General features: G+C 33.4%; 13 protein-coding genes across 18 annotated transcripts; 5 read left to right on the top strand and 8 right to left on the bottom strand.

Moving 5' to 3' along the window:
• Positions 1–14531: 14531 nt before the first annotated feature.
• Positions 14532–15583, top strand: LOC105765095 (uncharacterized). Of its 2 annotated transcripts, none has more exons than XM_012584017.1 (3): positions 14532–14774; positions 14895–15047; positions 15283–15583. In XM_012584017.1, exons 1-2 carry the CDS (start codon positions 14769–14771, stop codon positions 15045–15047), a joined length of 159 nt encoding a protein of 52 aa, XP_012439471.1. In that variant the 5' UTR covers positions 14532–14768; the 3' UTR covers positions 15283–15583. The 2 variants fall into 2 exon arrangements, with proteins under 2 accessions (XP_012439471.1, XP_012439470.1); XM_012584016.2 differs by having other exon boundaries at positions 14534–14774; positions 14895–15043.
• Positions 15584–17818: 2235 nt separating this feature from the next.
• Positions 17819–20138, top strand: LOC105765092 (uncharacterized). Its single transcript, XM_012584013.2, has 7 exons — positions 17819–18252; positions 18354–18524; positions 18782–18946; positions 19016–19180; positions 19274–19408; positions 19566–19663; positions 19756–20138. The coding sequence occupies exons 1-7, from the start codon at positions 18070–18072 to the stop codon at positions 19955–19957; spliced, it is 1119 nt and encodes a 372-aa protein (XP_012439467.1). The 5' UTR covers positions 17819–18069; the 3' UTR covers positions 19958–20138.
• Positions 20139–20221: 83 nt separating this feature from the next.
• On the top strand, positions 20222–30502 carry LOC105765091 (DNA mismatch repair protein MSH4). The gene is made up of 24 exons (XM_012584011.2): positions 20222–20408; positions 21032–21235; positions 21351–21386; positions 21478–21590; positions 22598–22643; positions 22843–22889; positions 22983–23090; positions 23325–23400; positions 24216–24288; positions 24418–24563; positions 24655–24740; positions 25170–25309; positions 25404–25543; positions 25643–25693; positions 26000–26063; positions 26573–26716; positions 26805–26872; positions 26938–26996; positions 27399–27555; positions 28410–28462; positions 28538–28636; positions 28737–28851; positions 28930–29052; positions 29301–30502. The coding sequence occupies exons 1-24, from the start codon at positions 20343–20345 to the stop codon at positions 29463–29465; spliced, it is 2379 nt and encodes a 792-aa protein (XP_012439465.1). The 5' UTR covers positions 20222–20342; the 3' UTR covers positions 29466–30502.
• On the bottom strand, positions 29632–31438 carry LOC105765093 (60S ribosomal protein L15-1). Of its 2 annotated transcripts, none has more exons than XM_012584014.2 (4): positions 31278–31438; positions 30759–30925; positions 30158–30355; positions 29632–30069 (listed from the first exon to the last, which is right to left on the bottom strand). In XM_012584014.2, the coding sequence occupies exons 1-4, from the start codon at positions 31279–31281 to the stop codon at positions 29824–29826; spliced, it is 615 nt and encodes a 204-aa protein (XP_012439468.1). In that variant the 5' UTR covers positions 31282–31438; the 3' UTR covers positions 29632–29823. The 2 variants fall into 2 exon arrangements, with proteins under 2 accessions (XP_012439468.1, XP_012439469.1); XM_012584015.2 differs by lacking the exon at positions 31278–31438 and adding an exon at positions 31205–31223.
• A 603-nt stretch (positions 31439–32041) lies between these two features.
• On the bottom strand, positions 32042–38378 carry LOC105765090 (E3 ubiquitin ligase PQT3-like). 2 transcript variants are annotated; one of them, XM_012584008.2, is made up of 15 exons: positions 37490–38378; positions 37161–37257; positions 36883–36964; positions 36573–36739; positions 36401–36477; positions 35924–35989; positions 35669–35825; positions 35428–35576; positions 35161–35325; positions 34768–35067; positions 34300–34341; positions 33941–34190; positions 33635–33754; positions 33336–33414; positions 32042–32844 (listed from the first exon to the last, which is right to left on the bottom strand). In XM_012584008.2, exons 1-15 carry the CDS (start codon positions 37653–37655, stop codon positions 32182–32184), a joined length of 2580 nt encoding a protein of 859 aa, XP_012439462.1. In that variant the 5' UTR covers positions 37656–38378; the 3' UTR covers positions 32042–32181. The 2 variants fall into 2 exon arrangements, with proteins under 2 accessions (XP_012439462.1, XP_012439463.1); XM_012584009.2 differs by having other exon boundaries at positions 35924–35980.
• Positions 38379–41406: 3028 nt separating this feature from the next.
• Positions 41407–45365, bottom strand: LOC105765089 (uncharacterized). Its single transcript, XM_012584007.2, has 10 exons — positions 45178–45365; positions 44701–44760; positions 44543–44582; positions 43837–44015; positions 43660–43698; positions 43471–43557; positions 43038–43098; positions 42614–42738; positions 41818–41909; positions 41407–41684 (listed from the first exon to the last, which is right to left on the bottom strand). Exons 1-10 carry the CDS (start codon positions 45223–45225, stop codon positions 41570–41572), a joined length of 846 nt encoding a protein of 281 aa, XP_012439461.1. The 5' UTR covers positions 45226–45365; the 3' UTR covers positions 41407–41569.
• Positions 45366–47923: 2558 nt separating this feature from the next.
• LOC105765088 (uncharacterized) lies at positions 47924–51683 on the bottom strand. The gene is made up of 4 exons (XM_012584006.2): positions 49911–51683; positions 49061–49207; positions 48715–48831; positions 47924–48637 (listed from the first exon to the last, which is right to left on the bottom strand). The coding sequence occupies exons 1-4, from the start codon at positions 51429–51431 to the stop codon at positions 48035–48037; spliced, it is 2388 nt and encodes a 795-aa protein (XP_012439460.1). The 5' UTR covers positions 51432–51683; the 3' UTR covers positions 47924–48034.
• A 2386-nt stretch (positions 51684–54069) lies between these two features.
• On the bottom strand, positions 54070–60255 carry LOC105765087 (peroxisomal acyl-coenzyme A oxidase 1). 2 transcript variants are annotated; one of them, XM_012584004.2, is made up of 15 exons: positions 60215–60255; positions 59920–60114; positions 59173–59281; positions 59028–59089; positions 58580–58789; positions 58219–58306; positions 57987–58149; positions 57360–57558; positions 56937–57134; positions 56556–56687; positions 56093–56213; positions 55684–55794; positions 55295–55364; positions 54637–54820; positions 54070–54545 (listed from the first exon to the last, which is right to left on the bottom strand). In XM_012584004.2, the coding sequence occupies exons 2-15, from the start codon at positions 60055–60057 to the stop codon at positions 54336–54338; spliced, it is 1995 nt and encodes a 664-aa protein (XP_012439458.1). In that variant the 5' UTR covers positions 60058–60114; positions 60215–60255; the 3' UTR covers positions 54070–54335. The 2 variants fall into 2 exon arrangements, with proteins under 2 accessions (XP_012439458.1, XP_012439457.1); XM_012584003.2 differs by lacking the exon at positions 60215–60255 and having other exon boundaries at positions 59920–60208.
• Positions 60256–80499: 20244 nt separating this feature from the next.
• LOC105762267 (protein MAINTENANCE OF MERISTEMS-like) lies at positions 80500–81284 on the top strand. Its single transcript, XM_012580146.1, has 2 exons — positions 80500–80556; positions 80670–81284. The coding sequence occupies exons 1-2, from the start codon at positions 80500–80502 to the stop codon at positions 81282–81284; spliced, it is 672 nt and encodes a 223-aa protein (XP_012435600.1).
• Positions 81285–82699: 1415 nt separating this feature from the next.
• LOC105762266 (uncharacterized) lies at positions 82700–83224 on the bottom strand. Its single transcript, XM_012580145.1, has one exon. It carries the CDS (start codon positions 83222–83224, stop codon positions 82700–82702), a length of 525 nt encoding a protein of 174 aa, XP_012435599.1.
• Positions 83225–96591: 13367 nt separating this feature from the next.
• Positions 96592–99685, bottom strand: LOC105765086 (transcription factor KUA1). Its single transcript, XM_012584002.2, has 3 exons — positions 99216–99685; positions 98219–98427; positions 96592–97233 (listed from the first exon to the last, which is right to left on the bottom strand). Exons 1-3 carry the CDS (start codon positions 99484–99486, stop codon positions 96739–96741), a joined length of 975 nt encoding a protein of 324 aa, XP_012439456.1. The 5' UTR covers positions 99487–99685; the 3' UTR covers positions 96592–96738.
• Positions 99686–102630: 2945 nt separating this feature from the next.
• Positions 102631–108463, bottom strand: LOC105765085 (E3 ubiquitin-protein ligase HOS1). Its single transcript, XM_012584001.2, has 10 exons — positions 108228–108463; positions 107487–107880; positions 107216–107350; positions 106943–107118; positions 106190–106588; positions 105920–106078; positions 104742–105239; positions 104255–104401; positions 103382–104094; positions 102631–103236 (listed from the first exon to the last, which is right to left on the bottom strand). The coding sequence occupies exons 1-10, from the start codon at positions 108348–108350 to the stop codon at positions 103077–103079; spliced, it is 2904 nt and encodes a 967-aa protein (XP_012439455.1). The 5' UTR covers positions 108351–108463; the 3' UTR covers positions 102631–103076.
• A 1552-nt stretch (positions 108464–110015) lies between these two features.
• LOC105765084 (uncharacterized) lies at positions 110016–112713 on the top strand. 2 transcript variants are annotated; one of them, XR_008191842.1, is made up of 5 exons: positions 110016–110846; positions 110932–111006; positions 111094–111138; positions 111238–111649; positions 112543–112713. XR_008191842.1 is itself a non-coding variant. In XM_012584000.2 (4 exons), exons 1-3 carry the CDS (start codon positions 110298–110300, stop codon positions 111097–111099), a joined length of 630 nt encoding a protein of 209 aa, XP_012439454.1. In that variant the 5' UTR covers positions 110016–110297; the 3' UTR covers positions 111100–111138; positions 111238–111773. The 2 variants fall into 2 exon arrangements, 1 of the variants encoding a protein (XP_012439454.1); XM_012584000.2 differs by lacking the exon at positions 112543–112713 and having other exon boundaries at positions 111238–111773.
• The last annotated feature ends 9183 nt before the right edge of the window (positions 112714–121896 follow it).

Genomic DNA, 121896 nt, shown 5'->3' with positions numbered 1-121896 from the left:
AAATGAATCATTATCCGTATATACATGAAGTGCATGGAAATTTAATATTAAATGAGCTCTTATATGTTTCTTGATATCCATGTGAAATAAATAACTAACATGTTTGATGAACTTATGTGTTTAGGCTACTTGTCAATTTGCTTTGGATGTATTTTGTATGTTTATCTTAAATATAAATGAATAGTAAGTTAATTTTCCTTTATACAAACTTACTAAGCATTAAATGCTTACTTTGTTTTATTTTCTCTATTTTATAGTATTTCGGAAGCTATTTGGGTTGGAAGTGTGGCGGAGATATCTCACACTATACATCAGCTCAGTTCGATATACGCAACAAACTAAAATTTTGGATTATAATGGCATGTATAGACTAAATTTGGCCAATGATGGTATATATGTGTTTGGTGGTGGCTAGCCATTGGAATGGCTTGTGTTGATCATATTTTGATGTATACATATATATATAGGTGTGGTCTTATTATGCTTGATAAATGTTTGGTGTGGTTAAGAATGGATAATATATGGGTCTGTTGATGAATGGCTTGAGATAACATGATTGTAAAAATATGTATATATGTTTATATGGTCATTTAGGCAAGATTGAATACTTGGACATATGGGGTGTTATGATATGTGTTAAACTTGGTTTTGGCTTGACTTAAATGTCTTGTATTGGTTGGTGAACGTGTTGAAGTGTTGATGTAGGTGGAAGACAAATTGGGTGAGAAAAGTGGCATTGAAATTGGCCTATTTTCGTTTACATTGACAGAGACACGGGTGTATGTCTCAGTCATGTGTGACACACGGCCTAGCATACGGGCGTGTGGCTTGGCCGTGTGACCCTTGCACCTTATTAATGCAATTCAGTATGCTCACACGGCCTAGGACACGGGTGTGTGACTTGGCCGTGTGACCCAAGTCAGAGAGTACCCTAATAGTGATACGGGCTGGGACACGACCTTTGTCCTACTTCGAATGCCCACATAGCCTGTGACACGGGCATATCTCTTGACCATTTGAGCCACACAGCTTGACCACACGGGCGTGTGTCCCCTACATCTAGAAATTTTTTTTGAAGTTTTGCGAAAAATTCTTTGAGTACCCGTTTAGTCCCGACTTGTTTCTAGTGTGTATTTTGAGCCTTGAGGGCTCATATAAGGGACAATATGACTGAATATAATTGATTTCTAATATGAATGTTAAATGGTATAAAATGTTTTTTTTTCTGTAAATTCTGATAATGCTCTGTAACCTTGTTCTGGCGACGGTGATGGGTTAGGGGTGTTACATTTAAGCTGATACCTATCGTTACTCTGCCTTTAGCATTAATGAGATAAAGTGTTTGATAGTTGAAATACACATCAAACCAAACTCCCACCATAAAATTACTCGCTTTCACCACTAAGACAAAGAGTGATCCATCGAGTAGGAGACACAAGACAAGATATATAGCCTACACTATTCTAAAGTATCATCTCAACTTAGAGAAGTCACCATATTCTAAGACAAAGAGTGATCGATCGAGTAGGAGACACAAGACAAGATATATAGTCTACACTATTCTAAAGTATCATCTCAACTTTGAGAAGTCACCATATTGAGCATCTCTGTAACAACCCGTGTTCAGTGAAATTGGAACAGTAGTTTCGAGACCACAAATCTGAGTAAAAAAATTATTTTAATAATATTTCATGGTCTGCATTATGATAGAAAAGACGTATGAAAATTTTGATAAGAAAAATTTACCGATTTCATATTTAATTCTAAAAGGGACCAAATTGCATGAAATGTAAAAGTTAAATTTTAGAAGCTAGAAGCATCAAATAGCTATAGAATTCAAAATTTGAGGTCCTTATATGGAAAATAGACCATTAAGAGAAGTTAGTAGATATTTATGATGATTCATCCATGGAAAATTAGAAAAGAAAATGACTAAATTAGAAAGTTGAAAATTAATGGATGATAAGTTAATTAAATGAATAAAATAATTTCATATCATCATCTTCCCAAAATTTCTCTGAAAACCCTAGCTAAGAGAGAGAATTTAGCAAGCTTAATTAGGTAAGTAATCATGTCCCATTTTAGTAATTTTATATTTAGAGATTGTAGTAACCTAATCTACCTATTTTGGGGATTAATTTGTAAAGTTGTCAAAGTATTAAAAGTTTTATATGGATGAGTATGCTGAAATTTTGAAATTTATGGTAGAAAATGAAAGGTTGTTGATAGATAAACAACTTTTGTAAAGGAAATTTTCATGAAATTATAATTTAGGGACTAAATTGTAAAGGTGTAAAATTCATAGAAAATTTCTAAATCTTATGAATTACATGGGCTGTAAATGTTATATGAAAAATTTGGCTAGACTTGGATTAAGGATTAAATTACATGAATTTTATTTTTAGAGCCTAGGGACGAAATTAGAATTAATTAAAGTATAGGGGCAAAATGGTACTTTTGCCTAAGATGTAAGTTGTATTGAATTAAATATAAAGTATGTTAAATTGATGTTAAATTCATTTATATAGATCCAAAAAGATCAAATAAAGAGTTAGATCGAGGAAAAGAAAAAGTATCAGATTAATAGATCTTCGTATACAAGCAAGTGACGAGGTAAGTTCGTATAATTAAAATGTATATTTATATGTTTAAATTGAATGTTATGGTTGTGAAATGTATGATTGTCATGTATAAACATAAACCACATATCCAATAATGTCTGACAAGTGTTAAGTCTCGTTTGAATAAAAGAAATTTGATGGATACAGGACTTCCCGTATTGGTTGTGGTCCTGCATATGTTGTGGACACACCATAACTCTTACGAACATCCTGTTATAAGCACTCTCAAACTTCCTGTTATATGGTTCCTACGAGCATCCTGATAGGTAATGATCATGCATGTGTTGCGGACTATCGTAGCTCTTTGTGAGCATTTTGTTATATGATCGGTTATGATCCTGCATATATTGCGGACACAAACGTAGCTCTTTATAAGCTTCCTAATATAGGCTCTTTTGTGAGCTTCCTAATATGGCTCGTTTGAACTTCCTGTTATATGGCTATCCGGAGCTCCCTGATAATAACTCTTCGGAGTTACCTGTTAAGTTCAATGAGCTTCTTGTTTTAAACACTTATGAGTTTCCTGTTATAGTTCGGATAAGCTTCCTGTTACATGGCTCACATGAGCACCCTGTTATATGGATCGAGAGAGTGCTTCCTGATTATGTGCCGTAATGGGTACCCTTGAATATGAGTTGACAAATTATAGTTTTGTACACTTCGAGTGTATTACATGTGTATCCATCGATATTTCAAATAAATTCAATAGGTAAAGATCTAACATGGTTAAACCGAACTTAAGATGATTTGTTATAGAAACACACATGTTAAATGGAAATATGATATGAAAAGATTATGTATATAAAAGTTATTATATGATGAGCTCATCATTGATTCTTGATGTTTATGTTGGATCGCCGGCACCCCTACGACGCAGCGAAAAAAAAAACAGCTACCCTAACCATGGATCCATGTGTGAGGAACGAATCAGGGTGATCAATGTTACGAAATTACCTAATGTTTATTCAAAGTAGACAGCAACACCTCAACAACTAGTAGTCTGATCTGCTGTCGAACCAAGCCGCAATCTATCGTGATCCCGGCCTCTACGTAATCCACCCAGTTGACTACGAACGGAAGGAATCCCCAAAAGCAGTTTTGAGAGTTATTTTTCTTTGACTACTGCTAGGCTCAAACAAAGAAAAGCGGATTATATATATATCCTTTTATTTTAGGGTTTTAGGAATTAAATAAATATAATAATATTTTTATACCGAAAATTATAATTACATTAATTATAATATAAGTTACGTAAACCATATATTTATTTGAATTCTTATGCTAACCAAATTCATGTCCTCATTATACATACAACAACCTTGTACATAATGTGTTGGAAATTTGATTACCGAATTAAATTAATTCTATAATTAATTTAATTCAAGCGATCCCAAAAACAATACCAACTATGGTTTATTCCATTCATTTCAACTATAGGGTGTGACCCTGTAGGTTCCTGTAACGTTAGCAGTAACACTAGAATGATTCTAATGCTACAAACAATGAGTGGCATCTAGCAATGCATCATTGCTACCTAAGTCACAAGAGATCATGATTCGACATAACCTTTTTTTATGATTAACCTTTTATGCAATAATCCTTAAGTCATTTATCTCTGGATTAGACACAAGTCATGGAATAGTCACACTTGCATTGTCCATTCCATGTTCCTTGATATCTTAAGCAGACTACGATATACAAATAAGTATGACATCTAATATCAACTTATTTGAGCATGGCCATGCATTTCTAGTCTCACTTAATCAAGTGGCCTAAGATATTACTCCTATTATGTAGGAGGGACTTATCCTATATCGACCAACAATATCCCTCTACATAGATTGTGGTATATCCAACATCAGTCTTTATAGAACAACCAGTTACGGTGTACGTTTGACTGTATCAAAATATACAACTCACGATGTTGGGATTATGATGATCTCAAGTCTGAGGATCATATAAATATTAATCATTATGAGTAATGTCGTGACAATTACATAATAATCCAAGAAACATACTCATAACGGGTCAGTCCAATATGTTGTTCTCTAACACACATATTCATATAATGATTCTGACATTCCATATCAATGACAACTCTTTATCATCAATCAACTACATGTTAGTCTTAATGCATTATCGCTATCCTATCCAACAATAATACTTGACTAAGGAACTTTTAAGAATAATCATATTATTCTCAGGACATTATTATAAAACAGTTTATTTATATACATAGAAAAGAAACTGAAATAATAATGGTAAGCATATATATTAATAAACATGATAAATCAAGTATGTTATTACAACCATCTCATGATTGATCTTTGGGCATACTCTAACAGTTTACATGTAATACATGACTAACAAGTTTCCTGAAATTATGTGTGTTTAGGCAATTTGCTAAATTTCTTTGGATGAATTTTGTATGCTTACCTTAAATGTAAATGAGTGGTAAGGTTAATTTTTTGTTATACAAATTTACTAAGCATAATATGCTTAATCTGTTATATTTTCTCTGTTTTATAGTACACGAAAGCTCGTAAAGGTTGGAAGCGGGTCGGAGTAAGATCACACTATCATTCAGCTCATTTTGGTATAATTAGTAAAATTTTCCTTGGTATAATGGCATGTATAAGTTAAATTGACCAAATGATGGCAAGTTAATATTTGGTTGTAATTAGCCATTGGAATGGTTAGTGATGGTATGTTTTGTTGTATATGTTTATGAGACCATATTATGTTGATATGTGTTGTGTGCTTGAATTGATTTACATATTAGGTATAAATATGCTTAAATGAATATTTAACTAATTTGGTAAGTTGGTCACATGAAAATATGTGTTGCTATGTCAAGCATAAGAATTGGTTTTGGCTTTGATTTAAATGTATTGAATTGGTTTAGGGATGTGTTAAAATGTTAATGTAGGTGCAAGGCAAATTTAGGTGAGAAATAAGGCTTGAAAATGGCCTTATTTTGTCCATACGGGCGTGTGTCTCAACCGTGTGTAACACACGACCACACGCACGAGCGTGTGTCTCAGCCATGTTTGACACACGGCCACGCGCACGGGCTGGTGGTTTGGTTGTGTGTCCCCTGCATTTTAAAATTTGAGAAACAGAATGCTTCGAATTACTCACACAGGCAGAGACACGGGTGTGTGTCTCAGCCGTGTGTGTCACACGACTTAGCACATGAGCGTGTGACTTGGCCGTGTGACCCAAGTCAGAGAGTTACATAGGCATGGACACGGGCTGAGACACGGTCGTGTGCCTCACATCGAATGCCTACACGGCCTGGGACACAGGCGTGTCACTTGGCCATGTGAGCCACATGGTCTAGCCACACGGACGTGTGTCCTCTGCACCTAAGAAAAATTTTGAGATTTTACGAATAATTCTCTGAGTTCCCGATTTAGTCCCGACTTGTTTCTAAAGCATAAATTGGGTCCCGATAGCCCATTCAAGGGACATTTTGATTGAATATGTTTGATTTCGGTTATAAATAGTAAATGATATGTGTAAATTGTTTTTAAATCTATAAAATCTGGTAATACTCCATAACCCTGTTCTGGCGATGGGTATGGGTTAGGGGTGTTACAGTTTCTCCATATCACTCATGGTGTAAACCACCACTACAATCGCCATCAATACATTTATAACTTAATCGTTATAACAATACTTATGAAGTGTTGAATAATTAGTTAAATTGAAATGGATAAATCATAATATATACTTGAACAACACACTAACATAAATCTATTGATACAAGGAAATGACATGAAGGTGGGCAGCGGTTCACCCAATAAAGGTGGAGAACCCTAAGGTGGGGATGATAGAGTTGGGCAAAGAGGAAGGAGGAGCTAGGAAGAAGGAAAAATAAGAGTCTGGTCACCATGAAGATAGTTCGAATGAGAGAATCAAAGAAGAGATGTATATAAATGTAATGATCTCATACCACATGGCATGTCCTAATAAAGTTGAATTGTCATTTGTTAGTCTCTAGTTAAGTTGACAAAGTAATGTAATATTACTAAATTAGAGGATGTGCAAAATGACATGTATTATTGGAATGGTTAGATTGTGAAAGATAATTAACTTGTATACTCCTAAAAATAAGGTGGAATAATTCTCCAGATGGAAAATGTTAGTATCTTTGACGTGGATAATAAGTATTACAAGCATCTCCGATATGGATCTCTTTAATAAGATATATGTAACAACATTTAAATGAAAAAATTAAACATGAAAATTTAAAATTATATAAAAAAAATTAAATTAGATTGTCATCGGATCGAATGTGATACTTTAGAAATCGAAGAAAATGCCTTAGTTAAAAATTGAATATTATTTCCAAATCTTATTTCTGATATACATCATTTGAAGTCAATTCATTGTGCAAATTGCCTATTCATACTACACGTGGATGTACCTGATTTGTAGTGTATGATGAAATCGAATTAAAGCATAAATATGTAGTTGGAAAGTCACATCTTTCCTTTTTGGAATTTGGGTAAAAATCTCTAGATTTCAATTCAACCCTAAAATTTAAAGTGATAATACAAAAATTTCAATTCAAGTCCACTATTACCATTCTTTTAACACAATTTCATGACAAATTAAGATGACCAGTAATTCAACCCTTCACACTATAGACACATGTTTAATCTCGGGCCACATTTATCAAGTCAATCGAAATTATGCTTGATAACACATTATTTTTATTTTAATGTAATTATAAATTTATATAAATATTAATATAAAAATTTTAACTAATAATATAAAATTTGAATCTAACCCGAAAAAAATAACCACCAGAGTTATATTTTTGGGAATGAGATGCCATATTCCCCGTAGTCAAAGACTAAATGCAATAAAGATTTGGTCCCAACGGAATGTTTGGTTTTTGCCTAGTTATATATGTTGCTAGGATTTAATTTATAGCGACAAGGATGAGGGTGGATTTGGGGATCGGTTTTGTCTAATTTGATTTTTTTTCTTGGTTTATTTAATAAAATAGGAACGAAATGCAACAAATATTAAGTTGTTTGATTAGTTGAATGGAATAGGAATGATAAACAAAAATATTATATTGTTTGGTTTACAAAAAACTATAAGAGTATAAAATCACATTAGTATTTTTGAATTAAATTAAATTTTAAATATTTATACTATTTATTAAATGTTTTATTGAGTTGGTTTCTTCTTCAATCGTGTCACTAACTTAGTTAGAAAAATTACGAAAATATTTTTCATAATTAAAATAAATTATATTATTTGAGGGTAATTTAGTTTTTTTTAAATCAATAAAAATTCATATGGTAATATTTGAATTGAACTAATTGTATTAGCAAAACTTTTAATTTATCACTCAACTAAAACTTTATTTTAATACATTTATACATTTCAATTTTTATTATGCACATTTTATAACATTCATCAACTAAAGTTTTTACATTCATTAATGCACATTTTACTGGAGTTCATCTAGCTTGGGTTGGTCACTAGACTTGGGGTAGTCGTTGAAGGTTCCATTTCCAAAACCTACCAAACTAACCCAAATTTGACTAACCTCTCCCACCTTTACCGTTGCTAGCCAAATATGCATCCAAAGGTTTGGAGGAGCCCATTGGAATGTCCTTACCCCTATGGCATAGCGAAAAAATGACTTAAACGATCACAACCCATGAATCTATGTATAAAAAATGAACTTAGGTTGAGAAAGGTTAAAAATGTAACTTAAAATGATATGGAAGAGAGCAACACCGATACAGATGTGAAACTGCTATCGAGATACAAATCTTTAACCGCAACAAAATATCCTAACTTTTACGTGATCCACCTGGATGAATGACGTTTAGAACAGTCTTCAAAAATTTTAGATAAAAAAAATGAAACTCTTTTGTTGCTAGTCAAAGATAGTATTTTGGATAACCTAAAATTCAAATTCAAGCTTCCTTTTAATCAAAATCCTATATTGAATAAAATATTTCCACAGAGGAATTTAAGGAAACCACCATAAAGCATTAATCCAATTCATATATTATTTTATTAAAATAGTAAAATGTATCTTTGATTGAAAAATATTAAATTATTTTATTTAATAATTTCGTTAAAAGTATTCCTATTTAAAATTTAATTCATATATTATTTTAATCAGTATTCTCTCTATGTGTGTACATCAAGGATGTACACATAAACTTTGTCAAATCAAATTAATCATAAGAATATTTCTATAATTAATTTAATCCATGTGACAATTAAATATAATATCAAAATTTTTGGATTTTGATCGCTTCAACTACAGGATGTAACTTTGTAGGCTCTTGCAACATTGACAGTAATATTCGAACATTTTTAATGTTACAAATAATGAGTGACATCTAGAAATGTATCATTGCTACCCAAGTTACAATAAGTCATGATTCGACATAAAATTTTCATGATAATGTTATCATATAATCTATCCCTTTGTCCTTGATATCTAGATTGGATACAAGATATGAAACAGTCGCACTTGTATAATTTAATCTCTTTTTTCTTGATACCTTGAGTAGATTAAGATAAACAAATAAATGTGATATATCATATCAACTCATTTGAGTATGATCATGCATTTTCGGTCTAACTCTATTAAAAGTATAGGTGTCCATTTGCTAAGCTCAGGCTTGGCCTGACCCGAAAAATAGACCTAAAATTTTGTCCAAGCCCGGTCTGGATAAAAATACTAAAAGTCGGGTCCGGCCTGTCCGTATTAAATTTTTATATGATTTTTAAAAATATATATAATACATTAAGAATACTAAAAACATTAAAATAAATGTTTCTTTACAAATTGAAAATATATTTTTTAAAAATATGTATACTTAAATAACACTAAGATAGGTGCAACTTAACAAGCAAATGCCTCTAAAATAATAACAAAATTAACAATAAAATAATAGTTATACAATATCTAAATAATAACAACAAAATAGTAGCAACATAATTGTGAAATGGTAGCAAAATAATGAAAAACAACAAGAAAATAGTAACAAAATAATAAAATAGTAAAAAATAGTAGTTTTTTCTTTTTGTATATTTGGACTGGGCTTGAGCAAAAAAAGGCTTACCCGGGGTCCGACCCGTTTTTTAAATCGACATTACTTTTTGCCCAAGTCCATTTTTCGGGCCTATATTTTTACCCAAACCCTCCCATTTTTTGGGCAGGGCAGGTCAGGTGGTCAAGCCCATGGACAGGTCTAATTCAAAGGCCTAAGATATTACTCCCATTATGTAGGAGAGACAAAATTTATCTTGACCACTCACATTCCACCTACATAGATTGTGACATATCCAATATAAGTCTTTATAGTACAACCATTTATGAAAGACATTTGATTGTGTCAAAGCATATGACTTACGATGTTGGAATAATGGTGATCTCAAGTCTAAAGATTATACATATATTTATCACTATGAGAAATGTCATGACTATTACATAATAATCTAAGAAGCATTCTCATGGTGGACCAGTCCAGTATATCGTTCTCTAACATATATTTACGTGTTGACTTGATATCACATATTTATAAGAACACTTGCGATCAATTAAGCACGTGTTAGTCTCAATGCATTATTGTTGTCCAAACCTACAATAATACTTGACTAGACATTCAAGAATGATCATATCATTCTTAGGATTTTATCATTATACAATTTATTTAACACATAAATAAAGACTGAAAATAATAATGGCAATGTCTTTATCAATAAACTAGGTAAAAGTATGTTATTACAATTATCATATGATTAATCTTTTGGCATACTCCAATATAGCCTCCCTCTCATCGTCAGCATACCAACTTTCAACCATTGATCTTGCTTAGTCTGAGGTGCCTGATCGTTCGAATTACCAATCGAGGATCCTAAGCGGTTGTATTCAGGTTTTTAGTCTAAAGTTTTCTATTATTTTCGTGGTGGCTGACTCTATGGTTGTAGAACAACTGATCATTATCCCCATACTGCCCTTAGTTTTGTATCAATGTCGGACTTTAACCAATTTTTTGGTAAGAAGAGGATAAGTTGTTAGAATAATAATTTTTTGTTAGCCCAAGGTTTGAGTCATGATTTAGTGTCATGTAGTGATTGTTGTGATGCTCGTGTCCAATGGTGACTTATTTTCTCTAAGTCTTTAGTGACTTATGGTCTATCTAGTTTTCAAGGGATCTCAATTTTGTCTGGAGTTTCATTGCATCTGTTGTTTCAAATTAGAGATGTTTCAACTGCCATGGGAGAAAAGAATTGTAACACCCCCAACCCGTATCCCTCGCCGAAACCGGATTACGGAGCATTACCGGAGTTTACAAATCAAACAGACAGAAATTTGAATCATTTCATATCATCAAAACAAGTCATCAAATCATCATTTTAATCCAAATTATAAACATATCAAATCCAAATCAATTTTGCCTAGTTCATGAGCACTTAAACATAGAATTAAATTCACATGCACCTATCTATATTTAGTTCAATTTACCATGCCATAATATGGCTTCAAAAATAAACACATATTTATATGTATAAAACCAACCAAAATGAAACTTATAACCTCATTTACAATCAAACCACAAAATAACTATTATTTAGACACCCTAGGTACATGCCGACACAAAGGATAAACATCACCACATTTGAGTTAGGGATTGTTGTTGGATGTTGAATCGACGATCAAAAGTTAAGTACCTAACCTGCGCACTGAAAACAAAACCGTACGCTGAGTATAAACTCAGTGGTATTTCTATAATCCGGATATTTAAATATAAGAAATTACAAATATACAATGAAATATAAACACACATTAATATTTAATTATTACAACAACCATTTCATATTTCATTTGTTTCACAAATATCTCAATTCTCATACTTGCTATATAAATAGCTTTTCACAATTTTATTTTACATTTCATTATACAATTGCAATATCTATTCCATAGTCATTTCATGAGTATATAACTCATATATTCCATATATTTGCAACATATTTCACATTCTATTTTCAATTCACTGTTTCACTTCCATTTGTCATACCATACCATTTCAATATCAATTATAAAAATTTATTATTCATTTACCCCTATTAACACGACTCGGACTCGGACGGATACACAGATCCAACCAAAACACACCAGTTTGGCACCCAGTGCCTCATCGGATAATTCGAAGTAATAATTTAACACCCAGTGTCTCATCGGCTAAACCGAAGTAAATTGGCACCCAGTGCCTCATCGAATTAATCCGAAGTAGTAAATTGACACTCAGTGTCTCATCGACTCAAAGTCGAAGAAATCCCTAAATTCTTCCAATCCTATGGCATGCCATCTATATTCGACTCAGTCTAATACAGTTAATAGGGTTTCAATTCACAATTCAAATGCAATAATATATCCAATATTCAAATTTCACATTATTCATATATTCATATAATTTCAATTAAATATCAAAATGCTAAATACTCACCTCAATCACTTACCATAAACATTTAATCAAAATACATCAATTAATAATTAAATTCGGATTATAGAAATACAAACCAGAACTTTCGAGCTATTCCTCGTCAACTTTATCTTTTCCCTTCTTAGTCGAGGTTTCCGGCACAACGTTAGCAATTGAGCTTTGAACTTTAAAACCCTAATTTCTCCTTTCTTTCTTTCCCTTTTTCTTTTCTTTTTTTTTTCTTCTTGGTTCGTTTCTATTCTGTTTCTTTCTATTTCTTTTTTGTTTCTTTTATTTATTATATTTACTTATTATAATATATAATATAATAAATATACTTAAATAATATTATAATATATATGTTTTAACTTTAAGTTTTATAAATATCTATACCCCGCCTCATTTAAGAACAATGGCATAATTGCTCTTTTAGTCCCTTTATTTTTTCTTTAATCTATAATTGAACTTTTACCCATATGCAATTTAGTCCTTATACCTAATTACTTTTAATTCATGCAAATTCACTTAATCAAAATCTAATTAACTACACAACTAGCTTCGTAAATATTAAAGTCCGGTTTACGGGAACGGAGTCCCGGGAATGCATTTTTTTAAATTTGGTCCTCTTAATTAATTAACTATTGAAACGTTAAAATTTTTTAACGAAACTTTAATACCATCTTAATGACATTCCGTAAATATTTACGGCTTGGTTTGTAAAAACAAGTCCCCGATACCTCATTTTCTTAAACCACTCGAACTTAATAAATCACCTATATAACATAAATTATCAAATCAAAAACTTTTTTTTAAATCATATTTGACTCGTAAATATTAAATAATAATAATTACAAACTTACTCGTTGAATTTGATGGCCCTGAAACCACTATTTTCGACACCACTAAAAAACGGACAGTTACAAGAATTGTATATAGATTCACTGCATCATGATTTTTTTTTCTTGATGGCTAAAAGTGCCATTCAGTTGAGAGGGTCATGATAACGAGCTGGGATCTCCCTTTGTTTCAAATTTAAGCAGGGAAGCCTAATATATGAAATGGAGGCTTGTTTTCATCATTATAAAATTTAGGTTATCTTGTATTTTGGGATAAATATCAAAACTATACATGAATTTTGATTCAATGTGCAATGCCATACATGAACTTTGATTTTTTTGTGATTTTATACATGAAATTTTGATTAGATTCAATTTTCACAAATCACTAACAACATTATTGAATTAGCATCATTTTATGTTTAATAAATTATATACACAAACAATTATATTGATCCGATATGAAAATAAATGTATGTATTCATTTATTTAAATGTATACAATTGAATTAAAATCAAAGTTTCATGTACACATATGAACCACAATTCAAATTTCATGTGTATAATTGCACCAAATCAAAGTTCATGTATCAAATTGCACATTAGACCAAAGTTCACGTATAAACTAGATATTTATCCTCTTAAAATTATGTAAACTTTAGAAAAGTACACTTGGTAGAATTACAATCGAAAACACAAATTTTAATACAATCAACCCTTTTTCTAACACCCCCCCATAATAGCATGCTCTTATAGAGGATAATCATTGTAAACTTACTATATAATTCATATCGTGAATTTCTATCAAATAAATAAAGTAAGAATTATGTTCAAAAAAGAAAGAAAGTAGAAATCAAATCAACAAAATTAAAAAAAAGTATAATAGACGCATGTATTATTGCTTTTATGCATATTTTATTTTATATTTTTCACATGATTAATTAGAAAATTCATAAATATAACAAGTTCGGTTAATCAATATGAGTTATCAAATTAAAATAATTAAATTACAATGAATTACTAAATTCTAGTAATAAATTTATAAGTTTATATTCCAAGTTCATAGAAGAATATTTAATTAAGGAACTTAATAGTTTCTTAAATTGATATATTTAATTCCACTTATTGAAGATTATTTTCGTTAATAAAATATTATTAATATATTTATTCATGTAAAATTTAATCATTTTATTAAAATAATATTTTAATTAAGATCATTTTCATTTAATAAATGATAATTAATAAGCTTGCTTATATGAAATAACTATAATTTTACTTAAAAATTTAGACTACGCTGTTATAAAGAATTAATTTAATGAAAATCGTACTTCATAACAATGGATGTTGTTATTATAAGTGAAAATTATAATAAAAATTAAAATAAAACATAAAAATTATTTTTAAAAGAAACTTAGACTATTAAAATTGATGTTGTTTAAGGGTGACTGTTTATAGGAGAGCTAACTTATATCTTAATTTTACAGTTTTAATTAAAATCTCGTTTATTTTTAACATTAGCTTGTGTTACATAATTATTTGGAGGTGTTGTGAAAATTAAATGAATATTTGAAAACAACAAACAACAACATTTAAGCGGATATAAAAAATTGTAACAGATTATGCCAGTTTGGGATCTTTTGACCTTAAGCAAAAGAAACTTGCCAATAACCCCAAATCCCACAGCTGAGAATTGCGAACCCAACAGATCCAGATTTCCCAGATTAACCCTAAATCCACCCGTCTCTGTTAGCTAGTTCCTTTCTTCGGCCGGTGGCCCAAATCCTCTGCGTTTCGAATCAGAGTTATACTCAAAGGACAAGCCAAGCCCCCGAAACAATGCCAGTAAGTCTCCTTATACGGTTTGATCCAGATCTCGAACTTCGCAATTATGAAGAATTTTCCTTTTTAATTGCAACTATCAAATTGATTGTTAACGTTGGTTTATGATTGTGTGCCGTGCAGTTCAAAACAATGATAGAGGTTGAACCACCGAGTCCGTTAAGATATATCATCGGAGCAGCGGTCATGATGATCGGAGTTGTATTGCCCGTCGGATACATGATGTTCCGTAACAAACGTGTCCCTTCCTCTTCTTCTTATTCCAAACAGACGTAGGTGTGCCTTTACTTAAGTGCTCAATATCCATTTCCTTTAAAGAGAGAATATAATCTTTTTCCCTTCTTATTTTGAATCACGTTTTGTTATATTAGATCTAGAGTTAGTTGAGATTTATTTCTTAATCTCAATGTTAATTTGGAGATTTAACAAATTTAATCAACTGAATTTGTACAAAAAATCGACTTCGTTTGGATCGACAAACTAGTATTTATGTTTGATGTTGGCATTTCAGGAACAAAGTTTTAATATAGAGATTTTGGTGGAAGAGAGACTTGTCTTTCCGCGAAATTGGTGATTTAAATTTGAAGAAAGATGAGGGAAGCATTGAAAGAAGGCCTTGAATGGCCTGCAGATACCAAAAATGTAAATGAATTATAAAACCCTCGGTTCTATTTTGTGATAGTTGTGTGGGTATTAATTGAATTTTATAAAAGATGAAATCTGTTGGTTTGTTCAATTTATGGGCTTTGATTAGTTTAACTATTTAGCACCATAATATATCAATTCTATGATATTGGTTGTTTTACTACTAATCTGGGTTTATTTTCTTTCTCTTCCATAAATATACCTTTGATTCTAACACCTATCATGTAGCAGCCTTTCCTATCTGGAACGTCTATAGTTTCTTCCTTCCATGTGGTGTGTGATGGAAATGGCATTTTGATAGTTTCTGTTGTGTGTTTCATGGACTGGAAAATGGCTTGCAACATATTTGTGCTTTGATTGTAGTGGTGTGTGGATATGCTTAGGTTTCATATACCACCATTAGCATGGTTTGCCGGTTGGATTAGTTAACCAAACAATAATGTTCTTTGGCACCACCCATTAGCTAAGACCTGGTGTTCAAGCTATCTAAAAGATTGTTTGTTCCGATTCATTTTCTTGATGTTAAAACTTGTTTCTGATAAGATGCTATCGTACGAGATTGTAATGATTAAATTGACCATGATTTGGGAGGATACATTTCATGTAGATAATAGTGGTAAAGAACATGATACTTTACTCCACTAGTTTATGCTTGTCTATCAGTAGGACATGCTAGCACCTTTGCCGTGGTTCATTTGAACTGAATTTTGTAGATTTATAGTTCCAAAACAATGGGACAATAGATTCTTGAAATAGTAGCAAAAGAACATGTTCCCTTAATTCACTATCGGTAGAACATGGTTGCACTGTTGTGGTGGTGCATATGAATGAGTGTTGTAGATTTACATATCTGAACAATGGAAATGTAGATTATAGCAATTGTAGCAAAAGCAATCCACTAGCTTATGTATTGGACAATTGGTAGGACATGATAGCCTTTGCTGTGGTTCATTTGACCCTTATCTTGTAGATTTACGGGTCTGAAAAATGGAATGATAGGATTATAGCATTGAAATTAGAGCTGCATGCCATGGTTGCACCACATTGCTTAAATAAGCATTTAAGATGGCATTGAAGTAACCTTCAAGCATGCCCTGCATCACCCGGTGAGGAGGATGGTCTAAAACAGGAGGCTTAAGCTAACTTAGTTAAAGAAGCAAGTAAATCACACACCTATTTGCCTCTCTATGCGCTCTGAGTATTCTGATAATTCCATTTCTTAAGGCCAGTTTTGTATTTGTTTTTTAAGAAGTATTTTTGAGACGAAAAACATTTTTGGGACAAAAGCATTTCTAAACACTTTTTTCAAGTAAAAAATTGGTCATAAAGTATGTTTTTTAGAAGCTGAAAATTTTAGCTTTTCTTCAAAAGTTTAGCTTCTCTTCAAAAGTTTTTTGTGTTTTCAAAAATACTTTTGAAAGCATTACTAAATTAGGCCTAAGTAACAAACAGTTTGCACTCCATAATCACCTTAGAGGAAGCATGGATAATCTTATTGATAGCCAACGAGGCCGAATTTACGATCACATTCCTATAACCCTTACACTAAGCTAGTTTGAGTCTTTGCTAAAACACCATGCATTGTACTTTTACAACAGTACGCTGAAGCATGAGCCCCATCAACCGCAATCTTTGACAATCACGATTATGACCTGCTGTATGCTCTCCTGTGTTGGCTGTTGCTGCATTGTACTTTCAGTTGCGCGTACAGGAAACCCTCTCTCTATGCTCCATATCAGACCATGGACAATAATAGTGTCGGTGACGTTAGGCCTTCAAATTTACGTCTAATGCTGAACTTCCAAATGTACCACCAAACAAAGCTGAAACATTAACACTCTAGATATTAAAATGATTTTTTCCCCAAAATGATTTTTTCCCTCTAGATATTAAAAGCTCAACCATTCATTAACACAATAACCTCCCATATAAATTCTTGTCAAAAATAGGTTGTTTTTCAATAATATTGACTTAGTAACTCGTATAATAATTTATGTATAATTCATATTACATATATTGACATGACATTATTTTTTATATAATAGATTAAAATAATTTAAAAATATAAAAATATTTAAAAATTAAATTAAATTAAAATAAAAAGTTCATGAAATTTTAAAAATTAGTATTTTTTAAATAATAATAATTCTACTCTTTTTAAAAGTGGTTAAATTTGACTATTTTAAAAATAAATTTAACTTAAAGAAAATAAGTATAAAATTTTAAAAAAAAACTAAATGTTAAAAAGGTAAATTTTACATTATGCCAAAAATAAAGCATCGTCTAGTTCTTAAAACCTTGTGAATTTCTCATTGAGTGATCCCGTCAACCATCAGCAATTTTCGACTTTAAATTGTCACATTAATATTTTTGCTGATAATCTGGAACGTTATCATTCAACGGAGGTTAGAGGCTTCGAAAATAATTAATTTTGAGGGTATAATTAAATGTTAATTTTGAGGGGGAGGATTAGAAATAAAGGATATGGATATGGAAATAAAAGGAAGCAAAAATATATAAGGAATTCTTTTTATAAGGAGTAGGGGATGGTCCCAGGAATAGAATCGGACAGAACTGATATAAGACTTGAATCCAAGCCTTTGCCACTCCACCAGCGAAGAAGAGTCCAAACTTGAGGTCAGGTCGTCCAAGCATGGCAGTCAATGAAACTGTGAAGTATGGAATCATAGGGGTAGGGATGATGGGAAGAGAACATCTTATTAATCTTCACCATCTTAGAACCCAAGGAGTGGTGGTTGTTTGCATAGCTGATCCTCACCTCCCCTCTCAGCAACTTGCCTTGGAACTGGCTAAATCCTTTGATTGGCCACTTAAGGTATATGAGTTTCTGTTGAACTGCAAATCATTTCTAAATTTCCTTTCTGCTGACTTTGATATAAAAGATTGTTGTGACTTGAGTTGTTTTTATACATGAAGGTCTTCTCGGGGCACCAGGAACTACTGGACAGTGGCTTATGTGATGTAGTTGTTGTGTCAAGCCCTAATATGACTCATTATCAGATTCTGATGGATATTTTGAACCATCCTAAACCTCATCATGTGCTAGTTGAGAAACCATTGTGTACTACGGTCGCCGACTGCAGAAAGGTTACTCACTTACAGCTTCTATTGAGCTTTAAGTTTCATGTACAGCTTCTATCTGTTCGTAGCGTATTAAGGTTTTCCAAATTGATGTTGGGGTTGTTTCTATAGCAACCAGTAGCGGAAGAAGTATGCTTCAATTTGCTTTAATATATTTCTTCTGAATTTGATTGTTTGTAGCGGTTTCGATGCATTTTGATTTTCTCATGAAATGTTCTTCCTCGGTTAACTGATGTGGTAAATATAGTTTATCATTAAATTAGGTTGTAAATGCTGCTAGAAAGAGGCCTGATATGCTGGTACAAGTTGGATTGGAATATAGATACATGCCACCAGTCGCGAAATTGATAGAGATAGTGAAGGGTGGAACTCTTGGACAGGTCAAGATGGTGGCAATTCGGGAACATCGGTTCCCTTTCCTGGTTAAGGTAAAGTTAGCTACTCAACTTTTGCAATCATTTTCGCCATATAGTTCATTGACTTTGAGCTTGTAATAGGTTAACAACTGGAACCGGTTCAATTCTAACACGGGAGGGACCCTGGTAGAGAAGTGCTGCCACTTCTTTGATTTGATGAGGCTGTTTGCAGGTGCAAACCCTGTTTGTATGATGGCTTCTGGTGCCATGGATGTTAATCACAAAGATGAAATATATGACGGAAAGGTCATAGTATGACTAAATTCTTTTGCTTGATATAGATTTGAGTATCATGCTCACGTTTCCTGAATGTCAATTTTTTCTTTTATTTATGTCCAGGTACCGGACATTATTGACAATGCATATGTTATTGTCGAGTTTGACAATGGTGCTCGAGGGATGCTTGACCTCTGCATGTTTGCGGAAGGGAGTAAAAATGAGCAAGAAATTTCTGTTGTCGGTCACACTGGCAAGGTCTTTTCTCTTCCTCTTATGCTTCAACTTGTGGTGTTTGTCATTGTTCCTAATAGTTATTGACTTCGTTAGTAGCTTCTAAATGCATTATCATAATGATCGCCAGAGATGCATTATCATAATTGTTCCTCTGATTCAAATTATGATACTGCAATAGGGCGAAGCCTTTGTTCCTGAAAGCATTGTGCGTTTCGGCTCTAGGATGGAGGGTAGAGACGGGGTCCAGACTCTAAAAACTGAGAATCGACTAATAAAGTTGGTCACTCTCTCTTTTTCTCAGTTCCAGCACCAACATCTTGTTTATGGTCAGCCTTTCGATTTGATCCAAAACTGCCTTATTTTTCCAGGTATGAAGGATTGCATCACGGTTCTAGCTATTTGGAGCACCTTAACTTCTTGTCTGCAATTAGAGTAAAAGGTGCAAAGACTCCGGCTGCTGATTTAAATGATGGGTTGATCTCAGTTGCCATGGGAGTTGCGGCACAACTTTCCATCGAGAAGGGCCGGTTTGTTAACATTGAAGAAGTCTTGGATGAACATAATTGTTAAGCTTTCACTGTCACCATGATCAGAAAAGCCAAATTCACCATAATTATTGTTATTTACTTTCTCCTTTTTTGTATCTTATTTACAAACAAAATGACATGCTATAATGATGAAACAATCCAATGACACTGTGCATGTATAAATCATAAATTTGTAAAATTAAATAATTTTTAATTTCCTTTTTTCTTTTTCTTGAGAAAAAGAGTGTATTGTTCTTTTCTTTTTTTCTTTTAATTTATTATTTGCTACCCTTAGCCTTGGGGGTGCGCATGATAACAAGCTTTACGCACCACGTTCAATTAAGTAAGGGCCGTGATGCAGTATAAATATTTGCGGGCTTTAACGCCTATTTTAAAATTTGGCGTTAACACTTTGGTGCTTAATCGATATGGAAGACGATGGAGGAGAGAGGTCGAGCTTCGTGATCGGTCTCATTGAAAACAGAGCTAAAGAGGTAACTCCGTTTGGTTCTTCAGAAATGCATGATAAACTGAAAAAAAATATTTGAGATTCTACTAGCAGTAATTTTCCTTTTATTTTTTGTTTGAATACTCGCTCCGGCAGCTTTTAAATTTTTTTCATTGAAGTCACCTGATTTTACTCGCATGGTGTAATGTAGTTTCCACTTCGAATTTCAAAATTTTAAAATAAAATAAACTTAAATCTTCTCTTTATTTCCGTTTCCCTTCAGTTTCTAGGCAATGAATAGGTGCAAGTCAACGCTCAAACTGCATTTTCTTCGCTTGAAAAATGATACAAACTGCGTTCCATTTACCTTTTTCCCTTAGTTATTTCAAATATACATGCCTAACTAAAAGTTTCATATCACAATGACGGCTGGGCTTTATAAAATTATTATGACATAGTACTACTTAATTAGAGATTAATTAGTTTTTAAATGTCTTAATGAATGGAAACGTAACATTATAATAAGCAGAATCAAATGAAATTCCACAAGCAGAAATCGGCACTGAGTCCAATTCAAGAATAGCCTGATTAATAAAATAGTACTCTGCAAGATTATATGATTATCTAGCAGTGCAGTTACACGCTTGACTGTCTGCAATCTTTGTACAGGTTGGAATGGCTGCCTTCGACTTAAGATCAGCTTCACTGCATCTTTCTCAATACATTGAAACCAGTATCTCATATCAAAATACAAAAACATTGCTGCATTTCTATGATCCCATGGTGATCATTGTTCCTCCTAACAAACTAGCTCCTGAAGGTATGGTGGGAGTATCAGAACTGGTGGATCGGTTTTATGCTTCAGTCAAGAAGGTGACATAACTTGACAGCTAGAAAGTCCTGATGTTGTTGTGAGCAAATTTATTTATGTATGAAATTTATCTGTTAATTTGATGACTTAGTTAAAAACCATGTATGGTTTTTGCAGGTTGTAATGGCTCGTGGTTGCTTTGATGACACCAAGGTCATACATCTCACTCTTCAGTAACATTTTATATTACAGGGCTGACAGTTGTATGTCTTTTGTGGGAATTTCACTGTGATTAAATATTCAGGGTGCAATGCTGATTAAGAATCTAGCAGCCAGAGAGCCTTCAGCCCTTGGTCTGGATACATACTACAAACAATATTATCTTTGCTTGGCTTCTGCTTCTGCTGCAATCAAGTGGTACTTTCAGAGCTTAAACTACTTGTTTGAAACTTTAGTCGTGCTCAGGTTGGTATGGTAGAATGTTTTAGGTGTCATTTATTGTTCATGGGTGATGTCTATGTCAGTATTTTAAGTAGTCTGAGGGGAAAAAGCTTGAGATTCAAGACTGGTAACTTTTCAAGCTTAAAGAAACACTGGCATAGTCATAATAGCTGCAACCTCTCTATCTTTTTCCTAACAATTTAAGAAGGGCTAGCATTAATTAGACTATACCCTAAGGTATTTAAGGTCTAGATCTAGCAATTTCAAACATGATGAAAACAAAAACACATGTTCTATAAATGCGACATGACATGTTTAAATGTGATTAACACAACGTATTTAATACATATCATATTTGCATTTAGAATTTTGATACATTTTATAATTTGTGATGTGTTTATATTTACATTACTAATGTGGGAATAAACATGAGATATGATACACATACATGGATTCGCAAGTCTATTAAGGTCTTGTGTTGAAACTGAATGAGATGGGCATCTTGCTATGAATAGTTTCAAGAACTTGTTGGGGCCAGAACAAATTGGTTATTTTTGTATGTCATTGCCTATCCAGCTCTCGATCTCTTGATATTGTTTAAGGAAGCTCTTCATCAGGAAAAATTCAAACCTGGCAAAGCTTTTAGATTTTCTTGAAAATGGTATTATTCTTTATCATCAAGGGCTAAAGAAAACTAAGTTAAAGGGAAAACTTTCCTGCACTTAAAACTTTGATTGAAAGCTAAAAACCAAATATGATCCATTCTTCATCTGCTAGTTCCTGTAAACTACCTTAGGTGTCCCATTCATCATTGAGCTATATGCTTTGCTTTCATCTTTGGGCTCTCCTTTCAATTTGATCATTTGGAGTCTTCCTTTCTTCAAGTTTCTGATTTCATGGTGCTTCTCATAAAATTTTTATTTACCTTTTTTTACCAACTTTATATAACTGAAACATAAATTCAATCTTGTGCCATTACTCAGGATTGAAGCAGAGAAAGGTGTCATTATCACAAGCCATTCATTAGTGGTATGTGCTTCATAACATACCAGTGCAATGGTTGGGTAAAAACTGAGTGATTGTTCCATCACTAAAGTTAATCTATCTCTTAAATATATGTGTGACACCTTGAGGCAAAGTAAGAGTTGTTATAATTAGTTCATCATCCTTTTGCTTTGTGAAGAGTTACAACCTTTACCCTTTTTCTCTTGAATATTCTCTGCCCCAGGTCACATTTAATGGATCATTTGACCACATGAACATTGATACTACGAGGTATTGCTACTTTCTGCTTCTCTTGCACCTATCAGTTGGATCTGGTAACAATATTTTGCCACTAAAAGGTTTATGTTTGACTGTGGATGGCAGTGTCCATAACTTGGAAATTGTTGAACCACTTCATTCTGCACTTTGGGGTACAAGCAACAAGAAAAGAAGTTTGTTCCACATGCTCAAGACAACAAAAACTATTGGAGGGTATGTTGAGAATCAGATATGATGACATGTCATCGCGTGAACTGCTTCTTAACTTTTCTCTCAACCCATCACCCATTAGTTTTAATTCTTCCATTTACTTTTAAGCTACCTTGTTTCACCGCTTAAAAGGTTCCCTTGAGGAGTATTTAAAATTTTTAATTGATCACGGAAAACCATTTTGGATAGCACCTAATGTTTTTATTTTTGTATGCAAATGTGAAACTTCTTCTCCAGGACTAGACTTCTTCGCGCCAATCTTTTGCAGCCTCTAAAAGATATTGAAACTATCAATACTCGTTTGGATTGTTTGGTTAGTCTTGCTTTTACTTTCCATCAGATTTCTGCTGTGGAGCTATTTTGACTTTTGACCTACTAAATGAGACTCTGCTAACTTCATAGACTTCTCTAACTTCTCCTGGAGATCTTGTGGATTTTAAAACGAGCATCCCATATAGACTAGCAATTCTTTTTGCAGCATTATGTTTTCAACTGAAATCATTTTAAAGTAGTAGCACTTATCAGGTGATGCCAAAAATATTCCATTGTTTGGTTACATTATTTCATTTTTCTGCACACTTGAAGATGTGAATGCAATTAATGGTATAAAAGTATATATTAGCTATATGTTTTCAAGTTAAGTCACCAGAACCTTACACCTCAACCACTTGGTTGTGGTGAACAAATCCTTTTTTAACCATTCAGATCTGCTTGGTGATGGTTCCATTATGTTTTAGGGATTAGTGTGAAGTGAGCTTAAACAAAGAGCTGTATGTTCTTGTTCATTTTTACTTGCTATCCATATTGTTTTAGAGTGACATTATGATGCTCCAAACTCAAAGACATTGTAATGCTTACTTTCTTAGGGCCTTGTCTGACAGGTTGATTTCCTCCCTCGGTTGATTGAGTTAATTTCCAATCATAGATACTTTTCTGGTTAGGATCTTTTGAAATATTTGAAATTAGGATATTCATTTCAATTTGTAGGATAAGAGACTCCTTCTTAGTCACCTTATGAGCTTTAGTCTGACTCCAAAGTCTAAGTTCATTAAGGCACACTGCAACAACCTACAGGTATCTGTTTTGGAACAATACAAAAGATAATCTCTTTTGCTCTTGAATTTCCAGGATGAGTTAATGAGCAATGAACAGCTATTTTTTGGACTCTCTCAGGTCTTGCGTAAGTTCCCAAAGGAGACTGGTAAGTGGAAGCTTTAGGAGAAGGCATAGCCCTAAAAAGAAAAAAAAATTCAAGAATATAGATTAACCAGTCTATTAGAAATTTGTAGATTTATGACTGCAAACTGACCTGTTCATTCTCATCTTTCAGATAGGGTACTTTGTCATTTCTGCTTCAAGCCAAAGAAAATAACAAATGAAGTCTTAGGTGCGGACGATGCTAAGAAGAGCCAAATGTTGATATCAAGTATTATCCTTCTCAAAACTGCATTAGATGCCTTGCCATTATTGTCCAAGGTAAAGTTTCTTTTCTCCCTTTCACCAGTGGGCTCCTATTGAACTTCTGGAACTTATTTTGATATACTGGTGGCAATGTTAAAAATTTTAGGTGCTTAAGGATGCACAATGTTTTATTCTTGCAAACGTTTACAAGTCTGTATGTGAAAATGAGAAATATGCTGACATTAGAAAGAGGTATGTGGTACATTGTCCTAAACTGACAACTTGGAAATATTTTTTTTTCTTTACTACGCTCTCCCTGAGAGTATTGCTCATTCATCTGCTTTTCAATTTGTGCCCAAGATGCTAACAAGATTCTAATTAGCCAAAAGAAGAATGGAAAGAATATTTCAAGTTATTGAAAAGGAAACTCAGGACTAGTGGCAAGTGGCAAACACGTTGATTGTGGATTCCTCCAAAAACTTAAGAACTTAACATTGGAATTTTAATGATTTATTGACATTCTATTCATAAATTACAGATTTTCCCTTCAGTTTGTTGATTAATATTTTGCTGTGCATTTTTCTCATTGATATCTGGTAAATCTTATATTCAACAGTTAAAAAGAACTATATAAGCATAAAACAGAACAACTAATTTCTGGAAGAAACTTTCTTCTGTTAGAATTGGAGAGGTGATTGATGAAGATGTGCTTCACGCACGTGTTCCTTTTATTGCTCGCACACAGCAGTGTTTTGCTGTCAAGGCTGGAATTGATGGACTATTAGATATTGCTCGGAGATCTTTTTGTGATACTAGCGAAGGTTCTGCCCTCTTCTTCTCCATATCTAACTTTCTGTCCTTTATTTCCATCATTCTTGAATTGGCTATTTTTACTATTTCATTTTGAATTGACAGCTATACATAACCTAGCAAACAAGTATCGGGAAGAATACAAGCTGCCAAATCTGAAACTTCCGTTTAACAATAGACGGGGTTTTTACTTTAGCATTCCCCGTAAAGATATTCAAGGAAAGCTTCCTAGCAAGTTCATTCAGGTTGAAATTAGCAGTTCTCTTTGTTACTTCATCTATGATGTAAATGATGATTTCCTTGGATCATCTCAGACTTTGGTATGCTTGTGATTGAAAAATCAGGTTGTGAAACAAGGGAATAATGTACATTGCTCGACTTTGGAACTTGCATCTGTAAGTACTGTTTAAGGATGCCATTGTTGTGGTTTGATCTTGGTTCGTGGTATGATATAGAATCTGCTCACTTATCCAGAAAAAAACCAAAGATGATGGTGTTAGTTTGCATATATTCATTGGAAACATTTCTTGGGTTGATTGATTAGTATATTATCAGAATAACAATTGATTTTGTATTCTATGTAGCCAAATTTTGTTTGTCAATATCGGCATGCTACTATATTTTTAACAGTTCTACTTTTATCAGTTTCTCTAGGTCTTAAAAAATGCTTTGATCAATCAATCTAAATTGTGTAATTGCAGTTGAATGTCAGAAATAAATCTGCAGCTGGAGAGTGCTATGTTAGAACCGAAGTTTGCTTGGAAGGTTTGTGCTGACTGCTTAGTTCCTATATCATCGTTTAATAAAACGGAGTGTTTCATACTACAGCTGGCCATAAACGTTTTTAACCGAAATTCAAACCCAGCCAGACCTCTCTTCCTCGTGTTTAACCGCAGAGGAGAGGGGATGGAAGGGCCATCGAATCTGTCATTGAATGAAACATTTTCTTTCTTCTTCTCTTTTCTCTCTCGTCTACCAAATTCCTCTGTTCTTCTACTTTTCTGGAATTCGTTCTTAACATTTTGCCAATTGATGCATTTGGCACTAGAAATCTTGTCAGAAGTAAGTGCCATTGCAATTAATTGCATTGATTATATAGATTTCATTTAACTTAGCGATATAGCTTCTGAAAGTACTGGATGATGAGTAGTCAAAATATTTAAAGATGAATACTATATTTTCAAATTTTGATTCACAAATGGAGCCTTTCTCTATGTTATTTAAACGTTTTAATTGTTTCATTCATTCTTATGTTAACTTTATGCGATTTGTAGCCCTAGTTGATGCCATAAGGGAGGACATCCCAATGTTCACACTTCTTGCTGAAGTCCTGTGCCTCTTAGATATGATTGTGAATTCGTTTGCTCATACAATATCAACCAAGCCTGTTGACCGATATACTCGGCCAGAATTTACTGGTACTTTTATTTTCCAATTTGTAACATGTATTCTTTTCATGTTCCAGGTTTGATTAGGGTAAATTTAATTGTGATTAGTTGCTAGCAGATAATGGCCCTCTAGCAATTGACGCTGGAAGACACCCCATCCTAGAAAGCATACACAGCGATTTCGTGGTATGTCGTGGATTCTTCTTAAAGTTCTTTGGTACCATTAAGATTTTTAATGTTTTTGGTTGCAGCCCAACAGCATCTTTATTTCTGAAGCATCAAATATGGTGATTGTAATGGGACCAAACATGTAAGGAGCTCTTTCATGGAAACTGCCTTGTTAAGAGTTTTAAGTCATTGTGGCTACCCTTTTTTGTTTTCATTGTAGCCCTTTCTATCTACATAGATATTATGTACATAAAAGAAAAAACATTTACTTGCTTTTTAACTTCAACTGATGACTGGGACTGCAGAATTTTTTGCCTTATAATTGTTTTCTTATCGTTGAGTTTGGACCGACTCTCATGATTCTGATTGCAGTTCGCTTTAGCCTTAGGTGGCCGCCTCAGGTCTTTGCACATTATGTCATTACTTTACCTAAACATGATCAATAAGTTTTTGAACTTCTGATTGTTATGCTACCATAATATAGTAAAATAGATAATTCTTTGCATTAGTTCAAAGTTTTAAACTATCTATTTTCTTCAACCAGGAGCGGGAAGAGCACTTATCTTCAACAAGTGTGTCTCATAATTATTCTAGCTCAGATTGGCTGCTATGTTCCAGCCCACTTCGCAACAATTAGAGTAGTTGATCGTATATTTACAAGGATGGGCACAATGGATAACCTTGAATCAAACTCTAGTACGGTACAGTATCTGAACTTCGCTATCTCAAATATTTAAGCAATATTTTCGTGCCATCTTGCTTTTATTCCTGATGAAAAGCAAAGATAATGTTCATAATAAGTGTTTAATGGAAGCTGCACCGTGTATTCAGTTTAACTTGAAAACTCACTTAACTTGAAGACCAACGGTTATTAGGTTCATTTCATTTTTAGTCCTTACTATGTCATATCTAAACAGGCCGAAACTTGTTTCATCTTCTTCTTTTTTTGTCTGTACAAGGGCGTAGCTCCTTATAGTAAGTAAAAAAATTATAAATGTGATCGCCATACGATTCTTTGCATTTTCTGGCATATAATTTACTTTCAGGATTAAAGTTTTTAAGTTTAACATTTGGACAAATGGGATTTTTAAAAAATTGGACATTATATGGGAAATTTTATTAAAGAATGATGTAAAAATTTAACATAAACACAATATGAATATATAAATGTGTCACGGAATTTATAAAACATAAACAATATTAATGGCTCAAAATTTTATAAATATAGAGAAAATACGTTTACTTGATAAGAATACATTAATTACTAGGTTGAAATATAATATGCTCGTATCTCCTAAATCCTAATTATATTTTGATGAATTGTCTTTAGGTTTTCAAACTATCATCCAGGCTTGAAAACTAGTGTTTCAATGCAAATGCCGAAAACAACTGGTTAGGAGTGGAGGCAAAATAAAATCGTTTTAAAATGCATTAAGTCTAGGCATCTTCCTCGAGATGCTATAGAACGGTGTATCGGATAGTCTAATTTAGATTCTTCTAGAAATGAGCCACAAGGATAAAAAGTACCATCTCATTCGTTGTTTGGTTGTTACAGTTTATGACAGAGATGAAAGAGACTGCATTCATCATGCAGAATGTCTCTCAAAGGTAATAATCTTTTGAGGTCGTTAACAAATTGGTATATGAAATGTAACAAAGATTACATTGGCTCACGTGATACAGGAGCTTGATTGTTATGGATGAACTTGGGAGGGCTACTTCTTCTTCTGATGGTTTGGCAATAGCATGGAGCTGCTGTGAATATTTGCTATCCCTCAACGCGTAACCGTTTTTTCTTAATCCATTTCCTTAGTTTTTGTGTAGCAATGATCAAACTTGCACAAATCGAAACCTTTTTTTGTACATCTTTTGTTATCTTTAGGTATACCATATTTGCTACTCATATGGAGAATTTGTCGAAACTAGCTACCATATATCCAAATGTGAAAATTCTTTCCTTCTACGTTGACATTAGAAACAGCCGCCTAGACTTTAAGGTGAGATTTCCATCTTCTTTTTTGCCCTAACAAAGAGTTTTGCAACTTTTGCTGATTGGAAACACCGATTTTACCCAGTTCCGACTCAATGATGGCCCTAAGCACGTAGCACACTATGGTCTTCTACTAGCAGAAGTTGCAGGGTTACCAAGTTCAGTGATTGAAACAGCTCGAAGCATAACATCAAGGATTACGGAGAAGGTAATTTCCATCAACTAGAAACAAAGATGATCTGAAAATCTTATTTATTTTGAGCAACGCTTTGAGGGCAAAGTTAACCACTTTATCACCTACGATTGCCTACTAACAGTTCATACTACGGCAGGCAATGCCACTTCGTCCTAGTAATATCTTATGTACCTGATCCCTTGATGCTTATGTTTTCTTCTTTTGTTGATCTCTATAGCAGACAATGCTAATTCAACATTCTAATAATGTCTAATGTCCAGGAAGTAAACGAGATGGAAGTGAACTGCCTGAATCATAATCAAATAATGATGGCCTACCGTGCTGCTCAACGACTAATATGCTTAAAGTATTCAAATCAAAAGGAAGAAGCTATCCGGCAGGCCTTGCACCTTCTCAAGGAGAACTATATTGATGGTAAACTCTAAAGCTGACCTCTTAGTCTAAACAGTAAAGGGAATAAAATGGTAATCCGATATATTAGCTCAGAACCCAAATATAATGTTACCGATGAATTCGGATGTAAAGCAGCCGATGACAAATTCTACTCGATATAAAATCAGAAGGCATTAAACAGAAAATAAGAGCCCAAGATAGGCAAATGATGTGCAAGTAGTTATTCTGAAAAGCAAGTAGCAATAACTTCAGAAATTCATAGCATCCAAAACAAAAATAAATTGCATGTAAATTCAAAGCGTCAGTTTTTTAAAACTTCCAAAAATTTCAAACTCAAAACGATGACTTCTAAAATCAACTAGGATAAAAAGTCTAAAGGAACACAGTAACTCAGCGGTAGCGGCGAAGGGAGAGAGTGTTGTTTCTCTTCCAGGTTGCCCTGCGAGAAGGACGGTTCTTGTGGTGCAAATGACCCTTTCCATGGAGACCCCTGTTTTTCTTACCAGCAGATGTAAGTCCTCGAAGTTCCCTGTGCTTGTGAACCGGATTGCAGATCCAGTTAATTCTTGGGTCATTGCGGATAGCATTGTGTGCAACATCCACGAGGATAACCTCAAAGTACTTGTAAGTAGAGTCCTAATCAATAAAATAAGGCAGAAATGAGAGCCAAGCCATTTCAAATTCAGGTGGCAAACTGAAACTTTTAGTAAGCCCTACAACGTACCTCATTGATCCAGTACGAGTTAACAACTCTGAGACCTCCCAACTTTCGGCCAGCACGCTCCTCAGCAACAGACCGTTTGCTGCGCTGGAACTTCAATTGGGTGACACCCTGGTTTGTGGGCTTACCATACACGATACCCTTGGGAACAGGCCTCTTGCGACCACCCCTCCTAACACGGACACGGTAAACCACATAACCCTGGATAGGAGTACACAAATTTGTCAGATGCAATCAATTGGGGAAAAAAGGTACCTACATGCATACAATCACATAGATTTAATTTGAAAAAAAAAAAAGAAAAAATCATGGATAGATATAGTTACTATTATGTACCAAAAATTCACATTATATATCATTTCAAAGAACAAAAACACCTAGGAACATCAAATGACATTTACAAACGATTAATTGTTTAATTTAATCTAAGTGATCTGAAAAAGAAGCATCCCTTGATAAAGCAGTGGACACTAGACACTTAGTTTGACCTCAGCAAAAATCAAGTGTTAAAGCTAGCATTCTTACTATGTTCTTTAGAATTAAAAAAAAAAGGCTAACACCTTAACTAAAACAAGAATTCACAAAATGTTGAAATGGACATTACTTGTTTGGCCTTATAACCCAAGCGGCGTGCCTTGTCAGGGCGAGTAGGATGGTTGACCCTAATAATTGACGGATGCTGGCGGTATTCCCAGCACCTCACCCTCTGTAAAAACCTCATCACATCCGACTGCTTCTTCCTCCATAGCTCCGACACGTACTTATAAGCCCCTACATTTAACCATTCCCATAAATAAGGATCCTTCAATAATTCACAGAAACAGTTACGCAAGACAGACTTTTAAAAAATATATAATTAAATAAATTGCTTCGCAATTTCTATAAACATGAACACTTTGTTCCATAGCATAACAGTGCGACATCAGATACCAGCATAAAACCATAAAAACCAATACAAATTGAAAAGATTCAACTTATTTCAAAACCACAAGAAAAGAAGATAATAGAATCAATCGCTTAATAGAAATGTGAAAGGACTTAGAATGAAACCCATGAGAAAAATATTGAAAGATCTGTGGCTAAAATCAGTAGAGAAAGATGGAATGTGAGCTTGAAGGAGTACCCATTGGCGAGTTGAGCAGAGAGTGGCTAGGGTTTCGCTTTTACAGAAACAGAGCTGAAGGAGGCTAGGGCAAAGAGTCAAATAAATAACCTATTACAAAGAACGAGCCTGATTGGACACCTTCAACTGGGCCGTTCATTTTAGTTATTATGATTCAAGCCTGAAAGATAAACATGGGAGCCTTCCAAATAAATTATGGACTACGCCCTCCAAATTTTTAAAATACACAGTATTAATTATTACATAGTTAAGCATATTTAGTCCCTATTTTTTCAGTTATTGTAACAATAATAATGTCAATTAATTTAAATTAATGTTTTTACTTAATAGAAGAGTTTTCTTCAATTAGTTTCTTCTATAAATAATTTTAAATAATTAAAAACATGAAAAAAACAACTTTATAGAGATGAAAAACAAAGGATTAAGTAATTGTATATATGATATGTTAATTTGATTTAATTTTTACAAATTATTCATGTACTTTTTAAATTGCATGTACAATATTTTAATTTAATTCAACTTTTACAAATAGTACAATTTTACATTACACTTTTATATAGAATTGAATTAAAATTAAAATTTTATATATATGATTACACTAAACTTAAAACTACATATATATATATAAATTGCTTGAACCAAAGTACTACGAATTAATTTATATTTATACCTTTCATAAACAAAAGTGTCCAGGTTGAGAATTTCCATTTACAAATACATGTATATATAATAATAATAAAGCATTCGATAAGGAAAAAAAAGTATAATACTAAATTGGAAATTTTTTTTTAATTATTAAAGACACTAGCAAAGTACAAAGCCAAAAAAAAATGTATCATTTTCCCCACAAATCCCTCCATTAGGACTTAAAAAGAGTATCATAACGGTGCAAAGGTAGTGCATACTATCTATGTTTACTATAGCTGCTACGCTCCCGTTCCCTTGATCCTCTTGAGTGCCTCCGTTCTTCTTCCCACTCGGCCGATGGCGGCGGTGATGACTCGTACCTCGATGGTTTCCTTTTGAAATGTCTATCATCATCACTCGACTCATAGTCTACAGCATTGCGACTGCTGCTCTTTCTCCCGCCACCACTACTTGTAGCAGAAACTGGCTTGGCAGAGGAAGATGTCTTGTAATCATATCCATTGGAGGATGGCTTGTGATGGCCAGAAGATGCAGGTGCATCAGAAGATATCTTCCTTTTCTTCTTGCTAATTTCTTCTTCAGGAAAGCTAATGCGAGAAAACACACTTGCCTTTGGCTTCTTATCAGTTCCTGCAGTAGCAGTCGAGGAAGTGGCTTTAATAGCAGGTTCAAGGGCATGCTTGGAAGACTCAGAGCGATCATGATGATGATGATGGCAATCACGTTCACGATCACGACCATGGTCACGATCATCATAGTCATAATCACGTTCAAGGTCATGATGCTGGTCAGCTTTCCTCTTTGCAGGGTGGGGAGGTGCTTCATGGTCCTGTAAGGAACGTTCTGGGGAGGTCCTCTCTGATCGATGCCGTAGAGGTTCGCTGCGACAGTCACCACCTGACATTTGTGGAATAGGCTTCTGCAACAAACAAACGTAATAGAAATGGTCACCATCAGCAGACCATCTTATTCTTCTGATGTCACTTGGCAGATATACAGCACTTAAACTCTGACTCTGACCAACTCCATGTGCTCATCATTTTCCAATGTAAAGAGTAAACAGCCATGAAATTATTTGAATAAAAATTCAGAAAACGAGAAATGTAGAAATTTGAAAACTTTGCAGTGTAGGTCCGAGTTAAAACAGCCTGCCAGAAAGATCCAAGTTTTATATTCTTCCTCTCAATATCAATTAAGTGGAACCATGTGTTCATAGCCAAAATTTAAAGCGTAAAAATTAGAAGGGCCAATTGAAACAACCATTGAATCGCATTTACTTAATGACAAACAAAATTGGTATCTACAACTAGGCGCACCCTAGCCAATCGGTTGCTAAAAATCATGTAGCATAACTCCTGGCATCACAAACAACAAGAATAAAACAAAGCTAGGAAAATAAAGAACACATACAGATTTTGACTTCAATGACGAAACATCAGCACTGTTGCCTACTTCCCTAACAAATTCCCGGTCTCTAGTAGAGAACTCCCTGCAATTATTTTGGAAATAGTAAGTAAACCATTTCATCATGTGAAATCCATCTCTGTGAACAGAAAGATATTATTTAACAACTATAGGAAGCCCTTTTCAGGGGATATCAGGACTCACATGAATGACTAAGAGTTATTCCAAGGACAATGGAAAGAAGTCCAATTGAAGAACAATTAGTGCACCTAGAAAGTTCAGAATGAGAAAAGTATGTTCAGTACCTTTCACTTCGTCTCTCATTTTCACGCTTCCTCCTCAAAGCAGCTTGCCGAGCCTCAAATTCCTCTCTGCTCATGATAGGTGGGGCAACATTCATACCCATTCCGAACTCCGCAAGATCCCTACAAACCATTAAATTCAATAATTCAAACATCGATGTCTAGATGGCATCAAGTTGCATAACAAATCATAAGATATACGAGGCAATAGCTCTTTCAGAACTGAAAAAAAAAAATGTTCAAACTCAAGCAACACCAAACACGACTGCTATAAAATGGCATAGGCTATTTAACAAATATCACACATACCTCAGAGGTGGGACAGGAGGAAACATACAATTTTGAGCACCAAAAGCATCTGGAGGCATAACACCTCCAAATGGCATATCAAATGGACTTAGTCCATAGCCCCCCATATAGGGCATTGCTCCACCATAGGGACCCATAAATCCATCCATCCCAGGCTGCATACCAGTCCAGTAAGGGTTATAGGCAGAGGGACCCATAGACATCATATAGTTCTCAGCTGCAAGATCCTGAGGGGCTTTCCATTGCAAATCTGTAATGAAAACGAATAACATTCAGGTTAGAAATAATCCTAATGATTTTAGGAAACTAACATGTAGTTTGGACCATCACGAAATACAAAATAAAGGCTGCAGACCTACCATTTCCTGGCAAACGAACCTTCTTCTTTTTCTTTTTCTTTCCTGGAGAAGCAAAGGATCAAAATTAAACCACCAATCCATTTATTTTCCTCATTTCCACTAAAAAATAATACATTTACTCTCTCCATAATACACACAAATAACATAAAATCAACTCAAGAGTGCTAGATGAAACAGGAAAGATGACAAAAATTTAGTGCCTTTTAAGAATCTATGTTCTTAATAGATGCATTTGGAAACTTCTTTAGAAAATGACACAAGAAATATATCCCAGCCACAAGCTTTGAAGAAAAGGTATGGTACTGAGGCCAAAATGGAATGAGATAACCCACACCAAGCATTTCCAACCAGGTTTGACCCCAAATCTCACCACTTCCAGAAGGAGATCAGTACCAATGTTATTAAGTGTTGTCTTTTAACTTGGCCAAACCAACATAACAAATAAATTACGAAACAAATCATAATTACCTGCCTCTCCAGAAGCCAACTTCTGTTGCACTTCTTCCTCCACAAGTGGGGCACTCCCATGTGATGCAGGCTCCTTCACACTCATTGACTCCAATGTGGCCTCGGATGCATCAGCTAGTTTAGCAGTCTTTACTTTCTCCAAGACCTGCTGTGGGGGAATAGCTACTTTAATCTCATTAGCTTTATCCTTCACATAAGAACTTTCTTCCTTTACAGATACTAGCTTCTGCTCTTCCTTAGATGCAGCAGATGTAGTAGGAGATGGAATTTTTGGTTGTGGACACCGCGCAGATTCCATATCTAAATTTGAGAGACAGGACAAATCATTAAAAAGAACATACGCCATAGAGTCATTTTAAAGTGAATTCATTTGAGTAGATCAAAATGATGAACCTTGAACTTGAAAAGTGCTTCCAGCATTGTCAGCACTGCTGTTACCAGACTCCAGTATACGATTGATTGTATCTCTTAAGGTCTTATTTGGCAGAAGATCATCAGCGAGTATGTTGGTCGCCCCACATACGCACATTGACTTTGAGATAATGTGGTCCCTTATACCTGAGTTACATTTTGTTAAAGTGAGCTTCAACACGCCTATACAAAACCATTTGACAGGGAAAAGAACCAAAGATGCATGGAAAATGAAGCAACAAAACTCACATTTATCACAAAAACTCTTAAAACAACATTTGCTAGTTAGAACAGCATCTTTCATTACTTCTTTGCACAATGGGCAATGGAGTTCAGGTGGAAGGTCACCAACAGAACGAGTGGAAGGTAAGCCCTCAATTTCTTTCTCAAAAGCAGCCCTGTTGGAAATCAAAAATTAGTTTTCAAGCATGACAAATAAAATTGCCTACAAGCAGAAGACAAAACCACACTAATAAGACAAAACAGTTACTCGTTGGGCTTCAAAACTGCAACTGCTCCACTTGGCAATGCGTATGAGCCATCTGGTGTTGCCATTAGCATTGACTTCGGAATGCCAGTTGGAGGTTTCACCCTTTTAATATCATAGTTTGGATCACCATTTGTAGGGCAATGCTGAATAAAATGCCCTGCATCACAAATTCCATAGTAGCCACAGGTTCACTAAAAAGTGATCAAAAAGCAAATAAATAAAAAAAAAGAAAAAAAGAAAGTAAATTCAACATACCAGGCACCTTGCAACGGTGACAAACATAGCCCTGAGGAGGTGTTTTGCGCTCCAATCCTAATAGACCTCAATGAGAAACAAATAAATCTCAGCTCAGAACACTATTCAGAAGAATGGTTACAGCAATAAAATGTCCCACAAAATTTCAAAAACTACTGATCTAAATGAGAATGAACGGCTCTCTTCCAAGCAGAAACAAGTTTATACAAAAAATTGTTACATGTTATTGCACCAAAAAAGTGGAAGTTCCAACTTCAGTTAACCTACATAGATCACTAACAAGCAAAGGCACAAGGCACATTTATACCACAATAATAAGCAGCAGAAAAAGATTAAGCTTAAATAACCAACACATTTAACATTAAATGAACATCCTATACAGGAACTCATGACCCTACCCACCAAGACACCCCCCCCCCCACCACCACCACCATGATAAAGAATGCAATGAAGCTAAAAAGGGCATAAGAGAATCACCAAAACCACGCCCGCCCATCCTTCCACCCATACCCCTACCAAAGCCTCTACCAGGTCCAAAGCCATCTGCACCTTGGCTGCAAATCGAGATAATTAAGATTGAAAATTGCACCAATACAAGAAATAAAATAAAATAAAAAGAATGAAAGAAAGAAAACTGCACTCATCTCACCGCTGCCAATCCAAGGCAGGTGTATCTATTAGAGCCTTAATCTTGCTGTCCTCGTCAGCTTTATTGGTAGGGGGAGCATCAAGAAGTGGATTACTTGACTGCACCGGCAGCGTTTCAGGGATTGAATACAAATCGTTCCCAAATTCATCCCATTCAGAGTCTTCAGGCTACAAATAAAAATACAAGCCTCGCATTAGGGTTCTATATTTTTCTCTTTTCTGATAAACTCAACATTTGTCAAAGGCAAAAAAACGTTAGCACAAAGACAAGCCAATTTTCATCAAGGAAAATATGTAAAAGTGAAGCTTACATATTTGGGTACAGATGAATCAGCATCCAGTAAGTTACTCTTTTCTAGTTGAGCATTCTCAATCTGATTTCCCACCTTAGGCCTGTGAAGAAGAAAAAAGCGCAAACCTAGAATCAGGTGTTCTCTCGCAATAGTAGCCACTAAAAGTCGGAACTAATCTGAACACACAAAGCATCAACTTCATGCAGGTAACTGAACCTTTCATCCTTGCTTTCTTAACAAGGTCACTAAAATTAAAATATTTGAGTGGTTATGCATCTAAAGGATTGAGATAGTACTCTTGAACAGCAACAATGGGCATGCGAGGCCTTCCAGGAACCCGGCGAATTAATACAGAAGTGTTTTTTGGGATTAACATTGCTTCATCAAGATATTCTGAAATTGAAAAGAGAAAACGAGTCTATAAAATACTACAAACAAACTATTTCATGAACGAATACAATTACTAAAGTACAATCTTAATATCCAGTCAAGAAACAAAGAGTGAGCCAAGATAGACCCCGAGGAGAATTCCAATAGAATGGAAGATTTGGCCATACTCCTAACTGATATTTTTATGCTAGATTTAATGAAAAACAAGAAATCCAAAGCATTGACAAAGACCAACCTTCATTAGTTTGTGCATTAGTGACAACGAGGTCGAAGTCCGTACCCCTGCCCAAGTGCTTTGATTCAAATATTTTTTCTTTCAAAGTACCAACACTTATAAACGGACCATCCATGGAAATTGAATCAAAATCTCTTGCACTTTTAAATTTGTAATAAACAGCCATTTTTTACGTTTCTTTCCTCTTTAAAAAATTGTAGTAATGATTAAAAAACACAGAAAAGGAAATATGAACTTATTTATTGGCCTTCAAAACAATATTAGGCCTGATATTCACTTGAAAAAAGAACAAATATAAACAGTACAAAGCTTTTTTTTTCCTTATTCTAAGAGAAACCGAACCAAACTCCTCGCTCCTTCTTAGATGCAAAATCCCGCGCTTTGTCTTCAAGATATCAACTCTGACGGTAACTCCACGAAGTGTTCCAATAAATCGAATCTTTCAGCAAAACCAGAAGTTTAGGGCAAATCGTAGGGAATAATAAAAAAGCCCCTTTGCTCTTAGATCATCAAATTCACACGAACTCTTCGATCACCGATTATTGTACTAAAGAATCGCTCTGAATCAATCAATCCGCCCGATTCAGATCTTGTAAAAACGCGACCAAAAATAAATCTTCAGGAAATAATCCAACGATGGATGGATCTTCAAACATAAACTCCGGAACTTCGAAGCTTGAGATTCTGATGCGCCGAATAGTGAAGAAAAAGAAAATTAGAAGCTTGTAGAAACCCGATTAGAGATTGGAGAGGTTTAAAGGATTAGCGATTATCGTGAATCTCTAGGGCTATGAGATTGGGTAAAGGGTTTCAGAAAAGGGGAAATAGGAATTTGGGAAGAGGTTATCGAAAAGATATAACCGAATCTGGACCTTCAACAAAAATAAAATAAAAATTATCTATATTGGACCGCCATATGGCCTACACGTGCGGTGCAAGTGCCGCCGTCCTGATCAAAAACAATTTTCCACGAAATTAGTTAAAATTATCGTGTGTTGAAATAATGATATTGCATATTGTGTTTTTATTACATTAACTTAACTAATTAATGAATGAATAATAATATTTTATATTATCACTAATTAAATTAAAATAAATTAATGTTACAATGTTCTTAATGTCATTTTCACTATTTTTCACTTTCATCATCAACTTTCAAAAATTAATTAAATTAATCTTTTTCAATAAAAATTTGATAAAGTGTTAAAATATTAAGTAGGCAAATTTTTTTAATATTTATCAACTTTTTCGAAATTTTTAATAAGCTGTATATACTCTGCTAATATACATGGATTGCCACTAACGCATTTAAATTAGTGGCATTAAAATTTTAAGGATCTTCACTTTTCTTTCAATGAATAATAATAATTTCACTAAATTTAAAAAATGCTTTTAAAAAAATTATGATGAGAGTGATAAAGAAGAGTAAATATTAATAGTTAAAATTGTCATTATACCTAATTGTAATAAATTATTATTTCATCTCTATTTAATTTAAATTAACATAAATAAATAATAAATAAAAGAGTTTAATCTTTATAAAACACTCAAATGATTAGTTTATATTTGATAATAAATTTTTATCTAAATAGTTGCCACTATAAAAGAGTTTACTCTAAATCATCTTATTTATTCACAACTTCAAAACTAAGTTCGAATTTTTAAAATTGAGCCTTGAAGATAATGTATTAAATACTAAGAGCTCTTTAAAAAATCTCAAAAAAATTACACAAATAATTTTTTGCTGACCCACAATTCAATTGCATGAACACAAAAGAGATAAAATTTGCTCTTAAAGTTAAGTCTTGACAACTTTTGAAGTAAACTTAACCATCCAAGATCAATCTTAAATAAACTTAAATCTAAACTCTTTCTAAAATCATTTTCAAAATAAAGTCTCAAGAATCTTGAATTCAAATTGAATTAAGTTCTCAAGCAAACATCTCTCCAAATCTCATAAGAACAAATTATCACGACATTTAGAACAAACCACATCCACCTAATATTAAGATAAAACAAAATTTGGATTCCACTAAAGAAACGAATCAAATAATTCTTTTGTATTTAATAAATATCTAGAGATCATAATTTCTTTAAAAGTTTTGTAAACAAAATTTGTCTTCAAATAATCTAATGCTTGTCTTCAAAATTTTGAAGTCAAATATTTAATTCAAAATTTATTTGCAAATTTTTAGCATGCATAGTGAAATAATCTCTGCAATTCATTTCTTTTCTGCAAACATCAAATTCATCAAATTTGTGATGTCACTTGCGAAGAGTCTCGACAATAATATAAATATATGACTACTCTTCTAAAGAGACAAATGACTCTTCTTGTTGCAACAAAACTTAATTGAATAGGTGATCAAAACGTTTTCATGAGATTCAATTAAATATATAAGTTGGTGCAACCAAACCCCTACCAACAAAATTCAAAGAAATGGTCAAACCAAAGTTGTTGACCAACTTTAAAATGTTTCTTTAAATCAACTCAAGGAGTTTCTCAAGAAAGTCATGAAAGATCAAACAAATAATGTATGTATAGAAGCACGCAAAAGTCATGTACTAGAAAATTATTAACCTCCTAAGTTTCAACAAATTGATGACAATAAAAATTTATATCAACATATCATACACTCGTAAAAACTTACAGAAATACTAATATTGATAAAGATTTCATGATGAAGTAATTTGTCCAATCATTAAAATGAAATGCCTTGATTTAATAGTAAGATTAAAACTCTAAAAATTTTGAGATTTTAAGTTTGAGTCTCGCCTTATATAAATGTATAAATTTTCATTTGAATAAAAACTAAGTAATTAATCGTATATAATTTTCATATTACGAAACATGAGCATTTAAAATCTCAAACCTAACTGCCTACATGCTTAAGATGATGAAACTTTATTTGCAAATCATAAAAATATTTAGGTTAAAATATGTTTTATGCACTTTTCATAGTTTTGGAATTTAATTCATATACTTTTATTTTAGGGATTTAGTCCTCTACTTTTTAAATTTCAAAATTTAGGTCTAATTCTTAACACTGCTAATTTTTATTAAATTTATTGGTGTGACATTTTAAAATATAAAAGATACTCATTTAATAATCATGTAACTAAAATAACGACGTTGTAGTGAATTTGTATTTAACAAAATAATTTTAATAGCGTTAATAATTGGACTTAAAATTTGGAATTTAAAAGTAGATGAACTAAATCCTAAAAAAATAATACAAAGACTAAATTTTAAAATTACGAAAAATACATAAACTTATGGCATATTTTAACGAAATATTTAATAATACTCATTTGTGAAGCCTACAATAGGGTTAATTGGATTGAAAAGTGTATGAAACATTCCACAATAAATCAAAATAAAATTTTAATTATTATGCTAAATGTAGTTAATATTAAAGTCAATATTATGTATATAATAATTCATCATTCAACACCTAAAATACAAATATAAAATTCAATAAATTTAAAAACATAATTAAAATCTAAATCTATTTAATTATTCTTTGCTATTAGTTGATCGAAACAAAATTCAAAACTTGTCTGGTTTACTACTAGAATGAAGCATTCCAGCTTATACATACAGTATCGAAGTGGAATTGACCATCTTGATACAGTTCCAACGTCCAATAGCAATAGAGATTTGGAAGGAACAAAAGAAACCGCTGAAAAATAAAACTAAAACGAACATTTGCCAATATAGAGGCCCATCTGATAATCTCTTTGTAGAGTTATCCCAGTTATGCCAGTGATGGCCGAAGGTGAATCCTTCTAGTTTTGAAATGTCATCCACCCATGGTTTATGTAAAAATTTCACTAAAATTAGAATACAAGGACAAAGTCCAAAATTAACTCATAATACAGTTCAATTTAACTTTAGTCCGTATACATTATTAATATAAAAAAGAGAGATAAAATTAGCATTTTCACTCAAGAACAAAAGAGTTTACATTTCTTTCCAACAAGCAAACACTGTGATCTACGTAATCTATGTTTAATAAAGAACAAAAAGGGTGGGGGGGGGGGTGATAAGTTGGTCAATAAAAATTAAAGAAGACATTTTCACACATCGGTCAATATCAAAGAAGATACAATCACCACATAAGCTAGAAAAAAGAAAATGGCTATCTGAACGAAAAACTTGGGATTTTCTCTCATGTTCGGAGATGTAACCGCCCTGCAAAACCAAAACCACAATTTATTCATCCTGTTAAAACCTTGTGGATGGTCAAAATGGAGTACAAAAAGATATGGAAAGTGAAATTAAGATACAGCAGGTGGCTTTTGTGGATGGTGCAACCAGATTTTACCTTGCAATTCGCTGTGAAAAACGATGAAATGGCAAACTCTGGATGAAAACAATTCCTGGTCCTGTTAGAACGGCTGTAACCAAATTGTCACCCTGCAGAAAGAACAAAAAAAAGTTACAAGGCCATATGCGAACATCCCAGTCACAGGCATTGAACAAAGTCCTAAGAAGAAGTAGTGTAATCAACCAAGTGCCATTCAGTGTGCTCATAATAGAGAATCAGAAGATCTGACTTTTATTGACAACAGTGGCAGCTACCAGATGACAATCTTATAATTTCACGTCATAATTTGTCAAAGATTAACAATATGTAATCGCTAATTTTTCTATGCTCTGTTCGGGAACATGGATTTGAGAATTTGAATTCCATTTATCATGTAAATTGTAAGAATGAAATGCATATGTTATGGATAAATTAGTTAAGATTCAATATAATGTATATTAGAAAAGTATAAAACATGGATTTGTCAAATCCAAAATAATTTTAAGAATTTCAATTCATTACTAAATAGGCATCTACCAAATCCATGGATTTGAGAAATTAACATGAGTGCGACATTTCTAAATAGTTTACTACTTAATTTACACTATTTTTGAAATTCAAATCCAAATTCTAAAATCTTAGTTTCCAAACGCTACCCTAAGGAATACCGTTAACAATAACAAAATTGTTGGCTGAAATAAAATAAAAAATGCTTATACAGGCACACAATTGTAAAAAGAACAACATACATGCACCAGTACCCCCACTCAACTACTTCCGTATCAGAGAAAAGAACTAACCGAAAGCATCTTACCCCAAAGACTGCTCTTCTTATCGGACCATTGTATTTGATTTGAACATCGATGGAAGAAGTAAGGGCTGCAATGCAGGAGATATCAACTGCCAATACCTCCCCCACCTCAAGATTTTTCTGCACAACTAGCAAAAGAAAGAAGCCCACAGAATCCCAATGGTCAGCTTACCTAGGTGTATAAATCTATAAAGTCAAAATTTTGCTGTAACTAGTAAAAGGAATATGTTATCAATGATTGGCTAAACAATAGGAAAAGACTTCTTTGTCCTTTTCTTTTTCTTTTAACTTTCCAGGAAAGGAAGGCTAAAACAAAAAGATCATAAGAAAAATAGAACATGCTCTTTCATGACCTCTAATGTGCTATCTTTTGAACTCAAGAAACTCAAAAGACGACTAAAGGACGTACGAAAGAAAAGCTACATACCAGATCCACCAGCAAGGATAAATGCAAGCCCCTGGCCAGTTAACTTCTGTCTCAGAAATCCCTGTTATGCCAATAGCACATCCATCAAATACACGGATAAAAACAGCTTAAAAAAACTGTGAACTAAACCAAAGGAACCAAATCTGAAATATATCTGAAAAAGATCTTTGAGGGGTAATTATTCTGTCCACTGCCAGTGGAATACAAATATTCCATAAGCAGATTCAGGACATTAGCATTTGCCCCTAAAATAAATTTAAAAGTTTTTAAAAATAATATAAAGGACACATGTCAATGTCCGAACTCTGCTTCTGGAATTTTTTTATTCCACTGGTGGTGGACAGGATAATAACTCGATCTTCAAGTACAGCTTGCATAAGCATCCAAGAGATGAAGGAAAAATGAGAAGAAAATTAATTTATCGTTATGTCACCTCTACACCAGTTACAACATTCCGTGGCCGCTGATCAACTGTATTATTGACCTTCACATCATTGATAGAGCAAAGAAATGCATCTGGCTACAAAACAAATTTACAATATGGCATTAAGACACCAACTAGTGCAATAAAAAACAAGCTAATTTTGCAACAAAAATGAATTCCCTTGAACAAGTCAGCTACCTGACATAAAAGCACCCCACCAAACATTGCTAAATCAATCTGTCAAAATAAACATGAACCAGTATCAACATGTAGCTCACAGTTAGCATTAACAAACAACCATTTTGGGATCATGAAGTACTCAGACATGACATGCACTATAAATAAGTAAATAATTATTGAGTTTGAAATACAAACCGGAAGAACCCTTGCAAGAGAAGGTGCAGCAATGCCAACAAATCCATCATTTGGACCATTATTGCGAAGAGCAATACTAGTTATGCTCTTGCCAAAGAGCCACTGCCACATGCCTACCTCATTTTCAGGGACATAAGTATTTTCCATCTCAATGGACCCAGACATGAAGCACATGGAACCTGCATTTTGTTATAGTCCACATCAACTTTGCATGAATTGAATTTTACATGATAACAAACAATAACTAACAAATGCAGCAAGCCAATCATCTTATTGATCAAGCAGTACTCCTTACTGATCTTCAGTAGAGGATCTAATGTGATCGTAATTATAGGCAAAACCAATAGGATACAACTAGATAGTTCAATTGATAGTAAAGTAACTTCTCCATTATATTCAACTTTGACACTTCTAGCCACTACTTGTACTACAATATGATCTTGGCAATAGAAACTGTAGCATTTCAAATCGTAGAATATAGAGCTAAACTCCTAGCCTAGCAACCAGGAATTTACTTAACACAATATCTAGAAAGCCTCATCATTCATGAATTTACCATGAGACATTAGTGTATAATCACCAAAATAATTAAACTATGACGACGGCCAGCATCATGAAAGCATGAAGACCACATACCTATATTAAAACACAAGACTATAGTAGCATTAACCCAACCAAGGGATACAACAAAAGAAAAATAACATACCGGGTTTTGCAATAACCTTTTCTTGTGGCTTCAACATTATCTGGTAAATGAAAGAACCATTACCAAGATTAAAAAAAAAAAAAAAGAGTTTTACAATGTAGGTACGAGATCATAGGCTAAAATCAAAAGAAAATTTCTTGATAAAACCTTGGAAGTACCTGAACTATTTGAGCTTCACCCCCCAATATTTGAAATGGGGTCACAGCATCTTGCGGACTCTACATGATTTTGTATCAACAAGAGATTATTGCGGATATAAACATACATGCTCAGACATCCAAACTACACAACATTAACATTCTAGTTTCATTCGGAAACTGTTTCCCCAATTCGGCAAACAAACTAGCTAACACTTTGGTTACTGCAGTCTATACAAATTTGTATATAACTTGGTTATAAACGGATCAATTTCAAGAGAAATTGAATTAAAGTAAGCTCTAATTAAAGAAACCCCAAAATTTACAAAGCTTCAACAATGCGAGTAAATCCTAACAGATAAACTGCAAAAGTAAAGCCTAAATTCCATTAAAATTTCACGCCAGCTTGTGAATCTTTTTACCTTAGTTTTCTCATGAAACAAGCAAAAAATCAGTAAAAGGCTGAGAGCAAAAAGAAACATTGCTTAAGAACGTTACCTGATACACGTAGGGTTGAAAAGGAGTGGAAAAAAAAGGGGCAGCCATGGACGAGATCTCGAATTTGAAATTAAATTCTTCGATTTCGAGATTTAATCCGAATTCTCTACACTTTAATCACACATGAGGGGAAAGTAAATTAAAAAATAATAATAGAAGAAATCTTGTTTTCTATGCGTTTGTTCTTTATCGAAGCAGGCGATCTGAGATGAAATACGTGGAAATTTAAGTTACGAAATTAGCCTCGATGATTTCTGTTGTTGCCGGATGAACTCGGCGGATAGAGAATGTTGCTTAGTGGCTTTTTAGTCATTTAGATTTTGATCCGGTAATTATTGCATCTTTTGATGACATGGCGTCATGTTATTGGCAATGTTTCAAATCTCGACGTGTTCCGGAATTGTTAAAGTCAATTTTATGTTTTTATTTGGTAAACTTATAATGTAGATACCTGTACTATACATTTTGACTAATTTAATTCTTCTGTTATAATTAAATCTTAGTTTTTTTACTTTTCGAATTATGTATTTTATTGATTCTTTTCGTTCATTCTATAAGTATTTTAATGTGATTTTTGAAATATCTAATGATGTAAAATATGTTTTTGTAGTTCACAAATATTACACTTTCTTCTTCTTCTTTTATTTTTAAGTATGAAGAAAAAAACTATCCAATTATGTAAGGAGTATCAATATATATTACATTATTACATCTTTTTACATTAAACATTTAGACAAAATTAACAAAAATTAGCTTTGGGGTTGAAAATACATATTTGAAAAAATAAATTGAAAATAATGAATGATTAATTAAATAATAATAATACAAAGACATTTTAAGATAGAGGAGAAGAATCTTCAAAAAAGAAAAAAAAGAAAGATGGGAAAAGTGCAGCAAGAGAAGCTTCTCATAGGCCATAGCTACGAGTTTGAGGTGTCCCTCTTAATTTACAGTTTATGTTCGAGGTTTGTGACTATCTCTCTCAATGATGTTGTGTCTAAGGTTTGGACCTATGTCTCCTCATTAAAAATACAATATATTTTACCATTATATCCAAGCTTATTTGTCGGATTAGAATATTCATGAATCTTCAATTTTTTATTAGATTTTAACAATATTTTAATTACTGTTTGTAGTATCTATAAATAGTAATCCTCTAATAATTTTATTTTATGGATTCAAAATTTTCCATACAAATTCATTTTATTTTGGATTTTCAAATTGCATTATAAATTTTCACTTAAAATATTATTTGAAATTATTAAGTTGGAATATTTAACACATTCAAATATTCCACCGATAATTTAATTAATTAGATTCGAATAAATTACTTAAATTTAATATAAATAGTAAAAAAATTCAAATTCTAAAATAAATTTACAAATTCAATTGGATTAAATTCAAATAACTATTTTAGACATGGTTTCCCGGAATGCCATCTACACCAATAGTTAAAATGAATCCCCACTTAATCTCAATTGATACCTGTCGTTTTTTTCTTTTCTTTTCTTTTTTTAGGGATAAAAGGCAACACTATTTTGTTCACGTTTGGTCTTTATTGCACCCTTTTTATATAAGTTTCAATTCAGTTTAGGGAAAGCATTGTTTTTAGGGGCTTGGAACGGATTTATGGGATGTGATAAAATTTATTCTTTTTTGAAAAATATATGAAATGCTTCTATACAGGATCATCAATTATTTTCCACATAGGCATATGCCTTCCATGGGATTCTTTTTATTGACATGTGTTTTGCCTTTTCTTCATTGATAAACATAACAATGACTTTAAATATCAGGAGTTTCTTCACCAACCTCCAACTCTTCTTCAATTTTGTTTCATTTTCTTTTTAAATAAGAAAAGAGACGAGAGCCAGTAAAAAGGAAAAGGAAGAAAAGCACTAAACTTATATTTGATAGCACCATCTCCTTGTATTTTGTCCTATTAGGAGTAGTTTCGTATATCTACAATTAAGAGTGAAATATATCAACTAACTAAAATTGAAGCTATTTCTCCCAAATTGGAGAAAAATTCAGGGTCTGTCGCTGAAAATAGTGAGACTCATAATTCAATGAATTCTTCACAAGCTAATTGGAAAAAGTTTCAAACAAATCTGACGATACTGTTTTTCTTAATAGATCCAAGCTTTTTCGTTCTTTAAAGTTTTGATCAAGGAAATTCTAAGTTATTTTTTCTTCCTTTATTTCATTGATTTTTGTTGCAATCTCATCCATTAATATCATTGTTTTTCGAAAACACATTCATCAAGATCATCCGTAGAAAGAAAAAGGAAAATTGATTTTGACGCTTCAAATCCTAAACCAATACTGTGTCAACCACCTGGTTAGCTAGCTGTCATATGAAGCTTTTTTGTGTTGCATATTAATGGCTTGTTTTCTTATTGTTGGAGATGAATGATAGAGCAATAATTGGAAAGGAAGATGGGTTTATCCCCCATATAGTTGAAAACAACAATATGTATAACTAGGCGAAAAAGTATCGCGCGTTTTTAATAAACAGGGGAATTCTGTTTAATATCTCGATGCGAAATTAAAAACCAGTCCTGCTTGTACTTAATGTTTTCTCAAGTTTATAAAATATAAATAGCAACTCCCCCAATATGTAACTTTGGACCAAAAAGAAGTATATAATAATAAGCCAACGAAATAGGAAATAATAGACAAAAAAAAAAAAAGTAATGGAAGAGATCTGTATGGAGTTCAAAAGGAAAGAGAAAAAAAGAAGGGGTTTGCAAAATTTCTTTCTTTGCTTCACACGTTGCTGTTGCTTTAGGGGATCAAATCCAAAAAAACTGGGAACCATTTCCTCCCTATTCGTATGTTTGATTTATTTACACTATCAATGGAACAATCCACAAGCTTTCTTCAATACACTAAATACAACAAATATGAGCAACACCATCACCACCTTCTTGGAAGCCAACACCCTAAGATTTATCCTTAAACCGTGTTTTCTCATTAATCTCGTTGTTGTTGTTCCCATCATTAAAAGCCAAGAACCAATTAAGCAAACCAGAGTTTTCACGATCTCACCTGATCCGTTCAGGTTTACTGCATCACCTGGGATGTTCACATAGAACCACTTAGAACCCACATCATTATCTTCTGGGCGGTTTAGGCCAAGGCTTTCATTCAACCAACTGGATAACCAAATAAGCAACTTTGCAAGCCATGCAACCTCATCATCGGAGATGGGGCGTTTCATCCAGTCACCCTTGTATGTGACATTAGATGATGTTTGGTCGCCAACTCTTCTGGGCTTGAAGAGCTCATCACGGGTGTGTTGAGGCTGTCTCAGTTCAGGTGAAATTGGAATTGGCTTCACCGTAGAGCCACCAAACAAGTAGCTCACTTTTTCTTTTAATGAATCTATGATCTGCAGGCTGGGCGCATGTGCAATATCACCACCTTGCAACTCAGCTTCTGCACGCAATATAAACAACTACACCAACAAAATCATTGTCAACAGATGACAACACGTATTGCTATAGATTAACAAATGTTAAAAGTTAAAAAAACCTGAAGTAGTCGTTGTCCTCCATCTTCCCCATCACTAAAGAGTTTTAGATCTTTGTTCCAGTTTTCATGCAAGAAAGATCCATCAGCATCACTTTCACATAATCCATCCTCCCAATCCTGATGTCACCAATAAAAGAAATGGTGAAATAAAATGTGATGCTGAGACAGACAATTGCGCATATATGCTCAGTCTTAACAAATATGGGAGTGCCCAATGAACCCACCTTAGAAAATATTACGAACTGATAAATGAATTTTAAAAAAATGAAACCTCTAGATTTGGAGCCTTATTTGCTTAAACAGATGAGCGAAAGGAAAGAGTATAGAGATTCAGTTCATAATCTACCTTCAATTGTTCACGAATTGAAGGAACAATTCTATACAAGCTATTGAGTGCTGATTTGCTTGATACAGCTTGTTTAGAATGAAAAACCACATCTACGTTCTTTATAAGATCAACCAGCTCTTTAGAGGATGTCAACAAACTTATAACCTGTAAAATAAGATAAAGAATGAGAAAATTCTTAGAAGAAAAATAGAAGAGAGTATTCTACCTTAAATCATAAGAAAGCCTAGGTACATATACCAATTACCACTACCAAGTGCACACTGTTATCTGCCTTATTTCAGCATTCAGCTTAATACTTCTCTTGTTACTACACCTTAAGAACACAGTGTTGGAAGCCTATAAGATGATACTCAACCACGACTGAAAATGAGAGGGAATCTGTACCCTAAAACCATGAACATGCTTCTAGCAAGCCTAGACAAACTTTTATTGTAAGGTCATCAAAAGAAATATCTTCCTCTAGAAGTCACTTGCCATAACTCTTCTAAAACACATACAATTTTGGGGCTTAGCTTATAGAACAATTCAAAATCTAGGCTTAATCTCCTAGGTCAGAACAACCGAAGCACCCCACCACAGCAACCCAAATTGAGTTGCCTACTAGAGAGCTCCATACACCAGCATTTCACAATGTGAAGGAAGGAAAAAAAATGTCCTTTCAGAAACTCAGACCTTTAAATAACCTCATAACTATAGGGCAGACTAGTTAGGATTATCCGACTGCAACCAGAATTTTTGGCTTCAACCAACCTTATATATATGGCTAGACCATCATATTTAAATCAGAAGTAATATACACAACATTTACTTAAACAAATTCCAGAATAGCTACAGTTAAGAAGCAAACCTTCAATACCATCTGGGCAATTACTTCTGGATCTGTATGAAGGAACTTGTGTGCAAACCCAATAAAATGCATAACCAGTGAACTGTAGTATAGAAAATTAGACAGCACAAAGGCTTGCCATACAGGCGAATATCCAGAATTTTGAGACTCTGTTTCTTGATTCCTCACATCTTTACTTGATCCATTGATAACCACATCAAGCTCTGCAAAATCATCCAAGCTAATTGTCCAAGGCTCCATATAACTAACCCATACAGAGAAAACCTGAGATGTATTCTTCATTGAAGTTCCCACAGGAGAAAACAGGAATGTTCTCAGTATAAACCTATACAATGGCCTTTGTATCCAAGAGTTCCAAGAACCAACCGAACACACACTAGGCGACAAGGAAACCAAGTCCCTTGACCCCCCACTGTCAAAACCACCAGAAACTCTCCACCTTGGACTTTCATTACACTCAATATTGTCAAACCCATCTGTACTCATCACTGAGCTTAAATTCAAGTACTTCACAAACAACTTCACCACCTCACCCAGCCCGCTTGTTGGTGGGATCTCCCCCAACATTGACCTAAACGGAAACGACACACCAAAGGATTTGCATACATTAACAGGTAGTGGCGAAAAATCATTATCAACCAACCAATAATGCACAAAAACGTTTACCAAAAACTCAGCACGAACTATAACAGAACCATCACACTTCAAAGAGTAATTCAAAATTGAACTACGATAGGGTTGGTGAGCACCCAAATCAAATATAGGCACAAATGCACGAAGATAACCATATAAAAGCTGTATATAAAGATTACCCTCAAATTTTTGCTCCATTTCACGCTTACTTGACCCTGAAAACCCCCGAATTGAGCGCGTCCAATTCTCTAACCTAAACTTCCTGCTTCGTTTTACAGAATTCGAGTCCAAGTTTTCGCTGTTCCCTTTACAAACGGGGTAATAAGCGAACCAAAACAGGTAGTATTCGAAAACATTCAATTGAATTTGACACAAAGAGCCCTGAACAGCATCTTCCTTGACTTTACCTTTAAAGAAAGGGCACAAATCGGATATAACCCGGAAATATTTTTCGTTAGACAACATGAAGCGGACCCACTCGGGGAGGCGTTCAACAGGGAAAACGTATTTGACAAGGGAATGTCGATCAACAGCTGAAATTGAGTTCATCAAGGTTCCGTTTGGGGAAAGGAGAGAGAAGATTTTGGAGGATAAATCTGGGAGGCTAGATTGAGAGGCAAGTTCGACCCATCCATTGGACGGAGGTTTCTGAGACGGTGGCGGAGGAGGCAGTGACGAGGCGTCATCGAAGCCGAAGAGTTTGCAGATTAGGATAGGGAAGGTGATGGAGAAGAAATGGCGGGATTGGTCAGGTGAATGCGATTGTAGGAAGAAATCGATGGAGGCGCAGGTGGCGGAGATTTGGGAGGGAGTGGTGGAGGCGAGGATTGCAGAGGCCAGGTCTTGGGATCGTGAAAGGGAATCGACGGCGTACGAGTGAGGGAGCATTATTAAATTTTACGGCAAAATTAAAAAAGAAAAAGAGATTAGGGTTTTTGCTTTGCTCGGAAAAGAGAGACGCAGGGGGAAAGAAAAAGAGAGAGGAAGGGTTTTGGCCTTAAGCTTTATGAGAGAGAGAGGGGGATGTTTTTAACTTTTCTAATTTAAATAAAAAGGAGAAGCAAATGTGGCGCGTTTTTAAGGGGGAGAGGATTTTTGATGGAGAATGATGGATAAGGCCGAATTTCGGCATAACTTTCTTCGGTGGTACCGTAGAGCTATTGCGTTGCCGATTTGAATTAATACGGGTTTTTCTTTCTTTTTTTTAAATCTCTGCCAATCAAAGAAAGCAATAAATGTTGGTAAGATTTCTTAGCTCTAATAAAGTTAAAGCTGACTGATACCTCAGTTTGAAATTTATGTTGTTTCTTTCTTATAACTCTTCAATTATCGAATGAATTCTTTTACTGAAATGGTATTATTCTAAGAATAATTTAAATTTTGTTTTTATACTTATTAAATAAGAATATGAAATCATCTCCCACCTGCAAGATGATCCTTAAAAAATTTATAACCCATAATATCTATTTTAAATTTATGACCAGGGGCGAAATTAGATGGGGTATGTAAGGGTCCTACTTCCGAAAAAAATAAAATTTATCTTTTAATTCTATAAGTATTGCAAAGTTTTAAGTTAATTTAGTGGTAAAATTGTATTCCAATCTATCTCAAAATTTAAAATTAAATTATACCCTCTCCAAAACCAAAAATAAAAAGTTTATTCCTTTAAAAATATAAAATTTGACATTAATATAATGTTGCAATTATATTTTAGCTCACTTCAAAATTCTCTAAAAAAAGGATTTGAATTTTGAATCTAATTATTATAGCGATGATTGAAGTTAATCAATAACACCATTACCAACCAAAGAATCAAGCCATAACATGAAGGTATTAGCCACACTATCAATTTGTCATTTCACCAATGTGTTTGATTGTAATAATGGAAGTTGTGCACTTTCTAAACAAACCATCTCAACTAAGAATCAAACATTCAATTAATACAAATGAATGTAGAATAGGATCATAAAGTTTATCTAACTCGCAGATTTAATTTAGGACTCTAAATATTTGAAAAGAAATTTGGATTTTAACAGAACTCAAACACTATCAAATCCAAGTCAATTAAAACAAATAACTAAGATAAATAAAATAGAACAATAAATTAAAATTTAGAACAATAAATAAGAAAATAAATGGAAAAGATTGTGGCGTATAAAAGCCTTAAAAACAAGAAAATCCACAAACCTTTCAAACGGCTCTAATTTCCTCTCCAAGAAAGAAAACTTTGTAATAAAAGCTGATAAATACAATATTGAGATTAAGCCTAAAACCCAAAACCAATATGATTTAAACTCGAGTTAAAAGCTCGAAACTTGTAATTTCCGTAATAATCTCATCCAGAAATTCCGCTTGCGCAATCTTCACTAAAACGGTTATAACTTAAGTTGCCGAACTCAAAATCGAGTGATTTGAAGTGTGTTTCGAAACTAAGAGATGGATCTTCGAATACTATAAAGACATCTTAATCTAAAAATGTCAGATTTCATCCAAAAATTTGTCGCAAGTCGACTAATCTTTTCAGCTTGAAATTTGACAGCTTGGTTGAATTGATTTTAATACATTTCATCTATTCCATGCATGTATCATTCCTCGTTTCCTTAAAAAAATTCGTCCTCGCATACTGATTTTAATCGAATCTTGGTTTGATTTGCTTGAGTTTTAATCTTATTGTCGGGCCTTAAGGTAGTATACGCTCATCACATCTATGAACCTGAAATTGAGTGTTGAGACTCATATTATCCACACTAACAAGGCAATGTGTATGCATAGATGAGGTTTTCACCGGAAGAATGGTATCACTAGGAACCTCTGCTTCGTCCTCACAAATTTATTGGAACTAAAAGTCTCGTATTTCATCTTTCAGACCAAAGATAAATTCATCGGAAGGATTCTTGAGGGAAGCAAACTCAATTGCACTGAGAGATTAAATATATTTGACGTCATTACTTTTATAATGAAAAGTGGACGAAAAGGGAAACATCAAAGTTTCTGGCCAGAATTAACCATGAGCCTAACTCTAGTTTTCTGTTTATCTATCTAGCTTTTTCTTCCTCTGTATCAGTTATCCAAAAAAAAAAAAAAAAAACCCTCTAAATAGTTTCACTTATTTGAGTACCAACCTATCTTCCGGTTGGCAGTTTCTTTTCACTCTTTCAACTTTTTTTGTTTATTTTTCCTTTAATCAAATTGTTTTCACAATATTTATCTATAAATGATATATTGGGCAATCGAAAAGTAACTTGCAACACTTAAAGTTTGGCAACAACATGAGAAAATAGTGGTTGAACACTTTGTTTGGCACCCAATTACCAAAATTCAAACCCTATTGATATCCTTTAATTTATACTATACTTCAATTTATACATTTGATATGATATTCAAATTTTATATTAGCATAAAAGTATAAATGGATATAACTTTTGTGTATATACGTATTATATACCACATGATACGATATTAATAGGAGTACTTTGAAAAGTCTTACAGGTTTCTTGAATTATATATTATAGCTAGATGATCGCACTTCAAAAAAATGTTTATAAATTAAATTGAAGTTTGCTTTTAAATCCCAAGAACACAAAATAAATAAATGAGCTTACTAAAAGTATATCCTTAAATTTATCACACCACAATTTTTAAGTAAATAACTAATGCCATAATCCAAGAGATTGGAGATACTAGAAGTCTAAAGCAGCGATACCTGACCTTTGAGGTGGTAGATATCTCATCACTTTATTCGTTAATGACCTTAATATGTGGTTCAAAATGGCACGGTGCTTTGGTTATTTGTTAGAGTCTTGCAGTGCGAATATGTTGCTTCAATATTGGCCAAACATATTCGAGGTAACCATCTGGCACGACTGTATCGTTCAAAGGATCCTTCCATGCTTCCTCATAGAGCCTTTGATAGACGTTTCCATTATAGCAACCGAGGACCGAGCCAAGGTAGTGGTCGGTGTAATTGAATGCATCTACAAGGGTAATGGCATTTGGACGGACCTGAGAAAAAAATGAGATGAGAACTGGCGGATTTGCAGCAGGCTTTTCATGCTGAGCACCCTATTAACTAAATTGCATTATTGAAACAAACCTGGGAGTACAACAATCTCAGCTGTTCATTTGCTAGTGCACCTTGCTTCGGGGTAATGCAGCTGGTTGTGACGAAATCACCGAGATGTTTGTGTAAAAGATGCAAAGCGTATACATTACACAGAATCTCCAACTGTCTTTTCACTCCTTTCCCTGGTATGTCTTGTTGCAGTTTCTCAATGTACCTGAAAAAACACAAGGAACTATCTTAGAGAACATTTTCAGAAAACAAAAAGTAGCAGCCAACAATAAGTGGGATCTCCTTCAACTTTGGTCAGTAATTCCTTTAAAGATGCCATGAAATTTAATATTTGACGAGCGCGTATATTTCAGCTCCTTCCATCCAAAAAACCAAACAGTGAGAAATTTAGGCTCCCTTTGATTTATTTTTGTTTTCCTTTTCTTAGAAAATGAAAAGCATCGAAGAAAACATGTTTGGTTGAAATCTTTAAAAATGATGCTTTATAAATGTGAAAATAATGAAAACAAGGGTTTTAAATTTTAGATGATTTGGCTCTGGTACAAATTTTTATTTCTATTTACCAAAGGTGTTTTTCAATTTTTAAAACATAGAAAATTAAAATTGTGCCTTAGTATTAATTTTCGGCCCCCCACATTCTGAAAGGGAAAAAAGAGAGGAAAAGACTGGAGAGGCTTACTTGGAAACAACAATTAATTGACAATGAGCAATTGCAGCCTCAAGCAAATCAGGCGAAAGTTCAGAAAAACCTGAAGACAAACAAAGAAAAAGTGAAAGCACATCAAACATATGGACATCAACGATTTCAAAGGAGAGGCTACTGCACAGCCTTAGACTGACAGCATTTAACTATTTGTTTACAATCATAACAAGATGATGTTCATTGAAAAATTCATCCAAAGTTTTAAATTATATGACTCACAGTATGCCAAAAATTTCTGATAAGAATTGAAAGTGTAACCATACAATAGCGAACCATGCAAGAGAGAACTTGGTTGAGTAACATGTCAATGAAAGATACTGATAAAAGAGAATGCTTTTTCTTTAATCAAGGTACAAAGGACGTACCGTCTTCTGGGTTTGAAAATTTGCTAAGGTTTTTTGCGCAGGCAATAGACATCCTAAAAGCCCTCGCTTCAAATGCCTCCAATATTACACTTGGCTTTAGCCAATCTTCAGCTGTGAGTCAATACAAGGAATGAAGTATTTTTATTTACCTAAACAGGTAGTAATTGTCAGTAAGTACAAACTAATATAAGACTGGCACTATGTATACCCAGTACTTGGCAATAGTTTGTAAATAGAATGGAAAAAAACGCTCAAAACTGTTAAGAAAGCAACAATGACTGGCCAATTTACTGATAGAGATAAGACGAATCCTAATTAATGTTTGTAAAAACAAATGTTTTCAATCTTCTGAGACATGAAATTATAAGTTGCAGACAAGTTCAAGAGAACAAAAACATATAAAAGATACCCCTTTCAACTTCACAGCGGCACTGCATGAGGTGTTCTGCTCGTCCCATGTAAGCTGTTGTTCCAACAGGCTTCTTCCCTGACCCCAGCTGGGAAACGGTTTTCATGAGAAATCTTGCAACCTACAGAAACATTCCAGTTACATTTTCATTAAATGGCATCCAGAATCATTATCGACACAAAATCAAAGAATTTTAGAATTCATTCCCTATTTTCAGTTGTGGTATCCCTTTCATGTTCTTTACTATAGATTCATCCAAACCTTTATAAAATACCATGAAACACAAGAAGTACTAGCTAACATGAAACTGAAGTCAGAGATTCTAAAAACAGATTGCAAGATATACTATTCTATACTCAGATCAAGTCTCTGTTAGAATGTTGGAATTCATCCCCTGCCATAAAAAATGAAGATGATGAAAGGTGTCAAAATAAAGATTGATTCTATTTCACATTTCACATACCTGTAAGAGCAGCACAACATTGTCTCCTTCATAGGTACAGGTAGGTATATAAACTGCAAATAACTCAGGGAGCCCACTGTTAGAGAGATAACCATGACCACCACATAATTTCCGGCATTCTTCAATAGCATCCTGCAACCATATTTATTTTGTTCAAGCTAAAAGCATTCCCAAAAAAAAAAAAGAGCCCTTAGGTATAATTGAGTCATTGAATGTTATTCTGTAATGAATGCACAAATTTTTGAACATATAGACAGACTGTTTATGCCATCAAAATGGTGATACAAGCAATGTTAACTAGCCAACAATAAAAATTATTAAAGCTACAGAAAAATAATCAATAAATTACAAGAGTGGTGAAGGTTGGTAAAAGTAACATACTGCAGTTACAGAAGTAGTCATAGATTTTAACCCTGCAGTACATGCATGAGCCTCGGGTAATGTGGAGAAATCACTGGCTTGCAATCTTTGTGTCACATCAGTGTATAGCCATTTCAGCCACTCACCAACAAATCTGAAAGCATAGGCAGAAGCAAGCAAAGGAAAGAGTCTGCTTTGCTGAGTTTTATAGTCAATCACCTGAAACAAAATAAATGAAAAAAAAAAAGATGCATCAGTTTCAGCGTATGAAAAATTAATTCTAAAAATACAGCAGCAGCAATCAGAGATTCTTCATCACATTTATTTGGAAGTTTCTATGGGAAAGAACAAGCCATTACAAGTGATCATAGAAGGTAGCCGTGTATAACAGCAACCCATACTTGAAACAACATGCATATGTGTATAAGATCCAATACATGGTACCTGGGTCTCTGGACCGCCATTCTGGGAACCAAATTGTCTACGAACAGCACTGTACCTTGTTGCAATACAAACTGCTCTAGCTAAAGCACAAGAAGCATCAGATACAATTGTTTGTCGGACATAGACCATAGTGCCATAAACCAGCTGGCGAGGCACATCAGATTGCACAAATTTCCCTTCTCTTGTAACCTGTGAAACACTGAGACATTTGGAGAGGAAAAGGAAAAGCAAACCTCAGAACTGTCAACTTGTTTGTCCATGAAAATTACGCTATAAGAGTGGCAATTCAACTCAGTTATAATTGGCTTCTTTTGGGTGGTCTTCTTTTATTGAGGAAAGAATTTTTCTGAGCAGTCTAAAACTTCTATAGGGTTAAGAGAAGTAGCAGAGAATTTCGCATCTTTCTAACTTCACTGAGATAACTGCTCATTGCAGGAATTATCCAAGAATAACTTCTTGAGAAGATGCTTCCCACTATGCAATTCTAAAATTATAAGTTTCCTCAAATTCTCTCCAGAGAATGGGCAACCAGAGAAACATCAAATGACAAATGATATATTAGCCTTCAGAAAAAAAGTAGAAGTCAAAAGAGACAAAGACGTATAGAGGCATGGTTAGAGAACAAACCGCATTAGCATTTGGTTCCTTGGAATGCGCACATGATCAAATCTCAGAAGACCATTGTCCATGCTGTTATATGCCCCACTTCCAAATTTCATTCCAATATCACCTACTGTTATGCCTGGAAGAGGTGAGTGATCATCCAAACTACGCAGCTGGACAATAAAACCTGAAAACATGAATTCCTGAATTAATATCTGGAATACCAGCTAAATAACATAATAAGTTTAGAACTTACCATGCACTCCATGGTCTTGAGCACCTGTTATAAGACGTGCATAGACCACAGCATGTGTGGATACTTTACCCAATCCACCAGGCCACCACTAGTAATGACAAAAAGCTGATTAGAGAGCGTTAAGTCAAGAAAATACAGGAAGATCAATATACGATTAAAACCTTTTACAAATAATATAGGGTTCCAATAAGAAAACAACGCATTGCACACAAGAAGAGGAAGAGAGAGGAGTAAAGGGAGTCTTAGCCAAAATGCATTGAGAAAACAATTGAAGAACCTCTCCTGATATATTGCTAGAGTGATGTAACTAATCAATGTGAAAGAAAGAATTGGTTAAAGGGTTGTTAAACATATTACTCACTTTGCTTGAAGTCAATGTTGGACTATGAATGACAAATTCATCAGTCTGAGGATCAAATGTTGCAGTGGTCTCAAGCCCTTGGACATTGGAGCCATGACCAAGTTCAGTTTGTGCATAGCATCCAATTATTTGCATCTTATATGCCATTGGCAACCACTTCTCATGCTGTTCCTCAGTTCCTTGTCCTTTAATTGCAGGTATAAACATTCCCTATAAAGGGAATACACATTAGCAGGTTTAAAAAAAAAAAACTTCCAAGTCCTTTTTCTAAGTGTTTCAAATACAGATATGAGCATAATAGAGACCATAATTTTATATTAGATTCGGCAAACTAAATAAGTTAATCAACATATTCGGTGCTTTTCAAACATTTATAAAACGCTTAGCATTTAAATGGCATATACAGTAGCTGTGACGCACAGAAACAGGAAAAGAAAAACAGAACTACCCAGTGAAGATCTGTGAAAGCAGGCTGATCCACATAAGACCTTAGCATATGGGCCTCTTCTTCTGTTACAAGAAGATTTTAATATAAATCAGATAACTGAGGGGAAAATCAATTTAGAGGAAGAGAAAACCAGCTGAAAACAAACCAGAGAGACGAAGCTCAATTATCCGCTTCCATGCATGAGCAGCTTTTCTCAAAGTATCTTTAAACAAGTCCTTCCTGCTTAGCATAGTTCTGTTATCCTTTCGAAAGACCTTAAGAAGATAGCAACATGATTACTTAAATTATTAAAGAATAACATTAAAATTCCAGAAAAGAAAAGCGAATCTAATCCTTTAGTTTAGGTCACTGAAGGAGGGAAAATTTAGTAATCTAGAATTTCGCTCTAACAGCTTCGTGAGAAACAAACAGTAACGCATTACTTCAAAGAAAGACTAAAAAACGCGCCGTATGAGTGTAAACTATAAAAGATTATTGTAAACAGTATCTTTTTAATCCAATTGACGACAAGAAGCCAAACTTTAGCTCCATTGCTTTCCTACATATTCTCGGGAAGCAAACAGAAAGAAAAATAGCTCAGAAACGAATTAACAAACAGTAAAACGATAATATGTTTCTGATATTAGAAATTCCGTTAAAATTTAATAAGCATTTCAGTTCCATCCTCGAAACCAAACACAGAGGAAACTGACATGTGAATCAAAAGAGGAAAAAAGCAACAAAAATTTAGCAATAAAAGAGAAGAAAAAATCATTAAAATAAAGAAACTAAAAATTTTAAATTTCACATGGTTTCAAGTTATAGAAAAAAAAACAAATTTCTTAAAACATAAACGTTGCACTCATCATATAAAGCGAAAAAAAAAAAGAGGCGAGTAAAAAAAATAAATCACCGGATCGCTAGCGACGAGACGAGCCATTCGATCGGAGATTTCATAGTTTTGACGAGAACCAGCCCAAACGATCTTCATCTCTTCCAAATCGAACTCTGCCTTGCGCCTTTCTTCGGCGTGGTAATCCAATGCCTCCATTTTTTTTTCTCGATCCAAATTGAAAATTCAATAAAAAAAAGCAAGAGAATTCGTATTCTGTAATTTCAGATTTGGTTATAAATAATGAGAAAAAATACACAATGCGAAAAGAAAAAAAGAAAGCAAAAAAGGAACAACGAAACTAGATAGGAATGACCTTATAGATACGCGCTTCACTATAATATACAAAGACAACGAGCGGCGGGTTTTATTTTGGTTAAATTTAGTTAATATTGACGTTGCATTCTTTTCATTCTCAAATATTACTTTGTTTTTGTTTTTATTTTATTTTAATGAAATATTAAGAAATTAAAAAGAAAAGACACGTGAAAAATGGAAATTGGACTTATGTCAAGGGAAAAAGGAAAGTGTAGATTCTCTTACCACTTGATAATATCTAAAATAGAGAAATTGACTGGAATATACTTTCTTTTTTATTTCTCCTACGATATCCTTTTTGTTATTTATTTTATTTGTGCTCTTTTTTAAGAGTATTTTGAGATCTTCGTTCTCGAACCTTTCAAACATAAGCTCTAGATTTAAAGATTTAGGGTGGGTTTAGATGGGCGATTAAGTGTGGTGCGTTTAGTTTATTTTTTGTCTCACGTTACAGTATTGCTAGAGTATCTAATCTCATCACCATCACTGTTTTTACACTAACCGCAGGTAAACACAATGCCCATCCAAACTCACCCTTAATCATGCAAGAATTTTTTGTATTTTGCCATTGTAATCCTATCAGTGTTATTAACAATTTTAGAACTTTTTATGTTATGATAGTAAGTAGCGAAATTAAGGGGTTAGCATGGGTCCGGATATTTAAAATGAAAAAAATTTAAAATTAATAAAAATAAAACTACATTTTGACCTTCTTAAAAATATAAATATTTAATTTAATCTTTTAAAAATTATAAAGATATGGCCCGACCCGAAATGTGGGAGGATTTGGGCAAAAATATAAGCTCGAAAAATAAGACCGAGTCTCAGGTAAGGCATTTTTGGACCAGACCCGACCCAAATTCACTAAAGGACAAAAAATATTTTTTAATATTAATTTCTTATTGTTTTCTCCCTATTTTGCTATAATTTTACTATTATATTGCTACTATTTTGTTGTTATTGTTTAGATATTGTATAAAACTTATTTTATTGTTAATTTTGTTATTATTTTAGAGGCATTTGTTTGTTAAGTTGCATCTATCTTAGTGTTATTTAAATATAAATATTTTTTAAAATTTATTTTTAATTTGTTGGGAAATATTTATTTTGATGTTTTAAGTATTTTTGATGTATTATATATATTTTAAAATTATATAAAATAATATAAAAATTACTATGGGCGGGCCGGGTCGGGCCCAAATTTTAACATTTTTATCTGGGTCGGACTTTGACAAAATTTTAGGTCCATTTTTCAGGTCGGGCCTAGCAAATGAACATAAAATTTTTAGTTGAACCCGGCTCGGCCCATACATACTTCTAGATATAGTCTATTAAAATGGTGGAATTATATGTTTTTTATCGTAAAGATTATAATTTAATTTTGACCCCACTATAAAAATTTCTAGTTACACCCTTTATGATAGTGGTTATTTTTTAATGATTAAAATTTTTAATTCATAAAATCTTTAAACTTGAGCAATTAATATAGAAATGAAATTTTAGGAAAGAAAAGCCTGAAATGCTGAAAATTCAAAATTAAACTGTCGTCTTTATTTATAAATTATCTTTTAATCAATTTTAATCTTGTTGTCAATGTATATTTTCAATTATTGAATTAAGAATATGAAAACATTAAACTCTGTTTCAAAATATTCAAAATTGAAGTTTAGTGAAAATTCATGTAAAAATAGTAATTTAGAGACAAAATTTAATGGGACAAATTAAATAGACAAAATAGATAAACTATCAAAATAGTTACTATTGTTTGTCTCGTGTTACATTTTAGTCACTTGTGTTTGAAATGTTACGTTTTAGTCACTTACATTATTGTTTTGTTACGAAATGATCACTCTACTGTTAAAATTTATTACCTCCTAAACGGCAGTCCGACGTGACAGTTAAAATGGTTTTAAATGCCAAAGTGGATATCCAACTGGGATGAAAAAAGTTAATTTTTTTATGAAAATAAAATACAAAAAATTGCCCTAAAACTCAATTTTCTCCATATTGAAAAGAAGCAACAATTAAGGTTTTTTTTTTTTACCATCAGATAAGAGAAGAGCAGAACAACAAAAAAGAAAAAGAAATTGACGCACCAACCTCTATACCTGCTTGCTATTGTGGTTGCCCACAATACATAAATAAACAAATATGAAACATCTTTTTTGTCTGTCACGTATACGAAAAAATATGAAAAGATGGACATTTTTTTGCAAAAAGAAATTCATAATATCTGAACCCAAAAATCAGGTAAAAAACAAAAAACTATTTACTCAATGTAATCTATGCCTAGACCCTCTATTGAATTGATCTTTGATCTTCCATTTTGAATAAAAAAATTCAATCGATTGATGGAGCACTTAAATTGATTTCTATTGTTTTGATTCAACAAAGATGATTATGAAAATAAATAGTTTTTTCAGTCAAAATGGAAACAAAAACTAAAAGAAAAAGAAGACTAAAGCTTAATCGTTCTTTTTTTCGGTTCAATGATTAATCCGATGCATTAGTTTAGATTATTTTGGGAAACTAAATTAATATTTTCCTTTAATTAATTTAGAAAATTCAATTAATTAAATTTATTTAATTAAAAATTAATTAATTTACTTGGCTGGACATAGACTTGTTCATGGGTTGACCACCTAGCCTAGCCGAAATATGAGAGTTTTCGGGCAAAAATATAGGCCCGAAAAATGGGCTTAGACAAAAAAATAAGGTCCGTTTAAAAAACAAGCCGAGCCTCGGGTAAGGCATCTTTGGCCCGGGCCCGGCCCGAATTCACTAAAGGACAAAAAAAATCTTTTTTTTATTTTTAATATTATTTTATTATTTTTTTCTCCCTATTTTGCTCCATTTTACTATTATGTTGCTACTATTTTGTTGTTATTGTTTGGATATTGTATAAAACTTATTTTATTATTAATTTTGTTATTATTTTAAAGACATTTGTTAATTTTTTTATTATTTTAGAGACATTTGTTTGTTAAGTTGCATTTAGGGATATTTACTAAAATATTATAACAAAAATAAAAATTCCCAAAATGTTATAACTTTTTTATTTACCAAAAATATATTTTTTATTTACCAAAATATATCAAAAAAACGAAAAAAATCGACCGATGTGACGGGTGTATTTAGTCACGCCTAATGGGATTAAGCGGCACCAAAGGTGCTAAAGCCATTGGCGGGCACCAATGAAAGCAATACCATTGGCGGCACCAATGTTTATTAGGGGGGTCGATGGGGGGGACCAGAAGGAGAGGGAAAGAAAGAAAGAAAGAAAGAAAAAGAAGGAAAGAAAAGGAAAGGAGAAGAGAAAAAAAGAAAGAAAGAAAGAAGAAGAAAAGGAAAGGAGAAGAAAAAGAAAGAAAGAAGGAAAGAAATAAAAGGAGAAGAGAAAAAAAAGAAGAAGAAGAGGGAAGGAAGGAAAAAAAGAAAAGAAAATGTATTTTTATAATTTTTTAATATTTGTGTGTTTAAAATTTATGTTACGTACATCATAGTTATTTTATTATTTTGTTTAACATATATATTTTATGAAATATATTTAGAATGAAAAAATAATGGTATGTACATTGTATGTTGAATAGGGATTTTTTATGAAATTTACTTAGGAATTTGAAATTTAAATTTTAGGAAAATAGCATTAAAAGAAAAATGACAAAGAAGTATGTTTAAGAAAACATAAAATACGAAAAGAAAAATGAGAATTGTATATTTATCGAAAATAATAAAATGCGAATAAAAATGAGAAAAGTGTACATGTAATAAATTTCAAACATAATAAATTGAAATAATATAAAATTATAAAATAAAAATTACGATATTTTTAAAAATAATAAAATACTGAAAAAATACGAACAAACGGTCAAGTAAGAGTGTATTATTAATTTTTTAAATTCGAAATAAGTTATACAAATAATTGAAACAAAATGTACTGAAATAATATAAAATAATAAAATACTAAAATAATATATTTTTCTTGAAAGTAATAAAAATCGGAAAATAATAATACGACCAAAGGGCAGGGGAAAGGGTTTATTTCTGGTTTTTTACCAAAATATTAGAAAAAAATACGAAAATATTATAATTTTTTTTATTTACCAGAATAATGGGTTTTTACAAATATATTAAAAAAATTTAAAAATAACCAATGTCGAAACCATTTTTCTGAAAACAAAAATAAGTTATCGACTTTGAAAACAAAAATTGGAGTCGCCACCAATCCTTGATTGAGGTGTGATCGGCTCACCTTAAAAATAATTTTGGCCTGCGAAATTTGAGAAAACAGGTTCGGGAGTCAGTTACGCACGAGGAAGTGTTAGCACCCTCGTAACGCCCAAAAATCGGTACCAAATTTATTATTGAATGTCTTGAAGTCGAAAATTTGAAAAGATTTTAAATAGAAAATTTTAACCCGTGAATGGATTTAAATGATAAAACATTCTCATTTCAAAGAAATAAGACACCACACCAGTAAGTTAGGGCACAATATTTTATATCTTCAAAATACCGAATATTGCTTTTTGTTTTAGAAATTCTTATTTCGAGATAACGAAATGTCACGACCAGTAAGTTAAGACCCGACATTTTGAATTCCCGAGAATAAGGTTTTATTTGAAAATTATAAATTTATTGTAAAATAAATACTTAGCTCGTTAAATTCATCGAAAAAATGATCACGATCCAGTAAGTTAGGACACGATCTTTCTCGAGAATCATGATTGCCAAATATTTAAAAATTTAAAAATAAACACGATTTTAACGCTTTGACGAAGCTAAAATAGATTTTTCTTTAAAAGTATGAAAAAATGCTAATGCGTAACATGAAATCATTACTTTAATTTAAAATATATCTATATATGTATACAAAATTATAAAAAGAACATAATCACAAAATATAATGAGTAGACATAAAAATAAAACGCAAGCATAATATATTAATAATTATGAAAATATGGGTATATATGTATATGCAAGAAAAATGCGAAAAATATATTTAATAATTTTGAATAGTGTATGTATATACATATATTAATATATATATATATTTGGATTAAAATATGAAAATTATATGAAAATTATAAAATATAAGTATATGTATGTATATATATGTATACAAAACTAGGAAAAATAAAGTAATAATAAAATATATAAGACACATATATATATACATTGTAAAACCATTTAAAATATATATATATATATATATATATATATAATAAGATACATATGCGCGTATATATATGTATTAAAATAATAATAATAAAAATAATAATAATTAATATAATAATAATAGTAATATATAATATAATAACAAAGATAACAGCAGCTTAATAACAATAATAATTTAACAAACTAATATTTAATCTAATTTGTAAAAGCAAATACAATGGACTAAATTAGAATCAAAATAAAATTAACAACACAAAATCAAATTAAAATAGAGGATGAATTTGCAAAATGCGTGCAACATGAAGGGTCAAAAAGGAAATTAATCCCGCCTCTCCCAAAGTGCTGCGTAGCACTGGATTAAAATCAAACAAATTTAATGTTTTAGGGAAAAATTTGAAAATAGCAAAAACAGTGGTTTTAAAATGACGAAAACATGAGAGGATTAAAAGCATAAATAACCCATAAATAAAACCCCATTTCAATTGCAGCCAATAAAACCCATTTGAAACCCTAAAAAACAAACTCTCCTCTGCCATTTTCAATCACGCCGTTGCTCCCCTTCTCTCAGTCATTCAAGCCCCATTCCGACCATCAACGGCGATGTGAGGGCACTCCAACGGCACCCCAACGGTAAGTCCTCTTTCCCTTTTCTATTTCGTTTTTGTTTTATAACAGAAAATAAAAAAATAAAAAGAACAACAATCCCACAGATTAAAAAAAAAAACAAAACGAGATACCTTCAAAAATATTTTTTTCTGTTTCCTTCTCTTTTGTATTTTCTTTGATGTTTTTCAATACCGAATTTTTTCTAACCCCAAAATCAGTTTACAATCGGCCTCTTATACCCAAAACTAATAACCATTAATTAACTCCTATCCCTTACCTGTTGTGATGTGATTCGTGGTTTATTTGCAGGTGGAACGAACGTGGAAACGTACCTTGTGGAAACTGCTGAACGTGTGAGCAAATACATGGCTCGATGAATGGTTTGTTGAACGTGGGTAGTTGCGGCGCCGAAACCATCAGCCTCTTAGGGTTTCTGTGACCTTGAAAAATTTAGGCTGTATAGTGTTATTGGTTTGGGCTTTATTGGGCCTCATGTATTTGGTTTGTATTCAGCCAAATGTGGGCTATAAACAGTTTTGGGCCCCGAGCAATAATTGAGTATTACAGCAGCCCCTCTTTGCTCGTTTACGGAGCAAAGACTAAAAAACCAATTTTGCCCGGTCATGCTGGACCTTGGTGCTTTTCTTCAAATAGCTTCATTCCATCCTACTGCGCTTTCAGAAGTATAAGAATTGATGCTTCGATCCACTCCACTGCAATGTCAGGGAGATAGGATTTGTGATTTAATCTACTCTACTGCCACTCTAGGGAGATAAGATTGGTTTATTCTGTCTGCTCCACTACAACTTCAGGGAGATAAGACTGGATACGATCTGCTTTCTGCAACCTCAGAAAGATAAGATCTGGATGTTAATCCGCTCCACTGTAACTTTAGGGAGATAGGATTAATTTCTTCATGCTCGCTCCACTGTAACCCGGGAGATAAGATCGATACGATCGCGCTCTCGCAACCTCGTAAAGATAAGATCTGGATGTTAATCGCTCCGCCGCAACTTCGTGGAAATAGGATTGATTTCTTTCGTCTACTCCATCGCAACTTCGGGAGATAAGATCGATACGATCTCGCTCTCGCAACCTCGTAAAGATAAGATCTGGATGTTAATCCGCCCACTGTAACTTCGGGAGATAGGATTGATTTCTTTCGCTCGCTTCCATCGCAACTTCGGGGAGATAGGATTGATTTCTTCTGTCTGCTCTCTGTAACCTTAGAAATATAAGATCTTGATGTTAATCCGCTCCACTGCAACTTCAGGGAGATAGGATTGATTTCTTCTGTCTGCTCCACTGCAACTTCAGGGAGATAAGATTGGTTTCTTCTATCTGCTCCACTGCAACTTCAGGAAGATAAGACTGGATACGATCTGCTCTCTGCAACCTCAGAAAGATAAGATCTTGATGTTAATCCGCTCCACCGCAACTTCAGGGAGATAGGATTGATTTCTTCTGTCTGCTCCACTGCAACTTCAGGGAGATAAGACTGAAGTTTCACCGGTTTGTTTTTTGGGGAATATGACCTGTATAATTCAATTTATGAACCTAATTATGCCTAATGATTAAGATGTCATGATTAGAATAAACCAAATGCTCCTAACTAGACGTGTATGAATGAATGTAAAATATTATTTTTAGAGAATGACCCCGCTTAGGTTGTCATTACTCAAAGTTTACTAAGACTTTATCACTGACGTACTACAACGCCTTCTTGCTTGGCTGGCATCTCCAAAGAAAAACTTAATCAGATTGCCCCCTACTGTAAACTTCAAAGTTTAATCCACTGGGACACAAAATTTGTATCATCTTTTCACTGTAACCCAATGGTAGAAAAACATGACTTCTCGATCTTCTCCTATTGCAATGTGAAGCACTTTGGACCTCTATACCATTCTCAGGGTGTCATACCAAATGCCTATGCACAAATGAAAGATTTTCTTCTCTGAGAAAACATCCTCTTATTGCAAGGTGATCATTGCTTGTTTATTCATTGACGCTTTGTCACCAACACGATATCTTGTCATGTTGTTTAATCAATGCTTTTGACAACAAATTCCAAAGAGATAGTCTTAATTTAGACTCTTCCCTCTCAGATTTCCCACCTTCAAACCAGGTGTGTTCTGAACAATATTCCTGTTTCAAGTTCCCATATTATTTAGAAACCTCCAAAGTAATATGCAAAATCCTTTGTAAAAGTTTTATTAGTCTATTAATCGTTATTCTAATGCAACATGCTTTGCCAAAAGAAAAAAAAATAATGAATAGATAGAATTGACTCGTATCTTGGAAAAGAATAAAGTATTCCAAGAATAAGCAATTCAATATAAATAATATGAAGACTAGGTGTCCCAGATATCGCAGTTTGAACTTCTCTGCACAGACTTCCTGAAGACCACTCTGAATTCGACATGTGCTTAGAAGATCTACACTACTCTGTCGATGCCCCAAGATGTTGCGTCCCCTTTCCTACTGGTTCAATCATTGCAAGATCACCGAATGCGTCACCTGATCAGCATTTGAGCCGCCCTTTTTCGGGTTTTCAACTCAAATCCCCTTTGGTCTCAAAGTGCCCTTTACGGGTTTTCACATTGGCCTCTCCTTTTTCCTTTTTTTTAAAGAAAAATATTTCTTAACTGAATCCGAGTTTACAGGGTTTGGCAAGTCTTTGCCATCCATCTCACTCAAAATCAAAGCTCCCCCTGAAAAAGCTTTCTTTACAACATGAAGACTAGGTGTCCCAGATATCGCAGTTTGAACTTCTCTGCACAGACTTCCTGAAGACCGCTCTGAATTCGACATGTGCTTAGAAGATCTACAGTACTCTATCGATGCCCCAAGATGTTGCGTCCCATTTCCTACTGGTTCAATCATTGCAAGATCACCGAATGCGTCACCTGATCAGCATTTGAGCCGCCTTTTTTCGGGTTTTCAACTGAAATCCCCTTTGGTCTCAAAGTGCCCATTACGGGTTTTCACATTGGCCTCTCATTTTCCCTTTTTTTTAAAAGAAAAGTATTTCTTAACTGAATCCGAGTTTGCAGGGTTTGGCAAGTCTTTGCCATCCATCTCACTCAAAATCAAAGCTCCCCCTGAAAAAGCTTTCTTTACAACATATGGACCTTCCCAATTTGGCATCCATTTCCCTCTGAAATCCTTTTGTATAGGAATGACTCTTTTCAACACCAGCTCACCCTCATTAAATTCTCTAAGACGAACTTTTTTGTTGTAGGCCCGCATCATCCGTTTTTGATACATTTGACCATGCCGAACAGCTTTTAGCCTTTTCCCTTCAATTAAGTTCAATTGATCATAACGAGATTGAACCCATTCTGCTTCATCCAATTTCAACTCAGATAATACTCGGAGAGAAGGAATTTCTATCTCAATAGGTAAAACTGCTTCCATGCCAAAAACCAAAGAGAAAGGTGTTGCCCCAGTCGGCGTCCTGATAGACATTCTATAAGCAAATAGAGCAAATGGTAATTTCTCATGCCAATCCCTGTAAGTCTCGGTCATCTTTCCCACAAGTTTCATGATATTCTTATTAGCTGCCTCTACTGCACCATTCATCTTTGGGCGGTATGGCGATGAGTTATGATGTCTGATCCCGAATTGACTGCAGACCTCCACTATTGCACTATTGTTCAAATTCAATGCATTATCAGATATGATCCTCTCAGGCATTCCATATCGACATATGATTTCCTTTTTCAAGAATTTGCTAACTGCTGACTTCGTGACATTTGCATATGAAGCAGCCTCCACCCATTTGGTAAAGTAGTCAATAACCACAAAGATAAAGCGATGTCCGTTAGAAGCTTTGGGCGATATTGGTCCAATGACGTCCATACCCCACATAGAGAAAGGCCATGGAGAAGTCATAACATGAAAAGGTGATGGAGGTGCATGCATTTTATCACTATAAATTTGGCATTTATGGCAATTCTTAGCATAGCTGATGCAATCCCTTTCCAAAGTAGACCAATAATACCCAAATCTCATGATCTGCCTGGCCATTGTGAAACCATTTGCATGTGTGCCACAGATACCTTCATGGACTTCTTCTAGAATTTTTCTAGCTTCTACTGCATCTACACATCTTAACAATACTTGATAATTCCCTTTTCTGTACAGGATTTCTCCATCTAGAACATAGTCAATAGCCAATCTTCTCAGTGCTCTTTTATCATTCTCCGTTGCCTGATCTGGATACTCACGATTCTTTACATATCGCAATATATTCAAATACCAGGGATGATCATCCTTTTCCTCTTCCTCAACATTATAGCAATGAGCCGGGGTTTCAAAAATACTCATCTGGATAGGTTTCATATCCTCTAACCTATTCACTCGGATAATGGAGGCTAAGGTAGCCAACGCATCAGCCATCTGATTCTCATCTCGTGGAAGATAACAAAAAGTAATGTCATCAAACTCGTCCATCAGTTCGAGAACCAGCTTTTGATAACTGATCAGTTTAGAGTCCCTTGTTTCCCATTCTCCCTTGAGTTGATATATCACTAGTGCAGAATCCCCATACACTTCTAACACTTTGATTCTACGCTCGATGGCTGCACGAATGCCCATAATGCACGCTTCATACTCTGCCATATTATTTGTGCAATCAAAATCCAGCTTGCTAGCAAAAGGATAATGATCTCCGCTTGGAGATACCAGGACTGCCCAAATTCCATTACCCACAGCATTTGAGGCTCCATCAAAATTTAACTTCCACACCTGATCCATTTGGGGATTTTCTTCCGCGGTTGTTACATACATCAAATCCTCATTTGGGAAATCAAAGTTCAAAGGCTCATAATCCACCAAGGCTCTGCTAGCTAAAAAGTCAGCTATTGCGCTCCCTTTCACAGCCTTCTGACTCACATACACTATGTCAAATTCAGAAAGCAAGATCTGCCATCTAGCCATCCTTCCATTCAAAGCAGTCGACTCAATCATATACTTTAAGGGGTCTAACTTTGAAATTAGCAATGTCGTGTGATACAACATATATTGTCGTAATCTTCGAGTTGTCCAAACCAAAGCACAACACAACTTCTCAATAGCTGAATATCTCACTTCACAATTAGTGAATTTCTTACTGAGATAGTATATTGCCCTTTCTTTTCTCCCTTTCTCATCATGTTGGCCTAACACGCACCCCATGGAATTGTCAAATAATGTTAGATACAGTATTAATGGCCTATCCGAATTAGGTGGTGATAGCACTGGAGGATTAGACAAATATTGTTTAATTTTGTCAAAAGCCTTCTGGCATTCTTCATCCCATACGCCCGGATTATGTTTTTTTAGAAGACGAAATAGAGGATCACATTTCTTAGTTAGTACATTCCTCAGTTAGTTGTGAAATAAACCGAGAAATGTAGTTCAATCTTTCCAAAAAACCCCGTACTTCCTTCTGTGTGTGTGGTGGAGGCAAATCACGTATTGCCCTAACTTTGTCTGGATCAACTTCAATTCCTTTCCCACTGATTATGAAGCCCAACAACTTCCCCGATCTAGCTCCAAAAGTGCACTTTGTTGGATTAAGCTTGAGCTGGAAATTTCTTAATCTCAAAAATAATTTTTGCAGCATTTGAACATGCTCCTCTTCCGTTCTAGATTTTGCAATCATATCGTCAACATAAACCTCAATCTCCCTGTGTATCATGTCATGAAACAAATTTACCATAGCTCTTTGATAAGTTGCCCCCGCATTCTTTAATCCAAAGGGCATCACTTTGTAACAGAACGTTCCCCACAATGTGATAAATGTGGTCTTTCTCATATCTTCTGGATGCATCTTTATTTGATTGTATCTAGAAAAATCGTCCATGAAAGAAGACAATGAATAGCCTGCAGTATTATCTACCAAAGTATCAATGTGAGGCAGCGGAAAATTATCTTTTGGACTAGCTCTGTTCAAATCCCTATAATCCACACACATTCGCACTTTTCCATCTTTCTTAGGGACAGGGACAACATTAGCTACCCATTTTGAATACTTAACTTCTTTCAAGAACCCAGCATCAAACTGCTTCTTGACTTCTTCTTTTATCTTTAGCACAATGTCAGGCCTCATTCTTCTGAGCTTCTGCTGAACCGGCTTGTAATCCTCTTTTATGGGAAGACGATGTACCACAATATCAGTGCTCAACCCGGGCATATCTTGATATGACAATGCAAAGACATCTTTGAATTCCCGGAGTAACTCAATAAGGTCCTGCCTGGTCTTAGCAGAAATGTCAGTTCTGATCTTTAGTTCTTTTCCCTCTTCTAGACTCACAATCTCTAATGATTCTCTATGAGGTAAGATTTGTTTATCCTCCTCTTCTACCATTCTCAATAAGTCCGAAGATACATCACAGTCTACGCCATCTTCAAAATTCCGTGATCCTTCTAAACACCGGTCTCGTTCGAAAGGTGATTCTGAGTCTGAAGCAACGTCATTCAAATCATTGATATCTGGGAACCTATGATAGGTGCCAAAGAATATACAAAGAATATATGAATTTATGAAGAAAATATGATTATGAAATGGATAAAATAATGATGTAAAAAAAGAAAAAAAGAATAATTACTCGAAAGAAAAATAAAAGAATACTGGCTCAAAAATACGTACGAAAAAGTATATTTATTGAAATTATAATATCCAAGATGTGCCTAATCCATAAAGAAATTATATTTTAAGTCAAATCGACAAGGATGTTCTGCATATTTACTCTGAACAAGCTCTAAAAACTACAGGAATTTCTTCTGCAGTCCAATTGTCCAGATCACTTCCAAGCTCGTAAGGGCGAATATCTAGCCAAGTCTCTCTTTCAACTGTGTCTAGGGCATTGATGTGAACATCTCCCAATATCTCTTCAACAACTTCCACCTCAATCACTCTTTGTTCCGGATGAATAAACCCTAATGATACGAAGGTCTTGGATATGTGAGGAAAAACCAAAGGCTCCCACCTAACTTCATTTCTACTCAGGCGTGCCATTCTTCTCTCCTGTCTTCTCTCCATTTCTTTTCTTTTTTTGTTTTATACCTGGTCTATAGCCCAGACCAAAGCGATCAAACTTTTCTTTCATCACTGGTGCTTCAACTCTTCCTTGCAAATCTCTTCCCAATCCTTTTCCTGCATGACTCCTCTTCCCACCATTAATTGAAGGCCCATTTTGTAGTCTTGGATATCTTGAGATGGAATTCTATTCCCCTCAGCAATAAATGTTGTATTAATAAACTCTAAAGTCCGGAAAGAACATTCCACCGCCTCTTCGTCCGTCTCCACATATGGTGCATTGCTGGTCACTGATGCCATAATACTTTTCTTGGTATTTATTGTTGGTCACTAACCGTCCTTCTGTCACCAATTTTAACTTCTGATGCAGCGTTAAAGGCACGGCCCCCGCCGAATGTATCCAAGGTCTGCCTAATAAACAGTTATATAAAGGCTTGATATCCATTACAATGAAATCTACTTCATAAGTATTCAGGCCTATCAGCAACCGTATCTCAATCCTCCCCAAAACCTTCCTTTCCGTCCCATTGAATGCTCTTACCACGTTTTGACATGTTTTCATATGTGAGCTATCCACAGGTAGCCTATTGAGAGTAGATAAGGGCAGTACATTCAATGCAGACCCATTATCAATTAAAACTCCCGACACCAGGCTTCCTTTACACCGAGCAGTAATGTGCAGGGCTTTAGTGGACCCCATACCTCCAGATGGTATTTCGTCATCATTGAAGAAGATAAAATTATCAGTGCTTATATTGTTGATCAACCGATCCAATTGGTTGACAGAAATATTACTAGCCACGTAGGCTTCATTTAACGCCTTCATCAGCACATTTCGATGCACCTCTGAATTCCTGAGCAATGCCAACACCGATATACGAGCTGGCTGTTTATGCAGCTGCTCTACAACACTATACTCACTGTGTTTTAAAAATTTCAAGAATTCAGCGGCTTCTTTTTCTTTTATTGGCTCATTAATCAATGGCCTTAATTCAGCCTTATTCTCTTCCTTTTGCTCTGCTACAATGACTTTTCCCTCTACTGATTCTGCCTGAGAATTTATCCCACTACCATGCTTCACAGTATTCACACGAATACATGTCTTTTGGTTTTCTTTCGCAACACTAATTGAAACTTCCTTCCCCGAAATTGTTATCTCGCATTCATAATTCCAGGGGACCTTCTTGCTATCCTTATACAAAAACTTCGTCGGCTTTTGAATAACAATCTTCGGTGTCACCTGTGCCTTGACTTCAGTAACCCTAGGGTGCGAGATGATAATCCTCGGAATCCTCGCCTCTGACTCCGATACGCATATACTTTCTTTTCTTTCTTCCTCTTCAAAAAACTCCATTTCTCCAACATCCATCATGCTCTGGACCAGAGCTCTGAACTTCTCACATACCTGAATTTCATGTCCCACCTCATGATGGAACTCACAATAATTTTGGGTCTCGTCACTCTCCACCACATCCGAAACAATCAACCCTCTTCTTACCATTTCCTTCCAAACCCTTCTCAAAGGGATCTTTACCTCAGCAATATTCTCCTTAACCTTCTTCCCCATACCTTAACCTACCATGTTTACCCCTGCATCAGTATGTTTGGGTAATGGATTTTCTGTACCTGATGAATCATCTATCCTGACAATGCCCATCTGAATCAACTTCTCAACAAGCTTTTTAAAAGCAGTATAATCCTCTATAGAGTGCCCCATAACTCTTGCATGGTAATCGCATTGTACATTTGCGTCATACCATTTAGGATATGGAGGCTGTAAGGGGGTCAAATAAAATGGAGCAACAACGTGCGCGTTAAATAAATTCTGATACAACTCTTTGTACGACATAAGAATTGGTGTAAACTGAGGCCTCTCATTACTTGGCCTTGTACCAGATTCCTGCTTTGATGAAACCTATTGACCAGACACTACCTTTCTGGGCTGATTCACCGTAATCGATTTGCTATGTGTATTCACGTTGTTTATCTTACCTTTTTTTCTTTAAATTTTGTCTTCTGTTGTTATCTCTAACATCAATCTTCTCGCTCTTTACAGCACTTTCAATCATCTCACCACTCATGACTATATCAGTAAAATTTTTCGTGGCACTGCCTAGCATGTGTGTAATGAAAGGGGCCTTTAGCGTATTTACAAAAAGCATCGTCATTTCTCTCTCAAGAAGCGGTGGCTGGACCTGCACTGCCACCTCTCTCCACCTCTGAGCATATTGTCTAAAACCTTCATTCGACTTTTTCTCCATGTTCTGTAAAGTGATCCTATCAGGAACTATTTCCGCCACATGCCCATACTGCTTCATAAAAGCCTGTGCTAAATCCCTCCAAGAGCTAATCTTAGCACCGCTTAATTGATTATATCATTTTGACGCAGCCCCCGTGAGGCTATCCTGAAAACAATGTATCAATAACTGGTCGTTATTGACATACCCAATCATTCGCCTACAAAACATAGTAATGTGGGCTTCAGGGCAGGTGGTCCCATTATACTTCTCGAAATCCGGCATTTTAAACTTGTACGGAAGCACTAAATCCGGTACCAAACTTAAATCCTTAGCATCCATCCCATGACATCCTTCAGTAGTCTCTATCGCTTTGAATTTCTCCTCAATCCACCTCCATCTTTCTTCCAATTGCTTTGGTAATTCCTCTTTTATTTTCTCTTTTTCAACTGCCTCATCGAAATCAGGAACAATAGGATTGGCAGTATTATTCTCAGGACTGGAGCCTGATCCGACCTGAAAATTCATCGACCTTGAAGCATCGGCTTGAACTTGCTGAGGCCTAATCGTAACAGAAGATTTACGCGGGTACACTTTCGCTTGGTGCTGCACAGGTAAAGGAGTGAAGCCTGGAGGATACTGGAGTCCATCATCGTTTTCCTCTTCAATATTTGTTACAGGGTTCTTTCCGTTATCTTTCCCTTCGGTCAACAATCGCGTTAACTTTGTCATCATACTTCCTTGTGATTCCTCCATTTTATCCATCAGACTTTGTTGAATCTTCTATAGTTGTTCCTTCATTTGCCGCTGAAGCTGATCTTGCATTTCTTTTTGGAACCCTTCGAGCTTTTCCAACCTTTGGTCCATATTTTTTTATCTCGCTCGTGTACCGTAACGATGCTGAATTGGCTGGTTAGATTCCAGGTTAACTTAGGAATGATTCTGATTAATCAGAACCGTTTGATAATTTGCTAATGCATGCAATGCGATGTATGAAAATGCAATGCAGAAAAGGCGTTAATTCTAATTTCAATCACTTTCAGAAAACTTTATTAGAAAATAAATCTCTTTACATAGAATGGGCTACAAATATGACTTTGCCCTAATACTTAAGACCTTGATCTTTTTAATCAATGATGCTAACTCTTGTCCTCGATCTGACTCTAGCTCGAACTTTACGCTCAACGTGTCAGCTTGTACAGCTAAAGTTTGCAAGTGATCTGCCACTTCACGAATCTGCACCACATCTTCTCCCATAATGCGATCCCTATTTTCTGACTTGATCCTGGAAATAATGAAGTTACTCATTCTGACGACCTTCCTTTACCTCTAGCTGCTCAATTCGAACCTCACAACTCTGCAATATTGCTTCTAACTCTTCTATTTTACCCTTCATCTCTTCGATCTTGCTCAGACTTGCCTTCAGCTATAATACTGAATTTCGACTTCTATGTTGACGAAGAGACCCTTCTAACTCAGCTACTCTGTCTTTTAGTTCTTCCTTTTCCTTTTGGCTCTCTGACAAGCTCCCTTCTAATGCTTCATTTCGTGCTTGTACCTCTCGAAATTTCCTTTCCCACCGATCTGACCTGTTTCTTTCCTCTCGAATTTCTTCACGCCACTGCTCTGAAGTCTTTCCAAGCCCGGTAGTTCTCATGGACACACGCAGCTTCTTGTAATCCGTCTTCAAGCTATCTAGCTCTTCTTCAGCCTTATTCTTTCCCTTTCTCAGTTTATCAGCCTCGAGTTTCTGAACATCCACATCCAGTCTCAAATTTACTTTCTCTTCCTCTATTTACTCTATTTTCTTCTCTAATTCAGCATTCCTCCTTTCAAAGTCCTGTTTTATGATCTCCAGTTCAGTGGGGACAACACGCAAATGCTCCTTTATCGACTGACTATTTTTCAGAGTCGGCCCAAGAATATTATCGTTGATCCTCTTAACCCACAATTCGTTGTACTCGAGAGTTGTCATTGAACCCACAGCTAACCTCTTCATTCGGCGAGTTTGGTTCCACGCATTGGCCATATCACGAGCTTTCTTTTTGTAACCATCATCTTTATACGAGAATTCACACTCGGCCAGTCCATGAGTTGCAGGCACAAACTGTCTTGACCTGTATTGCCTTAACACTAACAATGGGGCATAACCAACAGCTCCCCAAATTCCAAGCAAAGGAACCCAGTCGAAGTCCCCACACCGATATAAGACCTCATCTGGAAGTAACCATGGAGCTCTCCACTCAATATCCTCCTCTTGTAAATTCTGAAAAATTGCCATCCATTTCTCCTCCGAGATGTCATCTCTCCTAGGAGTAGCCACTACCTCTTTCAACGGTGAATAGCTTTCAGAGAAGACCCGATATGAAACATTATCCTCCTTCCAGAAGTGACTGTGGAACCAAGCAAGTAGAAGCTGTGCACATCCAATAAACCTACCCTCTCCCGCTCTTCGGCATGCATTGAGCGACCTGAAGGTTTCTGCCAAAATTACCGGGACTGGCGAAACTCTCTTATCAAGTCGATCGAATAAGTCAGTAACCGCCTCATCAACATGCCCCAATGTCTTAGGAAACACAATCAAACCATAAATACTTAAAGTAAAGACGTCTACCTTCTTCCTCGTGTCTAGGTGCACTAAAATGAGGTCCTTCAAAGTTTTCCAAGGAATGCATCTGCTATCCCCCTTTTGCTTAATCCGAGCTGTAACCCATTGCTCGTTCATCCCCGTTATATTCATCAGCTTCCTCAAGAAGGTTGGCACATTTACCGCTTTCGAATAGATTCTGTCTACTTGAATCCTCGAACACCGAAGTAATGCCACGTACTCCTCCCTTGTAGGCACAAAATCAACCTTTCTAAACGTGAAGCAACTGTAGGCCGGGTTCCAAAACTGGGAAAGAGCTCGAAAAAGACGCTTGTCTAACTTCATATCAAGTAAATAAGGTAAATCCCCATAATTTGAATAGAATAACTGCCGAACCTCATTATTCCACTGATCCCAAATCTCCTTCAACTCCTATAAGCTATTTTGAGCTACGCTGACACGGGTGAAGTCCCATAATTCTGATACGTACCCCTCGGCCAAACTATCACCTTTTTCGCGATGTGTCATCTCAGCCCAAGTTCGGACAGCCGCATTGTCATCAACTCTATCAAGAAACCCATTTCCCATGGTAAGCTTTTTGTTTAGCAACCGAATATGAACCAACGCCTTTATAATGGAATGCCATGTAATTGTAATGCCATGCAATCAGTGTAAAACACAAAAAGTCCTAATTAGGTGTCTACTAAGGTTCAAAGTAATTCTACCTAGGGTAGGTTCCTAAGGTTCACTATATGAGGTTTTAGCTTCTAGAGCAAGGGTACCCGAACCAGCAGATTCCTTGATCCTCACCCATTATAGGCTCATATAGACCGAGTTCAGTTCAGGGGGACACATTTCCCTATGGCTACACGGAGATGAAAATCTCACGAAGATATAGGTACAGATGTATCCCGAAAGCGATCCACTACCCTACACGGAGGTGAAGACCTCACGAAGGACTAGCTTCTCACTCCCACTTAAAGGGGTAAAATTGACCATGAAATGCAAAATGCAAATAAGCTAACAGCCTTAAGCTAATCAAGTATTAATATTTGGATTAAAAATATGAAAAATTATATGAAAATTATAAAATATAAGTATATGTATGTATATATATGTATACAAAACTAGGAAAAATAAAGTAATAATAAAATATATAAGACACATATATATATACATTGTAAAACCATTTAAAATATGTACATATATATATATAATAAGATACATATGCGTATATATATGTATTAAAATAATAATAATTAATATAATAATAATAGTAATATATAATATAATAACAAAGATAATAAAGACTTAGTAACAATAATAATATTAACAAACTAATATTTAATCTAATTTGTAAAAGCAAATACAATGGACTAAATTAGAATCAAAATAAAATTAACAACACAAAATCAAATTAAAATAGAGGATGAATTTGCAAAATGCGTGCAACATGAAGGGTCAAAAGGAAATTATCCCGCTCTCCCAAAGTTTGCACAGAAGAATGGATTAAAATCAAACAAATTTAATGTTTTAGGAAAAATTTAAAAATAGCAAAAACAGTGGTTTTAAAATGATGAAAACATGAGAGGATTAAAATCATAAATAACCCATAAATAAAACCCCATTTCAATTGCAGCCAATAAAACCCATTTGAAACCCTAGAAAATAAACTCTCCTCTGCCATTTTCAATCACGCCGTTGCTCCCCTTCTCTCAGTCATTCAAGCCCCATTCCGACCATCAACGGCGATGTGAGGGCACTCCAACGGCACCCCAACGGTAAGTCCTCTTTCCCTTTTCTATTTCGTTTTTGTTTTATAACAGAAAATAAAAAAAGAAAAAGAACAATAATCCCACAGATTTAAAAAAAAACGAGATACCTTCAAAAATATTTTTTTTTCTGTTTCCTTCTCTTTTGTATTTTCTTTGATGTTTTTCAATACCGAATTTTTTCTAACCCCAAAATCGGTTTACAATCGGACTCTTATACCCAAAACTAATAACCATTAATTAACTCCTATCCCTTACCTGTTGTGATGTGATTCGTGGTTTATTTGCAGGTGGAACGAACGTGGAAACGGGCCTTGTGGAAACTGCCGAACGTGTGAGCAAAGACGTGGCTCGATGAACGGTTTGCTGAACATGTGTAGTTGCGGGGCCGAAACCATCAGCCTTTTAGGGTTTCTGTGACCTTGAAAAATTTGGGTTGTATAGTGTTATTGGTTTGGGCTTTATTGGGCCTCATGTATTTGGTTTGTATTCAGCCAAATGTGGGCTGTAAACAATTTTGGGCCCCGGGCAATAATTGAGTATTACAACCAAAATGTTATAAGTTTTTTTATTTACCAAAATATATGTTTTTTTTATTTACCAAAATATATCAAAAAAACGTGCAAAAAAAAGGGTGATGGTTATTTTTTACAGAAAATTAATACGAGCAAAGGGCAGGGGTAAGGGTTATTTTTTACAGAAAATTAATTTAAATAACACACTAGATTAATAAATTTCAAACATTATGCACTGGAATAATGTAAAATTATAAATTTAAAAATTATGATATTTTTAAAGGAATAAAATGCGAAGAAAAAAATACGAATAAATGGCCGAAGTAAGAATTTTTTTCTAACTTTTTTTCAACTTGCAGGAATCGCAATGGCTGGATTGATTCAAAGCAATATTAGACACATATCTGATGCGACTAATAACGCGGTATGATTTATTATTTGTTAATCAGGAGTTCTATTTATTTTAAAAGGATATACGCAGTATATACAAAGAAATTATGTTATCGTAATATTTTTTCTGTAATTTAACACTATCAGGACTCGTTCCGAGTATTAAAGGGCCGCATGAGTGTTTTAAAGAAAGCTCCGGATGATCGATTGCTGCCGAACCTGGAGCTAGCCGGATTTGGGTCAGTAGCATTAATCCGGTCGTCCGACTTGCGCTTTGATTTATTATTTGCGCTAGTGGAGCGGTGGCGTCCGGAGACCCATACTTTCCATTTTCCGTGCGGGGAGTGCACAGTGACCTTGGAGGATGTTGCAGTGCAGCTGGGGCTCCCAACTGACGGGAGTCTTGTAACGGGAGTATCGTTATTCACCGATCCGACTGCAGTTTGCTATCAACTCCTAGGAGAGTCGCCAGAAGACGGCGACAAATATTTCTCCGGCCTCAAATTTACATGGCTAAAAGCCAAAATTAGACAATTATCAGTGACCACCACTAAATGTGAGTTAATGTGCGTTGCCCGAGAGTACATCATGCATATGATAGGGGCAGTACTCATGACTGATGCAAACGGTGACTGTGTGCATTTGTCGTACCTGCCCCTGCTAGCTGATTTCTCCACTGCTAGGCGGTATAGCTGGGGTTTCGCCGTTCTAGCTAGCAACGCTCTACCGGGAGCTTTGTCGGGAGACAGAGCCGCAGGTTAAAGACATCGACAGATGCCTCATACTGCTGCAGTCGTGGACGCTTTATCGGATGCCGTTTTTGGCACGTGTTAGTCACCAACCCTATCTGTATCCACTGCCTCTCAGGTGATAAGACGCTAAATTGTCATTATTTGTAGTTATAATATATTAAGTAATGTTACCAACCCTAAACCCTATACTATTTTTTGTAGGTGGACGACCCGTCCTGGCATCGAAAAGTCGTCTGATGTCCCGATATACCGCATGAGGATTGAACAGCATGCTCGGAAAGGGGTAAACTGCTATTCTAATATTCATGACATCTATTCTATTTCTATATCTTAATCACATGTTATCGGTCTAACTCGTTACAATGTTATTACTCATGCAGTTTATATAGATGCCATACCGGAGGAGGGAAATTACAAATGTCGTACCCTCATCCGCACTCGTTGATTCCCACATATGGTGCATTAACACACAAATTATTAATTTCAACATCGTTGAGTGGTATCACGGCGATCGCGTGCTTCGGCAGTTTGGGTGCATCTAACCTATCCTAGATCCGTCGGCCCAGTTAGAGGATGATCGCGGCTTGACAAAGAGAGGAAGAGTTCAATTAGACTGGGGAATCAAGCACCGGAAATACGTCGTATTGTGGAACGATCGATTTCACCGAATTCCTCAAATGGTTATGGCTACGGACCTGCAACCATCATTGAAGTATACACAATGGTACCATAGTTGCGGGAAGCCATATTTACTTGGAGGGCAATCGACTATAATCCCCCCGTACGTACAGCAAGTTGGGGCATCGGACGACCCGAGCCCGATGGATCCAGATCCGACAGCATATTGTTCTCCGCAACTGACAGAGCCGGAGCAGGACCCCCAGCCAGATCCCGGACATTCACAGTTAAATGTGGATTCACATGGCTATCGTCCGGATTTGGTGGGCGATGAATATTATCCGAGCTTCGCAGAGGGCGAATACGCCTACGAGTTTGAACTGTTTGGATCCTCCCGGCCGCAGTACGGTATGCCCGGCCCGTCCGACACGTATCCGCAACATTATGGTTCAAGTTCGTCGGCGGCGAACGAGGTACAAGACCTTTCCTTTATGTTTTCCACGCCCCCACCTGCGGACGATGAGGATGTTGGTCGTCGCATAGACTGTGAGCGTCGACCTCCGTAGAGGTATACCATCGATTTTAGGGGTTTGATGCACTTTCTGTATAAAAAGCCATATTTGTATTTTAATTGACCTTACTTCAGAATTTTTTGTATAAATATCCATTATTTTTTTTCATTATATTAAAGCTCAATCGAATTATGAATGCCTTTATTTTCGATATAATCTTAATAATTTCAAGTGCGCACATGGTACAAAGCCGAATAAAATTACTGTTTATAACAAAATACAAAGTGAATCAATTTCACCCCGATCCGGACGACTGACCAACATGAAAGTTTCGGTTAGGACATTTATTCCGGCTATGACCACTTAACCGGCATATTCCACAACGCTTTCCATCAAAATTTTCCCTAATGTCCATCTCATTACGGATTCTGCTTGACTGCGGACGACCCATTGGATTCCTCCTTAGCCCTCTGTCTGGGATCAGCTCGAAAGTCATCGGCGGCACCTCCCACGTAGATAGGTTCGGCAGGACGGGGAACTCATTCTCCCAGACACGCAATGTGCGCTCCAGCGTGTACACATCATCGACATATTGTTCAACATCAAGGTTGACTTTAGCACACGCCGCCACGACATGCGCACAGGGATAATGAATTGTTTCAAACTTCCTACACTCGCACCGTCTGTTACGGAGATCAACTCCGTAGGACCTAGGTCGACGACCGATGTTCTCAGTAACTCGAAACGTTTGCAGTCGTCGTGAATATATTTCCACGTTCATTGACCTCGCCAACCGACGGCTTACGACCATTGCATCCATTATATGTTCGACAAACTCATGTCCCGCCTGAATCTAGCCGACTTGCTGCTGACCCATTCTTGGCATCAAAGTAGCCAGCCTGTAGAAAGTAGCAGAAAATACCGATGCAATCGAAAGATGACGTGTTTTCAACAAGACAGCGTTGATCCCCTCGACTAAGTTTGTGGTCATGTGGCCGTAACGAAAGCCCTCGTCAAAACTTTGAGCCCACTGCCACGACTCCATTGTGCGCAACCATTCTCGAAAAGATGTGTTTGCCTGCCCCTCCATGTCACTCTCAAGTCGAATCATTCTTTACCGGAAAATATGTGGCTCTAACTCGTACGCTGCATACGTATTAACGAAAAATAAGTTCTAGTAAGTTGATAACATCAAACATTACAACTTATAGTGAAAAGATAAGGTTATCATTTACCCATTGCCACGACTTGTCACTTCCAGTCTGCATTCTTATAATCTTTATGGAAGTTAGACACAATGTGACGAATGCAGTAAACGGATCTCCACGGCACATCGGAACGCCTAATAGCTGCAATTAAACCCTTTCCTCTATCAGAGATGATGCAAATGTTATCGTTCTTAATAACATACCTCCGCAGATTTGTGAGGAAGAATTCCCAAGACTCCATGTTCTCTTTGTCTACGATAGCAAATGCTATCGGGAGCACGTTTCTGTTACCGTCTTGAGCAACTGCAAGAAGTATGATCTGTGTATATTTTCCATACAGCCATGTCCCATCCACTTGCACAAGTGGCTTTCAGTGGGGAAATGCCTACACACATGGATCGAACGTCCAGAACATCCGATGGAAAATCCTTTTTGCCGGCTGTAACTGGTCATCCGGGCCGTAATATGGACTTGTCTGCAACTTAATCATAGTCCCTGGTACGTGCTCCCGCATAGCAGCTATCCAACCTTGAAGCTCGTTATACGACGAATCGTAATCCCCATACAGTTGCTCCATCGCCATCTATTTAGCTATCCATGCCTTCCAATATGAGACTCGATACTGGAATCGTGCTTGCATTTCCACAATGAGTACCGAAACTTTAATGGTCGGCATGTCCTTCACCATTGGCATGATACACGCACAAATAGTTTTCGAATCAAGTTTTCTATGATCTTCTATCATACGTGTTGATGTGCATGTATGAGGACCAACAAATTTTCGTATCTCCCACAGTTGAGAACTTCTAATGAATGCAGCTCGTACCCGCCAATTGCAGCCTTCCGCTGCCTTCCAACACTCCCCAACATATATTTTCGGAGTAGACACAGATACTTTATAATCCACCGATATCTTCATGTTGTATTGTTTAATGGCATATACGCACTCTTCTTTACAGCTGAATCTCTGGCCTATAAATATCTCATCATCATCAGATGTTACGGGCAGCCCGTGAGAATGAACTATTTCGTGGTACCGAAACTCACCTACATCTGTTGCGTCGTGGTCTATGAGCGACATGTGTGGCCCAGGATTATTGTGTATCACAATACGCCGCATCTGCTCCTCGACCAAAGAAGCGTTAATGCCTTCATCGTTGTTGACATATTCATCGTCAATATCATCAGGTACATCGTCAACATCGGGATCACCGTCACTATCGACCTCTTCATCCCAATGATCACCACCACCTTCTTCTTCGCCAGCATCTTCTTCTTCACCACCAACCATGTCAACATCGGGTGTAATATTCAGGTCGATACCGATCCCACCCATAGTTGATTCACTATCAACGTATGATATTAGAGCCACCATCCACGGTTCTTCAGCCCCGTCTTCTTCATTAGATGCATTAACATCTTCATTTTGCTCCATACCGACTAACTCAGCAAATAAGTGAATCGGTGCATTCTTCTCACTCCCATTCCCACAGTAGAGATCGACCATTGTCTCCACGTCTTCGTCGTCTACAAGTTCCATTTCGACGAATTTGACCGGATTTGTCGAAACTGGAAACTTGTAGAAAATTTTTGATATCCTTCTCCCACAACGTCTATGATTTTTTGCATTAATCCTTGCTTTCATTTCATCAAACGATACATTTCTATTAAATCTCATTGCTATTTGTTGCCGACATTCAAATACACATCCAACACTTGTTGTCAAGATGACTCCATCGAAATAAACGCATACAAGAAACTTAGCATCCATCTTCAATATTTAATCTGTAAAAAAAAATCTCATAAAAATTCTCGAACGGTAACTAAATTACTTAAAAAAATTTATACTCAATATAATATACAAAATAACACACACTAAAATTATTAATTTTACTAAAAATAATAACTAACTAACTAACTATAATAATAATACTAGTTTTTACTAACTAGTTTATTTTCGTAAATAATAAGTAACCATAATAACAATACTAGTTTTTGCTAACTATAATATTACTAAGTTACATCTTAATACATTAATAACATCTTAATACTAACAACAAGAACAACAACAACAACAACAACAACAACAACAATAATAATAATAATAATAATAATACTAACTAATACTATTATTTTGAGTTTTATTAATCTTAATAACTAAAGTAAAACAAAAAATATTACAAAATATACAAAATAATAACAACAATATAATCAATTATTTTTAAAAAAATTCCTTCTTTTTCTCCTCTTTTTCTCTCTTTTTCTCTTCTTTTCCGCAACAACACTTCTTCTTCTTTTTTTTTCTTTTGATTTTTCTCTCTTCAGGTGGATAGAGGTCGTTATTATAATACGAGTAGTGCCGCCAATCAATACGGCACCATTGGTGCCGCCAATGGTATTGGCACCATTGGTGCCACCAATGACTTTGGCACCTTTGGTGCCGCCAATCCCATTGGCGTGACCAAGGTACATCCGTCACATCGGTCAGTTTTTTTTTGTTTTTTTATTTATATATTTTGGTAAATAAAAAATATATATTTTGGTAAATAAAAAAAAAGTTATAACATTTTGGTAATTTTTTATTTTTGTTATAATTTTTTAGTAAATATCCCTTGCATTTATCTTAGTGTTATTTAAGTATGCATATTTTTTAAAATTTATTTTCAATTTGTTGGGAAATATTTATTTTGTTGTTTTTAGTATTTTTGATGTATTATATATATTTTAAAATAATATAAAAATAACATAAAAATTAATATGGGTGGGACGGGTCGGGTTGGGTTTTAACATTTTTATCTTGGTCAGACTTAGGTAAAATTTTAGGCCCATTTTTTGGGCCAGGCCGAGCTTAGGCCAAGCAAATGGGCCTAAAATTTTTAGTTGAACTCGGCCTATGCACACCTCTAGTTGGACATCTACATTGGCATTTAAAATCAATTTTAACTGCCACGTCGAACTACCGTTTGGGAGGTAACAGATCTTAACAGCAGAATGACAATTTCGTAACAAAATAATAATGTAAATAACTAAAATGTAATATTTTAAACATAAGTGATTATTTTAATAATTTACCCTATTAAATTTAACATAGCATTAATTTTTTATTTAATCTCAAAAAAATATGGCACAAGGAACAACGAAAATAAATAAATAAATTTTAGCAATTATCTCTTGCTTACAGTATATTTATGAAGTCATGCTTTAGCTCGTAGGTGCAGACTTGCTTAGCTGGCTTATTAAATGACCGTACTTTGACTGATGGACTCCGATGTCTTGGCTAATCAGAAAAAGAGCTTCTCGATTTCAGCATAAAATCACGAATTTTCTTGCTATGACACACTTGGTAGAGCTTTGGTTCCAAGGGTGAATCTGAGATCATAAATGATACAAAAATATTTTTAAATTAATATTTATTATCTTATTAAAATAAAAATCTTTTAATAATTTAATAATTGAATTAAAATATTATATATAATATTTAGTAAAATGATTATGTTTTTATATAAAAATAAATATTTTAAAATACTACTTCCTTAAGAATTTTTTAAAATAAAATCGTTACTCACGTGGTTATATGTAAATTTACCTAGTTATATTTTTATTTCATTCAATAGTTAATCATTATTTGAAGAAAATTAAAAGAATTTGATCATAATCAAAGTAATCGTACAAGGTTAAAAACTGAATAATTTTAGATCAATATTTTGGTTAATATATTAAAAACTCTTAAACTGTTACAAGTTATTTAAACAAACCCTTTTATTATTTTTGTAGTTAAATAAACTTTATTTTATATTTTTACCCATAAAACCTTTAATTTTAATATTAAAGTAATTTTGTTAACATCAAACTCTTAATTTCTTATCGATGCAATATAAGTTTTATATACTTTTAATATCAACGTAAAATTTAAATAAGTAACCAAAATTTTGAAAAGAGTTATTGTGTTTTGCATATAAGCACTTTCAAGAAATTTTAAAAACTGTTTTATTTTTATTGAATAAATTATTCTCATCAAATCCACATCAACATAAAATATAAATTAATTTAAAATTTTAAAATATTTTAGTTCAATATTAAAATTAAGGGCTTTCATGAGTAAAAATTATAGGTTATGGGTTTATTTAACTACAAAAATAGCATAAAGGCTTATTTAAATCTTGTATAATAGTTTAAGGGCATTTTAGTATATTAGCCAACTTTTGCTATTTAATTTTAATTTTCTTATTTTGTTAGTAATTAATAAGTTCCGTATACTACATTATAAATAATATTGGATTTTCTTTATATGTTGAAAGAAAATGTGCACGCAATGCTAGTAAATAATCTTAATTTAATTAATATATAATTGTAATATAATTATGATTTATTATGAATACAAATCTAATTCAAATTTATAATGACTTTATCTATTTAAATTTTATAATTATAACATAAAAATAAAATATTTTTCTAGTATTCAAAATTCCATAATAAATAATTTATAATACTAACTTAATAATATTATAAAATAAAAAATAATTTCCTCGATTCAATTTTCTTTTTAATCACGAATACAAAAATCAGTAAGCTGTCAATTGTGGTAGGAAACATATGGTACCAATCAATCGGTCCAGCTAAATGTACGGGCATCACCTTTTAAACGTTGACAATTTTCCTATAATAAATAATAAGGTACTGGCTTTGGTTCAACAACTTCCTATAAATGTTGGTAGGTATCTTCAATTCGAAATCAATATCATATTTTAATTATTTTATTATTATTATTTCGTTTTTTTTAACTTTATTTTATAGTTATACTGATTTTTTTCTCTTGTTTTCTTCCCGGGTTTTTTACAAAAATAATATAAAAAATTAAAAAATTACCAAAATGTTATACATTTTTTTATTTACCAAAATATATATAATTTTTTTTTATTTACCAAAATATATAAAAAAAACAGAAAAAAAATCTGGACTGATTTGACAGTTCCCTGGGTGAAGGGAACACTGTTGGCGGCACCAAACAAGGGAACCCTGTTGGTGGCACCAAACAAGGATTCTCTGTTGGCGGCACCACTCGTGTTATAAACACGAACTCTGTCCAGCTGAAACAAGAAAAATAAGAAAAAAAAAAAGAAAAGAAAGAAGAGGTGCTGCGAAAAAAAAGAGAAAAAGAGAGAAAGAGAAGAGAAAAATCAGGTATTTTTTTAAAAATATTTGATTATGTTATTGTTATTGTTTTGTATAATTTGTATTTTTTTTTGTTTTAGTTTAGTTATTAAGATTAAAATCAATAAAACTCAAATTAATAGTTTTAGTTAGGGTTTTATTATCAAAATATTACAAAAAAATTTTATATTATTATTATTATTATTAAGATGTTACTTAGTATTATTGTTAGTAAAAATTAGTATTATTTTTGTAGTTAGTTATTAATAATTTTAGTTAGTATTATTTTGTATATAAAATTATTAATATTATTATTGTGTTAGTTATTAATAATTTTAGTTAGTATTATTTTGTATATAAAATTATTAATATTATTATTGTGTTAGTTATTAGGATTAGTGGTTAAATGGCTTTCATGTACAAAATTGAATATTGAAACATTAGTTTTTTTTTTATATTTAAGTTATTTATTATCCATGCAAGATGTTTTACGAGATTTTGTTTATTTTTTGACAGATTAAATATTGAAGATGGATGCTAAGTTTTTTGTATGCGTTTATTTCGACGGAGTCATCTTGACAACAAGTGTTGGATGTGTATTTGAATGTCAGCAACAAATAGCAATGAGATTTAATAGAAATGTCTCGTTTGATGAAATGAAGGCAAGGATTAATGCAAAAATTTTAAGACGTTGTGGGAGAAGGATAGTAAAAATTAGAATAATTAAATTGATACAAAAAAGTACAAACGTGTTAATGTACAAACATGTGCCATACACCCCTAAATTTGATGGTTCGATGGTGTAGTCCTAGGGGTATACCTATTCGGAGGTCGACGGTCACGTTCTGAGTGCCCGCGACGACCGACATTATCATTTGGCGCAGGTGGTGGTGTAGTAAAAACAGGGAGGAAATCATTTTGAGCAGGTCCCTCGTTCGGCAGCGACGAACTTGATGCACCTGAGGGAGTCCCATAATGCTGCGGATATGGGCCGGGCGAGTAGGATCCGAATAGTTCAAAGTCGTATGCATATTCTGGCCATGAGAAGCTCGGCAAATTGTAAGTGCCTGACAATTCTGGATGATAGCTATCTGAACCGACAAATCCAGATTGTTCCGGATCTGGCTGGGGCTCCTGCTCGGGCTCCGGTGGTTTCGGAGAATAATATGCCATGGGATCTGCATCATGCTCGGCCGCTGTGGACGATCCCCCATGTCGCTGTATGTGCTGGGGGATTACAACCGACTGGCCTCCGTATAAATATGGCTTCCCGCAACTAATGTACCATTGCATATACTCTTCTGATGGTTGCGAGTCGGTAGCCATAACCATCTGAGGTCTTCGATGAAATCGATCATTCCACAGCGCCACAAATTTCCGGTGCTTAATTCCCCAATCTATCACCGATTTTCCTCTCTTATTCTTGCCGTGCACTTCTCTCACCTCACACGGCGATCCGGGATAGGTTGGATTGCACCAAACTGCCGTAGCACCCGATCCCCGTGATACCACTCGACCATGTTGAAATTTATAATTGGTGCATGATGTACGCTCGAGCAGCGTACATCAACTCGCCTTCAGTGGCTGTCGCTGATAATTGTCCATACTTGGCTTTCAGCCATGTAAATAATACGCCCGAAAAATATGACTCACCGTCCCCTGGTGAGTCTCCTAGAAGCTGATAGCAAAGTGCATCCGGATCGGTAAATGCAGATATTCCCGTTACGGGACTCCCGTCAATTGGGAGCCCAAGCTGCAACGCTACATCCTCCAAGGTCACCGTGCACTCCCCGCACGGAAAATGAAAAGTGTGGGTCTCCGGGCGCCACCGCTCCACTAGCGCAGATAATAAATCAAAGCGCAATACGGTGTACCGGATCTGTGCTACGGACCCAAATCCGGCTAGCTTTAAGTACGGCATCAACCGTGCATCCAGAGTATTCTTCAAAACACTCACACGGCCCCTTAAAACTCGGTACGAGTCCTGATAGTGTTAAATTACAGAAAAAATTTTACGATAACATTATTTCTTTGTACGTCTATCCTTTTTAAATAAATAGAACCCGTGATTAATAAATAATAACTCATACCGCGTTATTAACCGCATCAGATATGTGGCTTTTTTTGCTAATCAATGAAGCCATTGCGATGCCTGCAAGTTGAAAAAAAAAGTTAGTAAAAAACTCTTACTTCGGCCATTTGTTCGTATTTTTTTCTCCGCATTTTATTACTTTAAAAAATATCTTCATTTCTAATTTTATAATTTTACATAATGTTTTAAATTTATTAATTTAGTGTGTTTTAAAATTAATTTACTATAAAAAACCATTATCCTGTCATTTACTCGTATTATTTAGTGTATTTAGTGTAAAATTAATTTATAAATTTAGTGTGTTTTTTCCTTTTTTTTGTTCTTTTGTTTTTTACTTTTTTGATATATTTTGGTAAATAAAAAATTATATATATTTTGGTAAATAAAAAAGTTATAATATTTTGGTAATTTTTATTTTTATATTACTTTTTATAAAACCCATAATAAAACATTACAAAAATAATAAAATATTTAAAAATACCAAAATATTATATATATATATATTATTTACCAAAATAAAAATTACTAAAACGGGTTTTTATTTGGTGTAAGAAAAAATCCTTATCCCGCCATTTGCTCGTATTTTTTCCGACTTTTATTACTTTCAATAAAAATATTTTTATTTTTATTTTATTACTTTCTATTATTTCATGACATTTTTTTAAAAATATTTGTATTAACTATTTCTCAATTTTTAAAAGTTAGTAATACACTATTATTTTGGCCATTTGTTCGTATTTTTTCTCCGCATTTTATTATTTTAAAAATATCGTCATTTTAAATTTTATAATTTTATACTTTTTCAGTGCATTATGTTTAAAATTTATTAAAGATATAATTTTTTCGCATTTTCTTACTTTCGTGAATATATAATTTTCGTTTTTCTTTTCGTATTTTATGCTTTCTTAAATATATTTCTTTATCATTTTACTTTTAATGTTATTTTCCTAACAAAACTAATTTCAACATCCTAAGTCAATTTCATAAAAAATTCCTAATCAACATATAATGTACATACCATGAATTTTTCATGCTAAATATATCTCAAAATTATATATCCTAAATAAATTAATAAAATACGTAAAATGTACTTAACATTATTTTTAACACACAAATATTACAAAATCTTAAATTAATAATAAAATTACCTTATTTTCTTTTTTTCCTTCCTTCCTCTTCTTCTTCTTTTTTTTTTTTTCTCTTCTCCTTTCCTTTTCTTTCCTTATTTTTCTTTCTTTCCTCCCATTTCCTTTTCTTTCCTTCTTTTTCTTTCTTTCCTCCCCTTTCCTTTTCATTCCTTCTTTTTCTTTCTTTCCTCTCCTTTCCTTTTCCTTCTTTTTTTTCTTCGTTTATTTCTTCTTCTTCCCCTCTCCTTCTTCCCCCCACCAACCGACCACCCTTAATATTTAAGGTGGTGCCGCCAACAGGGAATCCTTGTTTGGTGCCGCCAACAGTGTTCCCTTCACCTAGGGAACTGTCAAATCAGTCCAGGTTTTTTTTTCTGTTTTTTTTTATATATTTTGGTAAATAAAAAAATTATATATATTTTGGTAAATAAAAAAAATTTATAACATTTTGGTAATTTTATTTTTATATTATTTTGTAAAAACCCTTTCTTCCCGTATAAATTCACTGTTATTATTTAAATAAAAACTAAAAAAATTAATAGTTACAGTTATAAAAATTCTTTAAATTTATTTAAATTTTGACAAGACATTTTTTATTTAGTTGTTTAAAACATTTCTTATTAGAAAATATTATAAATAATATTTTGAAATTTGAAAATTCGTAAATTAAAAACAAATAGTATCTCAAAATTTGAAACTTTTAAATGCATAAAATTTTGATAAATATTGTATTTAAATTTTTTTATTTTTGAGTGTTAAATATAAAAAATTTTAAAAATTAAAATCATTTTTTAATTTTAAAATGTTTTAAAATGTATACAAAATTTTATTTTAAACATTTTTAACCAAATTAGTTTTAGTTTTAATTTTAATTTTTATATTGTATTTAAAAATATTTTAAAATGTTTTGAGTGTTAAATATAATTAAATAGTTAATTTGATAATAAAATTTATAATTTCATGTACAGCTTATTTAATGTACCAAGTTTATTTATAGTAAAATTATATATTGAATTTATATTAAATTCGTATATATATATATATATATATATTAAATTTTACCAGTAAAATTACGGCTAATCCAAAAATATATTACATTTTATATATATATTGAAATTACAGTTGAGGTAAATTTTATTTATATATATTAAATTTATATTTATGGTTAAATTACAGATAACCAACCAAATACATATACAATGTTTATGTTGGGGATCGACTCGCATAAGCAATGGACAAGTAAAATAGAGAAAATCAAATATACAAATATTTACGTGGAAAACTCATTTGAAGGTAATAAAAACCACAGGTAAAAGAGACTTCACTTAATGAGAAAATAAACGAATAGCACAATATGAAGAAAATAACCTAAATGAGCAAAACTCAAAAACCCGAGTACAAAGCTCTCTCAAAAACCCACACTAAAACTCTTTATCAAATCTCACCTAAGAGATATTCTATCAGCCCTCTAAACAATGTTACAAAGACTCTTTAAATAGAGTAATATTAAAGTGCTAATATGACTAAAATATTTATAAATTAATCAGAATTTAATTGAGAAAAGATAACAGAGTTTAACTAGGAGAATAAACCCGATTTAAGTTGAATACACATCACCACGTAGTGACGTGACATATCGCCTCGTCGCGGCGTCGTGCTCCTCCTCGTCATGACATCAATTCTGTTTCTTCTCTAATTTGTCCGAAAATAGGAGGCACACCCCAGAGTTTAATGTTAACTAATATAGTGTTTTAAAATCGGTATTTACTATAATTACTATACTATTTAAAATCGATTTTCACTAAATATATATCAATTCTTACGTTAGGAATAATTTTTATAGCTTATTTTCATTTTTATGTATTTTGACTGTCATTTCTTATAGATAGGGGCCTAATTATGGGGTTGGTAAGGGTTCGACCTCTTAAAATACATTTTTTATTTAAAATTTTAAAATTTTAAATTAATAAAGATAAAATTATACATTGGCCCTCTTAAAATGATAAAATTTGATTTAGTTATTTAAAAGTTATAAAGATATTGACTATTAAAATGGTAAAATTACAATTTTACGATTTACTATCGTAAAAATTACAATTTAATTTCGCCCTCTTAAATTTTTTTTTTGTTTCTGCCCTGCTTATAGGTTTTTCCGTATCTTACGCTTATAAATTAAATTAGGTTTTCAATTATGTTTTAGGATTATAATTACATGTTGATTTATTTTCAAATATTTATAAATTTTTACTTAAATAAAATTACTGTTTATGTGTAAATTCTTAATTGGTCACACACAGTATATTTTGAAGTGATCTAGAACTGAATCTTACTTATTTATTTATTAAAAACTTAGCTATAGAATATATATTAAATTAATTATATTATTACTATTTTTCATTCTATATGCTCATAATAAGGAAAAAAAACAAAACTATCATATTATTTAATACAAAAATTTAAACTAAAAAAAAAACCAGCTGATGCAAACTACAAAAGAGATATTCAAATTGGGCTAAAATATAGGGAATTATTTTGTTTAGATGAAGAGATATTACAAACTAATAAAATAAAGTGTCATAGAGAGATTGTGCAGAATAAAATCAAAGCATATTTCATACAACAAGTGTACAGTAGCCTAAAAATTGTAAGGTAATATAATGATAAATTTATATTTTAATTCTTAATATGATAAAATTTTAATTATTTTTTAAACTATGAAATAATAAAATTATATTTTAACCCTTAAAATTTATAATTAAACTCTCTCAAAAAAAAAAAGAAAAGGCTTCGTCCCTAGTGGTGAAAGCGATAAATAGTTGGAATGATGAGAATTATTAATTATGTTTCTTTTAACCATCTCATTATTATATATGTTTTTTTTGACACAATATTTAAAATTACCCTTAGTTACTTATCAATCTATAAATAAGAAGCTAATATGCTTTAGCACACTTGTATCTACGTTCTCCTGCATTGATAACAATACTCGAACCAATCGAATAAAAACTTAATCGACAAACCCTACCTATTATTGAGTATCAATTGGTATAATTATTTCATAATTATATATTTTATTTTATCATTTCATTGAGGGCGAAGCACGGGACACCTGCTAGTTACATTAAAAATAATATTCACGACAATAACAAAAAACATTACATTAAGATTATTTTTCATAATATTTTTTTCTTTGATCTATCATATCTATAGATATAAAGCTCATTTGGTTCATACATATTGAGCTTATAGATATCTAGGCTTTTGCACTAACAACACGGAAGGTTAATCTTAGGATGGACATAAATTTAAAAATATAAATTAATTTAAAAAATATAATTTTTGAATAAATTCATGCATTAATTAGTTACTTTTGGATAAATTTGAGTACCAATTAAAGATTTTGGATAAATCATAGGTCAAACTATCGTTAATCTTTAAAATTAATGTCGTTCACAAATTAGGGTAATGTGTGTGACGAAATGTAAGTTTATGTATCGACTAAGTAAAAAAAATCATATACTAATTAAGTAATTTTGAATAAATTCAAAATAAAAATATTTAATATATATACATATTATAGTAAGTTTTAGAGCAAACGAAGAAAGTAGACTAATGAGATTTTTATTTTTATTTTTTCATATTTAGGTTATTTATAATTATTAAATTTTATAATTAACCCTTAATAACATTTTCCTTCAAAATTGAATGTCAATGCTTAAAGTAAAATTTGTTATAATTTTTAAAGTATATAATTAAATCCTTCATATTTTTATAATTAAAGTTGTTATTCACAATTTTAATATTTTCACACTCTCAATACTTGACACATCATCAAATTTAATATTTAAAATTAGGTAATATTTTACAAAGTAAAAAATATTTCTATAAGGATTTTTATAAAATTAATTTAAATATATATTTTATTTTACACCGTCACTTTTAATAAACATTTAAATCATATTAAAAATATTTTTATAATTTATTCCAGAAACATAAATTTAAAACAGTTTTTAAATTAATTACATTAATATTTTTAAATAATTAAAATAGTTTCAAAAAAATTAAAATTACTGTGCAAAATCAAATATTTATTCAAAAATTAGTATTATGCATTATTATTTTTAAATTAAGATAATCAATTAAAAATATACCATGCACTGCAAAAGAACTAATATATATCTGCTTTTGAATCAAATTAAAATTTTAACTGAATTAATTTTGATAGTTGAGCGATTAAGTGAAGTAGGTTTATTTGATTTTAGCAGAAGTATACATATCTGACGAACCTCCACAAAGCATTCCAAAAGTGAGAGAAACACAAAAATCATATTAATCTTCCAAAGCTTAACAAAGATATTCTCAAAATTAGTTCCACAGCTTTCCCAAGCTGTGCCCAAATTTTTAAGTTCTAAATAATGATGTCAACAGATGCTGTCCAGAATAGTGCTTAAAAAATCCTACCGCTAAGAATGCTGCTACTGGCAATACCGTCGCAAGAACCGTTGGTAACAAAGAACGAGGGTCTATATATTGTATTCCTAAGTTCGCCTCTGGATGTGATTCTCGAAATGCAGCTGAGAGGATACAGCTTAAAATATAAAGCAAATCATTACGAAAACAGTTAAAAGATTCAAATAAATCTAAACCAAAAAAAAGGAACATACTGCACATGATTATTCTTCTATTAACAATAACCTGTACTGCTTACAGACCCTCAGCTAACCCTAAGGTAGTAGTTGAACATAAAGGTGGGCGCCTAAACTGCATGGATTGGACTCCCACTTGAATTACGTGACGACGGATTGGCATGGAATGCAGACTGTCTGGATGAACCATCAAGTTTCAATGAAAGTGAGGATGGGCCATTATCACCGATAGATTCTCCCAAGCTCAGTTTCGACATGCCCACCAGCTCATCCACGTTGATCGGGCTCTTTGAATGTACTGCTGTTGGCTTCACCACTTCATGCGTGTCGGTCTTGGTTGGTTCTGTGTTGTAACCCATCCAATATGGAAATGAAAATGGATAGAATGGTGGGAAGTAAGCAGGATATACTACTGGGTAACAGGGTTCGGAGATCTCCGATGTTGGATGAGGAACTGGTTCCCCATCATTTGAGTTGTTGGAATCCATTGATTCGTCTTCTTCATCCAATGGAGGAGGAATAGGCAACTGGTCAGTGCTCTGCGTTTCATCCAGTGGGTGGTTTGCAGTGAACAAATCCGGTGATACCATTGGTGTGTCACCCGACTGCAAGAAAGTGATGAGGAAAATGATCAATTAGACAAATTGCATCCAGAAACCAATCCACTGAAGAATACTAATATGGACATAATAAGTAATTGGTATAAACCTATTATCTCTAGAAGAACCAAGTTAGAATAACTGCACACCCCAAAATAACTAGATTAAAATAAGCTATGCTCACTAGACTTGGGTGTGAGCGTCAGAACCAAAATCCCCATTCAGTTGCACCATCGTCTACTAGCCAACACACCTGACCAACGCCAGCTTCATCTACCACAAACAAAACCCTTTATTGCCTAACCCCAACTATCAGCCTCACCACTACTTCAACTCTAACTCACCTTCATCTCCCTCCATCACAACCAATGTCCTTCACTGTTTAATCCCCAGCCAAACTAACACCTAACCAAATTTACCAAAGTTCTGCACGGCCCAAAACCACCAAATCAAGCCCCTGGACAACTCCCCACTCTCGACCCTTCACCATCCTCACCCTCATCCTCAGACTGAATCCCCAAGCAGATATGTCCAACCTTTTCCAAGTTCTTCCACGTTTTCTGATGGTCACTGAAGGGTCACATATAACCCAATCCCATATCTGAATATCTATGGAACATAAATATCACACGTAGACAATTCAAGAATTCAAGAAAAATGAAGAGTCGGAGCAACACAGAAGACAGGAACTGCAGCCTCCCATTTGATATGTGTGGGAAAATAAAACACCCAAGTATTTATTCTCAAAATCAATATTTGTAGGCAAACCAAGTGCACTAAAGATAAATTCCAACAATAAAGAAACAAAATCTTCACAGGCAATAAATTGAAATCTCAAGGATATATTCATCGTATTCATAATCATTCCTACTCCAATTTCTTATAATAATCAAAAGTGACTGGAGATTCAAATGGTCAACAAAAATTTTTGGAGTCAAAGTTGTTTATATATGACAATTGAAGTATCATTCATAGAGAGAAGGGTACTAACTTCATCTGCTACAATATCAAAAAGGCTGGAACGTCTTTTTCTCCTAGAAACGTTGGACTGCCTGATGAAATATTTCTGAGCATGGCTAGCCACTTGAGTAGGAGTCCTTGATATAACGTAATTGCGAGAGATTCCACGCCAATCACCTTTCCCAAGTTTTTGCAGTCCAAGTAGAAACATCCGATGCTCCTCTTCAGTCCATGGAACACCTGCAAAACAAATTATAACTCAATTCAATAACTTCAGAAACTACAAGGTTGCTATACTATCACTTTGATAAATCAATAACTGGAAAGCAGTCACCTATACATCACTTTACCTTGTAAATTCTAGACTTCTAATGTTAACTGCGGCAGATCTATGATCAATTTTTTTAGAGGATCATCCAAAAATAGAAAAATGTAAGCAACCAACAAGCACAAATATGTGTTTGTATGTGTGTAAACATTATATTAAGTTCAAAACTCAGTGATACTAAATCTGATAATCATTCCTGTCGAAAGGGGGGACATTCAACCCCGTAAACTTCATATCATAAATAACCAACAAATCTTTTGGATTAAATATTTCAGATTATATGCATCCCATCCCAGTGCTTACAATCTTTCCTTGTCCACCATTTCAAATATCTTTATACATTCTACATCATCATTAAAGGCTTTAAGTTATCCGATCCATTTCTTAATACATCAACAACCCACTTTACCGCAATCAAAAGAAAAAAAACAAATTCACCAAAAAAAACAATTTTACCTTTACTCCCTGAACTATGTAATCCTAGAAGCATGAAAGTAAAAACTAAAAATGTGAAAATCCCACAAGATCACAGTACTCGGAGCAATACATATATAGTCAAAGCAAATACTTAAAGACTCGGAAGTCGGAACACTTTCTCATACCATCACTCATAGTCCTTAATCTAATTACCCACCACATAAAAACTTCAACAAAGCAAAAAAAGAAGAGAGAATCAAATTAACCCTTGAAAGAATGAAACCTTTTTTCCTATCACGACTCGAAGACGATCCAGGGACAAAATCCTCGGAAGCATAACCATCGGCGTGATCCGGACCTTCACCGGGCGAACCCGACCCATTCCCGTTATGCCCGGCAGAATTGGACCCGGCGAATTGGGATAAGTTACTCATACTGGCACTCTTCCGAACCAACCCGTCAGTCAACCGAACTCCGAACAACTTGACACCACGATTCGGGCAGGTTCTGGAGTTGTGCCCGTTGTGGCTGCAATGCGAGCAGCGACGCGTCATTTCTCAGAGGCCGGGTGGTTTCGTTTTGGATCAGATCAGAGATAAATATGAATCGGATCTTCGACGATTAAGATCCGAACAGCATGCGAGTTAGGGATTCGCTTTTGAACAAAAAAAAAAAAGGACCAGGTTATTTTTCCCCGTTATTTGGTTCCTCACTGCGGCTGTGTTATTTATAGGAGAGAAAAATGGAAAGACAGACAATATCCATGCGATGATATTATCATGTTTTTATTATAGAGGAAATGAAATGATCCGGTGTTTCGCGGGTGTAAGGAATATCAAGGATCTTTAGCCGTTCCTTTGGTCAAATTGGTGTGATTGATATAATCATGCCACTGGTGTGGGGACTTTGCCTTCAATATGAGTTTTATCTTTTTATTTCTAGAATTTGTCACACCGAATATATTATATAAATTTATATATTAAATACTATAGTTGAAATAAAGAGAAAGTTATTGATAAACTATATGATAGTGTTTTGTAATTATTTAGGTAATTTTGTACTTTACACCAAATGTTTTGGTGTCTGAAAATATATATAAAATATATTCTCTAACCAATATTTTTATTTTGACTTAATTTTATGGCACATTTTCCTTTAAGGCATAATAGAAAAATATATTGTTTAAAACACAAAACAACATTTCAACCTTACTAAAATTTTCACTAATAATGCATTACTAGAAACAAAAAAAAAAAAAAAGATTTTAAGTTACATTTAGATGCATTTTTATCTTCGGTGCAATATTTTTAGCTCAATTGCACCGCTACGATTCTTTTGGATTGCTAAGGGTGGGTTTGGATGGGCGGTGCGTATATCTGCGGTTAGTGTAAAAACAGCAGTGGCGGTGAGATTAGATACTATAGCGACACTGTAGCGTGAGACAAAAAATAAGCTAAACACACCGCACCACACCCAACCGCTCATCCAAACCCACCTTAAGTATAGTATAGTGTAGTGAATTTTATTTTATCCCTTTCACTTTTTAACTTTATTACTATAATATCAACTTTTTTAATGGATTCAAGTATAATGCTTTTTTATTCCCTAAAATAATATTTAGCATTGTTAACTATAGAAATAAATTTAAATTATTATAAAACATTTAATTAAAATAATTGTGAAAATATTGTGATACCGATTATCTTATTAAATAAAATTATAATTTCAAATGTTTTTAATAATTTTATAAAAATAAAAATTTATAAGCGTTAATGTAATGCCCTTCTTAGTCGTTTTACTTATTCACCTCATCACTACAACGGTGTTAGAATCGTTGTTTCTAGTTTCACTGCTACAGTATTCAATTTTATCGTTACAATAACTAATCTCACTACCACTATTATTTTTAACTTCGCCAAAACTAAACGCATCGCTCATCAAACTAAACCTAAGGAAATGACAAGTAAATAATTCTTAACTGGTGTCTATAATACCAATTAAGCAAACCCAAATATAAATTATTATAACTTTAAATTATAAACTTGATTATCCGACATGAAAAATGTTATTACAAATAACAATTTAACTAATTAATAAAATAATAAAAATCACAAAACGAGTACTCTGCAAATTTGAAGAATTATATATTACTTCATTAATGATGGGAAGATAAATCATAGTTAAATGAATACGTGGACGGCGAGAGATGTTCCTAGAAAGAAAATAAAATTTTCAAATATATTTGGAGTTTTCATAATCCTGATTAACCATACTAAAAGTTATGGAAAAGTACATTCTAGCCTAGAATAGCATATAAGATAAGTTGTCACCCAAAAATAAATGGATTTATTACACGGCTTTTGGTTGTGTTTTATCCCTCTCTCTTTGTGGCCACATTATTATACAAAGCTTTATCCACTTTATCCAAAATCACAAACATTTTATCAATTATTTTTTTCCATTAAAAACGGACCCAGCAGAAGAAAAAATATATTTATTGTACTAGCAATCTTTTAGTGGGTCAGATTATTACTTAGATGTTAATGACAAATTATACGTGTCTTAGGCTCTCTTTTTTTTCTTTTGGTTCATGAAGATTTGATAAGGTTTAACCTTTTTTATATTTATTGTACTAAAATATTGTTTTTATTGGGTTTCATAATAATTTAATATAGATTTGAAATTTTGACAAAATAATTTATTTTAATCACAATTCAAAATGAAACATTAAACATTCACTAGCAAGTTAAAAGGAGGAAAATAATTTTGACCCAAAGTTTTGGTGTAGATGATAATGCTTTAGATTATTAAAAAGAAAAAAAGCAGGCAAAGGAAAGAAATAAAAACAAAAAGCATGAGAAAATGGTGTTGGATATCTTTGTCTGTCGGTCTCAAGTTTGATGGCATGTGTAAAAATGCTGCCAACTGTTGAAATAGAGGACATCAATGCAATGAATCCACGTGATTACCCTCAACAGATGTACGGTCATTATCCTATTTCAACCACACAGAGTTATTTTTTTTCTGCATATAATCCGATTTCCCTTAGTTTTTTGAGCCCATAAATTCAGATTAAAGGTGTAGTTTAAGAATATTTTTTAAAAGTATTTTTGGAAAAAACCATTTTTGAGAAAAAATTAAAACCAAGATTTCTTTTAAGATTTTTAATTCTTTATAGCTATATCTTATATTTTATTTTTTAAGATTTTAATTGTTTATAACTATATTTTATTTATTTTTAATAATTTAATTATAAATTCTGATCATATCTATTTTTCTATACAATTTCTAAAATTACTCATAACTTCTCTTAAACTCGTAAATGTAAATGAAAAATAATGTAGCTCAACATACTACTCGGTGAACTTTTACTTATCTTACAATCAACAGCAGCATCTTTAATTTTTAATACCAAGTTTATAGACTTTACTAGCTGCCAAGTCTCACCTTTTTTTCCCTATCAATGATATAAATATAAACAATCTTAATACACGATAATTTACATCATAAGGTATTAAATCATATTTATCTGTTAAAACTATTTTCTATTTGTTTCAAATAGCAACCCCCAATACTTTACAATGCAAATAAAATCCAATGTTTTAACCTTTAACATTCATCATGTTCAATGTTAAATGAGTTTCATTCCCTTCAAACTATAGACAAAAAAAAAAAAAAATCTTTGACCGTGGATGTAATTGGTCGACAACTTGTTAAATCCAACTGCAATATAATAACTCTACGTTCTGTTTCAATTATCTAACATTCAACATTGGCTAGATAGTAACATTCAATTATCTTGATACGGGAAGGAACAAGAAGTCTTGAAAAGAATACAAAAATTATGGTTCATCCTTCATTAATTGATGCATTTAAATTATCAAAGACCTTTCGTTTCTCAAACTTCATATCAAGAAGACAAAGTATGGTTCATTACCTGCCCCTCGGAATCTTTGATATCCATGACTTCTAGACAAGAGAAGAGCTGTACCTTGTTCTCAAATAAAAAGGGTGGCAGTTGCAACACAAGCGATACTCCCCCCCCCCCTCCCCCAACAAAATTATAGGGATCAGGTCGCTTTAGGTATGGGAAGAACGAGAATCAGGTAACAGAATGGTGAAATACATGGCCAATGAGGTTCTTTCATCTTCTCGTGAATCTCCTCCTTCTATGTCCCCTTACAGGGGTTGCACCAACTTCCATGGTTCTGTCGGGGCACTGTTCTTCATCATCGCTCGTTTCATCAGACCTCCATCTTAGCCCCACATGTGCATTTCTGTCCTCAAAAGATCTCTCCCTATGGCTGCAAATATCCAGAAAACAAAGTGACAAAATGATATAGGAAAACTTTCCCCCACCTGATGCTAAAAGGACGTATAGAATCATTCAAAGAACAACATGGGAGATTGCAAGAGTAAGAGAATGAGAGTAGAAATCTAAATCTTTACCTCCAAGAGACATCCATTACGTCTTCAGTAGGAGGTACATTCCACCCCCCATCATCTCTATCTGATTGACCCCTCTTACCAGAAATATTTGAACTTAAGTTATTTGCGGCACCTTTAAACAATCCAAAGTTACTGCTAGGTGTAGAAGCAGGATTAGCCGTCACTCTTCGGGAATAAGGAGGACTTGGACTGTGAACTTGGCTAACAAACCCATTTTGCTCACCCTCTGAAATGATTTTATCAGATTGTTTTTGTCGTAGGTGTCTGTTTGAAAGCTCTCTTGATGAACTCTGATTGATACCTTTTAATGGTGTAGCATATGTGGGATTTACACGATGAATTCCAGGACCTGAGATGTTATCAAAATTGAAGTTTTTGCCAATTTCAACATTTGATACTCCTGCATCTGCAAATAATCTCCCCTGGAGTATTGATGTAGATCCATGGTTACCAGCTTCAACACGAGAATTGTTGACATACCCATCCAATATTCTAGGAATTTCAGAAACGGGTGGTCTCAAAGGAGTCACCATATGGTCTGGTCGTAGAACAACAGAATCAGAAGAGGACGGAACCAACAAACTCGCTGATTTTGGAGAACCAGATCTTGTTGGCATTTCATCCTCTTGGCCAGAAGCAACTACTATATCAGGCAATGTTCCCGTCTTTACTTGTTGTTGTAGGACTTCGGGAAGCAATTCTATGCCTTTATCCTATTGAAGATGGAGTAAGCAAGTCAGTAGATACGTTATAAAATCTACTTATTACAAGTAACCTTCAAACTTCACCAAGAACGGTAGAGAAATGATGAAATGATAGAATTTAATTTCTTTTATAGCAGCAACAATGACTGTCGAAGTTAAACCGACTTACAACCAATTTTTTTCTCCTCTGACGATGTGATTCCATTCTTGATAGAGCTTCTAGAAATTCTTCATTGCCAGAATGAGTTGAAATGAAGTCTTCTTCCAAGCTCCAAAGTTTAACATTGACTTGATATGCCTCAACATATCGATACCGCTGGATTAGTAACAGAAAGCAAGTAAATAAACTCTGGTAATACACTAATACATGGAAAGAATCATCTACTTAACCTAGAACGGAAATACTCCTAAAAGTGATGTTAGAACCCATTGGATCAGCCCAAAATTGAGAATTATAGAGCATCTGACAGTAAAAATGAGAATCACAATAACAATTTAAGGCCTAAACATAGGCAAAGTACTCAACCATACACAGTAACCATAAGCCCAAACCTAAATGTTCTACCATTTAATGCAATGGTATCTGGATATCGAGTTAAAATAACATAAGACAAGAAGATATCCTTTCATTGATCCTCCGTAATTCCGTACATTACCTGAAGATAGAATACAACAAGGAGACTTCCAATACTAGTTGTCGGGTCATCACTGGCACAATCTAACAGGCATTTGTGTATATATTTCTCCTCCTCACCATTCCATGGTAACTCAATTATTCGATCAACCATATTCCTCCTAATACATAAACAACAAAATTCGGTGACCAATGCTTCTAACCAGTCCATCCAGGACCTGCTTTGACCTTTCAAGTCATCAAATGCATCACCACTGCGTTCATACTTGAACTTCTTTTCCCGGACTTTTGCACAGAGCATTCGCTGATATGTAAATGCTTCTGTCAAAAGCCCACACTCCACTTTCACCCGAACAATAGTAACAGCCTCACTAAGTGAAACCAACTGTGATCCGCCATCACGACCAGACCAGCGTATCACCATTTGCGCTGCCTTAGGATTCTGCCTTTCTAACAGAACTTGTGCAATCTTTGGATGAGTTTCTGGGCCAGAGATCTCAGGGAGAAGTTGACAAGATTCCTGAGAAATATGATTGTAAAAAATAATCAAAATGCAGAACTATATTAGAAGTGAGTAGCAAACCTGGAAGGGCAGACAATAGTTCTTCACTGTCATCCCGAAATTAAACAAGTATGGTGGTTCCACACAAGAAACGGACAACGATGATATGGTAAATAATTCATTTGGGTACTTTAAACTCCAAACATTTCTTTTGGGTTTAGCAAAGAGGAGTTAAGAGGAACTATATTAGTTCACTCAGATATTAATATATTAGAAGTTAGCACTCACAATTAAAAAAAGAAACAACCCTTTATTCTGGGTGAAAATAGAACCTAACATGGACAGTAAAATCCACTGCATAGCAAGTAAGAACATTTTGCAATATACAAGTCTTATGTGTACAGGTACAATTTCCATCAAAACTTAGGCATGCATGTTAGAATTATAATTCGTTTAGCAATATGCTTCAACAAAACTTTCTTAAGCAAGCTGGATACTCCTACCAATCTAAAACCACAGCATAATTTAATAGCAATAGTAATCATCACACTACTCCATTTAATGAGGTAGTGAGTGGCAGAGAAGTTAACGGTCAAACATCCTAGGAAACATTTATAAAATTAATCTGAAATCCGCACACAGCAAGTGTGGGAACTTAAACCTAAACAAACTTTTATAAGAACAGATACAGAAATTACCAGTAAAGCTTCATCTGAGTGGTCATCCAGAAGACAGAAAATGAATGACTCAAGTAAGGAATGCCTGTTGATGCCAAAGGAGGCTGCAAAGTCATCAACAATGTCCCTCCATTCTTCCTTCGGCCTACTCCAATGCCGATCAAACAGGTAATACACAAACTACATCTCAGTTAAGAAAACCTAAAGGAGTGTGCCCAATAAAAAAAAGAAAAAAAAGTCCAATCAACAGAAAAACCTTTAAGGAAAATCAAGTTAGAAAGAGAAGGATACAATCGCTTGCTTGGCAACCACCAAATCAGAACCACCACGTAGAAAGAGGATATCCACAGCAGCTCGAAGACTTTCAAAAGGATAATATCCTGTAATTCCACCTATTTTAGACTGAAGAAAGGACAAGGCGCCATTCTTCTGCAAAAATGCAAAATCTGACTCTTCTCCTATCTTCTCGTATATGTCAAGATTTTCTAGTGCATCCTCAATGAAAAGAGAAGCTTCCTGTCCAGTGGAGTTGGTTGAGAGATCTAACACATCAGGAGGAGGCCACGCCCGCACGATTGAAGCTGATTTCCTTTCACGGACATGATTACGCCAGGATGTGAAATCAGCATGACGAGACCTCACTTGTTCCAAGAAGTGGTGCCTTATACACCATATTGTGATCTCAAGATGCTGAAAATTAAAACAAATATTGTGGAAAATGATGATTATTGCATGACGTTAAAATTCTATATTTTGTTTATTTTGCCCGGTGAAATGTCAAAATGAGTCTTCAATGAAATTAATGATACAATAATGTACAGTACTAAAAGACAAAAGGTGGACATAGCAACATTGTCATAAGAAGTTCAAATAAGAGCAATGATCAAATGACAGCCATTAATTTCTCACAAATTCTGAACTCAAACTGCTATTACTCTTTACTCAGCTGCTTTTCATGATTGCAGGTTCTGAGACTTTGCTAAAATCACATTGCTCTTAAATTATGCTAAAATATGATGAACCATTCGCTTAACAGAATCAAACCTGCTTTGTCTTCAATATACTCTCTTGAAGGTGGTGCAAGTCATGAAGCTGTGCTGAAAGACGGCCCTTGAAAGAAGACTCCAAAACTTCAAGTACACTGGATAAACTGGTCAGACGTACAGAAAATTTTAGAAGCAAACCCAACCGATTTTTCATCTCTTCTATCTCAAGATAATCTGATAAAAACAGTTACGGAACACCCAACAAGCATTGTATATACAAATTACTAAAATAGCGTAGTTCTCAAAGCATTTCATAAATTTTCAAGGATACATATACGCTGAAGTTCTGTTGCCATGTTTTTAAATGTCCGCTTGACCCAATCCTTAACAACCTTCTCATCCAGCAACAAAGCAGTGACAACATCACTGGAAACAGCAGTTTCATCCATACATACATCTGTAACATCTGTTGTTTTCTGTTAAAGGAAGCATGATTTTCTAAAGCACAACCAAGGCAGCTGTATTCAGGATATGTTATAAAAATATGAGCAAATCCCTACAAGGCTAAAAGGTGCCCAAAAATTAAAATAGCAAAAGGATACAATGACAGACCAACGAAACCAAGTTATTCTCCAAGGCTACATCAAAAAACGAATAAAGTCGTTGAACATCAGCAGTGAGTTGATTATCTCTATCTTCTTTATCTTGAAACCTCTCATCACATCTTCTAGAGATGAGGCCAGCATCTATGCATTCATCAAAAAGGCGAAGACGAAGTCTACCGTTACCACTTTTTATCAATGGGGTTCTACAAATTGGACAAAGATCACAGCGTTGACTACATTCCGCACAAAGAGAAGCATGTCCACATGAGTTCAACGCATACTGTACATATCGACTACAGCTTCTTAAGTCTCTAGTTGCTCGACAGTACTCAATTTTCGCCTCATTGAATAACTCACTAAGGTCGATAGATGCCAAGTGTTCCAAAGCTTCCTGAAATTTAAATTAAAAACTTATATAATTTCCCATACTAAAAATCTCCAATAAACAGTACTATCAAGCTATATAATAAATTTATAATTTATTCTAACATTGCATAATCAGCTATATATTCACTTCCAACTTTTTTTTGAAGAATAAATCCACTTAATTGAACCTAAAACCCTAGTATTTGCACACACAAAAAGGGGTTCGTAAAGCCCGATTCTATGCAAGCAAATGTGAGCTTAGTTTCCTTATTACAGCAACAATACAAAGCAGCAAAAATAAAATTAAGAAGTCAAACCCAAAGAAACGTAAAGGCGCTAGGGTTTTTGCAGTAGACAGTTAGGGAAGAGTACCTGAACGGCTTGGCTACTGAAGTTGGGTTGAAGAGAAAGAACGGGACTTGCTGACCTAATGGTGCCGCCATTGCTTATTGAGCTCGAACGGAAAAGAGGACCGTTGATTTCCGGTTTCTCCATTTAGTTCTCAGTTCTGGTGAAGGATTTGCCTAGGAAAAAGCGAGTAAAGTTTGAGAGTGTTTTCAAGCCTTTAAGGGCTTAGGGCTGGGCTAATTGAGCTGCAATTTAAAATTAGAAAACAAAAATAGGGATAGAAATTTTATTTTATTATTACTATTACTAATACCGAAATTTGAAATTAAAATGCCAGCGAAATCGGCGTTTTCGGGTCGAGTCGGAAGGGCCAGGTAGCCCAAGCTCGGTAGTTTTTGTTCCTGTCAAATTCTGCTATTAGACCCTGTACTTTGTATAAATTATAGATTTAGTACTTATACATTAATTTGATCAATTTTAGTACCTGTACTTTTCAAATTTTAAAATTTTATTCCTAACAAATGGTAACAGTTAAGTTTGTTTGATAAAACCATGTCATTAATATTGTATTATGTGTAAAGTTATAGATTTAGTCTATGTTCACTAATTGGATAATCTATAATGGCGCTTTTTTTTTTTAAATTCAAAATTTTAGTTTTAATGCAAATGACAATCGTAAAATCTATTAATTGATTTTTTTTTGGTGAGTAATATTTGAAAATAACAAATAAACATAGCCTCCACCTGGTTCGGTCAAGTGTAATGTGTATGCAGCGACATTTCTGCGGGCTGATTTCACTTCTTTTATTGTTTTACTTTGAGACAGTGAGAGTCATTTTATTAAGAGTCGATCTCACTTTGTTAACATTCAAGCTTGAGCCTCGTTTGGTGAAGATCTTTTTTGTTAGAGTGACATTGTCTTGGCTTCGACATTAAATTTTGACTCTATCGTCGTTGAATCTGATTATTTGCAAGTTGTTAATGTCTTGAACTCTACGATAAGTAATGATTTTAAGTTTAGGTTACTAGTTCAGAATTGCCATTTTTTTAAAATCTCAATTTAATGATTTATTTATTGTTTAGATTCAAATGGATGCTAATAAGGTGGCTCATAGCTTAGCTCGAGTCACCTTATCTCATGCACTCTCTTCTTTTTCTAATGTTCCATTAACTTTATTGTTGGCTTTACTTTCTGTTATTAATAGAGATAATTATAGAATAAAAAAGGAAATAAATAAGACTTGGTGTACCGGACAAGCCTCTCGACAAGTTTAGATATTTCCTCTTTATCACTTAGCTTGTGCTTGATTATTTTTATTTTATTTTAATTGATAGTTGATTTAAAAAAAACATATTTAGCGATTAATTTTCAAAAAAAAAAAAAAACCAAAAATATTAATTTTAAAAATTATTGTTTTATTGAAATCTTAACATGTGTTTTCAGTTTAAGGTCAAAAGTAAAAGAACAACAATATAGAATTTTATTTTGGTTTAATTATGATTTTAGTACGCTGTTTTATTTTAATTTACATAATTTGATTTTTATTTTATAATTCATTAACGGGTTTAAATTGATAATACCATTAAATGATTTTATTAAAGTGATGACGTAACTTTAAAAATAATATTAACATTCAATTTATATGAAAATTTATTATTAATTAAATATAATTTATTAAATTTTTACGTGATCGAATAAAAAAATTCATGTTATTATTGGCTTGTGTAACAGCTAATGATATCATACAAGAAGAGCAGATTTCAATACAATAGAAGGACTAAAACTATAATTAAACTAATTTTCCTTCCGGTACACAAATGTGAATATAGAAAAGATAAAGGCCAAATTCGTAATAACGTAAAATCCCCTGGGCGATCCCGCTTTCTTATAAATGACCTACGCAAAAGATACTCTTATTTTTCAACAAACGTATGTGATATTTTCGTCTTGTTTCGATGCTCTGCGTTTGCTCCGTCACTCGCCCCACCGTGTGTGCTTCGTGCTGCTGTCAATGTATTAGAGTTTAGGAAGCCTCGTCGTTTTATGTAAAGTTGTTTTTTTTCATACGTTTCATTTTTCGTTTTATTGTTACGATGGAAACTGCAACTATAAAGTCACGGCCCTTGCACAACTTAAACCGCCGCCGTTCACCTGAATACGATTCCGGCTACAACAGTTTGCGTCCGGAACGTGTTGGATCACGCTCTACCCGCATTCACCGCTTAAGCTTTTGTCCTCCACTGATACCCATTAAACTAGCTCACGGAGAAAAAGAAGCAAAGCAAAAGCAAAGAGCAGAAGAGTCGTTAGAGCCGCAAAAAAATAAGCCCGACGAAGAAGGGGAGGAGGTTGCAGTACAGCGACCTTGGAATTTGAGGCCGAGGAAGATGGTGATGGAGGAGACGTCTGCGGCGGCAGCGACAACGGTGCCGCCAGAAAAGACTACTGAAACAGCGGCCCCGAAGTCAACTAGATCAAGGGTTTTGGCTGAAAATGGAGGGGTTGTAGAAAAGAAAGAGAAAAGAAAGTTTCGTATAGCTTTATCGAAGGATGAAATTGAAGAAGATATCTTTGCCTTGACAGGAGCAAGGCCCGCTAGAAGGCCCAAAAAAAGGCCCAAGAACATTGAGAAACAGCTTGATGTAAGCAAATATTTCTAAGTTTTAATTTATATTTTTCATCATTTCATAAAATTTAACTTTGTTTTTGCTTGTGAGGATGCTTTAGAATGTTTTTCCTGGGTTATGGCTAGTTGGCTTGACGCCTGAAGCTTACCGTATCGTTGATGCTGCTCCTAATAAGGTTCTTTCACTTGATCAAAAATTTTCATTTCAACTTTAATTGTTTTAGGAATTTATTAGCTGCTAACTGCAATTTCTTCAACTGCAGAAATAGACCTGCTTTTAGATCCTTAAAACATTACCAGATACAAAGGTAGCCTTTAATGCTGTTTTTCTTTTACTTTTTTTTTTGGGGGGGGGGGGTTATATCCTTATGTCTGGTACTGAAATAGTTTGGAGAACATATTTGCAGGGGATGATAATGGTGTTGAGGAATTTGGAAATTTAGGAGCTTTGCAGGTTATGCCCCATTGAGACCTCAAAATGTTTTTTTGAGGCATGATGAAAATATGTAAAGAAAAGTGGGAATTATGAAAAAATATTTATTTTATTCTCATAAGTTATAGGCGATAAGATTATAAATTGCTGTTTAGACTGGTAAGGGTTCTTCATTTCAGCTTGCTGAAACAGTTACAATTATGGTAAAAAAAGATTTGTTTTGGTTACAAATTTTCTAATGTGTTGATTGCTTATAATGGTTGGCAGAGTTCCCAAATGCTAATACTTGATTTATTTGGTGAAGGCACTGCCATTCTTCCTTCACCTGGAAGGAAGAGTTATTTCTCTGTTCATTTGAGCTTCCATCAAGAGGAGCACTTGATAAGGTCTAATTTAATTGATTACTTGATTGCGTTTTTTATTCTTGTCTTCTTGTGTAGGATCATTTAGGTTTTTTTTAGGGTTATGAATCACTCAAATCAAATTGGAACGTGGAAAGCTTATTACTTGAATCCTGGTTTGAATTTAATTAATTTTTTGTCAAAATTTGCTTGATTAACTTCATTTGCACAACTTATATGCTCAACTCGATCTCGTTTGTATAGAATATTTTTTGGGTAAAGTAAAAATTCAATATCAAGCACTTTTATAAATGAGAAGTTAACGCATGTGTTACGAGGCTAGAAAATTCGCGGCCCATAGTTACTTCAGTATTAAAATATTCAAGAATTGTGGCTCGTGAATGGTAAATTTTGATTTGATTTTTTTAGTATTATTTTGGATCAATTACGAATAGCTTAAGACTTCCTTAGGTTTCGTTAGTCTATAAATATTCTTAATAATAACAATTAGACCTGTCTAAGAATTGGGTAGTCAACTTGGTCTGATAAATTAGATCAGGTTTAAATAAAAATTTTTGCACTTCGACCGAATTTAATTTTAAAAATATATAAAATATCAATTAAAAATATTTTATGAAGCTTTTAATAATAATAAAATTAATTTTTGAGTGAGCGAATTGGTCCAAAATGAATTTAAACTTAAAAGTATTTTGAAATTAGTCTTTTACCCCACTTGACCCATGTACACCTTTAATGACTATGAAGACTTTAATTTTAAAAGTTGTTAAATTTTCATAATTTTGGAAAACTATATTTTCAGATTCATTTTTCTTTATTTTTTTAAAAAAAATGCAGAAGACAATTTATGTTGCTTTCGTCGTGAAGTGTTGTAAAAAAACTCTGATTGACAAGCAGCTTTATTTTTCTTGAAAATGCAGTGTGCAAATGTTGAATACAGGTGTATTTCCATGTTGAAGGGAGGGGTCCCAATCGACTCCAAATTAGCCAACTATATCTTTAATTTAATCTAATGCTTACTAGTTTCTATGTCAAATGCATTAATTAAGGTTATCATTTGTGATTTGAATACCATTTTGTGGGTTGAATTTTTTCAAATAACCCAATATTAAATCATGTATAAAATTAGAAAACATCAAACTATGATTTTGCACACAATGTTTTAAGTATTAGATTGGTTGTAACACTAGTCATAGTCATATATTACGGGTCGATTCCGTACACAATCTTGCACCCAACTTTTGATTTACCATTTTTTCCCCATCCTTTATAGAACTACAGGCTCGCATGAAGAGCGTGACTAATTTCTAATACGAGTACGTGGCATTAAGCGCATGGTGTTGTGGGAGGCAAGGTAAAAATGAGTGGTGCTTTGGCTTGCAAAGGCGCCAATCGGTCTAAACTCCAAACTATGAGCTGCCTTCGTTTTAGACAATCTCAAACTACTACAGCACTCGGTTTCTTAGCTTCGCCGTATTATCACACAGCATTTGGGTTTTTCGGTCGGTTTAATAGTTTTTTTTTTTGTTAATTCGATTATAATTTATAAAAATTGATTCAATCAAATTAAAACTTAAATATCAACTTAATTTATTTTAGTTATTGAACTTAAATAATATATATTTATTTTATATATTATAAATAATTAAAAATATATTAAATTAAGTCGATTCTTTCGAATAGATTGATTTGAAAATTAATAACCAATAGAAATAACCACCTAAACCGAACCCATAACTGAAAAACTGCACGAATCTAAATCGAAATCGACTAAACCGATTGAATTAATTTTTCGATTTTAACCGAAAATTAATCTTTTATGTTTTCATTTTGTTTCCGATCTTTAATCTGACTCACTTGAAAATTACATAAAAATCCAGAAAAAAAATTGAAAAACTTTTAATTAAAATATATAGGAATAGGTATAAAGATTAAAATAAGCGTATTTTAGTAATTGTGGTGGAATTGGGTTAATTACAGCAATGAGAAGGACAAAACATGTGAAGCTTTTGTACAATATTGGCGGCTCGCATTATCAAAATTAAGTTGAGTGAGTGTGAAATAGAACAATAAAAGGGAAGGTATATTATCATATACGGGCAAACAATGGTTGGTAAATTTCTCTGGAAGTAAAGAAATACCAAAGTCAGTACCATAGTAAGTGGATTTGTCGTCCAATTTCAATCAGTCAATATGGTTGGACTATAATATTGGGCTGGTTTTGAGACTAGTCTGGGTTTTAGCTTACAACGATTTTGGTCCATTTGGAAATCACCTTATTGGGCTCCGTAGGTCAGATTGCAGTGCTTCTCATTTTAATATGTTGGAGAGAAATAGGTATGAGTCTATGGGAGTAAAGTCGATTTCGGATTTTAGGAAGTATTGTTCTCGGTATAAGAGAGCGTGAGTTCGAGTGCGTTGAACCGAGAGCGTGAGTTCTTATTTAAGGGTTGGAGAGGGACTATAGGTGGTTCTAGTCATTGTATCAAAAAAGAGTAGATATTATAAAAACTTATAATAAAATTAATGTTCAAAAAAAATATTCTTGCTTTCTTGGTAATTAATATATTAAAAAAATATTATTGATATCCATATTTATAGTAATTAATTTTTTTCCTTTCCAATAGCATTACAATCAAATTGCTACTGTTTGTAAATTTATATTCATTACATGGTCAACTATAATAAAACAAATTAAATAATTTTTAATTAATATTATAATAAATTTAAAGGTATTTCGAATTTATTTAATTTTAAACTCTTATTTTAAAAATAATATAACAATAGTTAAATTGTTTTTAAAAACGATTAATATAAATAATAAATAAATCTTAATTTTCATTTATTTTCAAGTTTTACAAGCTTTTGACTTTTAAATTTTACTCCAATTTTATTTTTATATATTAAAATGATGTTTCTTTTAATAAACATTATGTTATCAAATAAAAATAATATAAAATTAAACATCTATATTATTATGTTTTAGTATTATTTGCCAAATATTACAAAATTTATTTAAATGCCTTGAAGAAATAATTTCATATATCTTAATAAATATTTAAAATTATGCAATCTAGTATTATATATTATAAGGTTCTTCAGTTTCTAATATGTTTAGATTATAAAATTTGACATACGCAAAGCAGGAAAGTAAAAATTTGTGGAGGAAAATTGCAACATAAAATCCTCCATTTTTAATATATTTTTAATGGTGCTCTGATAGTTACATGTTAATAATAAGTGTTAATAATTTAATTTACAATTTTACATAGTAAGTAATTATAATTTTAAAACCATTTAAAATTTTAGTGGTCACAATATTTAAATCTAATTAACAATTGATATTCACTAATTAATAAATAAAATAAATTTAAAATATATATATAGAATTTTCACACAATATAATATTATAATACTTATATTTTAAAATAATTTCAAAATATTTTTAAACAAATTCAATCTAATATCAATTATCATGTTTTTAAAATCATTATGTTTTAATTTTGTAATCGTATTATGAACGAAACATTACAAAATTTATGAAAAAATTAAGAAATAATTAAATATAATTCAATTAATAGATTAAATAGGTTAAATATGCCGATTTTTTCTAATTGGTCAAATAGACCATTTTTTCAAGATTTAGGGAAATAAATTGATATTTGAGAGAGGGTATGAAAGTGCATCCACCTAGGCGTGCTTTTCCTGGCATATTAGCAGAAAGCTCGTCCAGCTAGACGCACTTTCACATATACTCTTTCCAAAATTGACTTATTTTCTTAAATATTTAAAAAATGACAAACTTTACCAATTAAAAATCGACATATATTGCCTATTTAGCCTAATTAATAAATATAATTACCCATGCGAGAAAAAATAATTTTATATTTTTTTTCAAATTTAGATTTTAAAAATAAAACTAATATTTATAAAGCCACCAAAAAGAAGTGTACCAACTCAATTTTAGATTTATACAGCTTTGAATATTTTAAAATTTTCTATATATTTTTAATTTGAAACCGATTTTGCAAATTAGTTTCTAAGGAAACCCGTTTTTTAAATATTTAGAAAAATAATTATATAATTTGCAAAATTCAAATTATTATTTAAAAAGAAATACAGATTTTATTTTTTAAAATTTATATATTTGTATCATATCCTAAACCACATGAGACATTGTACCAGGTTTCACTAAAAGGTAGAAAAAGTGTAACAAATTTTGGACCCTCATAAAGAAAAGCTTCATGCCAGCTTAAGACTGTATTCTCAAAATTTAATAGCTACAAGTTGACCATGTTCTTCCCCAAATTAATAACCCTCTTATTATTTTATTCCAACCCCATGGGGGAAACACCCTCATTTGTAAAGCTACTCAAAGGACTGTGTTTACAACAAAGCAAATATTTAAGGCAAGGTCTGGCATGGGGTTTCAACTTCATTTACATTAAAATTCTTCCAATTATTAATAAGAAAAGAAGAGCTGTCTAAAAATTCAACATCAAAATCGTATCACTATATGTTGGTGCTATTTAAATACTCTTAATTTCTAATAAATGATCACATAATCATGTGCTATCATTTTCTTTTGCAAATATGCTAATTCCCACGTAAGATCCTGTACAACTATTTTCCAATTCATATCCTTAACCCTGCACGTGAATGCCAAAAAAAGATTATGGATAAAAGGATACTTATGTCAATTTATTTAGTACGTATCACACGTGCATTCCAACTCAAGTTTTAACATCGATGCAAGGAAAACCCGATTTGAATACATGATTTGCTTACCCGTTAATCACATGGTGACTAGCTTAACCGGTCAATTTGGTCGACACGTCGGACCCACTAAATACGATTTAAGAAAAAGAAGAAATATTATCATCGTGTACACTTTTAATTGAGGTTTTTAAATGAGTAAATTTTAAAAAAATTATAATTTGATTATTGGACCATTTAAAAGTTTTGATTTAAATCACTAAGATATTAAAATTAATATTATATGATTTTTTTATTTGCACTACCTAAATAATCGAAAGTTTATTTTTTCATGAAATAGATTTAGACGTTACCAATCAATGAACCAAAATTGAAACAAATTTTTTCTTTAGTCTCCGACACTGACCATCAGATTAACTTAGATTTAAGGTATGTTATTTTACTCGTCGGTCAATATTAACCTATCATATCAATCATTGAATCATCACTTTGAGTTCGTTGACAGAATTAATTTAACAAAAAAATCTTAATATCCAAATGATTTAAATATTTTTTTTGAATAATTCAGTAACTAAAATAAATATTTTCGAATAATTCAATGATTAAATTGTAATTTTTTAATTAAGTGATCAAAAAAATTATTTATAATTCAAGGATGTATTTACCTTTTAAATTCACGTATTAAAAACATAAAAGTTAATCAAAATTTAATTAGGTTACTTGTTTTATCTTTACTTGTGGTATCAAATAATTTTAAATGAAAAAATTCCTAAAAAGAAACAGCTGTTTGTTTGGGTTTTTTTTTTGAGGGATTCACATGCAGATATGAGAAATCACATGATCAACGGCTGGGATTGGTTTGGCGATCATCCGACGGGTAGGAGATGTTGGAATGCTGAACCATTAAATGACGGATTGAATTGGAAAGTCAAAAGGAAGGTTGGGGAAATAATGAGGAAAATGATATAGGTTTGACCGTGGACTGGGGAATCCAGCAAGTGAATGCACGTTTGCGTAAAAGGAGATACACGTGTGCTTTTACTGTCCCGTGTATGAAAATTCGTGCGCCACGTGGAAAACACATGAATGGTAATAATGGAGGCGCACGCAAGTTGCCAAGGAAAGTGCAACCGACTCCCGAGGTCAATATAATAAAGCTATTTTAGAAATGCCATTTAACATGCCGAAGAGAGACTGACAGACTTGGCAAAAGGATGAAGTTGTAATTTTGAATCTCGAATTTTATTATGTAAAAATGCCATTTTAGAGTATACTTTTTTGGGTAAACTGTTAAAATAGTTACTTTTGTTTCTCTTATGTTATATTTTAGTCACTTATGTTTGAAATATTACGTTTAAATCATGTTGTAACATTTTAGTTACTGAGCCATTAATTGTCGTTAACAGTGTAACAGTAAGCTGACGTGACACGTTAAATGATCATTTCAAATAAATTAGGTTAAATTATATAATTGGTCCCTAAAATTTTTCGTTTTAAGCACTTTTTTCTTTTATATTCTTTTAACTTTCCCTTCTTCTTTTGTTTTTCATTCTCTTCTGCTTCTCCCTCTATTTTTCTCTCTTCTCCATCTCTTTTAACGTAAAAGAAAAAAATTAAATTTCTCAAAACGAAAAAAATAGGGACCAATTGTATAATTTAACCTAAAATTTTCATTTGAAATGATGATTTAACGAACCACATCAGCTTACTGTTACACTGTTAATGACAATTAACACTCAGTGACTAAAATGTTACAAGACAATAACATAAGTGACCAAAACGTAACATTTCAAATATAAATAATTAAAATATAACCTGAAAGAAACAAAAGTGATTATTTTGATAATTTACTCTAATTTTATTGATAAAAACTACACACCGTCTTAAATCAAATTATTTGTATATATGGTAAACACTTTTTTAAATATAGAAAAACGTACCGATGGTACTCTAACTAAGTAGTTTTATAATTGAATTATTTGTTTATATAATAGTTAAACGTCAAATCGGCATCTAGGGCCAATGATTAATTATACTTATTATCTAAGCAAAGTTGCATATCTTTCAAAATGCTAACCACTAAATCTTGTTTTCGACTCAATTAGTGATACCATATTTTATAACCAGTCTTCCAATCATGAAACTATTAATTAAATTAAATATTCCTTAAAAATACATCTCTAATCTCTAAAGTAGAATAATTTGGAAAGATGGTGCTTAATTTTAATATAACAATTTATTAGGGAGATTATTGCGAAATCAGTTTACAAATTAATATTATTAGATCCCACTTGCACGAGAGGGCAACCAGAAACATGTGCCATGATTAAGAGTTTGATTCCTGAATTTACGGTTTCACCATACAATTGAACTCACTGCTTATTTATTTATTTATTTTTTAACTATACGTGTTATGTAATTTAATCTATTTGACAGGGATGTTGTCGAGCATGCATGTCATCCAAAATCCTAAAAATAATAAACGCACTGTATATAATTTTTAGGGTAAACTATTAAAACAATCACTTTTATTTATTTTATATTACATTTTAGTTACTTATCTATTAATTGTAGTTAACCGTGTAACGGTAAGTTGGAGTGCACGTTAAATCATTATTTTAAACAAAATTTTAGATTAAATTATACAATTAATCCCCATAAATTTTCGTTTTGAGCAATTTAATTTTTTATGTTTTTTAACTTTTTTCTTATTTATTTTCCATTCTCTTCGCTTCTCCATTTGTTTTCTCTCTTCTTCATCTCTTTTAACGTAATTTTTCTATGTTTTTCTATTTGTTAAAACTAGTCCCCATACTTTTTTAACAATTTAAGATTTTCTTTTATTTGTTTATTTCCTTTTCTTCTTCCTTTTAGTTTTAACAAATGAAAAATATAGAAAAACTACATTAAAAGAGATGGAGAAAGGAGGAAACCGGAGGAAGAAGCAGAAGAGAATGGGAAATAAAGAAAAAAAAGGAAAGTTAAAAGAACATAAAAAAAATTAAATTGCTCAAGAAATAAAAAAATATGGGGACCAATTTTATAATTTAACCTAAAATTTTTGTTTAAAATTATGATTTAACATGCCACATCAGCTTACTGTTGCACCGTTAACGGTAATCAACAATTCAGTGACTAAAATATTACAACATATTAATGTAAGTGACTAAAACATAACAATTCAAACATAAGTAACTAAAATATAAATTGAAATAAATAAAAGTAACTATTTTAATAGTTTACTTTTATTTAGAGGTCAAATAAAATGAAATTATTTGTAAAACTTAAATTTTAATATTAAAAAAAGAAAAGAAAAGAAGTTGGCAAGGTTTGTTGTACCATCGAAATCAGGTAGTGGCATAGACTGGTCATGCAATTTATAACATTAATGAAATGCATATGATGTTAGGTGTTTGAAAAATTGTGTCTTGAACATCAATTATCAATCCCCAGTTTTATTTTCCAATAAATAGAGATTTGATTAAAAATAAATGCAATAATTATTATGGATGACAAATCCCGACGGAATGACAGCCTTTGCCTTAGAGATGATATGATGATAACGAGCAAATGGGGACTGCTGGGCTAAGCTAGTTGGTAACAGAAAATCAAACAACACAAAGATTGAGATTCTATTTGACGAGGACAATCACTGATGCTTTATTTGGATCCATGTTGGCAGTCTTATTCATCAGTTTTTATGACCCATATTTCTCACTACCAAACATTAGATAAAACGAAAAGTCTAATCACTAGAGTTGTAATAAAAGTGACAAAGGGACCGGTTCTAAACACATTTATATGTTTTTTTTGCTGAAATTCCAACCACACAACAAATCATTGAGCTATTAATATTGGGATCTTTTGAAATTCCTTTTTTAAAGTATAATTTTACAATAAATCTTGTTAAATTGAATAAATAGTAATTTAAAATTATTTTAAACAAAATTTTAAGTTTAAGTATTGTGATATAAGAATTTTACTTGATTCGATTTTGATTTTAATCGAGATCTAATATAAGTACAAGATATCAACACAAAATATCTAAAAAGAAAATTCTAAAACCAACTTGATTGAGAACAACGTAGGGGGGGGGGTCTTGTTCACGTGAGGATCACATGGGACAGAATGAACGAGTGTAGGGATATAGGGTAAGGGGGTTAGGGTTCCCCCACTCCAATTATTGAGAAAGATTGTTGGATAATGAAAATACCATTTGTGGATGATTCGGGCAAATTGGAGAGCTACAGACACTTTCACATTGTATTAGTTGTTTTTCACGATGATGGAACAGTTCAATGACAATGACTTTTAGTTCAATTCCGACGGTTTCATAATCAGTTAATTTCACATAATGATTAAACGTTAATAGTTTGCCGACGATTCTTTCACATGGTAGCTAAAATATTGGGATTCTCGGATTTTTGGTTTATTTGGGTTATTTCAAGTTTAAGCCTCGATTTATTTATATTTCGATTTTTAATATGTTATGTTATGTATTAAATTAATATATGCCTTTGTGCTGACTTTAATTTGAATATGTTCTATTTTTCAATGATAAGATTTTAGTTTGAACATATTATTTAATATTTATATTTATAGCTATATTTATATTTATTAACTTCGTCTTTTTATATAAATAATATGAAAAAATTAATTAATTACGAAAATGGTTAAGAAAAATTTTATTTACGAAATGGGCTATTTTCAACGGTACCGGTTGATGTCACTTGACACACTTAAAATTTGAAAATCGAAAAAAAAGGAGAGCCTGTGACCAATGCTTGTTTCATAGGTGGTTATTGTCTTGGTTTGCCACGCCACCATCAGTGGATTGAAAAACTTGAAAAATGAAAACTAAACATAATATAAAGAATTTTGAAGAATTCAGGAAAGAAAATATGAAAAAAAAATTAATGATTTTTTATTTAAAAAATAACAATATAAACTTAGAAAAATGAAAAGGGTGTGTTGTTGGTACAATTGCATTCATGGGGTACTTTGGAATAGTGTGTCCGGTAGCATTGATGAATACGGTTGAAAACAACCTATTTTTATAGTTAATTAATTTTTTATATTATTTGTATAAAAAAATTTATTAACTTGTTAAGAAAAATGTCAATCAACTGGTTAAATAGATTTTCTTTAATTGAATTGTTTTGAATTAAATTTTTTGTATATTCAAGTTTCATTATTATGTATTCAATAAACTCAAGAGTACAATACAAATACAATTATATGCTCAATCAATACAATGTAAAACTAAACTAATAAAAAGCATAATAAATGAAAAAATCGAGAAAGATTAAACGAAACTCGATATATATACACATATTAGAATTGACCAATGATAATATTTGAACTTAAATACTATAAAACATCGCTTTAACCAATAATCTAAGGCACCATTGACGGATTTGGTTTCATTTGATTATTTTTGTAATGAATTTTTATGGGGTTTTTATTCTTAATAAATAAGAAATACTAACAAAAAAAAATGTGAAAAATGAAAGGAAAGTGGGACCAAATTCACGTGCCTATCACATTGTGGAATAAGC

Source organism: Gossypium raimondii, chromosome 12, assembly GCF_025698545.1.
Source record: "Gossypium raimondii isolate GPD5lz chromosome 12, ASM2569854v1, whole genome shotgun sequence".
Taxonomy (NCBI): domain Eukaryota; kingdom Viridiplantae; phylum Streptophyta; class Magnoliopsida; order Malvales; family Malvaceae; genus Gossypium; species Gossypium raimondii.
Note: the sequence above shows the minus strand (reverse complement) of the source record. Positions and strands in the feature narration are given on the sequence as shown.

Coding starts and splice junctions, on each gene's coding strand:
- LOC105765084 (XM_012584000.2), top strand. CDS start 110,298: ATGGAAACTGCAACTATAAAGTCACGGCCCTTGCACAACTTAAACCGC. Junction 110,847..110,931: donor ACATTGAGAAACAGCTTGAT/GTAAGCAAATAT, acceptor AGGATGCTTTAG/AATGTTTTTCCTGGGTTATG.
- LOC105765092 (XM_012584013.2), top strand. CDS start 18,070: ATGGCAGTCAATGAAACTGTGAAGTATGGAATCATAGGGGTAGGGATG. Junction 18,947..19,015: donor GGTTCCCTTTCCTGGTTAAG/GTAAAGTTAGCT, acceptor AGCTTGTAATAG/GTTAACAACTGGAACCGGTT. Junction 19,409..19,565: donor TTGTCGGTCACACTGGCAAG/GTCTTTTCTCTT, acceptor ATACTGCAATAG/GGCGAAGCCTTTGTTCCTGA.
- LOC105765093 (XM_012584014.2), bottom strand. Junction 30,356..30,758: donor TGGGTTATAAGGCCAAACAA/GTAATGTCCATT, acceptor ACTCCTATCCAG/GGTTATGTGGTTTACCGTGT. Junction 30,070..30,157: donor ACTCGTACTGGATCAATGAG/GTACGTTGTAGG, acceptor TTTATTGATTAG/GACTCTACTTACAAGTACTT.
- LOC105765089 (XM_012584007.2), bottom strand. CDS start 45,225: ATGGCTGCCCCTTTTTTTTCCACTCCTTTTCAACCCTACGTGTATCAG. Junction 43,558..43,659: donor GTGGGGTGCTTTTATGTCAG/GTAGCTGACTTG, acceptor TTTGTTTTGTAG/CCAGATGCATTTCTTTGCTC. Junction 42,739..43,037: donor TATCCTTGCTGGTGGATCTG/GTATGTAGCTTT, acceptor TTCTTTTGCTAG/TTGTGCAGAAAAATCTTGAG.
- LOC105765088 (XM_012584006.2), bottom strand. CDS start 51,431: ATGCTCCCTCACTCGTACGCCGTCGATTCCCTTTCACGATCCCAAGAC. Junction 48,832..49,060: donor CAATTCGTGAACAATTGAAG/GTAGATTATGAA, acceptor TGGTGACATCAG/GATTGGGAGGATGGATTATG. Junction 48,638..48,714: donor GAGGACAACGACTACTTCAG/GTTTTTTTAACT, acceptor TTGTTGGTGTAG/TTGTTTATATTGCGTGCAGA.
- LOC105765090 (XM_012584008.2), bottom strand. CDS start 37,655: ATGGCTGTTTATTACAAATTTAAAAGTGCAAGAGATTTTGATTCAATT. Junction 35,826..35,923: donor TCACCGTTGCAAGGTGCCTG/GTATGTTGAATT, acceptor TTTGTGATGCAG/GGCATTTTATTCAGCATTGC. Junction 34,191..34,299: donor GGTTCGTTTGCCAGGAAATG/GTAGGTCTGCAG, acceptor TTTTCATTACAG/ATTTGCAATGGAAAGCCCCT.
- LOC105765087 (XM_012584004.2), bottom strand. CDS start 60,057: ATGGAGGCATTGGATTACCACGCCGAAGAAAGGCGCAAGGCAGAGTTC. Junction 58,150..58,218: donor TCAAGACCATGGAGTGCATG/GTAAGTTCTAAA, acceptor TCATGTTTTCAG/GTTTTATTGTCCAGCTGCGT. Junction 56,214..56,555: donor ATGTTGTGCTGCTCTTACAG/GTATGTGAAATG, acceptor ATGTTTCTGTAG/GTTGCAAGATTTCTCATGAA.
- LOC105762267 (XM_012580146.1), top strand. CDS start 80,500: ATGGCTGGATTGATTCAAAGCAATATTAGACACATATCTGATGCGACT. Junction 80,557..80,669: donor CTGATGCGACTAATAACGCG/GTATGATTTATT, acceptor TAACACTATCAG/GACTCGTTCCGAGTATTAAA.
- LOC105765085 (XM_012584001.2), bottom strand. CDS start 108,350: ATGGAGAAACCGGAAATCAACGGTCCTCTTTTCCGTTCGAGCTCAATA. Junction 106,589..106,942: donor GTATATTGAAGACAAAGCAG/GTTTGATTCTGT, acceptor TTTAATTTTCAG/CATCTTGAGATCACAATATG. Junction 104,402..104,741: donor TTGTTGTATTCTATCTTCAG/GTAATGTACGGA, acceptor TTACTAATCCAG/CGGTATCGATATGTTGAGGC.
- LOC105762266 (XM_012580145.1), bottom strand. CDS start 83,224: ATGGATGCAATGGTCGTAAGCCGTCGGTTGGCGAGGTCAATGAACGTG.
- LOC105765086 (XM_012584002.2), bottom strand. CDS start 99,486: ATGACGCGTCGCTGCTCGCATTGCAGCCACAACGGGCACAACTCCAGA. Junction 98,428..99,215: donor GAGTCGTGATAGGAAAAAAG/GTTTCATTCTTT, acceptor TTTGTTTTGCAG/GTGTTCCATGGACTGAAGAG. Junction 97,234..98,218: donor TTGATATTGTAGCAGATGAA/GTTAGTACCCTT, acceptor ACTTTCTTGCAG/TCGGGTGACACACCAATGGT.
- LOC105765091 (XM_012584011.2), top strand. CDS start 20,343: ATGGAAGACGATGGAGGAGAGAGGTCGAGCTTCGTGATCGGTCTCATT. Junction 23,091..23,324: donor ACAACAAAAACTATTGGAGG/GTATGTTGAGAA, acceptor CTTCTTCTCCAG/GACTAGACTTCTTCGCGCCA. Junction 28,463..28,537: donor ATGCAGAATGTCTCTCAAAG/GTAATAATCTTT, acceptor CACGTGATACAG/GAGCTTGATTGTTATGGATG.